Source organism: Pecten maximus, chromosome 5 (assembly GCF_902652985.1).
Source record: "Pecten maximus chromosome 5, xPecMax1.1, whole genome shotgun sequence".
In the NCBI taxonomy this organism is placed as follows: domain Eukaryota; kingdom Metazoa; phylum Mollusca; class Bivalvia; order Pectinida; family Pectinidae; genus Pecten; species Pecten maximus.
The window spans coordinates 25853980-25998158 of NC_047019.1; the positions used below are offsets into that span (position 1 = coordinate 25853980).

Genomic DNA, 144179 nt, shown 5'->3' on the forward strand with positions numbered 1-144179 from the left:
TTCACTTCTGCGTAAATAATTCAATCACTCAGCCTTTTAAAACTAGTGTAATTATTAAACCTTAATTCGCGCTTGTGTCTCAAAAATGGCGGCAACAATTAACGTCAATACTATGTTTTTTTTTTACTGCATATATTCAATTTATAACAATTACCAAACAAGTTATTTCAACTTACATTAATCACACTTGTTGGCCCCGATGGAAGCGCGCGAGGAGTGACCCCAGAGAACCTGACAGGTGACAATAATATCAACACCAATAATAGCTTATAGAACGTTCAATATTCAGAACATTATTCAGAGGCGTGAGGGATATTGGAATTTAAAGATAGTGGATTGTTCTTGGGGATAATTAAACTAAGTTAGTGATAATTTGTTGTTGGGATTGTCAGATATCCTGTATCATGATCGAGGTATCCGAATGACATATCTAGATCAGTTAACGTCTATATGGGAACTAAGCACAAATTCAGAACACACGGTCCATATACATATATATATGTATGTCACAGTATCGTTAGCTATTTATAACTAACACCGTGATATAACCCGCCCAAAACCTAAACGAAATTGTCAATCTGAAAAATATATTTTGATTGAAAACTTGTGAAAATCAATCAAATTAAATAGCCAATATAATCCTTTGGTTCAACAAAACGTTCTTATTGATTATATAAAAAAAAAAAAAAAAAAAAAAAAGATTTGTTTAAAGAATTCATTTCATACATACACAATACAGAATCATAAAATCATGATTTGAATGGGATTTAAAAAAAAATAAACTTATATTAATCCTTCTCCTTTTTATGACACATTAAAAACGGCAACAAGTAAGAGAATACAAAATTGAGTAAGCAATGTAATGCTTGTGTAGATGAGAAATGAGAAAATTGAGAAAAGAGGAGAGATGAAAAGATTAGAGGAAATAAGAGAGGAATTTTGTATCTGTCATGACATAAGATATACAACCTGCTGTAACAGCTGTGAACTGGGCAAGAAAAAAAAACAATCTTTCAAACTTTTTAGAAAGAATTATAATGTCTTGAACACTGGAAACAAAATCAAAAGATTTTCATCATTTGTGAGTTCGTTTTCAACGAAGAGTAGTATTTCAGTTGCCATGATAAGGGATAGTTTAGAGCATAAAAACAACAGAAGCGAAACTCTGCGAATAGCGGAGGACGTAATAAAAAATGTTCACCAGTCTCATCTTGGTTACACGTGCATAGACTACTATCTATAAGATTTTTATCAACTAGATAAAAAAAATTATAATACCGCTAATTAAGGAGATACGATGGCGTGGTTCATTTAAATTACTTCTCAATTTTGTTATAGACGGATCACTTTTTATTGAATCTGGCAAAGAATTCCCCAAAGTGATTACAGGTGGCAGAAAGGATTTCATGTAAAGACTTGTTCGACAAGGAGGAGGGCGAACGATATTGCCAACACGAGTTTTGTTATCATGGATGTTATTAAGCTGATGAAGACTTTCTTTTAGATACTGAGGAAGGAAATCGTGAACCACATTATGGAAATTAATAATTTTATGGTGTTCTTGTCTTTGCTCTTAAGGAAGCCAGCTTGTTTCAAGATAAAGTTTTACTCTACTTGTGAGTTTAGTTCCGCCAGTAACTATGCGAGCTGCTCCTAATTAGAAAAGAAAACATTGTCCTCTGCCGTGTCACATATATAGATAAATTTGTATAACCAGTGACAAATCAGAATATAGAAAACTAGAGTCGGGTGATTGACCAATTCAATGTTTTATTTAAGTTTTCGTTAAAGCAGACAAGTGTATTACATGTGTCCGTCGCCATAGAGTACATATACGATTTATCTAAGAGCGCCCGTCACTCTTGGACACCGCCGTGTATAATTCAATGACCTTGCATGTAATAGCAGAGGACACGAAATAATGATACGGAGTACCAACCAAGTGTAACGAGTCTGAAAAGTTGCTTGTTACCATAGTAACATAGAAGTTTATCCTCCAGGAATGAACTCGGGCATTAATTATATCTGCTCTGAAAGATTCATAATTATACATTTATATTCATTCCTTCTAATTTATAAACACACAAAAAGGATGTTTAATCAGAAGTAGTAATTCTTCCTATTTTTATCCTACTCCGTTTCTTTAAAATCTTAGTTTGTGATAATCAGCAACATTGTCAGACGATGAAGCATTAAAAAAGCAGTTATGCAGACTGCATAGTGCTATGCGATACTATACATTATAACTTAACAGGATTCATGCAATAAAATGTTGTTTTTCAAGACTGTAGAAATGATCCCATTGGAGAATTTGGTCCCTAATGATTGTAGTCTGATTTGTTACTTCTGGAGTTTCTTGTTCTGTCCCCTTGTACCAGTAGGTTTCTATATCAAGTCTGTATTACAGTGTTTCTTGTTGTCTCCCCTTGTACCAGTAGGTTTCTATCATGTCTGTATTCCAGAGTTTCTTGTTGTCTCCCCTTGTACCAGTAGGTTTCTATCATGTCTGTATTATAGTTCCTTGTTGTCTCTTCTTGTACCAGTAAATTTCTATCATGTCTGTATCCCAGAGTTTCTTGTTGTCTCCCCTTGTACCAGTAGGTTTCTATCATGTCTGTATTACCGGGTTTCAGTGTTGTCTCCCCTTGTACCAGGTTTCTATCATGTCTGTATTCCAGAGTTCCTTGTTGTCTCCCCTTGTACCAGCAGGTTTCTATCATGTCTGTATTCCAGAGTTCCTTGTTGTCTCCCCTTGTACCAGCAGGTTTCTATCATGTCTGTATCCCAGAGTTCCTTGTTGTCTCCCCTTGTACCAGTAGGTTTCTATCATGTCTGTATCCCAGAGTTCCTTGTTGTCTCCCCCTGTACCAGTAGGTTTCTATCATGTCTGTATCCCAGAGTTCCTTGTTGTCTCCCCTTGTACCAGTAGGTTTCTATCATGTCTGTATTAGAGTTTCTTGTTGTCTCCCCTTGTACCAGTAGGTTTCTATCATGTCTGTATTAGAGTTCCCTGTTGTCTCCCCTTGTACCAATAGGTTTCTATCATGTCTGTATTCCAGAGTTTCTTGTTGTCTCCCCTTGTACCAGTAGGTTTCTATCATGTCTGTATTCCAGAGTTCCTTGTTGTCTCCCCTTGTTCCAGTAGGTTTCTATCATGTCTGTATCCCAGAGTTCCTTGTTGTCTCCCCTTGTACCAGTAGGTTTCTATCATGTCTGTATCCCAGAGTTCCTTGTTGTCTCCCCTTTGTACCAGTAGGTTTCTATCATGTCTGTATTAGAGTTCCTTGTTGTCTCCCCTTGTACCAGTAGGTTTCTATCATGTCTGTATTAGAGTTTCTTGTTGTCTCCCCTTGTACCAGTAGGTTTCTATCATGTCTGTATTCCAGAGTTCCTTGTTGTCTCCCCTTGTACCAGTAGGTTTCTATCATGTCTGTATTAGAGTTTATTGTTGTCTCCCCTTGTATACCAGTAGGTTTCTATCATGTCTGTATTCCAGAGTTCCTTGTTGTCTCCCCTTGTACCAGTAGGTTTCTATCATGTCTGTATTAGAGTTTATTGTTGTCTCCCCTTGTATACCAGTAGGTTTCTATCATGTCTGTATTAGAGTTTATTGTTGTCTCCCCTTGTACCAGTAGGTTTCTATCATGTCTGTATTCCAGAGTTCCTTGTTGTCTCCCCTTGTACCAGTAGGTTTCTATCATGTCTGTATTCCAGAGTTCCTTGTTGTCTCCCCTTGTACCAGTAGGTTTCTATCATGTCTGTATTCCAGAGTTCCTTGTTGTCTCCCCTTGTACCAGTAGGTTTCTATCATGTCTGTATTCCAGAGTTCCTTGTTGTCTCCCCTTGTACCAGTAGGTTTCTATCATCTCTGTATTCCAGAGAGACCTAGAGTTTTTTCTCCTCTCTTTTTTAAAATCCCCATTATTTTGATGTCAAATGTGTAAAAAGGAAACTATTATTTTCTTGTGCTATCTTCATTATGAACAAACCAATTGTGAATTATCTAATCTTAAACAGGAACATTGCACAAATTCCAAATTAACCCCCAGTCTGTATATCTGTATTTTGGTACACTAAATAACTAGCAAAGTTACACCAACTGACTTATGAACAGGCGCAAGACATGTATTAAAATAGTTATATGAAGTTAAGTGCCATTTTCACTTGATTTAATATGGCGTCGATCTGCAAGACATATGTACACAGATGGCAGTGATTTCTGTGTGAGAGTTTAAAATGAAGACGTAACGGGTTAGTTTTAAATGTCATACATGACAATTGATTTCGACTTCCTGGTAGCAGATGGAACTTATTTCAAAACACTATATTTACATTCCTATTGTGGTTTGCTGATATGAACATACCAAGTGAAAACAACAAACATATGACCATGAATATACTATCAAAACCGTATGAAAACATTGTCTCTCGTGCTGATTTTCCACACATAACATCAGAAAAATATCAATACGCTTGAAAAATAGTCCTCGTTTCATTTCCGTAAATTATGTTTTCTTTGTAATCTATTTACATAAATTAAATCTAATTTAACACAAATTATTGTATTCGATGTTATTTCATGTCTCTTTGTTTTAAATAACAAGCAAAAAATAAATAAATAAACTACTGCAAACTGCGGAGCGGAAGGACACGGTAAACGATGGTGCATAGGCGGGATCTCCCGGCTGTTCTAATAATTTGGCGTTTCGTCGTATACATGACAAATTTTTCTTTTTAATAAAATTTCTCGTTTTCTCGATATAAATTTTTTAAATCAAGGTTATGTAAATATATGAATTGAATAGATTTTTTTAATTTTCATTGCGGCTATGAATACTAGTAGCTAGCTACATATCCTCCGAGGCGCGCTACTGGTATTCATAGCCGCAATGAAAATTTAAGAAATCTATTCAATCCATAGATTTGGGGTACGTAATTTCGCACACTTTCGGTATGCATTTAAATACATTTCCATCAAATCAATTTCAAATCAAGAAAGAATACCTCACATTGTTAGATGTACAAATGCTTCGTAACATACAAGTGTGCAACCTGATATGCGCACACGTATCACTGCGCATGGGAGCTGTTGTTAACTTGTGTTTATTGCTGGGTTTGAAGACGATCGGGAACGTAATTTCGCACACCCATCTAACTTCTTTAATTTTGTTGGTAAAAATAGTTTCCAGCCATTTTGTATACAAACAACATCCTAAACTAAGATTAAGCCCAATGCCATGATTAAAAAATCTTTTAAAACAAAATAATGTGAAATTGGAAAGTGTTAATTTACCGCCATTTTTGCTTTAAATAATGACCGCTCCCTACGGAGGTAATGTAAACAAGGCGGCGGAAATGACGGGGTGTCTGCAGGTCAGCGCTGTTATTAGTCATACTTTAGTGGATTTGTATTCAGTTTTGTTTATAATCTGATAAAATGATATTTTTCCTAAATATTTGCAAATTCACATGCCAATCAACAACTGTGATTATTTTAAATAAAATATTTAATCATCCGGTATCAATTTTATCGGAAAAGAGTCGTATCAGTTAAAATTTGTTTTCAAAACGAACTTAATCTGAAAAGATGTACTTAAAATAGCAAATGTTCCACTAAAGGTTGGCATTAGTCAACATATAAACGAAAAAGCACAGTCCTCGACCACTTGGAGGAAAAACGCAAAAAATCGTCAGGTGTGCGAATTTACGTACTGTGCGAAATTACGTACCCTTGCTCTATATGTTACCTGTGAATGTCACATTGTACAGGATATTTGGAGGTACACGGATTCCGTCTTCGATAACAGTGATCGTGACTGCTGGTACTGAGTAGCTGTTCTAGGCCTTTCTATATGTGTACTTCAAAATTTTGCATTGATATGTATCATTACATGAAAATATTTCGCAATAGATCTGTGAATAAGGGTAATTAGGTGTTCTGCAATATTCTTGGTCCTCTGATCTGTCGGTGGCTACTTATAGATTTATATCAAAGAGCAATGCATTACCCTATAGTGCAAACGATACTATGTATCAACTACCAAGATTCTCTACTCTTCGGCATATGTGTATTACAAATTGAAAGGTTCCGAACATTTTCACGACGTTCACTTCCGTCACCAGTCCATGCAAGCAACAAAACAGATACCCTGTTCTTAGCTAAAACTGTGAAGAGTTCCGTAAATCTCATTAGAAATGAAGGAAATAAAAGTAAAATTATCTTATATGAAAAGAAATATAACAGACTGACGTGAAAGTTGAAACAAAAATAAAATTGACATTGACTACAATTATAAGTGTGACATCACAATTCAATTAGAAGGCAATAATTCTCATTGAATTATGACGTCATCGTTGAAGCGGTGGGAATCTACATGTACTATTCATCTGTAACACAGTAAATGTATCGGGTGTTCGTGAAAACAGTATGGTTATGTTATCTTACTATCCCAGCGATGTATAATGTAATAAACTACAACATGCAAAATTCCAACGTTTGTCTGGTCGTGAAATTCAGTTCCACCACATGGACAGACAATCCGGGAATTCCCCCCCCCCCCCCCCCCCCCCCCCCCATGCCCACCCAACCTCCTACTCCAGCAACCATGTCCGCTTGAAGGGACTAAAGGCGTATGATACACAGCACATTTACACAGCTCCAATCCCACCACAGCAAACAAATACTTGACAGACATTAAATTGTTTGAATTGTATTAATAATGAGAAACAATTGAAACAGGCTATAGCATGAGCTGTCTGTTTACAGATCGACGCATTTTTTCTTTGTCCCCTAGAAACATGTTTGTCAGTAACTCCTCATTATTTTTATCTTTAGGGACGACATTAACTGATGAGGGTTCCTCTTGTACAATCCGGACTTTCTTTACCCTCTGTAGAACGGGCGGATTGTCTATCGCGTCATAGTCAACGCCATCAGATTTAAAAGCTACGAAAAAGTATGAACACGCACGAGTCCAGGGGTAGATACAGCATCTACACGTCATGTTACAACATATTTGAAATGCCTCTTTAAAAGTTATTTTTATGCATTTCATAAATGGTGAAATGTACCACACATGTTCGAAAGCAATGAATCCAAACTGGCACCCCCAAAATCCCGCTATCCACACGCCGAGAAATGTACTTAGGAGGCAGTAATGTAGGTCACGGCAGCACGAGTAGGCAATGGAGGCGAAGTCCCATATACATCCAATACTATGTGTTCCGTTGGGCTCAGCAAGAGTGTCGGTATACCGAATCTGTAACAAATGATACAAAACAGTATAAATTATTGCTGTGAATCAGATGACGGGGAACCGACTTAATAAAACGATATTATTGCGTTTATTCTACTGCTATCGCTAATACAGTTTAACTTGAGGGTAATGGTTCATTATGTAATCAGTCCGTTAAATAAATAAGAAAAGGACATTGTCTACACCGGAATTTTCCCTGTTTTGTAGCAACATCATTAAACGGCTGCAGTAAATCTTGACACAATAGAAACGAAATGATAGTAAGATGATCTTCCAAATGCAGTACTAATTACATTTCTCCTACGCAACAGTATTTCGTTCGCAGAAATTATTATACATATGATATCATGTCCGTACCCAGCCATCATTATTAACATAATTCAATCTCGGGAAGGTCCATATTCATGTACGTAGACTGTAACTAATTCTCAAGTCCCTGTGATCTCTCCCTGCCACCACCCATCCCCTTCGACCTCCTTACATTATAAAACCCGCTACAGTAAACTCAATCAATCAAACAATTTATTTGTGTTAAAGATTAATTCAGCCATTTATGACTGATTTAGACAAATCAATCACAGGTGTCTCCATTTGGTTAATATTTATGAAAATATGTATATTAGTCCTACTCTCCTACTCTCAACAAGTAGGGTCGCTCTAACATATATTTTTTTTTTTTATAAAATACAAACTAGATGTAGACGTCTGTGATTGTACCGTCTAAATCAGTCATAACTGGCGGGATATATCTTATGAATATCATTCTATGTTTGACAAAAATAAACAAATTGATTGAAAAAAAAAACGTGCCATTTTCTAGATCTGATTTTGCTTACCCTAATCTACCAGCCTACCCGTACCTTCCCGCCTAACCACACTCCTACATGTTGTATTGTATTGATCTGTTGTCATATATAAACTTTGATCTTGGCCGACTCACCTTCAATCATCACATGTTTATTAAACAAAACCCGTACCTTGAGATGGGCGTTGAGTTTATTAACATCCCTGTCCGGTGGAGGGGGTCTCTGTGCTCGCGGTGGTCTGGGAGCCGCTGGTTGAGGAGCTACTTGTTGTTTTGGCGGCATCTTGCCAATGGAATCACATAATTTCCTTACCCAACCTCATACAATCCACTTCATTGTTTTATCATCAATTATTGATTGATTTGGTAATGATCATGCCCAGTGATATTCTCCACGCGAGATCAACGCACCTTATTCCAAAAGTAGTGTATGACCTATCTGTATATTTTGAAGACGACGGTATGTGTATTTTGGATTAAAAAACTGGCATGTACGATCGACGATCTGCAAGGGGAAAATCATTTAAAACCTACAATATAACATACACACATGGATACAAACTCAACAAATTAATGGATAAAAGGCTGTTTGTTCCTTTTGTTATTAATTATCAACAAAAATAAATAGAAATACAGCAATAAAAAAATCTGTCGTTGCGATACCTGTCGGGTTACCTCAAATAGAATAACACGATCTTAATTGTATTTACTATGTAGTTAAGTCCGAGCATTAGTACAATGACCACCTCTTGTCGTCAAAACATGTCCCAGGTAAACTGGACGCCAAGTGTGATATAGGGCTTTAACAGCTGAATGACCACCGAGTGGTCAAGTATTTAAATATATTTACATACTTAAATATGTTATATGTGGAACTGGCTCAAACCTAACGTATAGCTGTCAATGGTATAATCGGCTTGTTTTTGTCCCGATAGCCTCCACGCTATTTCCATTACGTAACTATAGCTAATATCTGTTCCGTTAATTATTTTCTGCCTTTCATTTTTACTAGATGTCCGATTGTTTCCATCAGTAGAGCCAATAATCTCTGTTGACCAATGTCCGAAGCTTTCATCACATGACATTGTCACACTGTTAGCTAATGACAGGTTACAGACTTCAGGGAAACAAATTACAATGTATACGAATGAACTTGTAAGTACACAGTCCGAGGGATTAATGAACTTGGTGTACTCTGATCTGTGATCTTTTATGTAGTTAAAATGACTTCAAATACGGACTGGCCATGGCTGCCATAAAACAACAAAACAAACAAAAAGGTAACCTGGTAAATACATTAAATCTATATAGTCAGCTTATGAGAAAGTCTTGGAACTAAGGAATATGAAGAATGGGAAAGCTGCAGATCTGATTATATTCTAAATACGATATATCGTGTAGGATTCTATATATCGTTTGGACGACAGAATTCCCGTGAATAAGACTTCCTAAAACAGAACAAGTAAGGAAATCTTATCTCGACATTGCAGCAAAGAAATCAATTGCAGTCGGTAGTGCACCAGAACAAGCATGACCAATGTGGAGAAACCGGGCGGTTCTCACACAAGAGAAACCGCAGATGAAAACTATGGAGGGTCAAAAGGGACATAAGTCAAACATAATATTTTCATCCTGATTTCTTACTTTTTTACTTTTCTAATTGCAACTTCTCATTATTTGTCATTACTGTTTTATTTCTCACAATTTTAGTGCTTCATTTTACGTTATTACTATTTTGATTTCAAAACTCTATTTTAACATTTTATCTTCAATTTCGCATTTTATCTGGTTTTTTTTTTTAAACACGCATTTGAGCTCTGGCGATGATAATTATTTCTTTCAAGTATAAGTACATCCAAGTCAGGCGCGTATCTGCCTATACGTACATGTAGGTACGCAGGTGAATCCACTCAATTTTATTGTGTCAATATGAAGTCAAATGCATCTTGTATACATAGTAGACACTGACACTGACACTGACACATCGGGAACAGAAATGAAAATTAAAGTTTACTGGGGGAAAAGCCGGGTCATCGACTTTGTTCGAACTCAATTTTAATATTTCCAAGACTTCAAAACTTTCCAAAACTTTCGAACTCGCGCCTACGGCGCTCGTGAATCCACTTAATCAAAGGCCCCGCTACGCCCCTGCAAGTCACTCAAGAACTTGCAGTAAAATTCACGAAGAAATTAAACTCAAACAAGTCTTCAGGACCTGACATAATTCACCCAAAAGATCACAGACCAAAACGTTCTAACAACACATCTAGTAAACAATAATTGTGCAGTAATGTATCGATATGGACATCATAATTATGTCCGTGGTTTATGTACTACTATTCCGATTCAAACCTAATGAATAGGTCGTTGATATAATATATCTACCTCTGTTAAAATATAACTGTGTTTAACTAAAGAACTATATCCACGTAAAAATGTATAGAGTCAACAGCACAGTAGTTTCATGTATCTGTTGTATGAATCGAAATTATTTAGGCAGAGTCTTTGCTCCATCAATCAGAACACGAATCATAATCCAATTGCCAACCATAAGCACCATCAGGTTGTTTACGATTTTGATAAACTTTGAAATATGTTTATTGTTCAACCAGTTTTTGCTTGGTATACAAGATTATGTATTTGTACCTCTGTATTACACAGTACACATACCACTGGTATCAGTTTAATTTCATTTATTTTAATTACTATCAAGCGTTGTTTTAATGTAAACCGTTATATCAGTGTGTATATTTTGGATTTTTTTTACTTTTTCCTACATTAGCATATACATGTATGTCTATATAGTGTTTTAATTTCTACTTTAGTAACACCAGTATACGTCTCTGGTAACACAGTATATATGTTACACTGATGTTCATTCTTAGATCTTGCTTTCTTAATCCATAAATCTGTGATGTTATATTGGAATTTGTGATTGCAACTATCAATATCTACATCTATATGGTACTGACCAACTCTAACAGTTTAAAGGCTCTACTTGGCGATGGTAAAATGACGGTAGATAGCTGATTTAAATGAGTTTGTGGTGGGGCATGAGACCATATGTCATCTAGGCTGGTGGTAATTTGTTCCACTCAACTAGTGCTGTGATATATTTATGTTGTTGTTTAAATATCTGTTTTGATTTATGTCGAAATACAAGCTCTTTCGACTTATGTTACTCCGTTGTGTATATTCGACGTAAAATAAAGTCTCTTGAATTCATTATATTCTCTCGTGCTATCAAATAGTAGTGTGCCGCCTGGTCAATCGCTATATTACCTCCCTTGATTACTGCAATTACCCACAATTCCAACTTTAATGGCAGCACTTGCTGTCAATATTTTGCATTGTGTTGCTTTTAAATGTAAATCTGTAAGTATTGACATCAATTTGATTGAGTTTGTTTTGGGAGATGTTGATAATTTGACACAATATTTAATTTGATTTTGCGGTTCATCACTATCTGAAACTGTTTCAATTGTTACATCCGGGAAAAAGATGATGCTGTAGGGTTTTCTGAAGTTACGGTCGTGAGTTTATATGACATATAAGTTTAATTTGTGAATATGTTAAACATAAGATTATTTCCAACGTAGCCCCAGACACTAACAATCATTCTAAACAATTTAAAACAAAGCTATTCAAAAGAAACATTTAAAGTACACAACAGGGGTTTAGATTTCTAACAAAAATAATTACTCATATATAGATCTATATAACGTACTGCAATGTACTGTATGCATTTAACGTTATTTTTATATTGTATGACAAAAATATCATGTTAATTAAGTTTTAAACTAATTGGTTTGTAATTCAGTGATCAGCAATATCACTGTATGAATTAATTTCAGACATAATGGGACTCATTGAGTCATTAAATTCTTACCAAGAAAATATATGAAAGTAAATGTCTCTTTGTAAGGCTACATTATTGCTGTTATAGTCCATGTTATACAAAATGCCACACAACCTACATTATTCAAGCTCAGCATAATAGTTTTATTTTTATTAAATTCTTACCAAGAAAATATATGAAAGTAAATGTCTCTTTGTAAGGCTACATTATTGCTGTTATAGTCCATGTTATACAAAATGACACACAACCTACATTATTCAAGCTCAGCATAATAGTTTTATTTTTATAACCCCCCCCCCCCCCCCCCCCCCCAAAAAAAAAAACAACAAAAAAACATGTGTACAACAGACCAGATTTTTACATTGCTACTCTTACCAAACACTTCATTCCAGATCTACATGTACCTGTTGACTAGCCTAGCCTGATTTTTCTATGGCCCAGACACCATGTGCACTACTATATGAAAACATGGAATTCTCAAACATCCTTTGGTGTTGCTAAGATAGATTTTGGTGCAGATAAAGTAAAATCAGACATGACATAACACCAACCTTATATTTATGGATAAATGAGATATTTATTTAGCATAAAACACCCATTTAGTCCCATATTGATGTTCTATTTCGTTCGTGTAGGCCCTCACTTTATGCTTGTCTGAATTTTTTAAACCAATTTATGAGCATGCGCAATATCATGCAGTATAACTCTTTGATTTCTTTGTCCACAGATAACACACTGATCAGTTGCACAGATATGGAGCATACTTGGTAGTCATCCCCGTCATATAGTGGGATGGCTTACCGTCGACACCGACATCAAAACAGACACAATTACGACAGCAACACTGATAGTGATACTGATTATTACTCCGAGACGGACGACAGGAAGAAAACCTGTATTAAACGTACCAGGTAACTAAATTCTGGTTTTTAAGGTATTCCTCATTAATTGTACTCTGATATTTAACTTATTCATAAATTGATATTAAATGTAATGTTGTGAATATATAGGTAATTAAATACATTTAACTCATCTCAAAATTCAGTTATCATGAGATATATATAATCAGTAAAATAAGAAATTCTCAGGCTATCATGATAGGATTATACATACCTGGAAATATCAATAGACTTTTTGTTTATAAACTGGTTATAGATGTGCAAGATTTGTGTCTGAAACGGAACAAGAGGGCCCTTAGACTCTTGCACATCTATGACCCGGTAATAAACTAAAGCGTAGCTGAATCAACCTTTACACATAGTAGCTGAATTGACTTGTATACTGTTTGCCATCTCAGTGCAGATAGATTATATAGTGTAGACAGGAAAACCTGTTGATTTGATTTCAATTTCTAGCAAATAATATACCAAAGTTATAATGCAGTTTGAATTTATGGTTCATTTGTCTGATGAAGATGAGAGAGTAGTCACTAAAACATTAGCTCAAATCACACACTGGTTGTGTATATACCAAAGTCTATTCATATTATTGAAACTTTCCAAGCTGAAGAACATGCATGATATACCTGGAAATGTTTATCATGTAGTTAAGTATTTTGCGATTAATTATACTTATGATCTTTTGAAATACTTTTTCAGCTCTCTTGGGGCCCCAAAATCTAAACCATGCCTTGTTAACCGTGCCAGAACTCTAAGTTTGGAAAATACTAGTAGTAACGAAGACGGAGACGTTCACCACTTGAGTACAGGTGATGAGGAATTCGTCATGACAAGTCGGCCATCTCTCCCCTCTAACGCTGTCGGTGCAAGGCACCGGGTGTACCAAGGGGTTGCATGCCATACCCAGCCTGCCAGACAAGTCAACTACTTCCAATCATACAGAAATGACCCATCCAATTTTTCCTTCCCACCTGACATGAGTGAGGCCCAGGGAGCTGGTATGATGAACCCAGGAAACAACAGTCCACGTGTGTCAGGAGAACGACTGACACTGGTGGTGGACGAAACACGCTTTGTTGTAGATCCAGATTTACTGAGGAAACATCCCAACACTATGCTAGGAAGGTATTACATATAATCAAAGGTTGTCTGGATGTATATCGTAAACATTTTTGGGGGAAATTTATATCAGGACTGTTAAAAGTCAAAATGAAATAACATGGAAGATTAATGCTTCCCATCCTGCCAAATGTCGTCGCTGCACTGTTCACATGAGGTTCTTCAAATTATCAACATCAATATAGCTGCCATTAATGTTTCACATGCATCAGACTAGGCCTACTTACAATTTATTTTTGGAGCAGACTTGACTGCAAATTACCATGAAGATGGTTTAGACATTTATTTGTTCTTATAATATTTATAATGCAGCTTTACCTTGATTATTACAATGATTATGATATGATTTCTGAAAACAATGTAGTTTGGCCACTGCAGGTAGGTTGAGTGACAACGTTTAACACCTGGCCCCTAAGTAGCAGTCAGACTTTGTTACAGTTGAGTGGCTCTTTTAATTGATGTAGGGGTATTTTAATATTAATGTCACCAGACTTAGCCAATATAACTTGTTTATTTAGTCTGAACAAGGTATACATAGGCCTGATATATACTGATGGTCCAAATGTGAAGCATCAGCTTGATGCAACGTTGCAAAAGTTGTATGTCTAATTGAATTTTGCTGCATATTTGACTTGTGGTCTGTCTTTAATAGACGCTCTGTATTTATCTGAGCCTCACTCACTTTGCTGTTATTTATATCTGTTCTCTAATGTAAATTTTGTTATGTTTTTATGGGCATTTTTGAAGCCAGTTATGTGTTGAAAGTTGAAAATCTGAGCATTATATATATACTATGTAAACTCCATGACAGGAAACAATATAGTACATACTGTTGTGTATCAGACAATGACAAGTGAGGTTCTACTGCCTTTTAAACACACAAGTTATTTATGTTAATAACTTGACATGATGTGTTGCAGGGTTATATACGTTAAATCTGCTGCAATATGAAGTATATACATGGAAGAATAAAATTCATGGCAATGTTAATTTCATCAATATGTGCTGAGCAGTTGAATCATACATGGTTAATTTGGTTTCATTTTGTTTTCAGAATGTTCACTTCTTCTTTGGAGAACAATATTACTCGCCCAAATGAGAGAGGTGAATATGAGGTAGCAGAAGGAATATCTGCAACTGTTTTCCGGTCAATTCTGGTAAGATTGTCTTTTGGAATCCTAATTGTTTTGCATGAAAATTGATATTTTATATCATGTTATATGTGTTTGTGATATTTTCATATAGACCATGTATACATGTCTGTCCGTCCATCTGTTTGGACAACTGCTTATGAATCTGTGGACTGACTTCAGGATTACTACAAAACCGGCTGTGTTAGATGTCCCCCAAGTGTGACTGTTCAGGATCTGAGGGAAGCTTGTGACTATCTCCTGATTCCATTTGAGCCAGGAACTATCAAATGTCAAAACCTTAGTAAGTCATATTTTGGAATGTTTTAATATTCACCAGCCCAAATAATCAGGACTTTTGAAGTTTAACATTCATATAAAGTTATCTTTTGGAAGATTTCAACTGTACTTTTCTTCAGCACTTCAATGAAAGTGACAAGAGAAAAGTAATAGATAAAATTTATGCAAAGAATTCAAAATTTAATGTAGATCGAAGTATACATTGAAAATACATATACATGTACATAAATATATTGAATAAATTTTTTAAACACTCATATCAATATGACTGCAAAGATATGTTACTCCCATATTAGATACAGTTTAATTTTGTGGGGCTAATATTTCACATTGGACCCAGTTGGAAAGTAATTCATGTTTACTCCTGCAACACCGCATTGTAAACATTTCGCAGTAATTAGAGGACACATCTTTACATTTGTGTTTATACAAAACATTTACAGTTCATGTTATAAATAATTGCTAGGAATTTATTTTTGCACTACATTCAATGATAAACTTACAGTACATGCCAGTCGGGGAAGGTCTTGAGACAGGTTAAACTCCAATGGATGAAATAATAAGTCATTTGCTTTCATCGCAGGAGGATTTTTACATGAGCTGTCCAATGAAGGAGCTCGACAGCAGTTTGATATTTTCTTGGAGGAGATGATCATGCCACAAATGGTTCATTCTGCACAGGTAATAAAGTTACATAGCATGATGTCTTTAAATCCCATGGTCATGTGTAGTTACCTTGATATTACTATTAACTTGCTGTGTAAACTCAGCATTAGCTATAAATTATTGTTATTAACATAAGTTTGCTAAAAAATATATAAAGATAGACAAGTATATTTTATCAATTTATCAAATTTTGACAAGATGAGCACAAATAATTGAAATAATTGTCTTCCATCATATCATAAGATATACATTTCCTTAAAACCTCAAGAAAAAAAAGCAACTGACAATAAGCCCTTGCTTGGCAATAAGCCTCCTCCCCTAAAATCCATTTACGTTCTACTATGGGTAGAGGGGAGGTTGCTGCTTTAGAAGACACACATGTGGCAACAACCACCGGTAGGAAGCAAAGACTTTATTTAAGAATGTGGAAATTCAAGAGAGCAATGTGAGGTCTATTGTTTATCTTGGATTGAAATAACATAATAGTTGATAAAGGACAGCTTGTTATTATTAAAGATTTACTTGTATCTTAAGTTTATGAAATATGTATTGATATAAACAAGGCCAGTGGGGACATATATATGTAATGGAAATTTAGGGCTGTTTCAAAATTATCCATGTGAGACAGATGGGAGGCCCTTTTTCCAGAGATACAACATCCATCAAATATTTAAACATATTTAGTATAAAAACTGCAAGAAAAATGAGATTCTCTTTGGCAGTAATGAAAGATGGCTGTTAAAAATGCTGTTCCATCTTTGATGATAATAATTTGTTCATTCATGGTAGGAGCAAAAATCCTGGATATAGTCTTTGAAAATCGTGGTCAAATGTAAATATTAGCATATAACTGTGTTCAGTTAGAAGTTATGATATGGGCTGATGAATGCCAACTCGACAAAGACAAATCCAACATGAAGCGCTTGCACGCTTCATGTAATTTGCCTTGTCCAGTTGGCATTCATCAGCCCATAACTTCCAACTTAAATGCTTCAATAAATTTGAAGAATTGAACCAACAGTCTAACTCTAACAGATAACTAATATATAGAAGCCTTTTTTCAACAGAGAAAGAAATAGTTTATGAAAGATGTTTAAATGTTGTTTATCCTCTACAGACAGGTGATAGAGAATGCCACATAGTAGTTCTAGTGGAGGATGATGTTGTGGATTGGGATGAGGAATACCCTCCACAGATGGGAGAGGAATACACACAAAGTAAGTACTTCATATATTAAAGACTTGTAGAATCTTTCACCCCCTTGGGGATGAGATGAGGGATCTCAACCCGAGGGGGAAAATTCTTATGTTGCCAAGTGTTTAGAAGCTTAAGAATCTCACCCCCAGAGATGAGATCCCCCTGTCTCTCTCCCAAGTGGGTGAATGGTTATTTTTCTCTTACCCTATTGATGTTACATCAATGCAAAACAATGTTGCCATGGTATGATTGAAGTGTCAATGTGATGTCAATGTATTGTAGACGTGACATCATTGAATTGTTGTTCTGACAACATGATACTGTTGGCATGCAATATTTGAGAACATGCAAAAAGGACAAAATAGCTTTTTTCAAACCTTGGTTGAAGTAAAAACATCTCACACTGGTAAAATTGTGGATATCCCTGACCAGGATAAGACATGTTTTTCTATTAGTCTGAGTGTAATTTTAAATGACATCTAATAGGGAAATCTTGAAGGTAATGGCTTCGAGGAATAATTTGATACATGTCAAATTCATTGGTAAATTTTAGCTAATACAAATTGACTAATATTAATCCTGTCTCCCTTTTGACAAGTAATTGTACGTGATGCAGAGAAAAGTTCCAACAATTAATACTGTAACATTGGTTTTGTTTAATATATCTATTATACCACAGTGGATAACTTTGGAAATGGGCAATGAAGTGATTTGTTAATTGTTAACACACAAAAAAATGTCAGTATTTTATTGACTTTTCACTCAGTTTTTTAAGATGATTCATCTTGAAAAGTGTATTGTGTTATATTGTATTTCTTTAGTAAGATCTCGTGAAAAGTACTTGATTTAAAGTCAAGAAAAAGTTGTTGTCAGAAATCAGTTTTTAATGAAAATACAGACACTGTACATTTGAAATTTTAATTATTGCATTTGGTTGTATTCAGTAATCTTTCAGATAAATTACTAACAAAGAATGGTCAAGATTGATTACAAACTGATAAATGATAAAAATCATCTATAATTTCGTTTTAGATTTGATTTTCTCTGGATTTATTTTATTAAACATTATATTCATATTTTTTACAGTTATCTACAGTACTTCCATGTATAGGTTTTTCAAATATATAGAAAACAGAGATGTTGCAAAGCAGGTTCTGAAAGAGCGAGGCCTGAAAAAGATACGACTCGGCATTGAAGGTGTGTTACAGATTTAAACCTTTGTTCTTACTACAATGATGTACTTTAGTTACTTCAAAGAGATTTAAAATGCACATGTCTTGTAGTGGAATTGATGATATTAAATTTGGAATTGATATAACTCTTTATTATTTTTAAAATTAAGTATTAAGTAAATGTTTGTGAATGAATGAATGAAGTGAGTGAATTAATAATGTATTGAAAAATTAAAGTCAGTGTATTTAAAATGCATGTATTAAGTGATTGTTCTGGTAAAATCATTCTAAGGAACTCTCGTCATTGAATTTAGGGGAAATTAGAAGCTTTTGATTATTAAGGATATAAAAGCCTCTGAAATGTCATGTTCTGCTTGTTGTGTACAAAGTTGTCGTGTCTTCTTTAAAATGTTCGTTATCACTGATGATGTTGGTTTTCAGGGTACCCTACCTACAAGGAGAAAGTTAGGAAGCGACCAGGTGGAAGACCAGAGGGTAAGAATGAAAAAGTTTTTATTATGTCCTTGCCAAAGGTTTTCATTATGTCCTTGCCACAATAAGGTCTGAGGAATAACACCCATTCCACACATTTATCTTTTCAATCCATCATCAATTCGGTTAATAATTCCATGCATTCATTGATAGTGGTACGATTTTGATATTTTGCATGAAAGGTCTGTTGTCCATCCTCAATGCAGTGCAGTTAAATTTTGCTCCATTTCCATTGAAGTTGGAGCAAGATATACTTACAAAAATTCAAGTTTCTCAACATTTCTCTGTTAAATGTTGAGCTATGCATTAAACAGATCTGCTTCAAAATTTACACTTAAACAATGTACAATGTAACTTTGTAGTGTTTTGGTGTAAATCTGGCCAGTTCTACCTTAAATAGGAGAATATAAAGTATTGATCTGATGTAAAAGTCTACTTGATTCAGTATAACATGATACATTATAGTCATTCAAATATTTTCTTTAAAATACCTTATAGTGTATCCAGTACCTGTGTTGATACTTAATGTGGGCTTTTAATAAAAGATGGACATGTCTATGGTGTTTTGAAATTTCAAACCAGTATGTATTTTAACTGTTTTACAGAATCTCAATTGATATTTCAGTGATATACAACTATGTCCAGCGCCCATTCATTCGAATGTCCTGGGAGAAGGAAGAAGCTAGAAGTCGACATGTGGATTTTCAGTGTGTCAAAAGCAAGTCAATCACCAATCTGGCCGCAGCCGCTGCAGACACACTCCAAGACCAGGGCTTGGTGCAACAGCAGCACCTGCAAGATGGAAGCATCAATGTCATTCCTCCCCAACCCTCCCCCTCAGAGCCCTACCCCGGGGTCCAAATCCCACCTGAGGGGGATGCAGAGTAAGGATCCTGGGTTATTAGAGATAACACAACCCATGGTAGATGATGTAGGACAAGACTCGAATGTATTCCATGAGAGAGCCTGTACTGCAAGACTATCACCCCGCATCACTTGTTCAACAGGGCTTATGCACTGCTTTCACAAATACTTGCTCAAACTAATCAAAGGGAAGAGATGATCAATTTGATAAATACCTTATAAACTTGTAGCAAATTAGCAGATAATGTTTTGTTTTATACAGTATAAAGTATCATTTATCATGCTGATTGTTAAATAATCAAAATAAGTTATTCTACTAGTTTAGATATATTTCTATCAATTGGCTATTTATCATGTTGATGTAACTTGATTTTAGCATTCACATTTTAAAGTTTAACAAAAACCATAAGCCTTGTGATTTATTCCTACCAAAACTTTCATGTTTTTTGCCATGAAAGCATCATTAATAGCATGGTGTCTGGTGTCACACTGTGTTGTGATTTTTTCAGCTAAAGTAACTGCTTCCAGCATTAAGCAAATATTTATATCACCACAACTGCTGTTTATTACAGAGGTTAAGAGTCTTGAATCAACCACACATATTATAATATACATCGCTGCCAGAGTGTGTAAATAGAAGGTAGGAATACAATTTTTTTTCATCAGAGTCATTGGTAACAAAGGAAAATCAAATTGAGGGAATTGTGTCCTCTGTTCATCTGTATATATGTGCTCAATAAATCAGTGCTATCTGTGGTGCCAGATAAGGTCTACATATATCAACATGTCTTTAGAGAATGTATACAGGGTATATCACAATTTCTGAAACTAAAATTAAAACTGTTTTTGAAAGAAACGGGCACCAACACAAAAAAAACCTCTTTTTACTTTGATGTAACATCAAATGTTTATGCAATTGTAATTTGCTTTCCAAACTTGTATCATTTCTGTCACGAATAAGTGATAGCTGTGCTTCTAATATAAACCTTTTTTCAGAATATCGGGCACAAGTAGATGTTGGACATATTTCAAGTTTATTCTCCATGTTATAGAAAAATATTGATATTATAAATAACTCGCTGGCAAAAATGTAATCTAACTGTATATGTGTTCTTATAATGCTTTGATTATAAACATGCTCGACACTTATAAAATCTATATTGTGTACTGAATGACGTTTTTGTAGGTCTGTAATAGTTGTTTCCCTTTATGCTGAAACGTACAACAAATTAGTGATGAAATGGCCAGTGGTGAGATCAAAGTTTTATCTGACTAAGTACAATATTAATCGGGTTTGTTTGGTTTTATTTTATCTTCATAATTAATAGTATCTATCATTATTTGAGAATCCTTTGTTTTTTCATTGAACATGATGAAGCTCAAATTGGCTGTGAATTGTATAGACCAGCTGTTCACACTGCTTTCAATCCTCTTAGTAATCATATTTGAAGTCAAGCAAAGATAGGTCTTAAACAGAATGTCTGAAAATAACATACCTTTTTTACAGCCAGTTTTTTCATTCCGACATTTCAGATATTAGCAGTTTTTGAGCATGTTCAAACTATAGACATGCCTGCTAGGCATGAAGATAAGACACTGATTTTTGATAGTAAAGACGAAAAACTTGATTGACTGTTAATTGATCCTTATCAGCTGATTTCTGATTGACTGTTAATTGATCCTTATCAGCTGATTTCATTACTTCATTTAAACGTTTCCGTTAATAAAAGTAGAATAATTGAATAAACTATTATTTTTTTGGTTTTGGCAATATGTATACATGCACATGAAATCATTGAAGTTAGACATCTATATACGGTTATTTATATGCTTCGCTAATAAAATTAACAGTGAATGTTCTCTTTGTGTATTTGAAATTAAACATGGTATTCTTATTGTGCTTGAAATATATCTGTCATATTAAAAGTATGTTAATTTTAAGAAATCCATATATGATTTCATATACTTATGCCATCAGTATATTGTATTTATGTTATTGATATTATAAGACTATAACTTTCTGTACATTGCCATTATTTTAATGTTTTTGTTCTCAAAGTAGTAAAAAAATCATATGTAAAGTGAAATTTGTTTATTTGATGGTAAGATCAATGATTTTACGAAATGTTCTGTAAGTAAGTCAAACATATTCCAGTTGTCCCTACCCATTCCATGATATGTGTGGAATAGAGCACATGATGTACTCTTATGGTCAAGGTCATCGACTCGGGTTACAGTGTGAGAGTGATCTTTGATCCAGCTATGGAGTAGCAAACCCAAGCATCAGAATGTATAGTTTGTTTAAGTATAATGACTAGACTTGTACCTTTTTACATGTGTTACACATGTGTCACTATTATAAATGGGGTAGTTTAGCACTGGTGCTGTAAGTCTGTCAAAACCAGTATTCTGATTTATGCATTGAAACCTGAAACTATTGATTAACTTAAACTAGCAATTAGTGCTGGCATTACAAGCAGTGTATATATTGTAACTTTTAACATGTATGACTTTAACATGAATGTTTCCCCTTAATGGTACTTATATTAACATGATCTGATAAACATGTACCTGAGCAATATCAATAGGTTCTTTTTTTTGTACATTTAAACTGTGTTGAAGGAAAATTTCATTGAGTATATTTGAAAGTTTTATAAGATGGATATCTTCAAAGGATATGAAATTTCTACTAATGTAATATCAATATCCTATAATTCCATTGATGTGACATGAATATCTAGAATTAAAACAAAAATATGACAATGCTTGGCTACTGAACTTAAGGTGAGGATATTGTTGAAATAAATTTGTAAGCCAAGTGTAAAGTGCTTTACTGCGGAGTGGAACAACATTGTGTACAATAGTATACTTTGTATATTAGCTTGGTGAAAGCTATGTTTTGTGATGACCAGCAAGTCATGTGATTACTATGCAGCTGTGTGACACGCCCTCTTGCTGGTATATGACACATATCCATTGTAGAAGAGAAATTAAAACGTTTTTGTATTTTGAATATATTGCCTAATTGTGGTATGAGATAGATTTTATAAGAATCGGTGATGATATGGTATTGACATCTGTCTTTATAACCATGTGATATTGTCTGCATATTGAGAAATGGAATGTATATTTTGAATTGTTTTGTTGTCGTTCAATATAACTTGTATTGTGAGATACCTAGTATCATGTATGGTACAAACAGCACTCTCTGTGTGGCGTTCATTGGAGGAGAAAGCCACTTTCCCTAAATATCTGGAAGGGGTTGTAGGTTGTGTGATATACTGTACACTGAAGGAAGTACAGAATTTAACCTTATCTAGACTTGGAATATTGACATCAGAATATTATTAATTTGCTATACAAATTGTATAATTATGTTAGATATGTATCATTTTGGAAAGCTTTTGAGTGGTTTTCCTTGTAAATAGCTTTCAATAGCTACATGTATCCAAATACGCACATGATTATAATTTTTTCTGCATTTGCTATTGAAAAAGCTATATTAATAGCTAACCTCATAAAATCTACAATAGTCAAAAGAAAGGAATAAAATCTACAATAGTCAAAAGAAAAGAACAAATATAAAAAAAAATTACCATTTGGTTCCGTATATTTTGTTAACCCCATATTTCACCGACTTTGTAACTGATTCCATAGTTTGGAACTTGGTAAAGGTGTACCTGAAAATAAATCAAGATGTGTTTGTGATTGCAGCATGATGGTAGATGGAGTACCTTTGTATGATAAATGACTTATTTATTCGCTAAAACTTAAGTCAAAAAAATCTTTTTCTGTTATTATTAGTAGAATTTATTTGAAAATGGAAAAAGCAAGCACAGCTTAATTTGTAATATGATGCTATTTAGACATAGCATGACACTGCCCCGATGAGTATGCTTACCCATATTGCAGTATAACTGGAAAATGTTTCATTTAATAGTTCTTCTATCAATTTCTCAATATTTCCTATTGTAGTTTAGCAGTGTATGTCAATTCATGATTGTTTTCGGGTTTTGTGTCTACTTTCTAAAAACAATTTCTTCAAATTCAAACTTTTCTTCAGAAAGTGAAATAACACACCAGTCTTTCCCAAACATCTTGATAAGTTTAATATAATATGTTATTACTGTATAATTATGTGTTCTAAACTGAAAAAGAGAAAACAAGGTAGCACAAGTGATTTCCTGTATGATCTACAATCTTTGTAGCAATTTGGGTAACATGCTGAAAGCAAGGGGAAGCTATGGTGCATTGTTAACTGTCTTGTTTATCATCTGTTGGATGTTATTTTTTTTTTCATTTGCAGTAGAAAAGTACCACTAGTATAATGTATTTATATCAATGTGTGACTGAAACGGCCTGTTGTCTTGGTCAGAAGGATGAAGTCACTTAAACATATTAACATAGATTTTGGATAAATTGTGTTCAAGTTTGAAAGGAGGTTTTGACTGTAAGGTGTCTCCAAAGATAATTCCTTTGTTTTATGTTATTAGGAATTTAGGATACTGCTGTATTAAACTATTTATATCCAGGAGATATGAATAGGACTATTTATTGAAATTGTGTATGTGATTATTTTGTTCTCTTCAAAGCAATGTTAGGAAATATTGAAGTTTAATCCGGTAATTTTTGTGTATTAATACATTTTTGTCACACAATTTATCTAAGATTAAAACAAATCTTTTAATTATATCTTGGGTATTTTGAATGATTTGCCAGATCGAAGCATCAATAAATATCTTTTTGATAAAACCAATAGTTTTAGATTTTTTTTTTCCATTGGCCCATTTGATTTTCAAATCGCCTTTCGTCTGTAGTCAGTCCATCAGTCTGTCAGGGAAGCAATGAATACTGATATTTCTGAAGAAAAAAAAAGACAAGAAAAAAAAACCCCAAAAAAAACAAAAAACTGATACATGAAGCTAGAATCATGTTCAATACTATGCAAAAGATGTGCAAGTCATGAAACTAAAATATATTACCGAACTGTGAACGACATTGTAACTCAATTTCTCCATTGTGTTTCAGAACGCCATTTGCCTTTTAAATCTTGGAAAAGAAAGCTCTCATGATAAGTGAACAAATTTAATGTATACGTTCCGTTAGGGAGGAATTACGGCAGCAAAAGACAAGTGTTTATTAGAAGTGAAGTTTTTAGGAGCTTGTGTTAAAGATCGATAAAAAGTTCTTTGGAGTTCTTCGAAACCCACATACTGAAATTATTTTTTCGAGACTTTAAGGGACATGTTCAGGTATAGCAGAAAGATGGTTTTTCCCAACCTTTATGGATGCCTTCAGTGTATAATTGTATGTATGAAATGCATCAAACTACACACCAAACTTTATTTTCTTAGAAATTTCAAGACGATTGCGTTAAATGTGCATCTATAACGTTATTCAATACAACATCTATGAAACACGGGGATATGCATAAAATGCACGTTCGAATTATGGAAATGCAATTTAGTATACGATATCTTACAGACATTACACCAGATGCCAAATTACCGTATTTGACCTAATAAGGGCGCCTGCCCTAATAAGGGCGCCCCTACCTTTTTTCAAGGAAATAAATCTTTGACTGAGTGTCAAAATGGTGTTCAAAAGTAATAATTTATGAGAAATATTTTGCTACTTTATGTGTTCAATTTTCTTCAGCAAATTAAGTAACTGGAACACATGTTTTCGCCACATTTTGTGTATTCCTACAGGCTATAGATGACATGTCAGTGCAAAGAGCACCCAAAACTAAACACACATACAAATATTTACTTACCATCTTTATTTGATGATAAACTAAAGACTTCATTCTTGTTGATAAATAACTTTTGTTCAGAACAGAAAGCTAGTAAAAGACATTGTAAATCAATTATAGGTCAAAGAAAACGATGTCTGATATGATCTGGGAAATTACCTGTTTCTATAAATAGAACACAAAAGAGTTCCATTTAACATAAATGGTGGAACACACGTTCTTTGGTCTAAAGATCAGCTGGCATGGTTTACAAGTTTACAGGAATATTCAAGTGTTGTTTAAGCTTAATATATGATAATGAATAGATATCGTCATCTGGAATAATTTTATGACTGAATATTTTACCGTTTCCACAACCTTGGGTATTCTGCTATAAGGTATAGTCTGTTTCATAAAACTTCAGAATAACTAATCTTAATAAGGGCGCCCCCACTGTCAATTACTCGCGCCCTGCGCCCTTATTAGGTCAAATACGGTAGATATCGTGTATACTGTGTAAGATATCCAATTTTCTTCCCAAGATATCTTATATGTTACACAAGATATATCATTTTCTTTAAATGATACCTTATTTAATAACTTACAATTAAAGATATGGTATATCTCATTGACTACATACGATATTTCATATACTTATTATTGATAAATTTATCTTATTTAATTTCTATCTAACATATCTCATCTTATATATGAGATATCTTTTGTAGTGTATGTCACAAATACTGTTTATCTTAAATTGGATATCTTAAACAGTATACTATTATATGAAACATATTGTATACTATAAAACTTTATATATAGCATATAACATAGCTTCAAGAATTTGATGAAACCTTAAAGAGCAACGTTGCACGTTATACAATATGTATTCTTGATATTACATGGATTTTAATTTACATGGTGTTGTCGTTGAAACAGAAGATCCCCGTCTCGCCGGAATCCATACTACAAATAGTTAAGATCAGTGCGTCTTTGGTCCTGTCACAATAAACACGTTAACCACAAAGTATCCTTATATGTTAAACATGATTTATTTAATAGCGCGCTTCATTAAATTTGCCGTTGTCCAGTCGGCATTCATTAGTCCATGAATGAAATCTGAATGCATTTTAATGCTTATATTGATCACTTATGATTTTAAATCCCTTTTCTCTATTTATTAATAGAATTCAAATTTTCCCGCCTTTACCGTCCACAAGTACTGCCAACCGCATACCCATGTTCTTCCGTTTATATGCGTTTCATTCAAAAAGACTTATTGGTTTTCCTGAGTTATCTTATGAAGGAAGAACTTCATTTTATTAGCAAGACATACATTAAAAAATTGGGTCTCCAGTTTCGATAAGCTCGTTTCCCTTTGGTACAGTGCAACATAGTTATGCCACATTGCTTTTGAGTTAATGTGTATTTTTAAATAATTAATAACCTAATGAAAAAAAAAAAAAAAACGCTGTGCCAGAGAACTTTATTTTGAATTGTTTGAAGTGTAACTGTTTAACATTGCTTTCTACCTTTCATTTTATACCACACGTCGATTAAGTTCTAAATGCGTTTTGATTGGTTGACACGATGACCTTTGACCGGGACTATTGTTTAATTACACGGTTCAATGCGTTTCGATTGGTTAACACTTGAAGGCCCCTTCACAACGCCGACTTGTAACGATTTTTAATAAATTGTAATTTTTCCATATATCTCCAAAATTGTCAGTTTTGCATATTAATCAGCTGCATGTTAATTTTGGTAATATCCTTATACTGCACCTGATAATGTGAAAAGAACATGCGTTGACACAAAACAGGTTAATTCATCCTCAGAATAGCTTTTTTATTGAGGTAGAAACAAGTCACTCAAACACGTGGTTGTTTTGTATTTCTTTCACTTTCGTTAGTTATTTTTCCAAAGTTATAAAAACACATATCTGAAGTCGGTTAAGGGTTATAACCCGATAGGAATTCGGTTACAGATGAACACTCATTTGTGGAATATAATGGATGATATTAGTGTTAACACGACAACAAATGACCTCCCTCTCTGTGTACAGTGAACAGTTTGGCGATTCCTATTGTCTCTGGGCTTTATTATTATTCGCGTTCTTGTTACTGACGTTTGCTTATATTTTCTTTCTTTTCTTGTTACATTTTTCTCCGCAGTTCTTGTTGTTTTTAATTGCATTGTTTCATTTTCTTCCTAATTCCTGTTTCATCTCTCTTCTTTTTCTACATTTTGTTTGACTCACGTCTCCTATTGTTTTTTCCTTTCTTTAACACCTTAAATTATATCCTGCTGCCTTTATATGTTTAATTTACTATAATATTTATGTTTCTCATTAGTTCCTGTCGGTGTCTTTCAAGTTTTCTTTCTCTATCAGTTCCTGTAGATGTCTTTGGGCGTTTCAATTCTCCTTCAATGTCTATTCAGCTTCTGTCGTTTTGTTTTCCGTCGGTTCCTGCAATTCATTCAATATTCAGTATTTTGTCCATGTGATTTATTCATACATTTGTTTATATACGTAAAATTAATAAGTAACACTGTGGATAATAAATATATCGAGGAAGTATCACCGAGATGGTAAGGGTTATCTCCTAGAAGGTAATTATAAGTCAACGTTGGTGACAGGCTGATTATGACAGCACTCCCTACAGCCGACGAATAACAAAGACAGACGATTTACAATATGTCAGCAATACGATAATCGTTTAAGTCCGGGTCTTTTCAAAGACTTCTTATTAATTACCGTATGACTGATATCTTTCCGAAGCTGTATGACTGAGCAATGTCTCATTTGACGAGATGCAGGTGTCTCACCGACATTTCCAACCCCGTCATTACTGTGACCTGTCAATATCTGTTATCACAATATCAACTCGCATGTCCGCAGCATACATGCACTTTACAAAGTATGAATGAATTATCCTATAAATATTATGGTTTTTTTTTAACACAACGTGAACTAAAGCGACGGACTTGATATGAACTGAGACACAGAGATAGAATATACTGATATACTGTGTTATAGATTATATTACTGTTCCTATAATTCTGTTGTGTTGTGAAGCTGACAAGGAAGCTTGCAGAATTGCCGAGTGGAAACTCGAAACAGATTACAGAGAAGACATTAGAAGAAGGGGGTAAATTACCCCGTACACTGACAATCCGTCCAAGATTATGTAGTCATTAGTGCTCGGCGCTGTGTAAGTGGGTCATTTTGTTACTTCAATGAATAGATATGTGTACACTCCAGTCTGTTTAATTGACAAATATGAAATAGACTAACCCTGTATATGTGTACATTTCAGTCGGGTTAATTGGCATATGTGTACACTCCAGTCCTTTTAATTGGCAAATACGATATAGTAGAACCCTGGATATGTGTACTCTCCAGTCCGTTTAATTGGCAAATATGAATCTTCAGTCTGTTTAATTGGCAAATATGAAATAGAATAACACTAGATATGTGTACAATCCGGTCTGTTTAATTGGCAAATACGAAATATAATAACCCTGGGTATGTGTACATTTCAGTCTGTTTAATTAGCAAATATGAAATATAATAACCCTAGGTATGTGTACTCTCCAGTCTGTTTAATTGGCAAATATGAAATAGAATAACACTAGATATGTGTACACTCCAGTCTGTTTAATTGGCAATTAAATAGAATAACCCTAGGTATATGTACTCTCCAGTCTGTTTAATTGGCAAATATGAAATAGAATAACACTAGATATGTGTGCACTCCAGTCTGTTTAATTGGCAATTAAATAGAATAACCCTGTATATGTGTACATTTCAGTCTGTTTAATTGGCAAATATGAAATAGAATAACCCTGTATATGTGTACATTTCAGTCTGTTTAATTAGCAAATATGAAATATAATAACCCTAGGTATGTGTACTCTCCAGTCTGTTTAATTGGCAAATACGAATTAGAATAACCCTAGATATGTGTACTCTCCAGTCTGTTTAATTGGCAAATATGAAATAGAATAACACTAGATATGTGTACACTCCAGTCTGTTTAATTGGCAATTAAATAGAATAACCCTAGGTATATGTACTCTCCAGTCTGTTTAATTGGCAAATATGAAATAGAATAACACTAGATATGTGTGCACTCCAGCCTGTTTAATTGGCAATTAAATAGAATAACCCTGTATATGTGTACATTTCAGTCTGTTTAATTGGCAAATATGAAATAGAATAACCCTGTATATGTGTACATTTCAGTCTGTTTAATTAGCAAATACGAATTAGAATAACCCTGTATATGTGTACATTTCAGTCTGTTTAATTGGCAAATATGAATAAGAATAACCCTGTATATGTGTACACTCCAGTCTGTTTAATTGGCAATTAAATAGAATAACCCTAGGTATATGTACTCTCCAGTCTGTTTAATTGGCAAATATGAAATAGAATAACCCTAGATATGTGTACTCTCCAGTCTGTTTAATTGGCAAATATGAAATAGAATAACCCTGTATATGTGTACATTTCAGTCTGTTTAATTGGCAAATATGAAATAGAATAACCCTGTATATGTGTACATTTCAGTCTGTTTAATTGGCAAATATGAAATAGAATAACCCTGTATATGTGTGCACTCCAGCCTGTATAATTGGCAAATATGAAATAGAATAACACTAGATATGTGTACTCTCCAGTCTGTTTAATTGGCAATTAAATAGAATAACCCTGTATATGTGTACATTTCAGTCTGTTTAATTGGCAAATATGGATAAGAATAACCATGGACATACGTACAATCCAGTCTGTTTAATTCGCAAATATGAAATAGAATAACCCTGGATATGTGTACTCGCCAATTTTAAAATATTGCCAATTCTGTATCGGTGTGTTGCCTGGTAATTCGCCACATCTGAAACATCAGTATACTGTCTGAACTGCTGTAAGAAATAGTTATATCTGAAACAGATATTTTGAATAGATTTGTGTACGGTCTGTTCTGTAAAACCTAATATTACTTGATGTGTGTTAAATTATCACATCTTAAGCAGTATTTCACAAGATGTGTGCAACGTGTGATGTTAATTATTGTCACATTTTACACATAATTCTACTAGATGTGTGCAACGTGTTCTATTAAATTGTCACTTCTGAGACATGATTTTACTAGATGTTTATAAGTTAGCCACACGTTCTAAAGACGATCTATGGCGAAATGCAACGACTTTCATCTTCATTTCCTTGACCGGTTTCAACAATGATATATCCCATCTAAGGTATTGGATTCTTTGTTCTCTAAATTAATGTCTTACATATACAGATGTAAGACGAATTAGAACTATTACAGAATAGCCGGATCATCGGTTCGCAATGAAAGAATTTACAAGGTTTCTTAACCGACCGATTACAATATGATGAAAAAATACGGTTAATGATATTATTTTGTTTTAATTAAACAGCATATACTAATTCCTCAATTACTTGAAAGGGGTTATTCAACAATGAATAATTAAATCATTATACATTTTTATCTGAATGGTTGGCGTGTCAAGAGACACTCTTAAATACTATACTCACCAGATGCGGAGTATTTAAGAGGAATTTAAAGCTTTGAAAAATGAAAATACGACACATTAAAATATTTCTTCAAACTGTAGAAAGCGGCATATACGTAATCCAAGGGAGGACTGTGCTTGTAATTAAAACCTCGTGCCTCTAGAATCAACTCATGGGAAACAGATTAAAAACGAAAAAAACTAATATGTACAGCATAATCAACACACGAGAATATGTTCACCTCAAAGCAAATTGGAGTATGTGGTGCAGTTAATGTGTGGCATCCTAATAGAATTGTTAAGATGATGTGTATCGTCAGCTCACAAGGGCGATATCCATACGAATGCGGATACAACTTTAAATACAATTGGTATATCATTGCACAAAAATATTTCTCTTAGTCAAAACATTATTAAAAAAAGGCCAAATTAAACACAAATTCTCACATACACAATGTACTTATATACATTGTATATATATATATATATATATATATGGTGACATATCTATTTTCATCTGCAGCAAGACATGTATGATGAAATAGTCCGGCTATAAGCTGGTCGCCGACGGCGCTTTCAGCTTGGATATGATTATGTGGCTCGCATTGATTTTGGTATGATATAAGTATATATAATAAACTCCTGCGATCGGAATATATCCCGAATAAGCTTAAGAGGGAGTCACTTCACAGTCGTTGTTTAGCCTCTCATACCACAGGGGATGAGCATAGTAAGGTTAATACGGCTTGAAATGGCACATCTGTGTACGGATTAAATATGTCAATAGAGACACATTAATGTATTAACACCATTCGGAAATGAGGTGTTATTCAAAGGACATCTTCTGTTAGGTTTGTGTAGAAGACTTACATCCAATTAGGGACATAGGAAACTTTCAAAGGACGTCTTCAATTTGTGTAGAAGACTTACACTCAATTAGGGACATAGGAAACTTTCAAAGGACGTCTTCAATTTGTGTAGAAGACTTACATCCAATTAGGGACATAGGAAACTTTCAAAGGACGTCTTCAATTTGTGTAGAAGACTTACACCCAATTAGGGACAGAGGAAACTTTCAAAGGACGTCTTCAACTGAGTTTGTGTCGAAGACTCGTACACAAAGTCTATGCTATTAAGCGAGACATGTTTATTCCGGATTCGCATTGAAGTAAAATGGATAACACGAGTGCAAAAAATCAGATGTTGGATACGTCTGCAGAAACACAATGGTACAACTCTGTACTATACCGAGGTGTCAATGGGTATGAGATCACCCTCACTTATCTCTTAATGAACCTCATTGTGGCAGCGTTAGGGTTGGTGATTTTGTTCCTTAACTCGTATGCAGCTTACATACTCTCGTGTAAATCCCATAATTGGGATGTTACCTATGTGTTCATAAAGAATCTTGCTATTTCTGACGCATTTTGTGGTTTGTTTACAATTTACAATATTTTCTATAACTTGATCCATTACAAAATATTTATGAATGCCTTTTCCGATTTGGAATGTTGAACTGCATTCTTTTCAACTCTTCGTTCAATTTGTTTGCGTTGACATTTGACAGATACGTGAAGATTACTGCGCCTTATATTTACTGGAGAATATTCGAGGAAGAGAGAGCTAAAATGTTCACCATTGTGGTATGGTGCTTCACGATCATTTTGGCACTGGTGCCTCTAGCGGGATGGCACACCAAGCAGAAGAGTAATTACTGTGGGTATTTTGGTGTGTTTAGTAGAGCATATCTGATCGTACTTCTGTCCTTGGTTCTGATAGGATTCCTCTTACTTTGTGTTATGTACATACATATACTTATCATTGCCTCGGCCAAGAGTTCCCAGACGCAGATTTTCAGAGAGCGGATGATACAGATCCAAGGAGCAGGTGTATGCAGACCACGGAACCCCGTCAAGGCGTTATGGTGGAAACCGACAAAAATCATCCTCATTATCATCGGCATAAACGTCCTCTGTTATACACCAGTCGGTAAGTACACTATACAACTAGAGGTTCATGAGATTAGATAAATAATGAGATGTTTTGTAGGAATGAAATGAAAATCGAACTATTGGCTGAGTATTAGGGTGAACAATTCTACTCTCCTGTAGCAGTAAGGCCCCTCGAGCGATTCAATCCAGGCCAACAACAGTAATTAATATAAGTTTTATTTACTTGTTTCGCAATTGTTGTATTAAGCATTGATGTCATTTTTTTTTAGTTTCAGCGGGGTATGAAACAAATTTTGTTTGCAAACTTCTGTAAGAATCCGCTACCCCGATGAAACTAAAAAATAATTGACATCAACGCTCATAATTAATTTTTGAAAATGATTTTCTAATTTAAAACATCTTTTATGTACAATTTTACTGGTTTTAAATGGGATTCTTTTTCTCAAATCAATACGCAACGTCAATTGTCGTATTGTGACGTCACATTTTTCGCGCCATTCTCGGAATTTCTTTCATAGAAGAATGAAAAGAATTTTTCGACCAATCACATTTGAGTATTTACCATTAAAAACAAAGAAAAATGAATTATAAGTAAATGAAGTTTAATTTGTAATTGAAAGACATTATGACCTACTTAGCGACGGGTTTCAGTTTTTGATACCTGTGTCAACTAATTTAGAAATAATATAAGCTTTTCGAACAAGTAAAATATTGAGTTGATATTCATTTCCGTCCGTCTGCCAACGACTTCAATAGGTCGGCTTACAATATTCACAGCCACAATAATATCCCTGCGGCACATTTTGACAGTTGCGTTGCCAGTGATATTATTACGGGAACATTTTCAATATTTTTTAAGTGCTAAAAATTATAATCGATTGTTCTTCGAATATTTACATTAAGCTGCTCGAGCATTACACGTGTTGTATTTGTTTACATTATGTTATTTTTCCTCGAAACTTGCGCGCAATGTGCGGAACTATATTATTCAGTGGATTAATAAAAGTTCGCAAACAATTAGACGGAGCGGTATATTTAAGCTGGCATTGCCAAAGGTGAGAAAAATGTGATAAATAGAATGTTCCTTGTTTCGTGATAAAGTTTTTGAAAGTTTTCATCCCACTCGATGACATCGTTGCTATTCGTCCAGAAACAAGGAATATCCTCTATAAATTCAATCACGGTCAGGAAATAGCATGCGTTTGTTATGCTTTTTAAATGGGAACGGACATTTAACGTGACAAGACTAAAGACTGTCGTCAGGGACGTAACTGGACCATATTTGATTTGTAAATGTGTAAGCACTGGCAACCTGGTGTGGTGTCATCCGCAAACTTTTGATATTTGAACTTCAAATGGTGCCATTTGGTTGTATTTGTACTATTCAATTATCAAATACCACAAAAATTATTACTTCACGTAAAACTTGAGAGTATGTTGAATGACATAAAAGGTTTAAATATTTCAGTACAAACGACAAATGTTAGCATTCTTGCATGACTTAAATACACCTATTTTGGAAAATGATGTGCAAGTACAGGATTGAGTGCTTACAAGGCATCTACGAGCCTGATGGCTTGTTATTCATATGAGTTGAATGTCACTGCCCTATTACATATCGGATTACATTCTGAGGTTAGTATAGAAAGAAATATATGCTGTAGTCTATGTATAACTTGTAGCTGTGCACGATTCCAGAGCAACTGGAACGAAGATATGGTTGTGGAGACATCGCGATTCAAATTGACGTTAATTTTACCGCAGCCTATTTAGACAGCTAACACTCCTGTTTTTGACAATGACGTGATTAAACATTTACCAGAATTTGTCAGAAAGTTGAATATAGCAGACGACGGATATTTTCAATATTGTGCAAACGTAAAATTGCTGGATGAAGATACATGTTTTGTTTTGATAAATAGCTAACATATCTCATCTGTTTTAGCTAAATCCTAAGTTGATATTTCAGATTGTAAAACGTAAATTTATTTCAAAACAATTGCGAAACAAGTTATACAAACTTACATTCATCACTCTTGTTTCCTTGTAAGGCAGCGATAGATGGGTCTGACAGTACCTGGAGAAAACCCACGTGGTTGAGCAGGTGCCCCCATATCTTTTGACGTCCGAATAGGGAATCGAACCCCGGCCACCTAGGTGAAAGGCAATGATAGTGTTTTCTGTATGTGGTAGCAAAATACACCTGAGTCAAATAACCAGAGAGTATAATAAATATATTACATGCAGCGTAATACACAGCAACGTTTAAACGTAGAAGACCCCCAAAGAATAGTACTTCCTCCGCGGATATGTATGATAGGTGGACGGTATGCATAAACTTTAAAAGAGAAAACATTGTAATTGTGTATTGAAAGTGTTAGTAACGGTCACAACCCATTGATTAAATCATATTGTCTGAATAAACTAGTTCTTATCCACGGCCTGTTTAACTTATATATTACACAGCTTACTGTAGTTTGTTTATTTTTATTTTGTTTATGAATAAAGCATGTTTTTCGGAGACGGTTTAGAATATCTGTTCTAAATATAAGTATCTTATTATATACGTTTATATACCGTTGATATCATAATACATTGAACCTGTTACAGTTGAGTGAAGGGCTAACATTCACAATCTTTTGCATCAGTAGAGCACTGGATGTGCTCAGTGCTCGAAGTTTAGAATATAAAGACACTAAAATTAAATTCATTGAAACATTTTCTTTCCAGATTTTTTCATAGTATGGTGTAATTTGCTTCGATCAGACTAATTGCATTGTTATAACGCCAATTAGTAGAAGATGTAATTAGAATAACAATTATTTCAAGAACTTGGAAAGGGGGATGCCAATTTAGGCCTTTCTGCTACCAATAATTGATAAGGTTAATGTTTTGCAGGAAGATACTTTAAGGTCAGATGCATATAGTATAGTATTCAAAACATCAGATTTTTTATTGGCTCATAGAAGTTTCAGGGGTTAAAGGTCACAGGTTTGGGGCCCCGTTGTTAAACAACCATGACTATGAAGGGTCAGCAACTTGCCAAATATAGATACCGTTGAAAAGTTACTACTGTGTGATTTATGGAAGTGTCTTGGACATTTTTCTAAAGTATTTGCCACCAAAACCGACAAGACGTAAAATAAGATCACGGTGATCTGATTTTACAATTTTCTTTATTGGCCCGAACAATGAAACTAGCATTTTACACCCTGTGACCTTTGTCCCCTGAAATTTCTACGAGCCCAGAAAAGATCTGATGTTTTGAAAACCACATAAAATGCAGCTGACCTTAAAGCATCTTCTTGCAAAATATTAGCCCTATCACTGATTGGCCGAATAATGACCCAAATTGGCATCCTCCTTTGCCAGCTCTAGTAAAGTAAGATTCCTAAAAGCATGTATCACACAGGTTTAATGCTTCAATGGAGAGCAACAGCTTAAAACTTCCCAAAAGAAAGCTTTAAAGTGTCATACTCTGACTTCGCCATTAATACTTCCCTAAAGATAAAGAATATCCTCAAATAAAGATACTGGAAAAAGCGAAGCAAGATGAAACATACCGTTTATAAGGTTTCCTGTTTTTATTTCCAGGTATCTACGTGCCTTGTGTTTTGTTCGGTGTCCTGGACGACTTAGATGTGGGTACTCAAGGGACGCTACTCCTTTATATTTCTTGTCCTCTTTACCTCAACAGTTTTGCAAATCCCATCATCTATGCCTACAAGATTCCTATGGTTCGCAAGGCCTTCCGACGACTGATGGATTGTTCTAGAAACGATAACTATTGAAAATATATCCTTGTTGTGTAGATTGTGTAAACCCAACACAATGTGATCAGTGTTGATAAGATATCAAACACTTTCATTTCAAACGCCTTTTGACTTATTCTAGATAAGATTTGATTCTTAAACACCTGTATAATAATTCTACTTTACATATTATGTAATGACCACATTACGCACACTCAGACAGGAACTCATGTTGAACTGTTTGTTTCCATACATATTTGGCAGAAGTAAATTTGCATCAAAGAATGATGCATATGACAAGCTAAGTTGTCATCTATTCATGGAGCAATATTGATCCAGTGTATAGCTAAGTTATATAATATATCTTATTTATTACATAAAATATCTTATTAGATGTCTTCAAAACTATTTAAGATATTTCATACAGTATATGAGATATCTATATGATTATATGAAGATATCTTATATAACTTGGTTAATAACTGAATCAACATTGCTCCATGAATAAATGATAACTTGGCTCGCTATAGATGTCGGATCTTGGAAACATGGTGCACGCTCAGATAACGCCATCAAAGTTATACACTGCTTAAATGACATCCTGTAACATCCGGCCGTATTCAACACAACGGCTACAGACTTCACTGTCATAACCGACACTGACTTAACCGACACACTGCCATAACCGACAATGAATAAACCGACACACTGTCATTAACGATACGGAATCATCCGACACACTGTCTTTACTGACACTGAACTAACCGACACAATGTCATAACCGACACTGAATTAACCGACACATTGTCTTTAATGACACTGAATTAACCGACACAATGTCATAACCGACACTGAATTAACCGACACATTGTCTTTACTGACACTGAATTAACCGACACACTGTCATAACCGACACTGAATTAAACGACACACTGTCATTACCGACACTGAATTAAACGACACAATGTCATTACTGACACTGAATTAACCGACACACTGATATTATCGATACTGAATTAACCGACACACTGACTTTATACCGACACTGAATTAACCGAAACACTGAATAAACCGACACACTGACTTTACCGACACTGAATAAACCGACACATTATCTTTAATGACACTGAATTAACCGACACAATGTCATAACCGACACTAAATTAACCGACACATTGTCACAACCGACACTGAATTAACCGACCCAATGTCATTACCGACACTGAATTAACCGACACAATGTCATTACCGACACTGAATTAACCAACACACTGTTATTACCGACACTGAATTTACCGACACACTGACTTTACCGACACTGAATTAACAGACACACTGTCATTACCGACACTAAATTAACCGATACAATGTCATTACCGACACTGAATTAACCGACACACTGTCATTACCGACACTGAATTAACCGACACACTGTCATTACCGATCCTGAATTAACCGACACACTGTCATTACCGATCCTGAATTAACCGACACAATGTCATTACCGATCCTGAATTAACCGAAACACTGTCATTACCGACACTGAATTAACCGACACACTGACATTACCGACACTGAATTAACCGACACACTGTCATTACCGACACTGAATTAACCGACACACTGTCATTACCGACACTGAATTAACCGACACACTGACATTACCGACACTGAATTAACCGACACACTGACATTACCGACACTGAATTAACAGACACACTGTCATTACCGATCCTGAATTAACCGACACACTGTCATTACCGATCCTGAATTAACCGACACACTGTCATTACCGACACTGAATTAACCGACACACTGACATTACCGACACTGAATTAACCGACACACTGTCATTACCGATCCTGAATTAACCGACACACTGACATTACCGACACTGAATTAACCGATACACTGTTATTACCGACACATAATTAACCGACACACTGTCATTACCGATCCTGAATTAACCGACACACTGTCATTACCGATCCTGAATTAACAGACACACTGTTATTACCGACACATAATTAACCGACACACTGACATTAACGACACTGAATTAACCGACACACTGTCATTACCGATCCTGAATTAACCGACACACTGACATTACCGACACTGAATTAACCGGCACACTGTTATTACCGACACATAATTAACCGACACACTGACATTACCGACACTGAATTAACCGACACACTGTCATTACCGATCCTGAATTAACCGACACACTGACATTACCGATCCTGAATTAACCGACACACTGACATTACCGATACTGAATTAACCGACACACTGACATTACCGACACTGAATTAACCGGCACACTGATATTATCGATACTGAATTAACAGACACACTGTCATTACCGACACTGAATTAACCGACACACTGTCATTACCGACACTGAATTAACAGACACACTGTCATTATCGATACTGAATTAACCGACACACTGTCATTACCGACACTGAATTAACCGACACACTGACATTACCGACACTCAATAAACCGACACACTGATATTATCGATACTGAATTAACAGACACACTGACATTACCGACACTGAATTAACAGACACACTGTAATTACAACCACTGAATTAACCGACACATTGTCTTTACTGACACTGAATTAACCGACACAGTCATTACCGATACTGAATTAACCGACACACTGTCATGATCTACTCTGAATTAACCGACACACTGTTATTACCGACACTGAATTAACCGATACACTGTCATTACCGACACTGAATTAACCGACACACTGTCATAATCGACTCTGAATTAACCGACACAGTGTCATTACCGACACTGAATTAACCGACACACTGACTTTACCGACACTGAATAAACCGACACACTGATATTATCGATACTGAATTAACCGACACACTGACATTACCGACACTCAATAAACCGACACACTGTTATTACCGACACACTGACATTACCGACACTCAATAAACCGACACACTGTAATTGCCGACACTGAATTAACCGATACACTGTTATTACCGATACTGAATTAACAGACACACTGTCATTACCGACACTGAATTAACCGACACATTGTCATAACCGACACTGAATTAACCGACACACTGTCATAATCTACTCTGAATTAACCGACACACTGTTATTACCGACACTGAATTAACCGACACATTGTCATAACCGACACTGAATTAAGCGACACACTGACTTTACCGACACTGAATTAACCGACACACTGATATTATCGATACTGAATTAACCGACACACTGTCATAACTGACACTGAATTAACCGAAACACTGACTTAACCGACACTGAATAAACTGACACACTGTCATTGCTGTTACATTGACTCCGGCCCATGTAGTGTCTGTAAAGTCAGTTTTCACTCTAGATATAACTGGGCCCAGGTCTTACTCTCCTTAAAATATTAAAGGGTCTCTACGCATTTCATAGCTTGCCTTCCTCGTTTCCTCAACAGACGGGCATTATAAATTTGGAGAGGTAGCCTATCAACACGGTAACTCGAATTGAAAAGTGTTACAAAATAAGAACAAATGAGGCCTTGAACTGGTGTCGTTGAACTTTATCATTGTGATGTTTAACTTGTGAACTTAAACTTGAATTGGTGTCCTAGAACTTGATCTTTGTAATGTGAGGGCTGACCAAATATTGTCGGTAGCCCGACGTAAGAACATAGCCTGTACAAAAAATACGCCACAAATAAGATTATCAGCTAATAAAAGATTATTTTACTTTGGATTTGTTGTTGTTTTCTCTTAGATCAAATACATGTACTACAGTACTAAGCTAGTATTAAACTTTAAAGGGACGACGGATACATCAACCATGTCGTCCATTTGAAAGCAATTTAAGATAGAATCCCCATAAAAACCGAATCCCGATACACTATGGTTTACGTATGACCAACGTCAGCCACGGTAATGGTGATATCAGTAACATACCTCTATGAACAAAGTGTTGTGCTTAGCCAAACGTCAACTATGCCACTGACCTTAATAAATTGTAAGGCCCGTGTGCAGGAGTAGATCAGATAGCTATTGAAAGTTACCTTGAAACCTGTGACAGAAATAAACGCGGGGGCAATTGTGAATGTCAACTTGAGCTTGTTCTATGGCTATTATTCGCACATGAAAAGAAAACAAACGAAAAACGTACCATATTATTTTGTCTGAAAGTTGATTTACTGGCCTATCTATATATACATGTCACAAAACAAATGATAATAATCAGTTCATATATTCTAAAATTGTTGTAATGTTTTGTATATATTTTTGGAAATTATGTATATATGTATATCAATCAAAATATATCATTACCAAAGAGGAACAAATTAAGTTAAAGTCAAATCCGGAGCATTTACAATAAAAAAGAGCGGCGGGTATTTTATACCGGAGTGGTAGTGTACGTCGACTCCAGCAGTTGTTTCCCACTGTTACAAACATATCCTTACAGACAAGGCTTCCGTAGGCGTGTCCTATTTTTGGTATCTACAACACAAAAACGATGAATACAACAAAGATGTTTATAAGCCGAGCTGGAGGAATACTACGAGTTTGTCATCGACATTACGTGATAGGAGGTATGTGAGTTTAGTACGTATGCACGCAGTGACATATATGGAAACTTCAAATTAAGTCTCTGCATATCACTAAAGTAATAGTAACCAGCACTTTATGATTTATTCTGTGCTAATCAAGTTGTTGCCAGCATATATGCGATATATAAATTATTGTACGTCGTAATAAATGTATTTAAACGTTTAGCATAGCGAATGGTCCCTTTTTATCTACTTATACCAACAAGTTCATTCAATTAATACAATTAAATACAAAAATACAACTGGTCTCTATCAACACTTTATTTTAGTAAATATCCAGCTGGAGGGTATCTGTAAAGCGATCTTAAGTATTGCTTAATTCGTCATACATGAATCGCTGGGGTTTAAAAAGGGTGATGTTATATATGATTCCACAAGGATTCAATAGTGAAAATTGTGATAATGTTACGTGATGGGTCAAACACACTGTCATATCTAAATAAACACTACACTATTGTATAATCTGAGACATATACAGAGGGCGAAGTACGAGACAAATTGCACTGCATATGTTGTAACTGATAAAATCATAAACATGTGTGCCTACTTATATAACTCTTAGATTGCAGAACAGAAAAGATATCGCTGTGGCAGTTATCTGATTTCTCCTAACAGTTTTACGGGGTGTTTACAGAAAAATAGCGACATCAGTTACCTTTATTTCAATTTAACAAAAAATCTTAATTGTATATCTACAGTACTTCATTTACCATCAGCCTATATATATCACCTCTCTGTACCAGTCTATAACTACCACCAGTCTATAACTACCACCTGTCTATAACTACCACCTGTCTATAACTACCACCTGTCTATAACTACCACCTGTCTATAACTACCAACAGTCTATAACTACCACCAGTCTACAACTACCACCAGTCTATAGCTACCGCCTGTCTATAACTACCACCAGTCTACAACTACCACCAGTCTACGGCTACCGCCAGTCTATAGCTACCGCCTGTCTATAACTACCACCAGTCTATAACTACCACCAGACTATAACTACCACCTGTCTTTAACTACCACCAGTCTATAACTACCACCAGACTATAACTACCACCAGACTATAACTACCACCAGACTATAACTACCACCAGTCTTTAACTACCAACTGTCTATATAACTACCACTAGTCTATAACTACCACCTGTCTATAACTTACACCAGTCTATAACTACCACCAGTCTATAACTACCGCCTGTCTATAACTACCACCAGACTATAACTACCACCAGTCTATAACTACCACCAGACTATAACTACCACCAGTCTATAACTACAATTCGTCTATATAACTACCACCAGTCTATAACTACCACCTGTCTATAACTACCACCTGTATATATAACTACCACAAGTCTATATAACTACCACAAGTCTATATAACTACCACCAGTCTATAACTACCACCAGTCTATAACTACCACCAGTCTATAACTACCACCAGTCTATAACTACCACCAGACTATAAATATCAACTGTCTATAAATACCACCAGTCTATAAATACCACCTGTCTATAACTACCAACTGCCTATAAATATCATCCTTCTGTACCATAATTACCTACAGTCTATATATACCACCACCGGTCTATATATACCATCTGACTATATAACAACGACCTGTCTACATAGCTACCACCTGCCTCTAACTACTATCTGTCTGTATAACTACAAGCTATATGTAGTATGTATAAAACTAATCAATTACCTGTCTATAACTACTATCTGTCTGTATAACTACAAGCTATATGTAGTATGTATAAAACTAATCAATCACCTGTCTATAACTACTATCTGTCTGTATAACTACAAGCTATATGTAGTATGTATAAAACTAATCAATCACCTGTCTATAACTACTATCTGTCTGTATAACTACAAGCTATATGTAGTATGTATAAAACTAATCAATCACCTGTCTATAACTACTATCTGTCTGTATAACTACAAGCTATATGTAGTATGTATAAAACTAATCAATCACCTGTCTATAACTACTATCTGTCTGTATAACTACAAGCTATATGTAGTATGTATAAAACTAATCAATCACCTGTCTATAACTACTATCTGTCTGTATAACTACAAGCTATATGTAGTATGTATAAAACTAATCAATCACCTGTCTATAACTACTATCTGTCTGTATAACTACAAGCTATATGCAGTATGTATAAAACTAATCAATCACCTGTCTATAACTACTATCTGTCTGTATAACTAACTACAAGCTCTAACTATCAGTAGTATGTATAAAACTAATCAATCACCTGTCTATAACTACTATCTGTCTGTATAACTACAAGCTATATGCAGTATGTATAAAACTAATCAATCACCTGTCTATAACTACTATCTGTCTGTATAACTACAAGCTATATGCAGTATGTATAAAACTAATCAATTACCTGTCTATAACTACTATCTGTCTGTATAACTACAAGCTATATGCAGTATGTATAAAACTAATCAATTACCTGTCTATAACTACTATCTGTCTGTATAACTACAAGCTATATGCAGTATGTATAAAACTAATCAATTACCTGTCTATAACTACTATCTGTCTGTATAATTACAAGCTATATGCAGTATGTATAAAACTAATCAATTACCTGTCTATAACTACTATCTGTCTGTATAACTACAAGCTATATGCAGTATGTATAAAACTAATCAATTACCTGTCTATAACTACTATCTGTCTGTATAACTTCAAGCTATATGTAGTATGTATAAAACTAATCAATCACCTGTCTATAACTACTATCTGTCTGTATAACTACAAGCTATATGTAGTATTATAAAACTAATCAATCCCCTGTCTATAACTACTATCTGTCTGTATAACTACAAGCTATATGTAGTATGTATAAAACTAATCAATCCCCTGTCTATAACTACTATCTGTCTGTATAACTACAAGCTATATGTAGTATTATAAAACTAATCAATCCCCTGTCTATAACTACTATCTGTCTGTATAACTACAAGCTATATGTAGTATGTATAAAACTAATCAATCACCTGTCTATAACTACTATCTGTCTGTATAACTACAAGCTATATGCAGTATGTATAAAACTAATCAATCACCTGTCTATAACTACTATCTGTCTGTATAACTACAAGCTATATGCAGTATGTATAAAACTAATCAATCACCTGTCTATAACTACTATCTGTCTGTATAACTACAAGCTATATGTAGTATGTATAAAACTAATCAATCACCTGTCTATAACTACTATCTGTCTGTATAACTACAAGCTATATGCAGTATGTATAAAACTAATCAATCACCTGTCTATAACTACTATCTGTCTGTATAACTACAAGCTATATGCAGTATGTATAAAACTAATCAATCACCTGTCTATAACTGACTCCTGCCTATTATTGCCTTCTCCCTTAATCTATCAAATGGCTGCAACTATCTTCACTATCTTCTGAAATATTTATCAGCTATTAATAACCATTCCCTGTCTACATATGCCGCCTTTCTATAACAATCACTTGTCTTTAAACACCCGGTGTCGAAGAGCATTACCTGCAATAAAAACACCTACTCTATTCCAATAGGTTATTCAGATGTTATTTTTAACGTTAGTTCGTTCTCTAACGTTATATCAGCATATATATTCATTGAGAAACAAAACTTCTTTTTCTACTAACCTGGAACAAGTGTGATTGATATCGATTATTTTACTATATAGTAACCACTCTTATTTTATCAGCTGGAAGCAAGACGGCACTTTGTGGTCCAGTGAGGCCGACACATCATAATATCTTAACCAGAAACTGGCGATGCCTTTCTGTATGTATAAATAAACTCTCAAATATAAGCGCACAATTTAAGTTTCGCAATGAAACATCGGGTGATTGACATGCGATCTTCAACTGTTATGGAAATAGCATATACGACTACTTTTATCAGTGAAATGCTTATATTGTGCACGAAAATACGTATTTTTACAGTACATTGTATATTAATGAATGCTTATATTGTGAAAAGAACTAAATTAGATTCCCACTAAAATGTATATATTCACAGTACATTAATTTTCACTAATGTGTGATCTATTATTTCATGTTATGTACACAGGTATATGCAGAACATAACGTGTTAATTTATATCATAATTGCTTTTAGTATTCACTATATGACAAGAAACTATTTGCTATATTTGCTATCAATCAATCCCAAAAAACAACTTCAGTAGAATGTCCAAAATCAATACTAAATTTGCAATTGCTATGATAAAATTATTGTTTAAATAGTATCTTTAGGGAGACGTATAGGCATAGTATATTGCTAGTTCGCATAGAATCATATTGATTTCATAAAACATTTTGAAAGTGAAAAGACATGATACCATTGAATTAAATCTAAATTATATCTAGTCATAATAACAAAAAAATCAATATACAAAGCAATCATTTTCTCTGTATGCAAGTCATAAAATAATTTCGTTAGCATGACTCTATTGTATTATTAGAAGGTTGAGTCATTCACTACAGTTTAAATATTCCTAACTTTCGGAGAAAAGGCTCATTTAGCTCGTTCTTTATGATTATGTGTAATTTCTACAAAGTTCGTTTACATGTAAGACACGTGTCGCATATGGAATACAAGTAACGAATGACGGCAAAGAGGTGGACGTATTCTGGGATAACGAAAACAAGTCAAGGTAACATTACAATACAATCCCAATGTAAGAAATATGTTTACTGACTGTTTAAATAAAAGTTCAGCATTAAAAGTATCAATTATATAGAGATTAAACAACGAGTAGTTGTTGGATATGGAATTTATTTCACACTCGTAAGTTATCTTTTAAAAGTTACAAAAGACACGAGCTTTTGCGAGTGTCTTTTGTAACTTTTAAAATATAACTTAAGAGTGTGAAATAAATTCCATATCCAAAAATCACAAGTCGTGTGACCTGTTTCTACCACAATAATATCGGCTTGAATCAAAGGGAAACGTGGCCAAGTCTTATTTCGCGTATGCAAATAATGTGTACAGGCGACGGACCCGGTGATGTGACGTCATTCGATTATTGATGACGTATATAACAATTGCAGCTCGGGGCAAAGTTCGAATTCCTGACCAATCAAAAGACCGGAAGGTCATATTCCACTAGTGGCATATAACATGTATATACAATAATTTATAGAGGTTACACAACGAGTGGTTGTTGGATATGGAATTTATTTCACACGAGTAAGTTATTTTTTAAAAGTTACAAAAGACTCGAGCTTTAGCGAATGTTTTTTGCAACTTTTAAAAAATAGCTTACGAGTGTGAAATAAATTCCATATCCAACAATTTCGAGTCGTGTGACCTGTTTCTACCACAATAATATCGGCTTGAATCAAAGGAAGACGTGGCCAAGTATAATTTCGCGTATGCAAATAAAGTGTACCGGTGACGTCCGGGACCCGGTGATGTGACGTCATTAGATTATTGATGACGTCAATAACAATTGCAACTTGGGTCAAAGTTCACCGTGTTAGCCAATCAAAATATTTGCGTACAGAGTTTATACCACGTGTGGTATAAACAGATTGTTAATCAACAGCTGTAATGATTAACTGATGGTCTGAGAGTAGAATAACACAGGGTATTGTGGTAGAAATATATATATCCAACAGTCCGCATATTTATTCAATGGTTTGAGAGTGGAATACCACAGCGTATTTTGGTAGAAAAGACATTCCCAAATATATAAATACCAGATAAGCTAGTTTTAAAATCACATTACAGGAAATGTATTAGTGAAATTATGAAATATATTCTTTTAATTTAGATTTCACGCCTCGTGGCTGCGACACAATTGTAAGTGTGACCAATGTTACAATAAGGACAGCGGACAGTCCACGATATATGTACACGAGTTGCCAATGGAAATCCATTTAGAGGACGTTAAAATAACAGGTACGATGTGAGAGGATGAAACATGATGGTATTAACGAGGCGATTGGACAAATATTTATGTACACTGAATAATTATGCATGGTGCAAGGATACGCATGCGTACTCCAGAAAGGATAGGAATATGAAAGAGATTAAAGTGGAATAAGGAACTCATGTGTACTCCAGAGATGATATGCATATAAAAAAGATTGGGGTAGAATAAGGTACACATATATACTTCACATACCATAGGAACATAAAAGATATTAGGGTGGAATAAGGTACACATATATACTTCACATACCATAGGAACATAAAAGATATTAGGGTGGAATAAGGTACACAATGTAATATATATTCCAAGGACCATAGGGATACGTGATAGATCAAGGTGAGATTAGGTACACATGAGTACTCAAGAGATGATAGGAATTTAAAGGGTTCAAATGATGTACTGATGATTCACAAGTCATATGCATCATAAGCGTCTCCCCGTCCGAAACGTCACAAAATGTCTAATTTGATGTGCAAGATAATGTTGTAATGCTATCATCAATGTTAAGCTAATACATCGTATAAGCGTCGAATGCCCCATCTTTTCCACAGGTTTTGTGCTATAGGCGGACGCAAAGACAAAGTGGTCACTATATCTTCCCCTTTACTATAAGAAGGGTATAAAAGGGAGAAATGGAGATAAGTTGATAGTTTACTTACTCAATGATTCTTCGTGTGCCATCTGCTACTTCTGCTCCTTAATTCTGCGACGGCTATTTAAAGCAATGTATACATCTTTAAAAACTTGTTTAGTTGTATAGTGTCAAGGATTTAAACCCAATAACTACACCGTAACATGTTATGATATTTAAGCGTAACTAAGTATTTACTTACACTGATGTTGAGTTCTTGTGTTTTTTTTCAGACGACGGCCATTTGTCTGTAAGGTTCAAAGAGGAAGATCACACAGGAACATTTCCCCCAGGTTTTCTCCAAGAACATTCCTACTCGAATGGACATCTTGCTCTGAAAAAACAAGCAACAAAAATTAACCCCGAGCACGTGGTCAGTAGACTAAATAGAATGAACCCAACAGTATTGTGAGAAACCATTGGTGACACTAAGAATATCACATATGGTTTTCCATTGGGGAACACAGGGGCTTGGCACGATTTTCCAAATGATAGTCTATATATATATGTATATTATATACATATATATATAGACTATCATTTGGAAAATCGTGCCAAGCCCCTGTGTTGGGGAAGGTTTGATATTGTCTTTACAATATATCATTCTCCTTATGAAGTCGAAGGTAACTGCATGGTTATTGAAAATGTGTACGCTGTTGGCAAACAACCTTCCTGTCCATTTTTAGATTGATGTAAATTATATCACACCATTAGAAGATACATAGTGAAGAAATGCATTTTTTATATATATCATTGAATCTGATGTTTAACATTTTTATACTTGATTTTGGATTTTTATAATCCCTATATGGAAAATAGCCGGGACTTTATCATAAATCATATCATGATACTTAACTATAACCTGTTTATATGTAACAGGGTGTTGTTCCCGAGGTTCAATGGAGTGACGTTCGGGACAGCGAGGAGAGCTTATACCAGTAAGATCCTACTCATCAATACCGCCTACTACACCATTACTCTTAATAACACACGTATTTCATAAGCAACATCACCGGTTATTGGATTTTATATTTCATTGTCTCACTTAAGTTTCGAGAGAGGTTTATTATCGGTTCATGGTTTCACTTCACAACAGAATAGAAAATTCCATTGTGTAATTCCATTGTGTTAGGAATAGTTGTGATTGTGATATTCCTGCTTGTCACATAGCATGTTGACGCTTTATATTAATTATCTAAATTGATAGATAGAATAGTTTATAGTAAAACTGCTACATCAGTTCTTCATGAAACATGGCATTGATTTACATAGGGCCATCTATGTACACTTTAACGATAGTATGCAGGCATCATTCTCATTGATGGGACTTGTTATAACGATAGACAGTGCAGTTATATCGGAGTTTATGTGCCTATGTTGTGGTCAACTTTAATCAGTCGGAACGCAGAAGTCGGACCTCTAACTTATTCTTCTAGAGAGACCCAAATGAGGCAAAGCTGACAAAGGACTCGAGCGCAAGAGGAAAGAGGCCATTCTCCGTGAGCAATTAAGAATTGAATCAAGTGTAGTTACCAAGAGTATCAGAATAAAGTGTGAACAAATGTTAAAAACATTCGGTATTGCCCCCACCACCTTCCTTTTTCACGTATTTGCTTTTTTATTCATACTTATTTATGTTTAATCCATATACCATGTTGTTTTTGCTTCTTTCATATTCTAGGTGCTTGAAGAACATCAATGAACACGGCTTATGTATGGTTCGCAATGGGTCCATTGACGGCAAATTGGTAGAAAAGGTAATGTTTCTCTTCATTAAAACTGTTCTATATGTCGTATTTCATTAACAAACATCAAATTACACACCTATATAAAATTGTGGAGTTCTTTTACGCATTACTTTCACTTGAAAGAAATCATTTTACCATATTGTAATTTCCTTGCCTGTACAGTTTGCGTTGAAGATCGGACCTATTTGGGACAACACATACGGTGCGGTAAGAATAAGCATGGATTATATGTATATATAAAATGTATATATATAAATAAATATCTCGTACATGAGACAGGCAGATCTTACATACTACCCATTGCTAGATATTTGTGTATCATGTCTTTTCCGATCTGTCTGGTACATCTACCTGGAACTTAGCACAAAGAAACGTCATACTAAAATGGCGTTATATCCAATAGGATTTATGATGCGTAACCCACAAAGGATGAAGTCCAGTCAAATGAAAAAAATGCTCATATCGTTTTAATGCAATTCTGGTCGAATTATGTGATCGAGATCGATCTATCACCGCCTCGGGCTGACATTCTAATAAGAGCCAAATTCAGCTAGGATCAAAACGTTTTCAACATTCGTAATTATTTTCTACCGAACCAGATACCGTTTGTCAACGCAGTTTGAATTACTTATTGTTGTCTCCATCTAGTTTTGAAACTTTTAATTTTGCGGATATTTCTTTTAATTGAAATTAAATGTTTGGACTATTTTTCATTGACAAAGGTTTGGGATGTAAAAAGTCAGAAAACACCGACAAATTTCGGCTACACGAACAAAGAGATGCAGTATCACATGGACCTGCCGTTCTATCAGGCAATGCCGGGTATAGAATTCCTGCATTGTCTTCGGTAAGTACTACCGTCATCAATTAAGACAAATAATTGGTAATAGACATTAGGAACAGTTAAGATCACATTTTTGTCACAGATAATGTATTGATACAAAAACAGTATTTGAAAGCAAAAGTTATTGACTTCATAGTCATTATAATGCATTTATACATTATTATGAAATACAATGAATAACATAGGGGATGGTGATTTGCGTTATGTGATATTCTTAATGCCGTTAAGTGCCGGCTTGAAAAGTCTAACAAAAGTTTTCAAAATACTTTCCAGTGTAGTAAATCTAGTGGAAGGATATGTCCCAGACACAGAATGGTCCTTTTTCTGCAAGTCCCCATGTATGTACTTATTATGATATTCCACGTCGCTTATGTAGATATTACAGACAATGTTAAAAGAAAATATTGAAAAAAAAATCCAATAGTTTGTCACAGATTCTACATTTTATCTCATTCAATATCTTATATTCTCCCGAAGCTTTGACGCAACTGTTGAAGGAGGCCAAACACTTTTTCTTGACATTACCGATATTGCTGAGAATTTCCGAAAGGACCATCCCGAGGAATTCAATATTCTTGCAACGATTCCTTTTACCTTCGCACGAGTTCATAACGACAGGTAAATGTCCAAATACTATTGCCGTTGTACATGATAAAGGGTCAGACAAACTTATTTTAATCCCAGGTATTGTTATTTTACATAACAAAAGATGAGAATAATATTACCTTGCTCGGATGAGCAGATCTCTTGGGTAACTACTGATATTTTGTTTACTGTATGTATAACATATTAATCATTTCGAAAATATATTAACAGGGACTATCCTATCAATATGGTTATACGGCGACCGATAATTCAGCTGAACCGCGAACACGAGGTATGTACTTCCTTAATTATTGTCTGTTATCTCAGATTAAACAACAAAAGAATGCCGACATGGAACAAAAACCTTAATGCTCGATATAACAATATAGTAACCTATGAACAAGATATACGCACAGACCGACGAAAAGGTACAAGGAGAATAAGTGCAAGTTAACCTCCGTTACGTCGATGATAAGGCGCATAATCTCCAAATCCCAGTAAATCCCAGGTAATGCCATGTTCTCAAAATGAGCACCAAGGAAGTAAAAACGAAACCACGAGGCATAGAAATAAGACTTATACGATGTGTTCTTGTGGTAAAATGTCAGCAAATTTTTCTTTAACCTTACATTAAAAAGTAAGAATCATACTCTGAACAAACATAATTTGACTAAGTAGCAAAATGACATTGAGACCGACATATCCGGTTTGTGTGTCGTTTGTATATATACGTTTATGTTTATGACTTAACCTTTGATAGATGTATGACTAAAATATGCCATTTCCATGTATATTATTAAAGACTGAACATGTTACTATGTTCCCTTTCTTGTTATGTTATGAAATAGTTGTATACCAGGAAATTTTATTTGAAACATACATAAATAAATAATAGTAATATTGCTGATTTTATTTTATTGTCATTTAACATAATTCAGCAGTAAAATAATACTACCGTTTTAGGTTGAGTCTCCTCATGTGTATAACTAAAATTGGTTTCAGGTCGTGGCCGTCTTTTGGAATCCGACAGTTACTGGGGCTCTGCAAGCAGAAGAGGTTAGCTTAGATATTGTCCATGGCTAAACATTGTATATTAAATCAATAGTACTTAGTTGTTATTAATTAATAAATTACCAATAAAGCCGATCAATTGTTGTCTGTTTGATGAGTGATATGCTTCTGTATTGATTCTCTAAAGTCCACCAGGAGATATTATATACACTTTGTTGAAATACAAAAATGCCAACATAATAACGAAACCACAAGTCAAGCTCAAAATCGAGGGCAAAATATGGGCAAAAATAATATAGATTTGCATAGGGACTCTTGTAAAGCTTTTAGTTTATTGTTTATAAATATGGTTACACTAAGCTTTTCAAGAGTAATCCATATTATTTTTGCTCATATTTTGCCCTCATTCTAAATAACCAAGTAAATACATTTTGTCCATCATTTTATTACAGAATGAGGTTGAGTCGTTCTACAAGGCTTATCAGTTATTTGCTAAACAGCTGTATTCATGTCAGGACAAGGTATGTACACCTTAATCATCCTTTTATTACATAATTGTTCAAAGGTCAAATATTTTTACCTTAAGGTCAAATGTTTTGACCTTAGATATTTTGTGTATTTTATGACAGAATGGCGTGCCATAAATATTTCAGTGTTAATACTAGATTAAATATTATATTGTTGTGGTGATACTCTGCCACCTGGCAAAGTGTGATAATAAAAAGGCAGACTTGTAAACTTCTACGCTACGCTAGATGGGAATTGTTTCTGTGCAATTCCTATATTGGTCAAAATCCCACTTGCCGTTAGGGGCAGATTTATAGGTGTGTTGGTGTGATCGGAACACACATACATCCAACTTCACATGTTACTTTTACTATCCTGTATTGGGCCAGTGGTAATCAAATTTTCCAACACCGGTTAAACAGCAACACGACGGTGCAGCGTCCTGCTTACTAGTGAAAGTCTCTGGCAATATACTCATGGTAAATAGGAGATTTTGTTTTGTTTTTGTCACAGGATTGAACAACAATATCTCTCATACTCGAAAGGTTTTTTATCGTGTTCTGCCATCAACTGCTATGTATTACTAAATTGTCTTTTGTACATATACACTTGTACTTTGATTGTAATGTACTTACTTATCACAGGAGATGGTGGTACGCCTGCAACCGGGGGAAATTGTTATCTGGAACAATCGGCGTCTTGTTCACAGACGAAATGCTTTCCATGGAGATGGCGACAGACATTTTAGGGTACGACTCCATAGAAAGCTACTACTAGTACCTGAATTATAATACTTCAGTGGTACCCGAATTATCACCGGGAAACTACGCATCAGTATTTATACATTCTTTTCTCACATGATAGGCTTCTTTTCGCAATTACAAACACTGTTACAAACTGGAAAAGTAATCAACATTCACAAGTAGGTTTTAACAATAAGATCATAGCAAACTTTAAAATGCCCCTTTTCTCAATAAATTTGAAAAAGTTCAAACCAGTTCACAAATTTCATAGACCTGAAAACCAACCGCAGTAGCATGAGGAGTGTAAACAATAGGGTAGGTATAAAATGAGTTTCGGTGGAATGGAGAATGTTAGACGTATGAGTCGGTAAGTAATAGGTTATAGCCAACGTATTGACGGCCTTAAACAAGTAATTCTACAGCATAACATTTGCATTATACTTTACGTTCATTTCCATTATCTGGTCAATGCCACCCGAACACACTATTTCTATAATTTCAGTTCTAGTACTGGATATATTAGGCAGATACATATCTTAATATCACAAAAAAAATCAGACAATGAAGATAAGTTTCAAAACACAAAGGATATTTACTCGAAGATGGAAATATTCCGTTAATATCCTTTTTTGTTATTTTCAGGGAGTGTATATTGATATCTGCGAGTATAAAAGCAGACTCAGCATTCTGTCACAGAAGTATGGAGACGGGTCATCCATCAAGCGTGTAGGAAACGGTGACTGGTTCTGAGTAGCATACGGACTTGATGGTTAGTGTGGCCAGAAGGCTAAAGCTGTTTGAACCAGAGGTTGGTTCTAAGAAGTCCTACATACTTGGAATGTAGGAAACGGCGCTCCTTATTACCATGGGCAATCATTCGAACAAACATTCATCGAATCTGAACTCTCTTTGTTCTTGTTCCTGCTCATTTGATGCATTGTCATCGATAAAAGTACAATTCATGTAATAATAATTGTTACCCAGATCTGGACGATACAAATGTAATCAACACAGACGTCAACGTATCTCGTATCTCTAAAACACAGCTTAAAGCTGACAGTGCAAGTTTTTTAAAAGCTTCTGAGATTTATAACATATTGGTTTATTGTAAAAAAAAAAAGGACATATAGAAGCAGTAATCCAAATCACTGTAACATTGGGGTTAAAGCTGAAAGTGCAAGTTTAAAAGCTTTCAACGGAGATTTAAAAAAAACCCACACAAAATACAAAAATCAGTATTCAGAAATCGATTCTGAGATATTCCTATGATTACAGCACATTCAGATCATCGTATCTAAGGAAGTGCCGACATTTTAGTTTGTGCTCCGTTTGGAGATGTATACTCGAATCCGACTCCTATTGGTAAAACAGGTATCACTCTTTCAGTATATACGTAAAGCGATGCATCTCGCACTACGTCCGTTCTCGATTCATCAACCAACCCATTACCACGTTCTTTTTTTTACAATATACCAATAGAATTAAAATCTAAAAAAGCTTTTAAACTTGTACTGTCAGCTTTATGCTGAGGTTAAATTAAATGGGAAAGTTCTTGCCAAATAAAGCTGTGATGTCGCACGGCATTTGATTTAAGGTTTAAGACACACCACATTGACACTGCAAGTTCATCAAATCTTTTTTATTATTCTTCATTGTACAAATGTACAATTGATCAAATATAACATGCGCCAGGGTCAGAAATCGCGAAATAACAATAGCATACGTCACAGTGTAGACCTCAGGATGATTGCTAAATCAGTTATACATCTGCAATGTACACGCAATTGTCTCTCGCGACATTAACACATTCACATGGGATCTTTATAATCAGTGATATATACAATCGACTATCATGACATACTAACTTCACTGAAATTTACATTAAAACGGATTTATGAAGGAAGGCACTATAAGTTTACAATAATAATACCTGCACATTTCATTTACACCTGCAAAATCGATACTGCAGTAAGATGACTTAATAAGTATACAATAAGTGGCATGTATGTGAAAACTCATTGAAAGTGAGACACAATGCCATACACAATCAATACGTATCAAAAATAAATATATATGTATAAAAATTCATCAGTTGTCATACGAAAATACATTTACAAGATTGCCAGACAGATTTGTAACAATAAATTCAAATCATAACAATGTATGTCAAAATAAAGAATTAATTGAAAATTGATTTGTTGTTCTCTACAAATTTAACAATATTAAAGAACGTATAATAAAACAAAAATCAATAATATGATTATGATTAATCTTGGTTATAGAAATCCATAAGTTTATTAAGCAACATCGTCGTGTGCAAGCAGTAAGCTTCTGACAACAATATCCTGTAGAGTGGTAACCAGTTATTAGCTTCTGGCAACAATATCATGTAGAGTGGTAACCAGTTATTAGTTTAAGCCAACAACATCCTGTAGAGAGTAACCCGTAATTAGCTTCTAACAACAATATCCTGTAGAGGTAACCAGTAATTAGCTTCTGACAAGAATTCCTGTAGAGGTAATCAGTAATTAGCTTCTGACAAGAATTCCTGTAGAGGTAATCAGTAATTAGTTTCTGACAACAATAACCTGTAGAGAGTAACCAGTAATTAGCTTCTGAAAACAATATCCTGTAGAGGGTTATCAGTAATTAGATTCTGACAACAATATCCTGTAGAGGGTAATCAGTAATTAGCTTCTGACAACAATATCCTGTAGAGGGTAACCAGTAATTAGTTTCTGACAACAATATCCTGTAGAGGTAATCAGTAATTAGTTTCTGACAACAATATCCTGTAGAGGTAACCAGTAATTAGCTTCTGACAACAATATCCTGTAGAGGGTAACCAGTAATTAGCTTCTGACAACAATATCTGTAGAGGTAACCAGTAATTAGCTTATGACAACAATATCCTGTAGAGGGTAACCAGTAATTAGCTTCTGACAACAATATCCTGTAGAGAGTAATCAGTAATTAGTTTCTGACAACAATATCCTGTAGAGGTAACCAGTAATTAGCTTATGACAACAATGTCCTGTAGAGGTAATCAGTAATTATATTCTGACAACAATATCCTGTAGAGGTAATCAGTAATTAGTTTCTGACAACAATATCATGTAGAGGTAATCAGTAATTAGTTTCTGACAACAATATCCTGTAGAGGGTAACCAGTAATTAGCTTATGACAACAATATCCTGTAGAGGGTTATCAGTAATTATCTTCTGACAACAATATCCTGTTGAGGGTAACCAGTAATTAGCTTCTGACAACAGTATCCTGTAGAGAGTAACCCGTAATTAGCTTCCAACAACAATGCCTGTAGATGGTTACCAGTAATTAGCTTATGACAACAATATCCTGTAGAGGTAACCAGTTATTAGTTTCTGACAAGAATTCCTGAAGAGGGTAACCAGTAATTAGATTCTGACACCAATATCATGTAGAGGGTAACCAGTAATTAGTTTCTGACACCAATTCCTGTAGAGGGTAACCAGTTATTAGCTTCTGACAACAATATCCTGTAGAGAGTAACCCGTAATTAGCTTCTGACAACAACATCCTGTAGAGGTAACCAGTAATAAGCTTCTGACAACAATATCCTGGAGATGGTAATCAGTAATTAGTTTAAGCCAACAATATCCTGTAGAGAGTAACCAGTAATTAGTTTCTGACAACAATATCCTGTAGATGGTAATCAGTAATTAGCTTCTGACAACAATATCTGTAGAGGTAATCAGTAATTAGTTTCTGACAACAATATCTGTAGAGGTAACCAGTAATTAGCTTCTGACAACAATATCCTGTAGAGGTAATCAGTAATTAGTTTCTGACAACAATATCCTGTAGAGGGTAACCAGTAATTAGTTTCTGACAACAATATCCTGTAGAGGGTAACCAGTAATTAGCTTATGACAACAATATCCTGTAGATGGTAACCAGTAATTAGCTTCTGACAACAATATCCTGTAGATGGTAACCGGTAATTAGCTTATGACAACAATATCCTGTAGATGGTAATCAGTAATTAGCTTCTAACAAGAATTCCTGTAGAAGGTAACCAGTAATTAGCTTATTACAACAATATCCTGTAGAGGGTAACCAGTAATTAGCTTATGACAACAATATCCTGTAGATGGTAACCAGTAATTAGCTTATTACAACAATATCCTGTAGAGGTAACCAGTAATTAGTTTTTGACAACAATATCCTGTAGAGGTAACCAGTAATTAGCTTCTGACAACAATATCTGTAGAGGTAATCAGTAATTTAGCTTCTGAAACAATATCCTGTAGAGGTAACCAGTAATTAGCTTCTGACAACAATATCTGTAGAGGTAACCAGTAATTAGCTCCTGACAACAATATCCTGCAGATGGTAACCAGTAATTAGTTTAACCAATAATAACCTGTTGAGGGTAACCAGTAATTAGCTTCTGACAACAATATACTGTAGAGGGTAACCAGTAATTAGTTTTTGACAACAATATCCTGTAGAGGGTAACCAGTAATTAGTTTTTGACAACAACATCCTGTAGAGGTAACCAGTAATTAGCTTCTGACAACAATATCTGTAGAGGTAATCAGTAATTTAGCTTCTGAAACAATATCCTGTAGAGGTAACCAGTAATTAGCTTCTGAAACAATATCCTGTAGAGGTAACCAGTAATTAGCTTCTGACAACAATATGCTGTAGAGGTAGTCGGTAATTAGCTTTAGACAACAATATCCTGTAGAGGGTAGTCAGTAGTTAGTTTTTGACAACAATTTCCTGTAGAGGGTAACCAGTAATTAGATTATGACACCAATATCATGTAGAGGGTAACCAGTAATTAGCTCTTGACAACAATATCCTGTAGAGGATAATCAGCAATTAGCTTCTGACAACAATATCTTGTAGAGGTAATCAGTAATTAGCTCCTGACAACAATAACCTTTGGATAAAAATGTTATATTTCAGTAATAAATAGAAATAGACTTACAGATATAGATACTGGCTTTGTAAGTCAGGGCCCACCAGAAAGTAAAATATAACCAATTAGTCCTTTCTGATTACGAACACAAATACAAATCACCTTTACGGCCATAATACATAAAAACAGACCAGGGTGTTTTCTTTTTAAGTTTATATACAAGTAAGCAAATCAAGAATTCCTACTTTGAAAATAAATGTGTACATTGTAAGAAGGTTGAGAGATGAAAAAAAATTGTTTTTCTACATATCTAAATAACTGATATTGAATATATTTAACATTTATAAATATGAACCAAAAACTTAACTGAGATCACATATTTGAGAACAAATGTTTACAACTACAATCATATAGTTTTGTTATATGGTACAATACCAAATATTATGCCTACCAAAGTTTATACAAATTTCATTGTAGGTCATAATTAAGCTCACTCTAACATAAGTTAAAATCAATACATATCTGACTATATACATGAAAGCCCAGTAGATTTCTGAAAAAAATATATCATATTTCCATATCCTCTAGTTTCCCCCAACTTGGACCGACCTTGACCTTGACTGGCATGCGGACAGACAGTGTCATAGCATGTTCCATCTCATGTTTGATGATCTTGGCCGCCTCCATAACATCAGCATGGGCTATTTCATAGATGAGCTCGTCATGGAGTTGTAGCACTAGATAACCGCCAGACAGAACTCTGTAAGGACCATTTTCTCTGCTCCTTCCATAAGCACCTAAAATTATATCAATGAATGATACAGAAAAAACGTTTTTTTCATGGATTCAAATTTTCTTTGCTTGATATATATATTATACCAAACATTGATGAGAAAAGGAAGATTTTTTTTCAAAAAATGTGAAACTAAGATTAATTTTCTCTAAATTACAACTCTCAACTGCAGCAGGTGCCTTATTTGTCCTTCCACCATCCACTAGCATGACCAGTGCACCAGACATAAGTTTGCCTCTAGACATTCAGCACAGAGGCACACAAACACACCGAGATGAAGAGATCAAAAGACATAACAGTATATAGTTGGGAAATGAGGCTGGCCATGCCAAAAGGTACTGGTCCTCACATACAAAGTTTGGTTATTGTAGATAAAACAAAATCCTTTATATGAGAGATATCTGCACTAAAGTGATATTGGAGTTACTCTAGCACTAAAGTGATATTGGAGTTACTCTAGCACTAAAGTGATATTGGAGTTACTCTAGCACTAAAGTGATATTGGAGTTACTCTAGCACTAAAGTGATATTGGAGTTAAAGTAATATTGGAGTTAAAGTAATATTGGAGTTACTCTAGCACTAAAGTGATATTGGAGTTACTCTAGCACTAAAGTGATATTGGAGTTACTCTAAGAAGACTTAAATGATTCAGAGCCTTTTAACAGATTCATACTGTATAATCTATCACCTGTTACCAGAGTGTTAGCAATATTTCTATCACCTACAGTGTAGAAACACTTTACCTCTGTCTTTAGGTTTCTGTCTGTGAGCAAAGCTGCACTCTGGGAATACATCAGACAGTCTTACATCAATACGGTTCATCGCCTTCTTCACTAGGTCAGCTGCGGATCCCTGGACAGTTGTGTTCACCGCCTGTCTCTCTGCCTGTAGAAACAGATAATGCAGACATGTATAAAAATTAATGGTCATGCTCATTGTCTTTGCAAAACATACAACCTGTGACGACAATGTTCCCTTACAGTTATGACAATGTTACCTTATAACAATGTTACCTTATGGTGATAAAGTTTCCTACCTTTGATGTCAATGTTCCCTACCTGTGATGTAAATGTTAATTACCTGTGATGTCAATATTCCCTACCTGTAACGACAATGTTACATACCTGTGGTGCCATTATTCCCTACCTGTGATGTCAATGTTCCCTACTATTGATAACCATGTTCTCTACACTTGATGTCAATGTTCCCTACATGTGATGTCAATGTTCCCTACCTGTGACGTCCATGTTTCTTACCTGTAGTGTCAATGTTCCCTACATGTGATGTCAATGTTCCCTAATTGTAATGTCAATGTTCCTTACATGTGATGACAATGCTCCCTCCTGAAGATCTTGTTATGGAATGATAAACATATGACACTGTTTACGTTTATGAAAGTGGAAAGTTGACAAATGCATGACCATATTTTGGAAACCTAACAGACATATCATAAAGAACAAGATATTGTTTTCCAAGTAATTCTTAGTAAGTCTGGTATCAAGAATTAACAAAGTGACAACATTCCACTGTGCCTATAAATATCAAAATGAAGAAATTTAGCAGTAATTGTTGGGGGTGACAAAAACCTATTGACTGATAAATTGATTCACTGAGTACAAAATTTAGTGCCCCTACAACCAAAAACAATGCATTGAAAGTTGAACTTGAACAAGGAATACAAAAGTTATATTAGCTATATTTCTGAACTCGTTAATTAAACACAACCTGTGTGTCAATAAAAGAGATCATCTGTAGTAAGAAACTCTTCCAAAGAGTCAATAACAAAATCTGACCACGACTTTGAGCAGGAGCCATGTCCATCAGCAAAGTACAAAGTCCATATTGCATTTAACTTCCAAAATCTCATTTACAAAACAATATTTTATTCTTAATCTAGGAACAGTTTATGCCAATCAATATACTTTCTAAAAATTTTAATTGTGTTTTCTGTATATCATTTACTAATCATATATCAGATATGTTGCTGCTACCACTTACATGAGCTCGGGCATGTGGGTTGGTGTCTTTGATGGAAGGGAGGTAACGGCGTCGTCCCAGTATAGTCTCAACATAGCCTTTATCTCTACATGTCTCCACTGCCTTTCTCAGGAATGTTCTCATACCTACAAAATTACCACCATCTCCAAATGATTAGGTTTAAGATCAAACAGGTTTAAAGCATTTTCCACACGGGACTATGTGTGAGAGAAACCTATACACTGCATTGTGCAAGTTCAAATAAGGGGAAGCAAATGATAACTTATTTGGAAATGTGACCTTTGACCCTTGACTCTTCATTAATGACCAACAGAATGTGCTCAGGTGTAGAACTTAATGCTATGATAGTATGGTGGAAATAATCAAGATATGTCATTAATTTAGAGCAGGATGCATCATGATGAGACGGAACATTAAGGAATGATATCAGTAATACTGTTCCCTCCATAAAATGGTGAGGCAGTCTATACAGACAAGCATCCTACCTGGATATCGTGATTTGAATGTCTCAATAAAAACTGCAGCCTCATTCTCATCCACTTCCAGCTGCTCTCCCAAGGCCTTGGGTCCGATGCCATACACCATACCATAGCATACCTAAAAATCAGTAGCAATATACATGTACAACAGAATCTACTAAAATAACACAACCTTAAAGACCACCTTAAGATAGTTATCTCATCTCTAGCAAATCACCCTGTTAAGCATATGAGAAAAAGACCTACTATTAAAGCTATGATTTTAACTTTAAAATGATTGTTACAAAAAACTTAATACTTGCTTAACATAATGACATTCATTAATTTGCAGTCTGAATTTTTATTGAACTAACTGATTGATACATGTTGGACCATATTCATGGTAGTTCAGTAGTATCTTTAGTTAACAATAACATACAACATATCCATACTAGGGAGCCAGTCTATCTCCATACATATGTTACCTGTTTTGCTTGCTGTCTCTGTTGGGGTGTGACATGGTCAACAGACACATTTTTCCATTGGGCCGCTATCATTTTAAACACATCGCCATCCTGGTTGAGGATGCGTGCAAGTTTTGAATCACCAGACAAATGTGCAATCATCCGTAATTCTAACTGTGAGTAGTCTGCAGCCAACATAACTCCACCTGAAATGAGCAAAACATAAATACAATTACAGACACCTGCCTCTCTGGTTCTTAAATCCTCAAAGGGCAATGGGTGAAGACAATATTACATAGATAATTTCACTGATGAACAAGAAAAATAGTTATCATTGTTTAAGGAATATGGCACTCAATTGTGAATGATCGTTTGACTCTAACAGCAGTTAGATTATAATTTGACATCTATTACAGGTGAATGAGCATTTAACATTAAAGGTGAATGAGAATTCAACATTCAGAGTAAATTACAACTAGTTATAGACATACCTGTAAATGGTATAAAAGCATGCCTCATGCTGACAGCCCAGGATGATCCACTACTCCCCGCGGATACCGCCTGCCTAGGTCCCCCTGTGAAATGCTGCAGTCGAGAGCTACCTCCTCTGCCTCTTCCAGTTGTAATCTGTCTCAACCCTGCCTGATTTGCAGGTGGGCTCTCACCAATAATATCTGGATGTTCGAGAAAAAGTATATGAGTAACACTGATAATTGATTTTGAAGCATATTATTACACATTTCTGCTGTACTTCAGAAACTATTCTAGGGATGCAACTTTATTTTATCAAAATATTAGTCACCTTCAGCTGAAAATTGAAGGGTTGATAACTTGACAGTTATGACCAATACACCACAGATAACTGGTGACTATAAAATTGGACACTATACCTGGAAAAAGTTTAATATTCTGCTTCCTGTTTGTAACAGGATATCTTAACTATGTTATTAAAGATTTTGCTTTTGAGGTTAATTTGCACAGTCAGCTTTCATTGATTTTTTCCTGATCGGTTAAAAACTGACAGACCCAAGGCCTATGATTACAAGAGTTTCTCACCTGGAAGAGAGATCTCAAAGTCCTTGGGAATGTTCTGTAAGTTAGGTTCGGACATACTGACCCTACCAGTGGCAGTATGGACCTGACATTCACAGAAGATACGGTGCATGTTTAGGTGGGACACGTGTACTTTCTCCTTCTGTAGGGGGAATACTACTTTAGTTAGGGCACTGCTAATCCTTCTCCACTCCAGTACCAGGCCAGGCAGAGGGTGGAGCTTCTTTAACTTCTCTAACACCTCCTTAGATGTGCTGAACCGTGTCTTTTGACGACCTCTCCGAGCAGCAGGGGTCTTTCTCGGGCACTGGACTTGACCTACACTGCTCGGGTCACCATTTGGTGGCAGTTGTAATTCAATGAACAGGACCTGTAATATTTCAATATTATAACAATATATACAGGCCATCCCCAGAACAACCACAAAGGCTAGACATTACCTTAAGTCCAAAAGACTATGAATACGGTAGATAACCAACGAGAAGATGATTTTGGATCATGTTATTGATAACAGGAGCCAAGTCTATGTTAAACAGAAGTAACTCTTGGATCACAAGACAAAACTTAATTTTAAAGATAATCTCCTACCTGAGCGATATCTTCTGGACTGGTCAGTGAGAAGGGATGACCGGCCATTTGGTATGCCTGTTCCTCTAGTGCCGTCAGCTTAGCTGTCATAATGCTCTGTTGACTCTCACATTCAATCTCACTAAAACCTGATTTGATGTGAAAGTAACAAGACATAATAGTAAAGCTTTCAATCTTCAGTAATTGGTTAAAATCTAACACATTTGAACAAAGAGTTTACATTCTACATATTTTATCTAGTTATAGCAGAAATAAAACGCACACTAAATAAAAGATGTTAGAATTTCCACCTCTGTATACCATATCTATCAAATGAGTAAGCATTTTTCATCTCGCACAACTATCATTGGGCAAAGAAAAAAAATGAATTTGATCACCGTTATTAACTGCCCTCCACACCAGCATGTATATCAGCCATTATATCAACCCCTCAGTGAGAAGGAACTTTCAAGAAAGGTTCATCACACCATAATGGTGGTGTTTTAAAAATCTTACTATCTTAAAATTCTAACTATTATCATTACAGTTACATGTTGCTACTGATCAATATGATGTTTTTTTTTAATGTGTTTTGCAATCCATAGATCAGCTTCACCTACCGAAGCCATTGAGTTGCATCCTGGCTAGTGTGACAATAGAGGGCATCTCAACCGTCTGAAAGGCCTGGTGGAGGCCCTCCTTTAGCAGACATGCCCGTAAATAGTCCATTACGTGTAGTGTGAGAACAGCCTCAGTAGTGGCACGGTAACGTCCTGATCCTGGGTTCTGTGGGGTCATACCCAAACTGCTAAAACCTACACCTCCACCTATACCTGGTGACAGGGTGATTTGATAAAAAATTATACAAGGTAATGTTGGCTGTGGCTACGAGAAATTTGTCTGTTAACATCAAACACACAGAAGGTGAAATAAAAGAATTACTACAGAGGAGTTTTACAATCTAATGCTGATTTTCAAATTCCATAATGATCGACCCTTTGGAAGAATGTTAAAAGTTCTCATGAGGATTTTTGTCAAATGAAATTGACAGCCAGAAAAGGAACTTATTAACGACATGTAAAACAAAATAATTTGAACTAACATAATTGTCAAAATTATAAATACAAACAGCAGAGGAAGACTGGTTTAGGTGAAGACAATACAGACTTTTAAGGAGTACAGTATAAGACAGCACAACACATCTTGGTACCAGTGATGTCATGAAGTGTGATAAATTCTTTTGTATTTACTGACCATCTAGAAGGGGAACCTCAGTCGGTAGGTAATTGGTGACCATTCTGTGTAGGTTCTTTTCTTTGGCTCCTGGGTCCATCAACCAGCAAGCAACCTTTGGGTCCTGAAATCTGCCTCTAGGGGCAATACCACAGCTCCTTACTAGGACACAGTAGGAAGCTTTCACATCAAACATGGCAATGTTGATAAGCTCGTCTCCACAAGTTCCCTGCTCCAGAACTGATTGTAGGGCACAGAGTCTTGTCTCAATGGAGATACTGTTATCCATAGGTGGCGGGGTTAGGCTGTCGTCGAGGTCACCTAAAGGTAAACATCATAAAGCAAACGATTGATCAATATTAATTTACTTACAGCAGCAATTGAACATTACAATACATGTACAAGAATTCTACAGATTTATATGTCAGACTGGGTCTGAAAATTTATGGAGTCATTGCCAATTCTCAAACGTACCACAGTTTTATGTTTTACATACCTGGGTATATGTGTCAAGATTTGAATGTAAGCCAACAATCATGACCAGACCAAATTTAATTGCTGAAATATCTGAAGAACTGAGCTAAACACAACGCCTAAACATAAATGTGGAAGCCACACCAATACCAACAAAGTATGATTACACCTTTAAATAGATTTATGTATACTTCTTCATCACAATTAGACAAGAGAAATAAAAGTTGACTAAGATGGTACCCACAATCCGAGTTTTCCTTCGTAAGAGCGACATAGTAGGCGTCCCTGTTTTCCCAACTGATAGCCACGCCCACCACCACTAGCATCTCCCCCTCCACCTTCATTCCATCCACCACACCGCCCCTCTCCCGTGACCCAGCTGGATGGTAACAAAGCAACAGAAATAAATGAAATGAACTGAAGAATGAAATGAATAGGTAGCAATTTTCACCAGGTTGCCTGTACTTCTGGAAACTGCTTCAGAAAAAGCATACCTCTGTTTTACTATATTAATCAATTTAACATTTACCTGGGTAAGTACTTATCATATATGTATGACAAGCTATCTTCCCAAAACTGGAAACTTTTCCATTTCTTTATATCCTTAAATAAATTTCAATCACCCTTAAATACATCTTTAACTACATAACTTTGAAAAATTAAAAAATATCACATGAAGACCTTCAATCAAAATATAATCAGTGAGTAGTTATTTTGAATGACTTGTCTTTGTCATAAAACTTACGAGCCACAAAGTTGCCACCTATGCCACCTCCGACCACTGGCTGTGGAGGCCGATTCTCGCAGGCAACCGAAACAGTATAGAAGGACTTTGTGGACCATTCCTTGATAAAGGTGTCAAATAGGCGCTGGTCTGCACAAACATCCACAATGGTGAAGCTCGCCTGTGTACAGGGTATACCACTATCATTGGGGTCAATCACAGGCAGTCGCTCCTCGTATAGCACATCTGGTTCAGTTAAATTCTGGTCACTCTCTGTAATTTGGCATCAGTCAGAAAATCAACAGCTATGAAACTGTTATTTATGAAAAATGCAAATAAGTATACCAACCAGAAATCATAACTTTGACAAATGATCTTGTCTTTAACTTGACAATGAATATCTTGCCAAGTCCAAGTATTGCTGACTGTTGCAATGAGATGGTACACACAATCTCTACATTACCATGTGACAAGCTCCCTGTGCAAACTTGAGGAAAAACCTACTGAGACCTTGTGCAATGTAACTTTGATGCTGTAGCAGATTCATGATTTCTTAATATGTGATGATTATCCTCTTATCTTTTGCCATGATTGCACTGCATGGGACATAAATATATTTTTCCTTTTTAGCTGTTTCTTTCTCAGTGTCTGGGTTCAAACAACATTAATCATAGAGAGGAAGCAATACCTTCACTACAAATTGATATTTCAAATTGAGGAATTAAAACAAGAATTGTCAGAAGATAACATAGCTCGCTGAGTGGGTTGAAATTCAAAATTAGTTTTTTACACAGCCAAGTGAAGGTCAGCAGGTCCACAAATGGTGTACCAATGAAAAGGTCTAAATACAAGGCACACACATTTCAAATATTAAAGCTCTATCTCATACAGTTGATGTAAATTGGCAATGGTTATTTTTTTTTAAGTACTGGCAGGTTCAAAGGTCTGCAAATGTACATGTAGTACCAATGGAAAAAGATTTTATAACAATGACTATATATATAAGTATCATGTATTATATAATATTACATACCTATCCATATAGTATTACGTACCTTTTGAACTGCCAGACTGCCTGACACACAGGTCCAGTTTCTGGCTGGCCTTCCCTCGTCCCGGTGTGATGCCCCTGACTTTTACTGGAGTTGGTTTCCTGTGAGACATGTGAGGTGACATATAATTTGTTGCCGGGGGAGTCGGAGGTAAACAATCACTGCCTGTGCTAACGTTCTGTATGGAGTCTTCCTTTTCTCCTGACACAACAGTCTCTTGTTTCCTGGACTTGTCATCATCTATCTCTTTACTGGCATGCTTCCTCTGAGACCTTGTTATCCTCACACTGCCGTTAGGATCAAAATCTGGAGACTGGTATTTGCTTACATTTGAACTTGTTCCACTAGTTGATTTTTTCTGTGTTCCTGCAGGTCTCCTCTCATTTTTTTGTGCACTTCCTACAAGCTTACTAGATATGGTTTGTTTTCTGTTGTTGGTTGGCCGAGTTGTTTCCTTTATACTCTTTAAGCAATTTTGATCTTGTTTTGTGTCCTTTTTATCACACTGTACTAAAGTTGTCTGCTTTTTGTTATTTGTGTCTGTGTGTTTAGCTGATTTTCTGTTGTTTGTTGTATTAGACACCGAGCCGGATTCACACATACTGTTGAGGAAGTCGAGGGTCCCTGGACTCAAATGTTTGTGACTACTGTTCATGGGCTGTTGTTTTTTATGGTGCCTTGTCTGAGCACTTAACACTTTGTTTTTACCACTTTTTTCAACACCTGTAGCTTTGTCTGTGTTTGCACATGAACTGACACCAGCTGCTACACACTGAGTTTTCGAGAGAAGATATTGGTTTTGATGATTTATATAAACACATTTTTTTATTATCTACATCACAGTGTCTGTTTGTCTGTTTACCTACAGTATGTACGGATCCATCAAACATATCCTCTGTATTTTCCTCTGAGTTTATCTCTAAAGCTTTCTCTACCATAGAGATTGTAAGAGACTCATCCATGCTATCAATTTCAATATCTTGTTTACACATTTTTATCACATTAAAATTACTTTCTGGGTCTACAGACTTTAAGTCACAATTTTTTATCTCTGACCCTCCAGCTTTAGGGTTCAAATCACTTGTACCTGACCCTACAGATTTGGGGTCACACTTTCTGTCCCCTGACCCTCCAGAGTCAATATTCTTAACCTCTGAAGACACATAATTTTGGTCGTTTTGCTCCACTTCAACAGCCAAAGCAGCTGTACAGCTGAATGAATCACTCATTTCTAAAGCCAACACAAAGTCTTGTGTTGATTGACTAGTTGGAGGTTTCTCTTTTTTCTTTTCCTGAATAAGGGAGGTAACTCTAGCAACTTCTTGGGGAACAATGCGTAGATCACCATATGAGCCATCAGCTATATCATTTCCAGTCAATTCAAAGGTGCCCTCCTCAGAATAACCATATTGCCTGTCATCAAAGTTACTGGCAGCAATCAACTCCAGGGACACATCATGTACAGAACTGTCAGTCACAGTGCTATGAATGTTATCAATTTTGGGGATTTGCTCATGATTAAACACACGGCCCTGCATACATCCAATCCTAGGGACATGTTCAGAACCATCCTCCTTTTTTCTGTCCCTTGGATTACTGTCAGCTTTACCATCTTCATTCATTGGTCCTTTCTTCTCTCTATTACTGCTGTGTGCTTTCGCTGCATTCCTTGTACAGAGGTTTCCATCTTTTCTTTGATCATGTTCAACACTGTCTACCAACTCACTACCTGCCAGATCCTCAGAATAAAGTGAAGGGGATGTCAAATTACTTCCCTTCTGTACACCTCTGCTAACTGGTGATATTTTTTCACTTCTCGGTTTCTCAGGAATATCTCCCATTATAAAATCAGTCTGTGAATCCAATTCAAAACTATCAGCAAATTCATTGTCTGTGTTTTGTATATCACTTTTATCATCATGCGATTCTGAGTCTGTTACAGTGTTAATGTGGCTTTCAGAGGATCCCAAGTTAAATGCTACAGTCTTTTTAGCTGTTCTGTCTTTACTGGAACCAATCAGTTTCCCAACTGTTGAAAGGACTTCCATACCATGTACACCTTTATCACAATCACTTTCTTCTGGACCCACTTTACTGACAAAGTTCAGATCATTCAGCTTTGTTTCATCTTCCTTTTCATGACCTTTCCCCTCCTTTTCTGCCAGGCCTGATAATCCAAATGAATCATCAAATGTAAAACTTATATCTTCAATGATTTGGTCAAACTTTATGGGACTGGGAGATCGTTTCCTAGGACAAACCTCCTGCGATGTCACCCCACCACTGTCTGGTTTCTCAGGACCAACATCACAGAATGTCTTGCCACACTCACCAATGTGGACATCTGCTTCCACAACAATGGTGCTTGGTGACACCTTAGATGAGAGTTGTTCCTTTAGTAAAACTTTGTGTTCAGACATTTCCTCGCTGGAATGCTGAATGTTAGCACTTCTTCCTACAGTAGGTTTAACACTATCTTCCATAGCCTCTACATTCTCCTGACTAGAATCATCTTGCATTGATTTTGTTACAGAAGCAGATGCAGGTTTGTTTAAATGTATGTCTTTATCGGAATTATCAACAACCAACTTAACATCTGTGCTATTTAACCTTCCTGAACGTTCTTTCTGTGTAAATCCTCCCACAGACTTTACTTGATTAGCTTTGTTAGAAACATTGATGACTAGAGTATTTGTCAATGAACAAATGGAATTCCTTGGTTCCGACACTTTTTCTATGGCACTGTCCTTCAAATGCCCTTGAATGGAAATAGGTTTTGACTTTGACATTATCACAGCTTTTCCAGGCGGACTAACAATGGCCTGCACATCCCTTGACCCAGGTTGTGGACTGACTACTACTGAATGGTGCTGTATTTGAGACCTTGTCCCTGTAACGTTGAGACTAACATTTGTCCGGTTGCTCGACCGTCTTGATTTATTCCGAGATCTTGCTGACCTACTGCCTCGTCCTGGACCAATGACAAATGAACTATTCTTATGACTGGATATATTAATACTACTTTGTGTGCTCCTTGAATCAGTATGAACTTGACCACTAATAATTGAGGATTCATCCATTGTAACAGACTCCGCCCCTCTCTCGTCTTGTTCCGGTCCATTGTTGTTAGATCCTGGTCCTCTCTCACCTAGCCGCACCTCATTCTCAGCAGACCCCAACTCTCTATCACTAGGCTCTATGTCCTGGTTGTCCCTCCACTGTATGCCCAGCCCCCCTAGCTCATCCTGAATGACAGATTTGGCCTCTTCTATGATAGCAAGGGCTGCCTCCTGTTCAGTCACTCCCTTCCTCCCTGTCAGCCAGATACAGCGAGATTTGCGCCGCTGTTCTGCCTCCCATTCGGTCTCATTTTCCTGTTTTTTGTTGCTATGTGATTACAATGATTGAACTCATATTAAAAATTTCAAATAATCCAACTTACCAAAAGCAAAAATTGTGCATATAATAAAAAGAGAGATTTTTTTTTCTTTTGAAATATTTATCTACATCTGTACATATGTATCTGTGTAGGTTTTAACAACATGGAATCGTAAGCAATACAATTGTTGAATGAAGTGATTTTATGAAACAACAAGAATTCCATATTGTGGATTTGTCTTCAGTGTGGACAAAGTAGTGACACTTAATATACAGAAACTAACTATTCTGTTAACACAAAAATGGATACTTTACCTCTGAAATGGGGAGGAACTTTTGAGGACAGCTTCAACATCAGCTGGTAAAGCACTAGCTAGAGCAGCTACAGTGTGGAAGCCTGCATTGAACAGGACACGAGCCCGCTGTCCATTCAGTAGCGTCAGTCGGACAAGATCACACAGTTCTCGCTGGACACCAAAGGTCAGACGGTTTTGAAACTGTGAGAGTATTAGTTCCAAGTTGTGCCATCCGAGCCTAGCACAGAACACCGTCACCATACCTTTTTTTATAGTAAATAAAACAAAACATGAATTCTTCTAAGAGTCTAACCTGATAAATGAGGATAATATTACCCGGTAAATTAAAAGTACTATCCTATTTTTGTGATTTTCAAGTTTAAAATTTGCCAGTATCAGTTGTCAATACTTCCCTTACTTATGATTTGTAAATCTAACATCATCATGACTCAAGACACTGATTGTAAAATTTATTAAAAACAAATAAATCTTGATCATTTTGTGAAAATATTGGGAACAATGAATTTCAATCTTCAATCTTCTGATATATTGAAATCATAAAAATAAATAAAACCACAAAAAATCGAACACCTTGTAAAAACATATGCATACAGGGTCACAGAAATTGTATTCGACATCATAGACATTTTGATAGAATTGAAGGATGCACATTTTTTGTTCGTTTCTTTTCAACTGAATTGTCAGTTATTCAGGCTTCCATCAACAAAACATCAAGTTGTAAAATCAGTAGAATTAGCAACAGAGTCTAATAGTCAAATATTTCCTCTGTGAAAATGTCTAAAATCTGGTGTTATGATCAATGAGAAGAATGGCTTTATCTTTGAACATTTTGTCAAAATTTGAGCTTACCAGCAAATGTAGCAGCAGACTGTTGGAGTGACTGTAGTTGGCCCTTGTTACAGTTGTAGTGATGAGCGACCTCATTGAGCGGCACCTCATGTACAAGGTCATGAAGTATGAGAGCAGTGTAGAACCTCCGATGGACAGCCACCGCCCGTGCCTGAGCCACAGTCTTGGTAGGGAGACGTCCCTGGACAGCTCTGGCTAGAAACCCCTCCTGTACACCAACAAGCTCAGCAACTCGTTTCATGTCGGGGGTGAGTTTCTCCCACATACAGTAGAACTGGTACCAGTCAATCTTATCTCCCAGGTCCATCGTGTAAATTGGTGTCACCTGAAGACAAACGGCAAATTATCAGAACAGGTTTACCCAACAGACTGCTTTTATTAGTTGAAATAATTTGGATTTTTTTGGGGTTTTTTATCTTCAGAAATTGGTACAAATTGGATTAAGTGATTAAGAAACAACTAATTCACGAAGTTAATGAGCAATGATAACTATTTCTCCACTTTTTTTAATGATTATACTGTCAATTAATTAAACATTTTATCACCTTTCCTACTTTCACACCTTTGAGATACAATGCTATCTTAACATACCAGGTATATGATGTGAAGTTCATTCTCCAGGACAAAGCACTGCCTGGCCTTTCTTAGTTCAGCAAACACAGACAGTCCTTCATCAGGCGACATGGAGGAGGCTAGCACAGCTGATCCTAGCTGACTTGGACGGAATCTCTCTTCTTCTGTCACACATACAGATATAAGTAAAGCAAAACCAAGTAGTCTAAAGAAGGTAACTCTTCTACCACCATATAATAAAGACCAAATGAGCATCTTTATGTCATAGCCTGGACAAAATATTCAGTATTGGGCATTGAGGTAAAAAAATTCTGATCAGTCTCCATCAAAACATTTTAATCAATCCCAATCTCTGCTGGTAATAGGTCATGTCATATTACAGTGGTTCCTTAAGAGTTGATCCTTGTTAGAGACAAGCCTACCACACATAATACTGGTATATTACTGATACAGTACTGTTTTTATCTGACAAGCACACTTAAATGGTATGGACTCCAACCATAATATGCCTTTAACATAGAAATATGATATAAAATGCCTTCAAGCGAGGTCTCAGAATTTATATACTTACTCAACAATCTGTAAAAGGTATTCAAGATTCCCTACAGGAACTAAATTTTTTTCATATTATTGACTCTATTTAACTTCCGAAATTATCTGTCATCAACACGTCATTGACAAATACGAACCTGTTTCTGCAGACTTCTGCAATGTGACAAACTCATTTTCTTGAAGGAAAGTGATACAGTCTTGTATGATGGTGGCAGCCTGTTGATCATCGGAGGGTAGGGATGCAGCCAGCATGGTACAGGAGATGTAGGTCACTACATCATTAGGGCACGTCGCCACTCCACTGACTACAATCTGTTCAATTACATTAAAACGTACAAGGTTAAATGCATTGTTTTATCAGGTATGGTAATTTATCTTCAATTCATGCAGTGATATTAACTATTTACATGAAAAATACTGGTTTTCTGCAGTATTGAACTTGTTGGTTTCAGAGTTGTTGCAATGCAGTCGTTAATTTTTCACTGATTTTGTTGCAATATTGAATTTTTTTATGCACAATTTATAGTTTTATATGTATTGAATTTTGTAAGTCAGGCTTTCTTAAATGAAAAACTCTGATCACATTTAATAAACAATTCCTTAAGAAATGGAAACTCTTTAAAGATTGGCTATTTTAAACTTTGCACTGACTGTCTCATTTTAAACTCGTTCTATAATCACTGAATTTTTTTTTTTAGATTTTTGTGAGTTTAATGTATTAAACTATCTGACCTCTAAAATGGCCCTCTTTAGACTGGAGCTGAGCTGACCCTGGTTTTTTAAAAGACAACTCTGCACAGGTGGTAAGGCGGACCTGACCAGAGTCATAGCCTTGCTTCTCTCAGTACCCTTACATATTAGTATGCTTTCTCCTGGAAAATAAAAACAAAACAAGTATATAAACATATACACAACTTAAGTAGATTGGGGGTCTAATTCAATTCAAGTTTATTCCTTAGGCCTTTCAGCCCATAAGAGAAAATTACAACATGTGTATAGATATAAATGCATACAAGTACGTACAATTAGATGAATATAAGACAGACGGAGAGTGGTCATAATAATAATGGTATTTTCAGGATAATTCAGACATATTGTACATGGAAAATAAGTTACACCTTTTAGTTTTTCTGCCCTTTCCTGAAAGCTAACTGAATAAATTTTCCAATTTCATTCCTTTCTTTTACATTATTAACGCTTAACAATTTTATCAATTTAAAAACACTTGGTTTTGTATAATAATACTTCTTAATATATTTTGCACAAATTTCTGCATAAAATGGACACTGTAGTAAAAACTGAAATTCATCTTCAATTTCTTCTAAATGGCAACAAGAACATAATCTATTTAACCTTGGTATATTTCGTTTTCTGCCATATTCTATATTTAAATTATGTGAAGAAAGTCTTATTCTTGAAATACCTTTTTTATACAAAGAATCGATAGGCTTAGTAAGATAAAATTGCAGACAAAAGTTATCAACTAAATGTTGGTATAATGATCCCCTTGACATATCTTTAATTCTGTTAATGATTTCTTGTTTATAAACATCTTTAACACTATTCTCAATAATACTGTAAGTATAACAATCAACGAGAGATTCATGCCATAGATAAGCTAAACCTAGCTTATGTTGGAAGTTGTAGAATAAGAACTTTTCCTGACTAGTGACCTCATTTAATTTCTGTTCTGGAATAGGACTAGGTAATTATTGAAAAACTTGATGTACATGTATATCCAAGTTAAAATTCTATTTAAAATCTACCTAATATAGCAATAAAGTATAATCTCAATTGGTTGGTTTGTTTTTGTTTAACGTCCTATTAACAGCCAGGGTCATTTAAGGACGTGCCAGGTTTTGGAGATGGAGAAAAGCCGGAGTACCCGGAGAAAAACCACCGGCCTACGGTCAGTACCTGGCAACTGCCCCACGTAGGTTACAAACTCGCAACCCAGAGGTGGAGGGCTAGTGTTAAAGTGTCGGGACACCTTAACCACTCGGCCACCGCGGCCCCGTATAATCTCAAACACTAAAACAAATTGATAAAGCAAATAACATTTTGAAATATGTACACCTATGGAATATTTTTGATCTACTCAAATTTACACTTATCTAAAACAAAAATACACTCCCTTTGAGTGGTAAAGGTATGGCACTAACAAATATGTATATTAACGATAATCAGTCAAGGAAAATAATTGTTGGACTTTTTTGTTAGCAGTTAAATATCAGCAAGAAGTATATTCATATTCAATTTAGTTTATCAGAGATGAAATTAGAGTAAAATCATTATGTGATATTTGTGAAAATTACTTCAACACTTTGTTCAATTTCCTAATGCAACTTCTCTCTTAAATAAAGTTATGGAGAATAAACTTGTTAGTTTTAGCATTTCTGAATTTGAACTATGAACACTTTACATAACACACTTGATCTAATTCTTGATCCTGAACACTTAACATACAGCACTTGATCTTTTGTCTACAGTTGAGCACTGAACACTACATAGAACACCTGATTAAATTCTGTAGTTTTGATAATAAACAATTTACAAAGAACACTTGATACATTTCTAGTCAAGCACTTAATGCTCTACATGTACACAGAAGACTAAATCAGTTTTGATAGTTGAGACTGAAACACTTTACATAGATCTGAACACTGAAACTACATTATAGAACACTTGATCTATACCTGAAAACTTTACATAGATCTGAACACTGAACGCTTTACATTATAGAACACTTGATTTATTTCTCTACTTGAGCATTGAACACTCTACATAGAAAACTTGATCTTTTTCTATAGTTGAAATCTGAACACTTTACAAGCAACACTGATTTCTACCTTCTGTATCCACTCCCTTACGACCAGCCCTGCCAATCATCTGTTTATAGGTGAGGAAATCAATTGTTTTTCCAGCATGGACGACTGGCGACCTGATGATGACGCGTCTTGCTGGCAGATTGACACCAGAAGACAGAGTAGAGGTTGCCACAAGTACCTTCAGAATTCCCTGACGAAACCCTCCCTCCACAATGTCTCTCTCATCAAACGTTAATCCTACAAAATCCAGGAAGAGTCATAAAAAACACATTCAAAGTTTGATTCCCAGATACCAATTATACATGTATTAGTATTACAAGAGGCCCATAGGCCTTAACGGTCACCAGGGTTATTTCAAGTTATTTAATTGACCCTTTTTGGCCCCACGCATCAGCCCAGGGTGTCAGTCATGGCCAACATGTGCATACCATCAAGTTGTCATCCCATACTGATAATGTTAATAAAGTTAGAATGAATTCCAATAGAAATCAAACAAATGATAGTCAAAATAGTCACCTTTATATTACCCTTTTCTACAAAGTGATGGGTATGGTAAGTATACCTGCATGGTGATAAGCAACCCCATAATACACGGTACGTCCTAGAGTGCTATCTAGGCCCACTGGAGTACGGCGTAGCTGTTCTACCACATCACTTAGGGCTGCTCTGTTCAGGGGCAGGGCGTGGAATTCTGTACTGTTCCTCGCAGCTGGACAGAAGTCAGAAGTTACATTCACTAATAAACACTTCTAATATTACTTTAACTGATATTACTTGACACAAGTGGTGCAAGAATCTGATACCACTTACAAAGTGGCTAGTTTTAAAATATAGAATATGAACTGAATTGTTGAATTTACCTTAATAAGCAGGTTGATTTTGAGGACTTTTTTTTTTTAACAAGATAGCAAGATCTAAGTTTTGAACCCATGTTTTTCAGTGATAGAAAACAGGATTCATTTCAAAAACAAAGGAGAAATTTTCTACTTTAATATACTAATATCTAAAATAAATGATACTATTTCTGCACTTTTAATGAAGCTTGCTAACCCCTTTCTATTTCGTAGGGAGATCCCAAATTTTGTGTCCGAATGTATACCTGTAACTTATCAGCAGTTCTATTTCACATTTCCTATTAGACAGAGCTTCAGCAATAGGAGATCTTTATTATGAGGCTTAACATTTTGAATTCAGCAATCTCCTCTATGGAAATTTCAAAACTTGAACAACTTGTAAATTAATTATCATTATTATGATAGATAAAATACATGTATGTTAATTTGATATTACAGTATATCAAGAGCTTACTTTTTAACGTACTAAAATTTAATATTTAATTTATTTTATCATTCAGAGAGAAAGACTGATAAACTTTATTTGTTATCAATAAGAACAGACGGTATGTCCTGTGGAACACCTACCCATGTCATTCCTTAGTATGTTGTAAAATTCCCTGGCAATGCTTTCACACAACTTTTCACACCAGTTCTTGGAGGGACAAAATATAAGAACAGAGTGACCATTGTTTAAGGTCTCCAAACATAGGGGTATCACATGATCATCATCTCCCTTGAAGGTTAAAGTCAGGTCAATATCGCGAATCTTTGACATGCAGGAATCGTAGATAGCCGTGCCTAGCTTGATGGTCTCCGTGAGAGGCACCGGTCGGAAGTCGGTGAGAAACATTTTAGCGTTCAGCCAACCAGCCAGTAGCTCAAGGTTGGGCAGAGTCGCGCTCATCCCCACAATCTGTATTGGGTTGTGTGTTATTTCATCAACACTCCTAAGAATTACAAATGAACAGAATAAATGAAAATATCTTGTGCTTGTATTTTTCTCATAATCTATCAAGAAAATAATTTAGTTAGTTTGTTAAAATGCTGAACGGCCCATCAACACTACAAAGGTCATTAGGGCCAAAATAAGTGATCAAACACACAAGCAAAAAGGGCAAGAGACAAAATGACATAAATCAACGAAATATGTAAAATATATTGGTACACTCACGATAGGCTTAAGATCAAAAAGTGGCTATGGTTAGTCAAACAAGAAAATAATAGAATAATAAATTTCAAAATATCTCACAAAATGTGATCATAGAATAACAATTTGCAAGTAATTATATTTTAAAGTGTGATAATAACCTGCCACGATAGATTATACCCTCACTATCAGAAGTTGCTTGAATGCTCTATCATAATTATAACCATGATCTTGCTTTTAACCCTAACGGTTAAATCCAAACTGGTACAACAGTGACTATACACAAGTCCTGTTTGGAAAAGTAACAGTAACCTTGTTTTAATTACTGAACACTGAGATTGGATGTCTGTACAGTAGCGAAGCCAAACTCTATTAAAGGTAAGGTGGTTTTATCTTAAATCTTCGTAGGTCAAATGACTTAAATGAGAGATAGTGTTTGTGGACACAGCTGCAGTGAAATGTTTCTTACTTCTGATTGTTCCTAACTTGAGCATTCTCCTTTCTGATAACATAGCAAATTTTAGTAAGCAGAAGTTCCAACAGGTAGCCTCGATGTGGATCTCCCACCAGATGGAGCTCATCAACAACAATGATTCCTGGCAACCAATAAAAAATCTTAGTGTTGTACGTGCATGAAAAACAAGCGTACTGTGGCATGCAACAATATTGGCTCGTCAAATGTAGATATTGTTATTATACCTTAAACTGTATGAGTGTTTAGGTGGTATGCTACAAAGTCAATGTTTCATTTTCTTACAATCTGTGGAAAACAAGTAACCAGGAGTTAGTCTCCAACTCATTAAACACAGCTAGATGCCTTGTTTATAAAGTCTATGGAGTTTCAAAGAAATACATGTAGGTAGAAAACTTTAGGGTATTTTCAGATAAGATTCAAGCACTAGAAATAAATGAAGGGCAAAACTTTTGCAAAAATAGTTGAAATATATCATAATGTTTAAGCCAGCTCAAAGAAATTGGTTAAAATATATAGACCTCTGAACAAAAATCAGACACTGAAATTAACAAAGGGCAATGACTTTTGCAGTTTGAAAAAGTAGTTGAATCAAAATTTTTCAGGTTTCAGGTAAACACATTGAAGTGGTTTTCTTAAATCATGATTATAATGCATACCAAGTTTAAAAGAGATAGGTGAAATGCAGGAGAAGAATTTTACACTGGCCAGTCTGATTATTGAACAACGCCATACTGTCATACTCTTGTCAAATTTGACGGACCAATAAGAAGTTTTACATTTTCAATAAATTACATAACTATTTTGATAGTATGACTTTCCACGTTCTATTAACAGAAAATCTGATGACATGATTGCAACAGAGAGCAAAAGTAAATTCTAGTTATATAGTCAGAAGCCTTCTGACACTGTGACAGCTAGAATGATCTCATTATTACTACCTAGTTGGCCCAGTGTGTTGTCTTCCAACATCCTGTTAATAAGGCCATTGCCCTTCTCTATTGTACACACAGCCACGTCTACACTGCTGAGGCCTCCAGGAGGAGAATGGCTGCCCATGAACCCATTCACACGGATACCAGCATCCTGGTACAGCTCCTAAAATGTAGACAGACAATGAAATGTCCAGGGATATATAACTAATTTCAATTACGATATGACTACAGGTAGGCTATGATGTTTGTTTTTATAAATTAAGATTGTCAGTTGGCTGAAATACATGAACATGTACCAATGTTTGCTTGCTGGGTTTATCACACTGTTAAAACACATGTCTTTTAGTCAGAATCACTGTAGTAGTTGTTGGCAACTCAATGAAAGCATATATATATGTACATGTACATCTGTTCTGCAAGCTATCCCATGTAATTGAGGTAAAGTGTCCAGCCCCTGACAGCCATGATAGCACAGGATGGTCTGTGACCTCAGACTCCCGGGAAACAGACCCATTAGGGCAGTGATCAAACCACACACCTGGGATCTTCAACTGAATTTACACTGCCAACAACTCTAAATGTAACCGGCCACACCGACAAAATTCTTTACACAATAGGATGTCAATCTACCACTTTCTGATCACTTCACCCTTCTTAGCTCATGATTACCTGTAGGTAAAACATCTTCTCCCTGGTAACAGACACAAATGGTAGAATGATGATAGCCTTTTTCTTGGTCTCTACAATACGCTTCAGTACCAACAGCTCTGCCACCATGGTCTTACCAGCACTGGTTGGGGCAGAGTACACAAGGTTACCTCCAGCTGGGAGACAGAAACATAAACAGAGTAAGAATTTTGATTTTAAAGTTGATTATGGTGAGCCATATACCCAGGTATCTTACAGGAAAAGGGGTAAAGGTGCATGTTTATCTTTACCTGAGAAATACTATTCAACATTTCATCATTAATTTCATTCAAGTATCTGAACTAAGTAGCCCTCATTAATAACACCTTACATCTACAGTGTCTATTCTATATTATCATCTATAGTTGCTTCAGTATTACTTATTAATCCACATAAAATTGTTATTGGTGTTATTCTTATTGGATGCTATATTCATTTTGTCATAAAAATTATTTTTACAAATTAATTATGAGAAAAGTCAAAGAAATTGATCTTTAGGTTTTACCATTAAAAGTGACAGACTTAACATTATCCAATGATGTCCAAAATTTGAAGTTAGACAAAAAGGAAACCCATGGAAATGTATTGAAAATATCAATAAAGTGACATAAAATCCAATGAGGAAAAAAAATCAAACATGAAAACCTAGCAGGTTACTCTTGAAATTCAAAATGCAGACAGTACTCCAAAGTTTCCATTGTTGATCAGCCTTCTACAGCAATGATAAGTATTTCCTGTTGATAATAGCAGTTACTATGACTTTAGGTAAGCATTCTAAACCATTAAACAGGTCTCTAGATATCCAAATATTATATCTCACGTCAGATGAACCAATTATTCCCCTTTGAAGCTTCATAACAAAGAGTACACTTGCTATTCATTACAATGATGTTGTACTAATTAGCTCTAATTCATAATTAAGTAAAACCAAAGGTCATTACCGAGGACATTTTCTGTACACAAACATTCAGCCTGCCAATCAAACATGGTGATGATACCCCGTCTGTGGTATTGTTTCAGCACGGTGTCTGGCAGCCCCCAGTTAGCAAGTACCAGTCTGTCTGTGTGTCCATCAGATATCTCTCTGTCTAATTCTGGAAAAGTTCAAATTACGTCTCTTGTTGAGTTGAACATATCTGGCTTTTTATTCTCAAGTTGTCCAGTTGAAATAAAATATATGTATATACAATAATACATGTACATTAAAACCAAAAGCTATTTATAAATAATTCTTAAAAAACAAAGTGTTTCCAATAATCCAATTGACCCTATATTTTATGCCTACCCTGAAGTATTTTTCGGTCATTTTCAAGGAAAGACTATTTAAGTTAAGATTCCTTGTCTATATAACCTAAGTAAAAACCATCTTCAAAATAAAAATATTTCCCTACCTACCTACTTTATTATTTTTTGGCATGTAAGTGGAAACACACATTATTCTTTTAGGCCTAAGGTCAAAATTATTGGGTTTTTTTTTTAATACGCTGAAATATTTATACAACAAAGATGCAAATGAAACTGTGAAAATTTATATTATGCAATATAACTATCTTCAGATGTTTGAAAAATGAGAAAATTTGAATAAAATATATATTCACAGATATCTACCTTTTTGAGTTTTACTGTCTATACATCTCATTTCAGTAGCATTACTTGTTTTCTCGTTACCGTTGACAGCAGGTGACGCTAGCCTAAAATCATTGGTTTTCTCGTTACCATTGACAGCAGACGACACTGGCCCAACATTACTTGTTTTCTCGTTATCGTTGACAGCAGGTGACACTAGCCTAAAATCATTGGTTTTCTCGTTACCATTGACAGCTGACAACACTGGCCCAACACTACTTGTTTTCTTGTTGCCGTTGACAGCTGACAACACTGGCCCAACACTACTTGTTTTCTTGTTGCCGTTGACAGCTGACAACACTGGCCCAACACTACTTGTTTTCTTGTTGCCGTTGACAGCTGACAACACTGGTCCAACACTACTTGTTTTCTTGTTGCCGTTGACAGCTGACAACACTGGCCCAACACTACTTGTTTTCTTGTTGCCGTTGACAGCTGATGACACTGGCTCAACATTACTGGTTTTCTCATAACCGTTGACAGCAGATGACATTAGCCTTACATTATTGGTTTTCTCATTACCATTAACAGCAGACAACACAGGCCCAACATTATTGGTAATCTTGTTACAGTTGACAGCTGATGACACTGGTATGGTATTACTAGTTCTCTTGTTACTGTTGATACCAGCCTCTTTTGAATCAGCTTTTGGTTTATCAACAGCATGACTTTCTTTGGCTTCAGGTGACTGACTATCCTCAACTAATACCAACCTATCTAATGATTTTCGTTTTTTCCCACTTGACCGTTGACAACTGTTTTTAGTTACTGGTAATGACTGGACATTATCACTCAATTTTCTTAAATTATCACTGTCACATATTTTTTCCTCAGTATCATTCCGCTTCTTCCGAGAAAATCCTTTCTTTTCTCTGGATGTTTCTTTCCCAGTACACAAAGATTCAATTCTTTGGCTTCGCAGAGACTTCTGGGGAGTCTCACAAAATCTTGATTTTTCATTCCTGATTCTACCACTAGAATTTTCTTTTTGAGAATCAACCTCAAGTCTCTGAGACGTTTCCAACCCACACATGGGGCTAGGAATAGTAAAGAGAGATTTGAAAAGTTGAGTTTGTACCTGAGGAGTAGTACCATCAGAAACTCTGGGGCGTTTAGACACACCTTGAGGATGAATAAGATTGGGTGTGGAGGCTTCCTGTGGGCTGTCCCAGGATAGGTTGGGGTCTTCACCAACAGACAATCTTTTAAGACATTTCCCTGGCCATGCATCTCTTTTGTTTGATGTGTTAGGTTTTGGACTTAGCTTCTCTTGTTCACTAGTTGTCTTCCATTTCCCTGTATGTGATTGTCGAAATGCCAGGCCTTCCTTACCATTTTTTAGCTTCTGTAACTTTGATGAAGTACGGCCAGGAGTAGTCTTTCCTTTATGCGTTATCTTCAGTCCAGGTTCACTACTATCTTTTTCCTCTTTCTCCATCTGTTCCATGATGTCCACCATCTCAGTATCAAACTCTGAACACAGGGATAAGGAGAAAGAAGATTTTGAGGCAGGAGCTGCCCCTTCCTGCTTAAACTGATGCTTGCCAACCTGAAATACCCAAAAGTATGTTTTATTATTAAGTCAACAGGAAATGTTGACACAAACAGATACTAGAACTTGTCCTAAATGTTTTCTTAAAAATAATTTTGATATGTGGTTCTAAGGAAATAGTGGTAATAAACTTCAAGTGGCAAAATTCAAAATGACACAAGGTGGCCATCTTGAATAAGAATATCTAACAAAGCTGATAATAACACAGACATATACAGTTTCTGTAGATTTTCTTATGGAATAAAGATCTAGAACCAACTAATATCCATAAATGTCCTTTGAGAAAAATCATTAACAAGAATGGAATACAGATGAAAGGTAATTTGCTGTCATACACTGATGATTGACTGAAAATGTATTATATGAAACTTGTGACAATGGGTTATCTCAGGCAGAGAATGGTCAAAATGGAGCCTAGTTGAAGATTATCAAACAAGAATTCCAGCAAGTTAGGATTTGAATTTTAAAAATCAAACAGATTTGATTTGCAAATCAAAACAAGTTTCATGCAAAATTTAAGTGTTTTTCATACAGAAACCAGAAAGCACTGTATGAAGTTTTAGGTTGATTGACCCAAAGGGAACTGGACAGATTTTCTATATATTTACAGTGACCGTAACGTTCGAACCTGAAAAGCAATCCCAAGCAAGCACTTTTGATAATGAAGTACTATACAAAGTTTGAGTTTAATTGGTCCAAGAGAACTCGAGTTATCAAATGGAAACCAAGTTTCTATTAATAGCAACAGTGACCTTGACCTTTGAACATCGAAACTTAAAGCAATCCCAAGCAAACACTTCCTATAAGTAAGCAATGCATCAAGTTTTAGTGTGATTGGCCCAAGGGATCTCAAGTTATCGCAAGCAAACCTGTTTTCTATTTATAGTAGCAAGGACCTTTGACCTTTGAACCTGAAAAGCAATCATAAGCAAGCACTTGGTAAGGAAGCACTGTGTGAAGTTTGAGTTTAATTGGCTGAAGGGAACTTGAGTTGTTGCATGGAAACCAATTTTCTATTAAAACTAACAGTGACCTTGACCTTTGAACCTGAAAAGCAATCCCAAGCATGCCCTTTTGGTAAGGAAGCACTGTTTCAAGTGTGAGTTTGATTGGCCGAAGGTAACTCGAGTTATTGCATGGAAACCAATTTTCTATTAATAGAAAGTGACCTTGACCTTTGAACCTGAAAAGCAATTCCAAGCAAGCACTTTTGGTAAGGAAGCACTGTATGAAGTTTGAGATTGATTGGCCAAAGGGAACTCGAGTTATTGCATGGAAACCATTGTGCGGACTCCGCCGCTGTCGACGCAGACGTAGAAATACCTAATATGTCACCTTATCAATTACAAGGCGACACAAAATTGAAAAAACAGTCAAAAGCCCAGCAGCGACTAACTATGGACAAATACAAGCTACAGATTTTGTTTATCATATACATGCAATTATGCATACCTGTTTAGTCGTTCCATAGCTACTTCTTGAAGCAGCAACGGTTGAGCTGTGAAGGACAATAATTTGTCTTTAGATAATGCCACATGTTTTCATTTTCAATTCTAAATTTATTAATTGTGAATATATATACAGTACCCATGTGTTATATTATTGAGAAGTAGGTTCATATATTTCCAAAAAGAAGGATTTCCTAATGATTTTTAAATTTATACAGCAAATGGTGAAAAATACATATCTTTCAAAGTCTTTGTTGTTGCATTTCACCCTGCCATTCCATGATAGAAATATTTTTGAAAAAATAAAACAAACTTTGTATTTTTATCCACAAAATCACATCTTACACATACTTTGGTTCTCGGCCTGTTGAATGTGTGTTAACTGGAAGTCTTCCAAGGCGTTTACGGCCAACAGCAAGTCCATCTTCTCTAGTTGCCATTTCAAAAACATGGCTCTACTAGATTCATTACTTGATTGAAGCACCAAATAGTCTCGGAGCTCCCTCTAGACATACATGTCAAACTGATAAGGCAACCGTCATAACCAATGGATTTCTCTCTCATCTTCTGTGTCTACAAATTAAACATACATAAATTTATATATAACTAGAACCACAGGTGCCTGACTCGTTTTTATAAAATAATAACATATAGAGTACATATCATTTATATGTACTCTATATGTTATTATTTTATAAAAACGAGTCAGGCACCTGTGCTAGAACATGTTTAAGGAGCATGATACGAAGCATTCATGATAAATGTTTATTTTACTCTTTGCTAATTATTGTTCCTGACATTATTTATTGGTCTTTCATGACTGTCACACAAACGATCAATGAATACATCTCTGTGGCCAAACAACAATAATAGTCAGTTTAAGCCAAACATGCAAAATTCGATTGATATATCATAATCAGTTTTTGACCGACTTAGCACATAATGTTCAAAACACCAGCCATGTAAGTTTTCGTGACGTTTTTGTTGAGGTATCTATAACCTACTCACAGACTACTGAGTAGCCCGAGTTTTCTCTGGCCCTGTCACCATGTCAAACATGGTGACAGGGCCAGAGAAAACTTGGGCTAATAACTGAGTAGGGCAGAGTTACTGAGAGTACATGCTAGCATTTGTGTTTTAACAAAGTCTAATATAGCTGCCGAAAAATCTAACATCAAACATGTGTATAACTGATACAAACTGTCGTTTTGTATGCCTAGTTGTTTTTTAAGGATGATTTCCATGGTCTTCTGATATACGTCAACTGTTGCTTTTAATAACTTCTATGGCCATCTTCCTGTTTTGAACTTTCCGCCATTTTTAGTCATGGTCAGGAAGACGCTCGCAATCAATTCTAGACTTGCACTTGTCCGACATGTACCGAGTCCAAAACTTACCTGTACTAGAGACTTTAGTATTATTTAGTTTGAACATATTTTTATTGAAAAATTCAATAGGAATTGGACACAAGTTATTCAACTTATATATCGTCCTTTTCCATATACAAGTATGAGATGATATATACAATGGCAGCAATTATAATGAATGATGATGACATATATACGTATATATAAAAGAAACACAACATTAATTATTATAGGTGACAAGAAATAATACACTTGACATACCAGTACCCATAATTTATGTAGAAAGTTAGCTTTCGATTACATGGCGTTTTGTATACATATTATAAGATATATACTATAATTATGTAGCTGAAGATATAAATACACTGTACTATAAGTCATGAAAATTAAACCACTACAGAAAACGTTCAGTATTTTTTTATGTATTCTTGGACTATTAAACGTATATTTTCATTTTCTTTTTCGCTTAGGTCATCAGATCCATTAAGTATCAACTTCAAATCAATGTTAACATTGTGTACTGATAATTTTCTCAAAAGAATTGCACGTTGGTTATTAAATTGATTACACTCGAAAAAGTAATGAGATGCGTTTTCAACAGGAAAGGAACAATTGCAAAATGGATACAGAATTATATTAACTTTATAGAGGTCACCATTTAATGCACTACAACCATGTCGGAGTCTTGTATGTATAACATCAAGTTTTCTGTTTCCTATGGTCAGTCTAGTTACATTTTTTTTCGGTTTAATTTTTTGTTTAAATTTTGACACAGTTTCTGAAGACCGTATTGAAATGTCTAAAGGATTCCAAAATTTCACAGTACTAGGAAGGAATGATTTTTCAAATAATGTAAGGCGACATCTAGGTGGTATATAATTTTGATTATTTCTTAAGTTATAATTAATATTTTCGTTAACTCTGTTTGGCAAAATGTCATTTAAGTAAGACGGAGCCAAATTATGGTGCATTTTATAAAATAATAACAATTTCTTTTGTTTCCGTCTTTCAGATAGTGTATATAGTGTAGATAGTATTATACATGTGTATAGGCCTAGGTCGCTGCCTGTACACATCATTAAGCAGAACAAGTGATTTCGCTTGCTTTTGTGAGAAATTCTAGGATTTGTTATTATTGGGAAAATAAATTTTAATGTTCTGATAATTTTTCTACATGTAGACTTATTTTTTGACTATTACAATATGATTTATAATTGTCATCACCATTTTCTAAATTTCTCCATGGATCTTTAATTATCAAATAGGGGTCGCGATAGCACGGTCGGTTAGCGCGTTCCCCACGTAATCTTACGTGACGATCCGAGGTGTGTGGTTCGAAGCTTCCTAGCTTCTTATACCCGTGTCAGTTTGTGTTTCTCGGGGATCTGAGAAACGGGTCAGTCTGTGCTGTCGTGGTTGTGTCCTTGGGCAAGACACTTTACCCTTATTGCTGTTGATGGCATGAGAAGGGCTTTCTGTATGTTGTTCAAGGAGGTAGTCACCAACTACTACAAGGAGACTCCGCCTCAAAATTACCCTGGCTGTTCACCGGGCGATAAACCCAGCAAACAAATAAACAAATTTATCAAATTCCATATGTAGGTTCCCCGTGGTCCCTAGCCTGTCTGTGTCTCCAGTGTTGGTAATTTAGTTCATGAGTTCGAAGCCCGGTCAGGATATGGAATTGCCTTCATTCGTCTTTGTGTTACTATGTTATATCTTATTATTAGCACAATTTATCATATGCACATGTTGTGTTGATGATCCGAAGGTTAAAGTATCGTAATTATATTATGTTGAAAATTACATATTTTATTTCAAGTCCATGTGATCAAGTAGCCTGTTTCTAGTTTGAAGAGATTATTTCTTAAAGAGATAAATAAATATTTAATTGTGTGACTGACATACTTTTTCAAACGGTAAAACATTTAAAATGTATGTATCGCCGAAACGAGCATATTTGGCAGCTTAATGAATTAAAATAAAAGTTAATTATTAATAGCAGTGAAAATTACAAAATGGAAAAAAGTATAAATACATCAATTTTGACAATCACGTGTTCCAGACTGGTTTCCGATTCCTCCCGGATATCTTATGTTTTCTCGAGGAGAACAAAGTTTATAAGCCTTTTTTAGATGTTTATTTATCTATTTTCATTTTCAATTTTGTTGTTTTAATTGAAAAGCATGAATTGGAGACAAAAACAACAAAGACAAATATGTATATATTAGCGACATACATTTATTTTGTTATAAACAATAAATGAGTAGAAATACATCGCAGACTTACGATGCTACATCTCCAACAAAGAGTTATAAAGATTGATATTCATTGAGACTGTTGTTTTATTTTTTATTCATTTTTTTAAACAATACCAAAAGTTACAGAGAGTACACCACTATCACCCCCCAAAATTGATCTTCTAATTTTTCTCTTGAATTTAAAGTGGATAAACAATTAGTTATAAACCGAAGAAATTCTACCGTGTACCTCTATATATTGTATGTATAACTTTCGATCTGATACCATGAATGGACGCTGCTATTTTGCTTTTATTATAATATATATATAATTCGGGGTACTATTTATACATTTCTAGTGGAAGCAGTGATTACGATGTTGATGATGTAGAATCTATATCAACATCTGACCAATCTTAAATACACAAAATTAAACAATACATTTAAGCTACAGTTGCCTTCTTATAAGAAATCAGTCTAAACGAATAAAATATTTCAATTTCAAGCGTATATTTGGGGAATACAAATTACTATTTTGATTTAACCAACGACAAATTATATAAATATGTAAATATTGAAAACTTAAAAAACGTGTTTCCAACTGAGTGCTGTAGAAGAATGACGAAAATATTACAGAACTTTGAAGTATTTTTTTGTGTCTTGACAAAGGTAGACTATGAAAATAAATGTAAAATTACGGGGAAAAGGCGATTCCATGTGTAGTTGTGGCTCAACAAATGAGTGATCATTGTGTAGTTGTGTATTGACAAATGAGAGATAACTTGTGTAGTTGTGACTCGAAAAATGAGCGGTTGCCTGTGTAGTTGTGTTACTTTGTCTTGACATCGTAATTTGATTTTCGTTTTGTTGTGCATTGACAAAGGGGTAGACTTCGTTGAGTAATTTTGTCTTGTCAAATTAGTGGTTGTCATATATGTTATTTTGTGAATTTCCCAGACGACAAAATCCTTTAAACTTTCATTATTGCGTCTCTGACCTAAAAGTGAATGTTTAAAGAAATATACATGAGATCTTTTCACTTCAAACATATGTACATACGATTTTTAAAGTCACATCTTTTTCTTTATGCCGCAAACTTTCTATAACAACATTCATCATTTAGTAATGGACATACGGCTAGTATATGTGATACATTTGAAGTAAATGCAGTCGTTAAAAGATGGGAAAAACATACATATATGGAGTATTAATTTTGTCTGGAATGGCAGTTAAATTGCGACATAACATTTGATATTTTATCACATGACTAGCATCTTCATCGTAACTATATACATGTATACTTTGTGACGTTATAAAAAATGACCTAAATGGCAATTGTCTTGGCAATGTAAACCGCTTGTTATATGACTTAAATTATTTTCAAAGTTTTAGCTTATCTTACGACCAATATGAATGATGTGATCAATAGAATCTTAAACTCGTGTCTGTGCAGCAATGACTTCACTGAACTTATGTAAGAAACTAAAATAACATACAGTCAGTCACGGAAGATCCTCAAAATATGACTTACTGTATTTTGCAGATGTCACCAATTATGTGACAAATACATTTTCAGGTCATAATTATTTAAGCATTGATGTCATTTTTTTTAGTTTCATTGGGGTATGAAAAAAAAAAACTGTTTGCCATGAAACTAAAAAATAATTGACATCAACGCTTATAATCATTTTTTGAAATTGATTTTCAAAATTAAAACATGTTTCATGTACAATTTAACTGATCTTGTAAGGAATTCTTTTTCACAAATCAATACACAACGTCAATAAAAAAATCTCAACCAATCAGAAAGCCGTATTCTGCGTACAATCCATTGGAAATTAATTATAATTTCATTTAATTGTTTAATAACTAAATAATAGAAGCATCACATAAAATATAATTATAATTATAATATTAAGGTCACATGGAACGCCTGTATACAATTTGATAAGTTACTGACTTTGTTTAGGTTATTAACACATTTCGAAGGTTATCGATTCTTCGTATTAACCTTAACGGAGTCAATAACTGTTTTGTTATATGAAACGATATCTTATGATATCATTGTTGCAATATAAAATCTTAATATAACACAAGCAATCAAGAATAAAAATATTATCTATTAATAACATAAATCAAGTAAAAAATATTAAACACAAATTACTGGCATTAAATTGAAGATTTTGATAAAGTACGATATCTACCTGTTAGATTTTCAAAGGCAACGTCATGACCTTTTTTTCGCCAAAAGATTACGGAATATTTTAAGAATTTAGTGCTTTTCTGTTTGTTTTCTACAAAATTTTGTAGATCGGTATCCGAAACGTGTCTTATCAAGTCTGGCAGTATTTTTGTCAGACAGCTACAATTTTGACTGCCCGATGATCGACATTACTCTTGTGTAATTGATCAGGAATACTAATGATTCGAGAAATTCCTATTACTATTTTCAGTCTAGGTTATCAATTTGCTATGTTAATCTCTCAGGCATGAATTTCCCAGTTTAAGGTTAACATTATATTTTGTCAATATCTTTCAGAGAGATACCGACAAATTAGAATCAGCAAAAATCACAATCATATAACACATTCTTCAACATGTTAAACAAGTATAATGTTTTAATATCCAATACAACGAAAAATGTTTTGACATAAATAAATTTTACTTTTTTGGCACAATTCATCATACATAACACGTCTTCATGAATCAATCTATTACTAAACAAGTTAAGAAACAGAATAAAAACAAATAACTAAAACAATCAATATACAAATGTACTTCAATTTGGATAGAATTTAGGAAGTGTTCAATAAACACAGCGAAAAAGAGAACATAAATCAAATATCAAAGTGAAAAAACCCAGCACAACTTCAGGAATAAGAGAGCCAGATATTTTTTGCATTATTTTGTTATGCCTCTGAAGTAATAAACACATAAGTATAAATCACGTACTAGTACATTTTATATGAATTGTCGCTACGGGCAGTCAGCATCATATACATAACTCACAGACCCATTAACCCGGAATTACAATGATGTTTACAGTACTTCACAGTTTAGTTTAAACATATCCTATTGCTTCTTTAAAACAAGCAAGAGGACTGGGCACATGTTCTGGCAACTTATAGAAGCACTATCCTCCACAATTTATTTCAGGAACATAACGACAACAATAGACATACAACCAGGTTTTTAAACATTAAATTTTATCCAAGTACATTTATACATGTTTACAATTCAAGCTGTAATTAATAACGATGATCCAGTATTTAATCAAAATGTGTAAAATAATTTAAATCTATATGATATCAGATCAAATTTGGTTAATTACTAGATCAACATAGCTCCGTAGGTGCACGATGCATCTCATAAAAAATAAATGATCTCAGCTGCCATAAATATGATTATGAAGCGTCGCCCTACGACATTGTTACCGTGCATGTATTTATGATCAAGTTAGATGATTTTTAACGGTTTATCAACACTATAAGGCGTTAATTGTATGGCCAATCCGAAGACGGCAAGGACTAATAAAATCTTTTACCCCTTTTGGAGTGAGATAGGGGGATCTCAACCCGAGGGGGAGATTGTTGTAACTTAACAAAATACTCCACAGGGAACCATTATACAATACTCCACAGGAAAGCTTTACAAAATTCTTCACATGAAATCATTACAAAATACTTCAAGGAAAGTATTACAAAATACTCTACAGGGAACCATTATAAAATACTCCACAGGAAAGCTTTACAAAATTCTTCACATGAAATCATTACAAAATACTTCAAGGGAAGTATTACAAAATACTCCACAGGGAACCATTATAAAATACTACACAGGGAAGCTTTATAAAATTCTTCTCAGGAAAGCATTACAAAGTACTTCAAGGAAGGCATCACAGAATGCTTCATCACATGAAGCATTACAAAATTTATGGAAGGTTCCTTTACATAGATTTTCCTTAAGTACTGTAGCTAAGGAACTTTCCTTAAATTTAGTTTTGATAGTATTGTATAATACACTAAAAATTTGGTTAACATAGTATTTACATTACAACTCATCATACTTAATAATAAGCTATATCCAATTAATCATATTTTACAAAATCATATCCTTTTGGTAATGTCGATACATGGTTTAACAAACATGAGAAAAAATATCGTTTTCTTTTTTGCTCGATCGGTAGAGAATCGGACTTCGTTGGGTTCACGAGTTCTATTTCTGATAAATGAAACACACTTTTCACTTTCATATGCATGTACATGTATTAGATTTGGTGCCTGGCCTCTTTGAAATTTAGTTGATGTGTGTTCGAGCTCTGACACATGGGACGGAGAAATAGTATACAGACAATTCCCTTTAGCTCGATCGACTGAGTGTTTGACTTTGAATGTGGGGTTCGATTCCAAGAGAAATAACTCCACCGACCTCCCTGTTAATCTTTCTTTGAGGGAACCTAAGAAGATAATTTACAAATTGTAGGCATTGTAAGATATTAACTACCGCCCTCTAAATCTCATAACACATTTGGTTTTTTTAAGGGGAAAGATGTGTTAAAACTTTGCACAAGATTTGGAAATTCTCTTCCTCGTCCAATGTTTGAATAGAATACAGTTACTCTAAATTCCACATTCTTTCTTATCTTGCTTCAAATTCTTTTATTTCTAAAAAGTCGCTCATTGTATCAAAATCTGCGTCATCTTCACAAACATCAAACAACTCTCTGTGAAGAAACTTGGCTGAATATTGCATTAACTGTAGTATTCCTGGTGTCAGTTTCTTCACCGGATATTCGATATGATCATAATCATCACGAGTGTCAAGTGAGGCGAATGCGCCTTTGACGATATCCGCATACACTTGCGGAAGGCCGAATATATCGATTTCTAGAATTTCTTTTTCTTGTTTAAGGTTATCACAAAGTTCCACCGCAGTCTTGTCATCATTGTCTTTGCAGAATGGCTCCACTCCATAAAGCCTCAGAGCAGTCAGACGACACGCGCGTTCTAAACCTGTCGCCTTTCGATGTCCTCGTAAGTATGTAAGACAGTTACTGATTGGCGACCTACCCCATCGATCAACATGGCACACATCTGCTCCGAGTTCTAACAGTCTGAGCATAGTGAAAAGTCTACTACGACTTGAATGACTTGACGCCAATGTTAAAGCACTTGCTGATTTGTTGTCACATCTGTCAATATATGCCCCACCATCTACAAGGATATCTAGCATCCCACATGCTTTGTCGTCACACCAATCCCCTTCCACACAATGATGTACGGTGGTTTTTCCCACCCTGTCTGTTTTATTTGGATCAGCATCTTTTTGCATAAGAAACTGAGCAGAGTTCATTTTTTGCTTGATGACACTTTCTGCCAAAGCTGAACGTTTGAAATTGTTAAGTTGATTTACGTTTATTTTGGCTATTTGCATAAGTAAAGTCATAGCGTCACGAGTTTCTAGATCATTTCTGTTTGATTTGGCCAGTAAGTGTAGACACGTTTCATTGTTGTGAACATGTTTTGCGATGTCGCTTTCATTCGCTAGTGCGACAAGGACAGCTTGTGTACACTGTGACCTACAAGCGAACGTAAGGGGACTTTCTCCTCGTGAATTCATTTGATTGATGTCAAAGCCTAGGCGAACAAGTGGATAGACTATTGTTTCATCAACCGCTGTTTGCGCATCATCAATAATATCATGATATGGGAATCTTGCATCTCGGCACTCCTCATCTAACTCTACTTTGTGCTCTTGTAAAAGCTGCAACAACTTGTATGATAATTTGTTTGTTTTTTTCAACAGGTCATATATCTCGCATGTTATCTTCATTCCAGAGGAACTCAGCATGGAACATATAGTTTGAAGTCGTGTTGATTGAGACGACACAGCCAACTCCAATGCACTTTCATTTTCTTTTGATTTCTTAAGAACTGATTCTCCGCACTTTACTGCATGTTGACATAATTTGCTCACATCCTCATCTGCTATACCTGTAGCTTCAACGCAGAGATGAAGTAAATTATAACCACGCAAGTCTGTTTGGGGTTTGTAGTGGTCTTTTGTCTTCCTAAGAATCGATGTGATGGATTTCAAACGGCCGTTTGGGGAATATACACCGCACATGAGACAGCTTAAGTTATTGCTATTTTGTACAAATGGATCAGCTGCCTTATTCATGAGACTCTCCACCATGTCTTCTACAATATCGTCTTTAAAGTGAGACTTCATCGAAAGATGAAGCACTGTGTTTTTCCCGGAGTCCACAGCATTCACGTCAGTCACTTTCTCTATCAAGTAGAATACAAGATCAGCTGACAAATGATTCTCATTCGTGATCGCATGCATCAAAGGTGTTTTCTGCTTTTCGTCAGGCTCTTCTAAACAGGCATCATCAAGCTCTATTATCAATTTTGCTATTTTCAAAGCTACCTTTGATGGCATTTGTTTCGCACTACAGCAATGATGTAACGGAGACAACCCTTCGTAATCGGTAGTTCTAACATCAGCTTTGCTGTCTAGAAGCTGTCTGACTAGGTCAGTATTTTCTTTGGTTTTTTGTATGGCTAACATGATCGGTGTTAGTCCTTTGTCGTCCCGTTGGTTTACGCTAGCCCCTTCACGGATCAAAACTTGAAAAACTTCTTTCTTTTCAGTGTCATCCAAGTCCAACTGTACACAGTAATGCAACATATATTGCGTAGCCTGAGGGTGGGAATGGTTTGCTTTCACAAGCGATCCAAGTGTTTTTAATCTCGATATTCCTTTTGATATTGCAAGGTTAACTGGCGTTTGCCCTGATGAGGATTGTTTGTAGATGTCTGCGTTATAGTTTTTCAATATTGAAACCATCTTTGATACAGTATCATCATCGAGTGATGACATGATACACAGGTGCAATGCTGCATATCCTCCTTGAAGTGAAGAAAAGTTTGGATCTGCATTTTGACTCAAAAGTATATTAATACTACTGATATCAATACCTTCCTGCTGTACTGCCATCATTAATGGCGTGTCACCATTCTGGTTCACTTGCTGCTGTAATTCTAGATCAGTCAATGCCAGAATCGTGTTTCTTAACTGCTTACATGGCAACTTGCTACAAATTGCTACGTGCAAAGCATTGTACTTTTCCTCTTCATTATTCGTAGCAAGTATGTCAAATTTATGTTGACGCATTGCACTCATGAGAGACTGATTCAACCCAATAGTCTCTATGCAACTAAAAAAGAAATGTTGCTTGTTTAAAGCACTATCGTCTTTCAAAGATTTCACTTTTTCAGCAAACTCAGCTACATGTATATCTTCTTTTCTGGCGTTGTTTTCGTGATCTTGTGTCGGAAGGCATACCAACCTGACAAAGTCACAATTGCATAGAAGTGTATCGCCTTCGGCTGCAGCGGAAGTGAGAAATTTCCAGAAACCCCAGTCCGGCTCTTGATCAATGGTTCCTTCACTCAGAAGATAGCGTAAGCCTTCATCGTCACGGCATGACACTATCGGTTGACAAAAGTTGCAGCATGTTTTTTTCTTGACAAAAATCCGTAAAAGGTCAATTTTGGTTACTTCTCTGTCAGCAATGAAAAGCGGATCTTGGGAAACTTCGCATGAATCCAGCATGAGCTTTTTCAACAGGTTTGGGATAAATTCTGGGATTTTGTCAAATGAGAATGTCCTGCCAATATATTTTACCAGACCTTTGCAAAGAGGTATACATCTATGGAGAACAGCCCATTGGAATAGTGTTTCTATACATGCACAAGCTTCCGTTTCTTGTTTTTCTTCGGCAATATTTCTAACATGTGCCACTAAGACATCGATAAATATATCTGTGAATGTACTGTCTAACCACGCATCACTCTTGACTAGACTGATTGATTTTTCCTCCAAAATTTCTCTAAAAAACCTCTCTGCCAATACCTTCTTATCAGTATCATCAGACAGAATCTGAACACAATTCCCTGTATTTTCTTCCCTGCAACTGAGAATGCTTGTGTCAACAATATATTCAAGACCAAGGCATTTGATTGAATGTTGCAAGTGGTCTTTCATGAGATACATACATGCAGCCCTTTGAACGCATGCGTTTCGTAGCTGAAAGTCGCTGGAGGCGCTGGATGGCACAATCAAAAACCCATTGATTCGCTTACAAGCACTTCTGACAGATTTCTCGTCTACTTTTGACTGTGAATCCCTTATCCATGCACTAACGTCATCCTTATTGCTATGATCTGTTTCTTGAAGTACTAATCGAAGTAAAAGAGCATGCGTTGCTTTTCCCTTGCAAAATTTCTTTACTTCTGAAAGATAATAATCGACTGGCGATCGAAAAAAAGCTAGACCAAGTCGGCGATAGTTATCGTTCTGTGCATACAAGGATGCAGCCATCGGAAAACCTAATGGGCAAGAAGATTCTTTCACTATTTCTGTTAATTCCTCTGGGGTTGGCTGATGGGATAACGCTCCTGTTTTCTTTACTTCCTGACGCAACTGTTGTGTGAGAATAGACCTTCGTTCATCTTCACCTAAGGTTAAGGATAAGTCAACATGATTTATGATATCTAAAATCTCATCACAATCACCTACGTTTGATGTCATAATGATGTAGAGACTAAGGGTTTTGTCGGGCGATATCAATCCTTCCTTGATACGTTTTACTTGCTCCCTATGTTTAGGTTTAATTTCATCCAATTCAATAAGCGCAATAAAAAAACCTTCAGAGAATATCTTCTCAACGTCTGACAAGCTATGAGAAACGTGGACTTTGCACCTTCCCAACGACATCAACTGGTATAGAAGATGATATGCTAGGGCCGTTTTACCTGATCCCTTGTATCCTGTTATTACAACACAGTGCTCCAATTTTAGTTTATCCATTGCATCTCTTGAAGTACTTGTTTCTGCGTAATATTGGTTGCTGCGTTCATGGCTTTCGATGTATTTCTTGGTTTTAGCTGAAACATTAAGGACATATGGTTAGTCGTTTACACTTTTGAAAACAAACTCACTTTCAGGGTGTGTATATGTCCCTCCTAAATCCCTTTATCCATTTAAACGAGGTGTGATATTATTCATATGATTATATGATCACAAAATTTGTTTAATAAAGAAAACAATAAAGAATACCCACACTTTAACGAAACCGTAATTACAACTCAGAATCCATAAAACGAAAAAAAAAAGTACAAAAATATAGATTGTAAGGAGACCAATGACAAAAGTATAAGGAGAACATGACGAGTGTTCTGGAAAGTTGAGCGTCTTTTACTTCATCGACAACGCCTGCAATACAAATCTTACTTATAATAAGAACCAGGGTAATATCATGAAACCAATAGGCACATCAACAAGTAAAATAGAATACAGTATATTTTCAAATCAGATAATGATGTCGACCATGAAATATCCTGTGATTTTCATTAAACTGCATGTTTCGAAACCTTGCGCTGAAACCCGTCGGTAGTCACCATCTGATAAAGAAATAGTGGTAATGGGAACAAGGTCCTTGAATATGAAACCAACTAGGTTAAACACCGCGTAGGTAGGGAAAGCATGGATGTTACTGTCTAGAAAGGGAATATAAATAATTAGGAAACTGCACTCACGCTTATCATAACACTTATATGTAGACTGTCTCTGCTGGTTCCGTTGCAAGTTGAAGATTAAGTATATTTATATGTAAAATTGAAGAGTTTTGTAATGTCTCTGTTACTTAGGCCTGTATGAAAATAAAAAGGACAACGTCATTTATATATCTCGCCAAGGGATGCCAGTCACGGGTACGATATATATTGCTTAATATTATTTGATAGTATGTTTGGAGGTAACATTAGATATGAAGGATGGAACGAAGGTGATAATTGATGTTTGAAATAAAAACATATGACCTATAGTATTTATTTAATGAAGTTATTTAAAACGCCTTTGAAGATATGTTCTGGATCCAATGGAATAAGTGAATTTGACTATCTGTTTTCGTGATAACCCAACAAATGATCAAACTAAAATGATGTTTCACGAAATTTAAAAGTGTTTGGATATATGCTCTAAAACTACTTAACTCTTGTGCCTTAAACTGAAATATCAAAACCGGTTACTTCTTCGTATCTGCAGGCAGTACAAGATCACTTAATCAGTGTAAGTAGAAAGATTTGTGAAGTTGTTGTGGATGGGTTAGAAGATGAGCTCCAGAAACGTTGAAATATCATTGAAACGGGAAACGGGTTCATAGCAAAAATCAAAACTAGACATCTGAATGATGTGATTGATAGAGAACGCTTGTGACCTCAAAGAGGGATGGTCTCTATTTGTTTATCCTCAGTCAACCGTCGTTGGCCGGGGAATAACAAGTCAAGTAAAAGAAGAGATGGAGCTACTGTCGGTCAGAATCTCAGTATACTTTACAACGATGTACATATATTGTCGTTCGTCTTTCAGAGGACGAGTGAGTTTTTTAAGCTTGAAACGGGGAATAAAATCAAGGGGATCTTAAATCCAACAGGTAATATCATTGTATGGAATTATAATGTGAGTTGGGCGTCTGTGCTCCTCCGGGATTGAATGCAATATCGAAGTTTATCAGATTAGTGCAATAATTAATTAACTCATCAAGGATGTTAACCATAGACAACCATAGCGATACAGGAGTTAGTGCAATCACGATTCAGTGTAAATATTTCATTGTGAAAAGTACCAAATAAGATTATAGCTGTGATAGTTTTCGTGCTTTATATAAGAATATGGAACACATATTACCGTCTTGGCCATTCACGTTTGTATCAAACATCTCTAGATCGGAGAAGCATTCTGAAATAAAATAACATAGCGACATTGTAACATACCAAGTCCAGAATGCAGAAGAAAATACATTGACAATTTATTTTTGTTTAAATTTGTGTGTAGTTAATTAGACTGTTATTATTTAAGAGAAGGAATTAACGTATTAGTCAAAATTGTTTTAGGCTGAAATTTAGCATCAATGGAAGAAAATAAAAAGTTTTAGAGTGCAAGCATACTTTAATTATCTTTGCCATATACCAGACATTTTTCTTGGTGTATTGATAATAGCATTACATATATATGCTTGTTCGTTATTTTACTACCTTGATATCAATTTTATTTTTGGGCTTTTGTGTCTGTTAAATTGAAATATAAATAGAAAAAAAATAAAAAATACCGTGTTGGGTAATGCATGAAGCTATCCAAAAATTACTATGTACCAATGAAGGACAGACATCTCGTTTTACACGACCGACGATCAAAACAGTGTTTATATACGTAATTTGTGTTTAACAAATCTTAATGTAAAGCAGAATAGAGTAAACCCCGGACAGTTATTAGAATATGTATCTTGTTTACAGACGTGTACGCACTTTTAAGGCTTTCCTTCAAATCATCAAGGTGCGTTTTCAGATCGGTCAGTGCACCTTCCCTCGTTTCATCCCGTTCAGTCTCTGTGGATAAAAAAATATCTACTGACTTGTCCAGTCGGTTGACAGTTACATTAGCAAATATGTTTAAGGTTACAGAACTGGAGTGATTATATTCGAATTAATGCGAAGTCATGTCACATTTAGCAAATTGTATTACGAGAATGTCAAACCAAGTTATATCACATGACATATCAAATTGTATCACGAGAATGTCAAATCAAGTTATATCACATGACATATCAAACTGTATCACGAGAATGTCAAATCAAATTATATCACATGACATATCAAACTGTATCACGAGAATGTCAAATCAAATTATATCACATGACATATCAAACTGTATCACGAGAATGTCAAATCAAATTATATCACATGACATATCAAACTGTATCACGAGGATGTCAAATCAAGATATATCACATGACATATCAAACTGTATCACGAGAATGTCAAATCAAATTATATCACATGACATATCAAACTGTATCACGAGAATGTCAAATCAAATTACATTATGTATATCACATGACATATCAAACTGTATCACGAGAATGTCAAATCAAGATATATCACATGACATATCAAACTGTATCACGAGAATGTAAAATCAAGTTATATCACATGACATATCAAATTGTATCACGAGAATGCCAAATCAAGTTCTATCACTTGACGTACCAAGTTCTATAAGTTTGACATGTCAGCGATGTCCTGGGGCATTGTATGTCATATAACAAGCAACGTTCATTCATTTTGAACCGAGGTTTTAAAAGGTCGATATGCCCGTTAGATACGGCAATGCCATAAGTATGTTATATGTGATATGACTTACCAAGTTTTCTTATCTTTTCCTGTTGTTCAGCGACGTAGGGGGACAATTCTCCATTTTGTATATAGTCAACTTTGAGACTGTACTGTGGACGAATCTTGACATGTTTCTCGGTCTCTACTATGACTTCTTTGATATACGTGAATAAATAATCAGCTTCCTTGTCTGATATAGTAGCATGATCTAAGTGTGAACACCAGTTCCGAAATATTCGAAGTTTATCAACACATGCCTGCAGACGCATATCATACCCGGGTGGGTTATCGTTCCATGGAGCATTTCCTGGCCCCACTGCTAAGATATTGTCTTTCAATTTATTTCTAGCAATTTTATATAACAAAGACATATCTAGCTTGTCATAAGTAACGGTACCACTGAACAGTTTCTCCTTTTCTTCTGCTGACAATATGGGTCTGTCTGTTGTCTGCTTTTTATATCTCTTAGATGAAAGCGTTCTTTCCCAGTCTGTAAGAATAGTAACCAAATGGTGGTCTTCTCTGCCATGAGGATTGCTGAATTTCAGGATTTCTCTCATGACCTCCTGACATGTTGTAATTGAAAGGTGAATAAGTTTAGCGCAATTGACAGCCTGCTGTCCTAGGTACATGGGTGAAACCTTCTCGACAGGCACGGATACTTGTGATGCATGTGAGCTAAAGCTTTCGGTGTTTGTCTTTGAAACAGTCATACTTTCTTCCTTATCGTCACATTCATTTTCTCCCTGTTCTGGCATTTCCACCTCTTTTATCTCCGTTTCTTCAACTTCCTTTCCCTCATCATTGTCCCATTCGCCATCTGTATCTTCTAACGTGAGATCTGCAGGAAGGCTGTAGCACATCCTCGCTGAATATTCTTCATTGTCATTACTGTCATTAGACAACATTAAAAGGTTTTGGTTAAACATGTTACTAATGAAGCACTGTCTTATTTACCCATTTTATAAATAAATATATCGGTTGTATGTTTTTACCATCAAAAATAAATATGTATTCATGTCGACACTTTCATATATGAAAAATCTGGTTTTTCACCGTCATGATTAACGTTATTATTCATTTTAGGTGAATTCGGCCTAATGCCAAAATACAATATGTTATGATTGTTATAACAGTGTATATGGAACTTTTCTTTTGTTACACTGTATATGCAGTGCTTTCCAACTCTATTAAGAGCAATCAATACGACAATTATTTGTAAAGAATATCAAGAGCAATAAGTGCAGTAAGAGTTAAAACCTAACATTGTACGTAACATGCATACATACATTTTAGTTGAAAATAAATGACTCATGAATAAACATATTAGTTAAAAAACAAACTATATGAGAGCTTATACTATTCCGTAGGGTAGTAAAAACAAAATTAAGTAAACTGCACAAGAAGTACACACTAGTCAAAAAGATAACACATGACACAGATTTAAAACTATTTTCCATCTTTTTTGAGAAGACAATCACATCATGATTATGCACACGGTGTTAAGCACCATTCTACGCCCTGATAATGGGAAGTAAATTCGTACCTGATTGTAACGACACTGGTTATCTATAGTGTAGTCGCAGACTTGAAAATGTAGTATAGTTTATATTATGACGGATGATAAATAATCTAAATAGCCAAATGAGTTTAAATATACCGCACATGTTCTGATTGTTTCCAAAGCTCATTACACTGAATTTGACGAGATAAAAGTTGTACCCTTTTGTTATACTTTGTTTGACATTGACCTATACCCAGATACTTATGGGAAATTGTTAATGCTATGTACACGTACACTGTAAGATATTAAGATACGTAATGTAAGGTATTTGTGGAATTAATATACTTAGTAATGATAAAATATGCATTTTTCAATGTGCTTTATTATCAACTATCAAAGAGGTTAAAAATTCTACCTTTCACGCGTAGGTGTACATTTAACTACACGTGCATGTAGCATTCGACCTGGCAATGTTGACATTTAAGATAAACTAACGAGTACGTGTAAAGAAACATGTATCCTTCATTTCATATACTCCTAGATTAGTTACAATGTTATCAGGGTTTTTTGTTGTTGTTTATATATATATATATATATATATTTGTCACCTGATCTCGCCTCAAAATTGTGGATACATAAATGATGATCTGCTATTGATGGCAGTTTTTTTCGTGAAACAGAAGATGAATGGCATGCATTGTTTAATCTTGAAGACCTGACCAATGATCAATCTTTTAAATCATTTAGGTTCAAGGAAAGTTTTTTTTTTTTGTATTCTTCTTACTGTTACTTACTCAAATGCTTGCATGGCATCATCATCCAAATCATTACAGTCATGGAATTCTTCATCAGAATCATCTTCCGTATCGTCGTCGTTGTCGAAGCGCAAATTACGTTCGATTGCTCCCTCATCCACATCCTCTGAATCGTCATCGTCCTCGTTGTTTTCAATTTGTCCAGTTCCATGACCTTCATTCATGGAAACATCTGACAAACCCGATGCAAGCGATTCATTTATATCAATTCCGATGATGCATCCAATTTTCCCGCTCATGTCCGTACTGGGATCGTCCGCCATGTCGGACGAGGAAGAGCTGTCCTCTTCTTCCGCCATTTTATTGGATCAATCATCTAGACCATGAAGTTCCATTGGTAGTCATACCGTTTCTGTAATGTAACAAATCCATATGAGTATACTGATGATAATCATACCATTTCTGCCTCATGATATGTCAGTATTATCCTGATTGTATAGTCAAACAATTTCTGAATTGTAATAATTTCAGAGAGTATTATTCTGATGGTTAATATTAATCTGCCGGTAGTGATACTATTTCTGTAATATAACTGGTCAGTGTTATCCTGGTGGTAGTCATACCATTTTTGTTATATAACCGGTTAGTATTATCCTGATGATAGTCATACCATTTATTTTATATAACCGGTTAATGTTATCCTGACGGTAATCATACCATTTCTGCAATATAACATATGATTATCATTCCGATAGTAGTCATACTATTTCTGTTACATGACATGTAAGTATTACCCTTATGGCAGTGATATCATATCTGTAGTATAATACGTCTGTGTTATCCTGGTGGTAGTCATACCATTTTTGTTACATAACCGGTTAGTATTACCCTGATTGTAGTCAAGTCACTTCAGCAATATAAGAGGTTAGTATTATCATGATAGTAGTCATACCTTTCTAATAACAATGCAAAAGAAAACAGTTAGTATATATTGGCCTACTTAAGGTGTGCTATAGTGACTATGGTCTACTTAATGTAGAAGCGAACTCACCTTGGTTACATGTAATGCGCGTGTGTAGAGAAACAAGAAGTTATAATGCGCATGTCTAGTCGACTTTGCTCAACCAAGTCCGACTTCAGCAACAAGATTTCGTTTGCACATGCCATTTGGAAGCACGGCAGTGATTGGTTTACACGCTTAATCACAATAGACAGAACAGTATGCCTATAGGTAAATAGTTGACGCTCAATGTAGGCCATATATATATAAATATGTTCAAATTAGGGGATAGTAAGTTGTTTTTCGTGGCTATACTGGCGATTAGAACATGAAATTTGGTTTGAACTCGAGACCGATAGGTCGAGAGTTTAAACCAAATTTCATGTTCTAATCGCCAGTATAGCCACGAAAAACAACGTACTATCCCCATTCTAACACGTTTACTATCGCATATATATTTAGAAACATTGTTTTACGGTGCTACAAGTACGCTGTTCAGTACTCTGTGACCTCCGTTCGTGACGTGTCATACTGTGGCGGATTGACCAATCAGAGAGAAGCTATCAAAGTCGGTCAATTGGCCACGCCCATACTGGCGAGAGCTCGGTCTGTATGTTAACGAAGCGGGGTATTTGGATTGTTGTGAAAGTCCTGTTTCCGAAGATTTAAAGACATATTTGGATTTACGCAGTATGCTTAACGACATGTGCATTTTAACAAAGTCAGGGTTGATGTGTTTCTACAGGCTCAACCGTTATGTGAAGTTGTGTGCACTTGTTCCATTTCATTTCGGATTTTACTTGACCTTAGATGCTTACACACGGACGAAATGAACGTTTCAATCAATAAATGACGGTAAGAATGATGTTAACGATTTTTGTTAAATTTATTAAGTTAATTCATTCTATTCGATTTCTTCACTTTCGATTCCAATATCACGGGTCATCAATCATAAATGGTACAGAGTGTTGAATTTCGCTACGAGTCGAACTTGACGCCATATTGTTTTGATTAGAAACGGGGCGTGGCTTAACACGATATGTCATGGTTCTATCGCAGATTAGAAGTCGGTCCGCAACCAATCAAAACACGCGTTGCAAACGAATCGTGTTAGAATGTAAGTTATAATACGTATAGAAAACCTAAAAGTAGTTCCTTTTTTAAGTGCTTGTAAACTTTGAAAAAAAATCAACTGAACGACAAATTGGTCTATTAACATAACATATTGTACAATCAAAGATAAAATCCAAGATGTAAACATCCTAAGTTTTTTAATTATATTTATACTATAAGATGTTAAATTAGGCCTGGCAAACATCTATTTTATGACCCCTAGTAACATATTTCAACTCCGATAGAAAATTGCGGTTGCGTTGTCCGATGAGACATATCTAGTCTAGATTCTTTTCAAATAAACAAATGATAACATTATTTAATAAAATCCTCATGAAAAACGGCAATGTAGTTTGTTACAACTTGCCTTCAACGGTTACTCAGAATAACATGCTGACACTGTCGTCGACAAACACGTGTAATGTCAAAACAAACAACACTGCCAACAAATCGGCATCCAAAGTCGCTTTTCACGGCAGTCTGAACACAATGTTCAGTGGGAATATTCACGGTGGAACATTTCACATCTCCAAAAACTCCCGCGAGGACGAGGATAAACACAAAGCAGTGAAAAGGCGCCGTACAATGGTTCTGTACGACAGCGACAGCGAATAGACATTTGTACAACGAAGCCTCCATTATCGCGCCAAGTGACGTCACGGCTTCGTCATATCAAAAACAGTCGCTCATGAACTTTCAAACTAAAATATTTTCCTCATTGTTTCAAACACCAAGGACAATTTATCTATTATAGATTAAATGAAAAAATGCTGAAATTTTGTTTTGAGACGTGTATTTAATAAAATGAATCCTTTTCAAGAGTCAGTTGTGTTAGAACTATTTCTTCTCTCGTCGGTATAATTGACCTACTTCGAAGGTTCGGGTGATTTGGTTAAGATGTGACGATTCAAGGCAAAAGAAAAAATCAGTTTTTGATGGGGAACGATGAAAGAAAACGTCATATGATAAAAAGAATCTGTCATTCGTTTCCCTTTATATTAGATTTATGATACTCGTTTAGAATTTTTTATTTTTGCTCGCCAGAGGCTCGCAAAAATAAAAAATTCAAAACTCGTATCATAAATCTAATATGAAGGGAAACTCATGCCAGATCCTCTATATATATATAGCATAAACGTAAATATTGAATATCGTACATAATGATATTTGATATAATAGATTAAAGGAGATATTTCATTAGTGATATTATATTTATTATTAAGAGAATTTATTCAAAAAGCTTCATGTTGAATTTGCCTCTGTCCAGTTGGAATTCATATTGACTATGAATGCCAACTGAAAGCCGTTCAATTCTTATATTTACCATCTGCGATTTTTTATTTGTCATGCGATTTTTGTTTTGAAATTTTCAAATTAAAATTTCCCGCGCTTACCAGTAGCAGATATCACTTCCTGTTGGCTGTTCATAGGCTGGTGAACTCGCAACTGAATTGGTAGGGTTATATCGTGGCAGTGCCATACAATGGTAAATATACATATATGTTTAATAAATCATCAACCATAGCTTATCTCAAGGAGATTTTTGATTGATATATAAAATATCTTATCGACGTAGCTAGAAAATACGATATCCAATGTTTGATATACATATTACATAAATATATTTTCGCATGCTTTATATATATATATAACATATGAGTTGTCCTTTATCATTTTTGATAAATATAAGATTGTGTTGGAAGCCTATATAATGTCAACTTGGGATGACATATGTAACTTTGCAAAGAGGTGTAGTTTTATTGCACAGAGACGGTAATCATAGTGTGTCATTTTGTATAATTGAGTACCATTCTGGTAATCTTAGGATATTTCGTCTTTGTCAACATGGCCTCTGTTACGTTTATTTGGGCCACTGACCAACCTATATTTCTAAACCTTCTTTAACACTTCTCTTTGGCCATACTTTTTTGTCTAAATGACTAGTTTGGTGACTTATTATAACTTATAGATATCAAATTAACGATTTTAATATGTCACGTTTGTGCACAGCTACACTGAAGAAGTAATATCATTTTCACTCCAAAGCAACATAATTACTATCTATCAACACGAGTGAATGCATACTTAATCTTATTTTGGGGAAAATAGTGCTGCCACTAGAGCATCAAATTTCACAAGGTCATTTGTGATTACCCCATAGAAGTTGAGGTGACTATTCTTTGTGACATTAGTTAATGCATACTAAAGAATGTACCTGTAACACGCGCATCCAAGCACGAGTGGACAAAGAAATATTTCGTTTTTTTTATATATATAAATAGTTGTACTGTCTTTCAGTACACATATTACTGGCATAACGGGAAGTTCACACAACTTAACTATTACGAGGTCATCACAATCAATATTCTTTTATTCCTCTTTTAAAGAGAGTACAAATACAATGTAGTAAATACTATTTACAAAGACGTTTGTAGATCAATGTTCATTATTCATTTCCGTTTATAACAGACATTTTCTTTCATTATTGGAAATATATTTTCGAAGCCATGTACAAGAATGACGCGCAATCATTCTGAAATGAGTTACAATGCTCATCATTATCAAATACACAGTCTTTGATTTTGCCTTTGAACATAGTCTGTACAAGAATTTCATTTTCCATGTTACTAACAGCTAGATATGGAGGTATACCATATTCATTTAAAATTTTGTCTTTGAACACATCTCTCAGGGCGTAGGTAACCTTACAGGAAGTCAGGTAATGTCTGATTATATCCGATCGGAGTTCACCACATTTATCACAATGTTCTGAAACTGTTGTGTGTAAGGGAACACATGTTAACATTTTACATATATACATTTTCACATTCGGTTTAATTTTAGAATTGTCTAGAAGTGGATACGGTCTGTACGACGTGTTGTGTACATACTGAAATCGGTTAAAATCACTGTCGGAGTTCATTCTCTGTCGTAGTAATTTTTCTTCTTTCACGTCTGTAGCGTTTTTAACTATACGTTTCCATGTCCATTTATTAGGAAAATGGTGTTTGTCTATATACTCGGTCAAGTACTGTGTTAATCCATATGTATCAAGTATGTTAAGGATATCGGGTATGAACCCGCCTTGTATTCTTTCTTGATCAAAATTACGGAATAGTCTCCGGATGAATATTTCTTTTGATATTGTATTCGGATTAGAGCTGGCCAGGAATTGCAGGAAATACAGTTTACGTTTATCAATTTCTGATGTGATTCTTCGTAGGCCTAACATAGATTCACACATGTCCGATCTTGTTGACGGTCGAAGATTTAGAATCAGTTTCACAGCGTAGTGCTGGAACACTAATAGCTTCTGTATATCACCTTTTGACATGTTTGTCCATGTCTCACATCCATAGAGTACAGCCGGTAGTACCACTGTTCGGTATAATTTCACTATGTTTAATGGGTTGCTATGTAGGCAATCCGTGCCCATTCTTGTAATCGCGTTAATCATGTTACGTCCTTTTGTACATGCTTTGGTGATGGCGTCAGTGTTTCTCAGGTTCGCCGATAATACCACGCCTAAATGCACTTCAGTGATTTCCTTTTTGACGACTGTGTTTCCGATATTCCAGTTCCGGTCCGTAATACTCCGGCCAAAGCACAAAATCGCACATTTATTACTGTTGAAGTTAAAGTTCCATCGCTTTGCGTAGTTGTCCGATATGGTAATCAACGTCTGTAGTGCACTGGGCGATGTGGCTATCAGTGCAATATCATCCGCAAGGCACGGATTACCACATTTCACGGAGAGAATACGAGCTCCAGCTCTGGAATTTTCTAATTTGTTCAGCAAGTCATCAATGTGGACTAAGTACATAAACGTGGAGATAACTCCTCCCTGCCTCACTGAACGTGTGACGGGGAATGCTTTTGACGTCACATTATTTGTCATGATAGCACTTGTGATGTCACGATATGAATTCCTAATTATGTTAAATATATTTCCGGTCACACCCAGACTGTAGAGTTTTCGAAATAATCCCTCGTGCTGAACCGTGTCAAATGCTTTATATGTATCAAGGAAACACACATACACTTTGCTGTTACTTTCCAGGTTATCGTGTATACATTCAGTTAAGTTAAACGATGCCGTCATACAACTATGGCCCTTGCGAAAGCCTTGTTGCTGACGATTTGGGAATGATATATTTTCTAATTCGCTCCACTTGGTTATTCGCCGATGTATAATATTCTCTAGTAATTTATTCAACGTTGGTAGCAATGATATAGGCCGATAGTTGTTAGGGTCTTTTTTGGATTTGCGACTTCCTTTATGAATCGGTATTATTAGACCCTTTTTCCATGTCTTTGGAATAACACTCGTAATTCTGATACGATTAAACAGATACACCAGGGAGTCTATCAGTTGCTTTCCGCCATATCGAATGTGTTCATTCCGTATGCCATCCACACCCGCTGCCTTATTAAGGCTGAGGGAGCGAATTGCTCGGTTAACTTCCTCAAATGTGAATGGGTTATCTAGTTCATCCACAGTGATGGGAGGAAAATCTGTGTCATTATTTTCTGCCGTAGATGACGTGTCCGAGTATAATTCGGCGTAGAACTCGGCGAAAAGGTCAGCAATTCCTTTCGGGTCGCGTTTCGTAGTACCTCGGAATGCTAATTCATTGCATGCTGTTGCTGGTTTATTAGTCCTTTTCCTAACTATCCGCCAAAACAACTTTTGGTCGATTTCGGCTGCTTCGTCTAGCTCCCTATGGATCACGTCCAAGTATTCGTTTTGTGCTGTATCATGAAAATTTCTGAATGCCCTCTTCGCGGCTTTATATTCTTTATAGGAATCGTGTTCCATTCCGCGCGGCCGGCCTTTATTCATCCATTCCATTCGCTTGATCATTGCGATTTTGTGTAGTTTTGACAAGTCTTTACTCCAAAACGGTTTTAAATAATGCTTGAAGCGACGTTTCGGTACGGTTTCCTCTGCTGCTAACGTCATACACAATGCAATCTGTTCATATAACGAGTCAGTTTCCAACTGTGCCCCGGTGTCTGGCGTAATGATTTTACACAATCTGTCACTTAACTGAAGCTGATATTGTACAAGATCTTCAATTGTAGTTTTATCCCATGCTGTATATTTGACGTTCGATCTAGGTTTGGCCTGATCAATGATTGCAACATCTATCTGGTAATCCATGTGACAGATTACGGGAAGGTGATCGGAGGCGATTTCTGTTTCGTTATTTTCGAGCACGACACAGCTCACGATCTTTTCAGAAGATGATCTTTCAATCAAAACGTAGTCTAATACTGTTTCGAAAGGACGAAATGTGTACGATACGTCACCTTCACGCCTGTGGTTGCATACGTGCAAGTTTATATTCCCAATCAAATTTCTCATCAGGTCCGCCTTTTGTTTCGCAGCATGATACGTATGATTTTCGTAAATTCGTGCATTAAAGTCACCGGCTATTATAATTTTACCGTACTCACTGTAATATGTACATAAATCTTCTAGTCTTTGTAGCGTGTCTCTGTAAGCTGCGACATCTCCGTCGCTTTGCATATATACTCCAAATATATACAGTGTGTCAGTCTGTGTAATTACTTTCAGGCCAACAATCCGTTCGTCTCGGACCCCGCTTACTTGTCCCACATTGTATCGAAGGGTTTTCTTCACCAGAATTCCCACACCACCTTCCTTTCCAGTTCGCGGAAATTCTATGAATTCGCGCAAGTTGAAAATCGGAAAATATTCACTATTTACCGATTTAAATACATCTAAAGCATCATTAGCAAGTTTATGTTCTGTTACGACACATACATCACAGTTCGTCTGATTCAACAGATTCCCCAGTATTCGGGACGACGAAAATAACCCTCTTACGTTCCATGTCATCAGAGACAGCACCATAATACTCAGGAATATTGTGTAAATACTGTTTGTGTGGGTCATTAAAATTGGTTGTTATGTTGCTCGTCTCTGTCACCGTAGTTCCACCAGTGGTCGTCCTCACGTCTTCCGCTGTGATATGCCTCATCCGCATGGGTCTTACTATTTTTGTACCAGGGTAGGTTGTTCCTTGATTCACTGTAGTACCTATTAATGTCATCACGATCGCTATACCAGCCACTATCTTCATGTTCATTTGCGAAGTCCGATTCGCGCGAAGTTTGAACATTTCGCCTTTGTCTATCAGATCGGTTATATGTTTGTTTTCGCTGTTCGTCTCTTTGAGCGTCCCATTCCGCTGGACTGAGCCACGTTCGACAATGAACACCTTTTGGCCAGAAGTTATTGTTCGTTACATCGTTAGAGAACGTCTGAGGTACATTTAGTTTCGCGGTTACTCTTCCACTTTTACTTCTGAATAACAGTAGCTGAGTCACTGTCACACCTCGCGAGGTTATGTATTTTGTAATTCCACTTTCGGTTGACTCCTCACCAATTCCCCTAAGATGAAACCTTGCCACTCGTTTACGCGTAACTCCAACAAAAACATCCTTTTGTTGTTGCGAGGTTACCGTAGATTTTTCCGAAAAATCTGTTGGTCGCGGGTTACGGGGCACACCTGTATTTCCGGTACGTATGCTTCCTTTGGAGGTGCTACTATCTTGGAGAACGCGTTTCGACGGGGCTGACGAGTTATCACAAGATTGACCGGCACTGTCACTCGTCGAGGTAAGTATAGTGTCTACGTTACCGTTAGGCGTATTCGGTATAGGCGATGACGTCTGATCACACTCGCTCCGTACCTGTCCAGGTGAGGTACCCGTTACCGATTCATTCATAATAGAACCGTTAGGATTTACTTGGACTGTCGGCGTACGCGAGGGGCTCACAGTGGGGTTTGACTGCTCTCGGTAATTATCGGACATTATTGGCGTTATGGAATTATGTTCCAACAACATTTTGCTGATCGCGTGTTGCAGCTCATATACCATGTTGGACAGTTTCTTATTTTCCTCCGTCATGTGTTTCATCTCTTGTAATAGACGTGCGTCTTTATTTTCTTTTCCTCTCATGTGTTGTTCAAGATTACTCATACGTTCATGTATAGAATGTACAGCACTACTAAGTTCGGGGTTGACTGTGGGTGTTCTATTACCATTATTTGGAGAGGTGACAGTACTTGCTCGTGGGCTTGATGGTTGTGGTGAGTTCAGGGGGGTACCATCAAAGAGTCTAGTAAGTCTAGCATTCCCCTGTGGAGCCTTAGCGCTAACGCCCTTACTGAATACACTATCTATCTCACTGTCATCACCATTAATGAACGATTGTAATATGAAACAGTCTTTTGCGTATTTTACACAACTAGTGGCACTCTGACTAGATTTCCTTGTGATAAGTCTGCCTTGTGGACACTTGTCAATGGAGCCCGCCCTGCTCAACAGTATGGTTCTGTACCAGGTAATAGTGCCCTCGGAGTGGCCGAGTTCGAGTAGTTTCTGAACGTAATCATCGTGGTTTAAACCAAATAATGCATTGTCAAGTATCTCTATAAACTGCTGATTAGGTATTGGACTCAAACTTTGTGACGATTTCTGGGTAGGAGTGGGACTACCTTGAGTAGACATGTTATTGCTGTCTGTTAACGTACCTTGAGTAGAGTTCAGCTCATCTCCGTTTCGTTGCCTTTGGTTCAAATGATCACTTGCAGAGTCATTATTCTGCTTTGTACTTTCACAATCCGAATTAGCATAGTATCTGGCACAGTTCTGTGATAGATCAGTCAATGAATAGTCACTATTTTCACCAGAATCGGTCGAACTTTGGGATCGACATTCCTGTACGTGTACACCTTCCGCCATCTTGTGGAAAGCTCATTAGTTAATGCATACTAAAGAATGTACCTGTAACACGCGCATCCAAGCACGAGTGGACAAAGAAATATTTCGTTTTTTTTATATATATAAATAGTTGTACTGTCTTTCAGTACACATATTACTGGCATAACGGGAAGTTCACACAACTTAACTATTACGAGGTCATCACAGATGAAGTTGTCCAGTTTGGTGCAAACTCTTGAGGCAACATTTGTTTCTTCTTCCAAAAGTAAGACTATTTTGGAGAGAAGATTGTATTGTTGCCTCTCCGTAGCTGGGTAAAAATATGCTTTACGAAAATCGTAAATTAGATTTTATTTCTGTAATAAAATGACACACATTTCAAAGTGTTCCTTTTTAAAAAAGAAATAAAAGCTTTGGCCAAAGAGAAGTGCAAAATGATAAATATATAGTTTAGTCATTGGCCAAAATGTACCTAACAGGGGCCATAGTGGCAACGCAGAAATGCCTAAAATGCTAACATTTAGTTAATGTTGTCAAGGAAACGATATTTGTTTCATTTTCAATCATTCTCCCAGAATTATGATAATATACAAATGTTCAAAAAACGTATATCTGTCCATGCAATAAATGCAATTTTTGATTTGGTGAAACTACGAAATATACCTTGTTATTCCTGATATAATATTGGAGTGCATATAAAGGGATTGGATTTCACTTTTATGTTAACCATGCTTTTATAGAGCAATTCCTCTAAGAAGATATTCTAAATGGGGCGCTAGTGCGCCGCATAGAATATCTTCTTAGAGGAATTGCTTCATAAAAGCATGGTTAACATAAAAGTGAAATCCAATCCCTATATTTACACTTTACGGATGTCGTTTCTTTAAGTCTTTGTGATTACAATATTTTTTCTTTGTAAATAAAAAAAATCATAAAAGTCGGACACAGTGGGAGGAGTCAATTATTAGAACAGCCAATGGTGACGCTTCACAACAAACTGAGATTTTTTTTCCGCGGTAAAAAAATAGTTCTGTTTTTTATTATGATATTAACATAAATAACAAAAACATTTTGATATATTATCATATTCAATATTGTCAAACATGTTATTTTTATACATTTTCAAATTAAAAAAATAACCATTTGTAACTTAAATTGTAAAGCCATGTGCTTGGCGAAAGTAGTTCCAGTACCCTGTCATATTTTCATACGCAAGTTCAAAGGTCAATGTTTGGTATTGTAAACAAATCGGTCTGGTATTGTTATATAGTGACAAAACTTTGCAAGTGTAAATATAAGTGTATGTATGCACTGTTCCTCTCCATAGGCCCTAATGTCAAACCCCTATTTTGTGACACCGCTTTCATTACAGATATAAACGGAAATAAAACGTACTTATCAGAACTTGCAGTTTACAAACATTTATGGTTACCCCAACCTAAAACGAAAGTAAATACATTCATAAACATCAGAAATGATCAATTGCAACTCATAGTGTGACAATTGTGTTCTTTAAACATCACTTACCTTACTGCAACGGAATGGTATTGCCATAAATGATTATATCTACGGACTTTGATCTATATATTATTTAGTTCCTGGTATATCTCCGGGTGTTCTGGAAATACTTCATGTTGCGTCTGGTTCATCTGGCCTAAGTGTCATGCATATAATACTAGTTTTCAAAACAAATGTCATTACATAATTTATGTGTTTCGTTTACCTATCTTCCTCTTCCTACCTGTAGAGTTGTCTGTTGTGGTTTACAGGGCATGTAAATCCCTCCGTCCGACATCATTTATATACAATCAGCATATACCGGATCTTGGAGGATGACCTCAATTTTATGCAAATTAGGTAGGTGAACAGCCCACTCTACAGTCTAGAGGTTTGACATAAACGTGTATTGGCGTGTGCAGCCATGAGGAAAAGTTTGACGACAGGAAATCAATATCTGTTATGTTAAAATGTAGTCTGCTGTCTGTTATAATTTCAATCATAAGATATTAATCGAATCGCAATCTTTGTATAGTAGTTATACTGTGTTCATCTCACTACTTTAATGTGTGAATTTATTCGAAATTATAAGAAATGTATTCTGATTAAACTGGTCGAAATATCCCACATGGTTATGTGATCATGGTTAATTTAAGTAAAAATAATTACTGAAACAATTACTGATTAGCTACCAAGATGTTTGCTCTTCATATGACTCCCACAACTAAGTATATTGATATACTATTAGTAGTAACTCTATCTCCTTATTCATGCATATCTATTTTAAATGATTTGAACATTATATGAAGTAAAAGTTTTACCTACTGGTGTTATTTATATTTATGTCATTTCTGCAATGCATTTTGTTTGTCCCAATTATAAGTTCGTTTTGAAGTTCCTGTCTTGTTTCCTCGATTTCATGGGTTTTGTCTCAGGCATCATTGGCGATTTCAGTAAAGAAGGAAATATATTTTCTATGTAGCTGTAATTTGATATAAATCAGTTTGTATGTTATTTTCACATTGATGCTGTTCGTTTAAGTACATAATCAAAGCATATGCCATAATAATGTGACTTAATGGTTACTTTTAGATATTATATGTAGAGTGTTAGAATAGAAAAGTGCTCCATATGAGATAGGTATATGCATATTACTGTTAACACGAACAATACAAAGATACGGAAGCTTTCCCTACGGGAACCAATCTACTTCTTTTAATTGAGCGAATGTTCCCCGTTATGCAGTAGTATATATCTCCTTATAACTAACAAAACATTTGATAAGCAAATTATAAGAATTGATCGTGTACCTTATGAGCTTAAAATGATTCATCACACAACGTCCGCTTAAACTAATATGGCAGACATAAGTAGAATAATTCTGTGTATCTAAAAATGTCAATGAGTTATCGGATATGGATGAATGGTGTGCGCTTGTGTAAGTAACCTCTCTTTATTGAGAGATGGGTGGCTGGGGATCTTTACAAAGTCTCTATTATCCTTCTTAACAAATTGGTTTTATAAAACATTTTTGCGATTGTGATTTTCCCTCTTTCAACGGGTTTCCCAGGAGTAGCATGATAAGCCGGGAAATGGCGAGGGAGGGAGGGGGGGGGGGGGGGGGGGGGGGGTAAACTGTTGTCTTTTGAAGAGGAAAGTGTTGCTTGCGAACGCCTTATCAGCATACTTATAGTAATACTCATCTCTTTTTCCTCAAAAGGTGCCACAGGAGAACTACGACGGAGGAGAGGCAGGTTCTCTGGATGATCTAATTAAAACTATGATACTATGCAATACATTGCAAAACAATTCCTCGGAAGAGGCCAGTTCAGCATGCCTTTTGAGCTCAGCCAATCAGCGAGCCGCCTAAGAAATTATCGGTGTTATTTCATTCTTGGGAAGTATAAACACTTACATAACTTTCCTGAGGTATTACGAAGCAACGCATCGCCTCAGCGAATTTTAGTTAAAATCGTATGCTGCCTGTGTTATGTTTCCTTTACCGCACAATATATTGACATTGAAGGCAACAGCGTTATGAAAAAACTATTAAGATTGAAAGGAAAAAACATTTACGACGGCACCACTGCTTTAACGTCAGTCCTGTCGAGGAGACATTGTAGAATCGGAATCTGGTCTTCTTTAGATGCATCGCCCAGCCGATTAAGCAACTTGTTTTTTTATTATTGTGCCCATTAAGGCAGTACGCTAAAAATGTTTCCGAAAATTTGCGTATTTCATATCAATCACTGAATTAAGTCGTAAATACTAAAGAGACGCAACCAAAAGTTCGAATAATACTCGTCATTTGTTTATTATTGACGTCATTGACTAGTTTGCATTGGCTTATATTTGAAGCCCAAAGGTCATGCTGAGGTGACCTCCTGCAGGGTATTGTTAGATCTCGTATTGCAGTGAGTAGAGTATCGAAGAGGAGCGGTAATTAGATTGCTGGATGATAGATCCACCTTCGGTGGACAGATTGACATATATACCTATAAGGACAAACCATCCCTCTGTTCAACACCTGGTCCTCTTGGAATGCTTAAGGTAGCGTAAAATATACTCTGATCGACAAAATGACAAATTTATATATGGGGGCCGTCATTCGGTTATTTTTTCACATATCAACTTCTTTAGATTTGAACTTGTAATTCGGGGAATGCTTCTTGCTCCCAATTCATTATATTATGTTTTTTGTATTTATTTTGTAAGATGTAAGCTTGGGATCGCTCAAGCCTGGGGGTCGCCCCATATGAATAGTTTTAGCAGGGGCGCCTGCTATTTAGCTAACAGCTGCTTACTCTGTGGCTTGAGATCGCTCTAGTGAAGGAGATCTCTCCTTTCATTATATAGTCATAGCTAAGCTTGTGATCGCTCAAGCTCGGGGGTTTCATGCAGTATTAGTATTTTAACTTCATTGGTGTATCTTTTCTAGTAGTGAGGTAAATTTAATTATGTAATATTGTAAGTAGTTTTGATGTAATTCAGTGTAATAATGAGCAGCCCCTAAGAATGCCAAAAGTTAAGTAATTAAGCCTGAACAAGTTATATGTTTGAATTCATTCAATATTTTTCTTAACTTCACTACTGTTTGTTGTGTTGTGTATAAACTAATGTTTAGTGGTGGTAGGCCCAAGTTTTGTCTGATTTTCCGGTTGTACTCAGTTATCACGATAGTACATGTTTAATTATTATCATTATTATAGTATATTACAAGCTAACCGATAATAAGTATTTATATATTAAAGTATTTAAAATGTTGCCGTTATCCATCCATGTAAAGAATATATAAAAGGAGTATTATATGACCAGTAGCATTGGGTTCTAATACTTTTTCATGTAGGGAAAGCACGGTCTTTCATTGATCTGTACAGTATTTTTCTATCTTTAGTTACATTATCTTTTACATTTGTCTTTCAAATCTGAAGCTACATGTCGTATTCCAAGCAACTGGTTTTCATTTGACAGTGACATTGACCTTTGATATCCGAGTATGAAAGAGTACTTAAGGTATTGTGCAGCAACCAAATAAGAGGCCATATCACCTTCTTCTCTGGACCTCTTTTCGATATTGAGAAAAAAGGGTTTAAACATTTAAACATATTTGACGGCTGTGACCTTGAATTTTGTAACATTTCACCAGCATACTACAGGCCCAATACCAGGTATCTTGGCCTCAAGGTTATTCAGTTGAAGATTTCAAGGTTTTTTGTACGTCTGGCTCCAGTGGTCTTTAATGAAGGTAAATGCCATTCATTAAAACAAACCTATAGCAGCATTCAAAATTTGGTACAATCACTACAGAATGCATGTGCATTTGAATTGTTGAATTGTCCTTTTGTGTCCCATCCCTCCTCTTTGGGAGTCAGCATAGTGCCTCCAGATTCTTAAACAACAATCAGACCAGCCAAATAATGCCCAAGACCAAGTTTGAAAAGATCATCAAGTAATCCATACAGAAGAAAAACAATTGAACCAGAATGTTATCTTGGACTACTGTGCTGAATATGTGCTGATCTGACAGATCCGTCAATTCAAGATGTCTTAACCAAACAAAAGATTTTATTAAAATTATTGTTAAAAAGGAAGAAGCAGAGCATTTCTATATATGTTACAGAGACATGCAAAATATTGATGTAGATGTATTGAAAAACAAAAAGTAAATTTTGAAAATCAAAAGCCACTAAATATGTCAATTGTTTAACCAAAAAGAAACTGGAAACAAATAAATGAGATGAAACTTTTGAAGATATTTAATAGAAGGAAGTGTAAAGACTCATGTGAGAGACTATAACCACAGAGATATTATCAAAAGAAAGGAAACTAATTTTAAGTATACAAATAAGCAAGTGTAAACCTTGTTATATAGGATATATATATCTGATGAATATGTCCTCTCTCCCCAACAATTGAATGTAAAACAACCATAATAATAAAATGTTAAAATCTTACCTACATGGAAACTAAAATGGATTTGTAAAGTTTCACCTTTTTGTACCTTCTAGATCTCTTGATCTGGATGAATTGGAGAAATGAAGTCAATGTGACTCAATACAATATTCTATTCCATTTTTCACCCACTTTCAAATATCATCAGATGTATATGAGGTGTAGAACAATTGGAAACAAATATGAATGGCAATCTGCTAGAATAAGATGTATAGGAAAGAAAACAAAGGGGCGCAACTCTTCAAATTAGTGAAAATCCAACCCTTAATTTAGAATATGATCATCTGTCATTTGAGAATGTGTTCCTAAACCAAAGTCAACAACTGTATGACAGCTTGTCAGTGTCTAACTTCCGGTGGTAGGGCAAGAGGAAACTCTGAATACTCATTTATTAGTCTCATCAAAGCCAAAGGTCTTGGACCTGTTAGAAGGTGAGGTTGCCAGATCTATTGATTAATAAAATCTGACATCCTGTGTATTTAAATCAGACCAAAAGTAATGCAGTATCATGTCAACAAGTATTTTTGTATTGATACACACCAAATAGGTTAATATGAATGTTTAAAAAATATTTCTTATTACTGCAAACACATTCATGTATATTCTACAATTATTTCAATTACAGATTGAGGAAATGAAGGAAATATTTCTATGTTCGAGTGGATTCAAGAAATAATATATAACACAGTATTCAAAAAGTAATGTAATAATTGTGAAAATGTCACAGAAACATGTCAACAAACAATATAATGTGGAGCGCAATGGATTTTGAAAGCTAAATTCTTACTGTAGTCAATGCAAGTTGTCAAGAATCATATTCTTTTATATACTTGACTTAAAAAATCTCTGCAAGGATTTATAAAACAATAACATAATACGTCCCGTCTTTCACCGGGCGTAAAAAAACAAAACAAAACCCTGCAAAATATATAACAAAAACAAAAAAAACTATACACAGAGGAACATAATTTAAAAAGATAGACAATCGAAGCTGGTAATTGTGTAAAATGAACTTAATTCTATATCTTCATAATGTGTTTACACAGGCCATCAGAACTGAATGAGAAAAACCAAATTCCATTCTTTTTAAATTTGTTGTTGACAGTTCTCTGATCAATAACCAAAGTTGATTTTTTTTTAATTTCACATTTTCATGACTTCAGCTAATATACCAAATACAGTAAAAACTTGCAGGCTTTTTTCCCCATAAATTCAGTGTTTTTGGTAATGCAAATATTTTATAAGAATGTGTAGTCCATTCCTGTTTAAACATCAATCCTGGTCAGTAATACAAGGTATGTGTAAAGCGATTACACTTAATATTTGGGGAAATATTCAATATATTATATGATCAAATGAAAGAGATTAAATTGATAAATATCTTCATCTAAATGACAACCAAGGGAAAGACATAGGTTGCCAGTGATGGAACAATCTCAATTTTTTAAAAAGTTTTCCACATTACTGGTAATATATACCACAAGGAGACAAACACAAACATACCGCAGACTCCTGAAACATGTATTAAGTGCTCCAGTGACCAGGTAGCTCAGTGGTAAAGTGTAAGTCTAGAGTTTGCAGGGTCTCGTGTTCGAACCCTGCTCTAATTGCTACTTACATTTCTTTTTCTCCTGTTATAACATAACATGTGACGCACTTGATACATGTACATGTATGTCTGTTTACCCTGTAACTCATATCCAGTAAAACTATGACAGGTTATGAGTCATAGAGTACAAAGACATGTTACTATTGTATGAGCTCGAGTCAAAGGGTTTGTCGCCTTTAAGCTTCGAATTCTCGTATATATGACCACCGGGGATGTCATTTTTGCCAAATTTTAATCAAGACCCCCCCCCCCAAAAAAAAAACGTCTCAAAATGCATGTAGACGGTAACTAATTTTCATGTCCCTGTGGGTAAACATAAGTATGAAGTCAATACAGTGAGGTGGAGTCACAACGTCCCAGAAGCAGAGACGTCACGTGTATATCATATACACGTCTCTGCCAGAAGATAGGAAATTGTAGTAATACAGAGGAATCTGCCGTTTCTACAAATGAATCGTAGTAACGTGACCCTGTGGACAGGGTCAGCAGAGGGTAGTCAGATCAGACCTGCAGACCAGTCATAAGATCAATTGTAAACAAAGATGCGCTGTACATGAGAAGTACAAATAAGTAATTAGATTAATATGGTTGAGAAGATGAATTATTTATATGAGCATATCTGTTAACTGTAAAACGAAAGTAGGCCTACCGTCTAGCCAAACTGCTATTTTCGCAATATGTAAGTTCACTGTTCATTTTACTTGATACGATAGCAATAAACAAAATCAGTGTTACCTTCCGTTGTATTTTAGCACATTGGTGCCTCAAAAAATGAGAAAATAAGCCGGTATAACGTTCAATGATCTTCTGTTTTTATTATCGTCATGCATGTTTTCCGGGTCACGTTCTAATAGCATGTCGGCTTCCGGTTACGTCATCAAATTCATTTCCCGCGAATTTATTGGGAAATCTAAATTAACACTCAAAATGAAATGATATGAAAGAAATAAAAAATATCAAATAAAAATATTTTGATCAGTATTTAGTGCAACATTAAATTTTCACTGTAAATAAATGCTACGATTTGCTAACCTAAAGCATAAGTAATTGAAATCAAATTATTTTAAAATCCATATTTCGTTTCTATTATAATCTGAAAATTTGCATCACAAGATCGTTTAGAAGCTTTGCAGTACTGACTCTTTCAAACGCACAGGTGCTTTGATTTGAGCAAAGATGGCGACCTGAAACTGTGAGGCGGTTTGGATTGGAATTAAAATGCGTATATTTCGGCAAGTAAACATCGTACAATGTCCCCGTATGGTCAGATCATCTATTTTTTTCATTATGTATTCAGAACAGTTGTTGTTTAGTCGCTACGGTTATTAACATAAAAATTCGGATTATTATATAAATACTTATTTAATTAATAACAAAATAAAATGAAAACTGTACATACTTTGGACATTCTCTTCAAATTGCGTACGTTTAAGCAGGCTATTGCATCAGTGGTAGGGAACTCAAGCACATTGTACATTCCACATCATACAAAACAAACAATAAAGCAATTAATTGTATTGATTTATTGTGACATTCCAAGCATCACAAGTGCTACAATAAGATCACTATATAGCATTCATCTTTAATGTACTTCTTTTAGTTTTAACTCTTTGAAAAATTGTCTTGACTGTGGTAGTATATTGAAAGTGTTGTTAATGTTGGTTTGCGATAAATTTAAAGTCGTCATTTCTAGACTTGTTAGATTCATCAATTTCAACAGGGTCATGGGACCAAGGAACAAACATACGTTCAAACTAAATTCTGGAAGGGTAGATTGCACTTCTGTATTGTATATAGAAACAACATGACATTGAAATACAGTAAATACTTATAGATCATAGTTAAAGGTTCTACTCAACTAAGTTTGTTTCGAGCATTTTAACAAATATGGCTGGGAAATTATGCAGGATGACATAATAAAGACCATGCCAACTCCATTACATCAGACATATCGGTAAAGTGCAATATATGTAATTGAAACAAAAACAAGCAAAATGCAATTAATGCTGTCTTGTTAAATGATGTATAATAGGAAGTTTCCTATGTCACCAACTAATAGATTAACAAGAACTTGTAAAATTATTTGTTTAATTTTCCATCGTACATAATATATTTATAAAGATATTATTCTTTCATGTGTGAAGTATTTGTTGCACGATTCAGTGCTCAGTTAAAGCAGATGCAACATTCCTGCTCTATGCATTCACGAATCTAATAAAGTTATGGTTACATGTATATACATTGTAAATACATTTCCCCATAAATCAATATCCTAGTAGTAGTTCGTGACTACATGAGTGAATAAAATACGGGAGGCCCGTCGTATGCCATCCACATCAATAAGGGTAAAGTGTCTTGGATAAGCACACAACCATACAGCACAGACTAGCGAGTTTATCAGCTTCCTGAGAAACACAAACCCACACAGGTAGAAGGCGTCGAACCACTCACCTTCATCTGAGGTTACGTGGTCGCCGCTCTAACACACTGAGCTATTGCGTCCCCTACTCAACTGATGTATCTATCATGTCTACCATTACAGTGCATTTTAAATCTCAATTAAAAGGATAAAGGATAATGATGCCAATGGAAAGAAAACGGTTAGAACCATATGCATGTTGAACTGTTCTTGTATACTTAAGTTAAAAATAAATATAAATGATTAGGTATTAACACAGTACCGCTCTTCGAAAAATATACCATACCATATTATGATAAAGATCAAAGCAGTAGATTTTCCTGTAAAATAATGTATATCGTGGAGAGTCTTACTAGCTAGATAAATGAACACAATAACATTACATCAAAAACGGCAACTTCAATATTTGTAGTTTTGGTATACACTGTATAACTGTAATACAGTTTTAGAAAGTCTTTGTTAAATCACCCTTTCGTAGTGATCACTTATGTGTTCATACTGAATGAAAATTATTTATCTTCAGTAGCGATAGTATAAACAATGATATTGATAACATTGATTGGCCCGATATATCCGAAAATAAAGATGTTACTGAATTTAATGAAATTCTTACTGAAACTACATCTTATTTAATCTTAAAAACTGTAACGCCCAAAACTATAATCATAAGATTACTTATAAGCCATGGTAAAGAACATTCCACATTATACTTTACAAAGAACTAGGATGGGAAACTCTTGAAAACTGTCGTTCAAAACAAACTTACATTAATGTACCAAATATTACATAATACTACACCTCAATATCTCAGTGATAATGTCAATCAATTTATTTATGATACAGAAAACCCTATATATCGACAACGATTTTTCAATCCCCCTTTATGTCATCTTCGCTAGCCAAGGCTTCTGATTACGTTACACTACACGAACCCTTGGCGGATATAGTCGTGTTCAAACCGTCTCGCCCTGGAATCCCAGGGCATCCAATCAAATCGCGTTTTACACTCGGGCTTGGTTTCGCAGTAAACAAAAATTGCGGCATCCAGTACAGAGCTACAATGTCGACTATGTCATGGCATTTTACCTATATACAGAGACATGCAATCTTTAGGGGAACATTCGCAGTGTTTGATAAATCTATTTAAGTCATTGATCACATATCTCATCGAAATGACACAAGCCTCCATGTGTGTTTGTTAACATCACAGATGAAGTAAATCGGTAACGCTCGTTTTGATTGGTCGAAAATTTCATGCGTGAAGGGTTGTAATTTCGAATCTCCGCTAGAGGGCCAGAACTGACGCCTATATCCGCCAAGGGTTCGTGTAGTGTAACGTAATCAGAAGCCTTGGCTAGCGAAGATGCCTTTATGTAGGCTAGAAACATATCTTACCGTTTTTTCCCTACAATGCTGTGTGAATTTGATTCTTTTGACTCTGAAATCCTACACGCACCATATAGTATATTAAAAATAAAGGTATTTCTCCTTTCAACCTCGATTAGAAGTATACTTCGAATTCTGAACTACAGATATATTTAAAAACAATGGAAGAAGGAAAGATAATATCATACTATATCAATTTCGCGACAATACAAGCAATTCAAATTTTGACAGACATCAAGACCATCTGATGGATTCACCATTATGTACATGTAAAAGAGGAGAGGAACCTCATATCACTATTATTTTAATGTTATTTATATGATAACATCCGCAGCACTTTACTCTAAATTTTCATTGTTAATGTTCACTATGATATTTATGAAATCTTTGGTTGATTGGTGGGCATCCGGACTGAATCTAGCACAACTGGGTGGAAGGCTAGCGGAGATACTAGAAGTCCTTGTGTTGATGGATTGAAGACTTGATACCATTCCAACAGCTACATGTAATGTACATGTATCTTTGCAATGTTATCATTTATATGTAATGATATTTATTTTAGGATATGCATACTGTAAACTTAAATTAAGTTATTATCTCCCTTTAACTAGTAACATATTATCAGTACAAATATGACATCTCTATATTGACCAGTCTATATCATATGTTCTTATTTATCTGCTTCAATTTGTTCTATTTGTTTCATTTTTAAATCATCTATTTATACACGGAGAAGTTTGATATAAGCTTAGCCTGATATCTTGTCATATGGTATATATTTGTAAAATAAAAATCACAATTGATAAGGTTGTTGGTAAGTTACTCATAGCTATTAATGGATTATTCCTCATATCGTTATTTAACGAGTTACTTGAATTCATTTTTGTTACACAAAAAAAAAACTACAAACATAAATAAACAAACAAAACGGAGTGTACACTAAATTAACCACGACTTTGGTTATGATAAGGGTACACTCCATGACACAAAAAATAGATAGTACTCTACATTAACCACAAAGTTGGTTATGATACGGGTACACTCTATAACACAAAAAACAGATAGTACTCTACATTAACAATAAAGTTGGTTATGATAAGGGTACAATCCATGAGACAAAAACAGATAGTACTCTACATTAACAATAAAGTTGGTTATGATACGGGTACACTCTATAACACAAAAAACAGATAGTACTCTACATTAACATAAAGTTGGTTATGATAAGGGTACAATCCATGAGACAAAAACAGATAGTACTCTACATTAACAATAAAGTTGGTTATTATAAAGGTACACTCTATAACACAAGACATGTATTTCCGTTAATTCTTATAATCTAATGCAATGTTTATAATCACGGTGGAAATACACTTTTAGTGAAGGACTAATATAATCTTTTACCCCTTTTGGGGTGAGATCGAGTGTTTGGGAACTTGACAATCGAGAACAAGAGCACGTCCAAAGAGCACGTATAGCTTGTCTTTTCCCTAGGGTGAGATAAGAAAATCCCTATCCAGGGTAAGAGAATCTTTTCTCTCACACTTCCTTACGCCGCTATACCAGCCAGTAAAATGTGACGTTACAAAAGTCGATGTAAAGTTTACGTTATGTGCTGATAATATATTTCTAAACAATAGAAAAAAGGGGACATTCTAGAAAGAAAAAACAACAATGTACATAACGTAGCAAAAATCATTATATTACGTAACAAATACCATGTACATTACATAGCAAAGATCATGTACCTTACGTAAGAAAGATCATGTACATTACGTAACAAAGATCATGTACCTTACGTAACAAAAAAGAAATTCTATTACGTAACAAATACCATGTACATTACATAGCAAAGATCATGTACATTACGTAACATAGATCATGTACCTTACGTAACAAAAAAACATTCTATTACGTAACAAATACCATGTACATTACATAACAAAGATCCTGTATATTACGTAACATAGACAACATACATGACGTAACATAGATCATGTTCATTACGTAAGAAAGATCGTGTACATTACGTAACAAAGATCATGTACCTTACTTAACAAAGATCATGTACCTTACGTAACATAGATCATGTACATTATTTAACATAGATCGTGTACATTACGTAACATAGATCATGTACATTACGTAACATAGGTCATGTACATTATTTAACAAAGACCATGTACATTACGTAACATAGATCATGTACATTACATAACAAAGATCATGTACCTTACGTAACGAATACCATGTACATTACGTAACAAATACCATGTACATTACGTAACAAAGATCCTGTATATTACGTTGCATAGACAACATACATGACGTTACAAAGATCATGTACATTACGTAACATATATCATGTTCATTACGTAAGAAAGATCGTGTACATTACGTAACATAGATCATGTACCTTACGTAACAAATAACATGTACCTTACGTAACAAAGATCATGTACATTACGTAACATAGATCATGTTCATTCCGTAATATAGATCATGTACATTACGTAACATAGATCATGTACATTACGTAATTTAGATCATGTACATTACGTAACAAAGATCATGTACATTACGTAACAAAGATCATGTACATTACGTTACATAGATCATGTACATTACGTAATATAGATCATGTACATTACGTAACAAAGATCATGTACATTATATACATTACGTAACATAGATCATGTACATTACGTAACATAGATCATGTACATAACGTAACATAGATCATGTACATTACGTAATATAGATCATGTACATAACGTAACAAAGAGCATGTACATTACGTAGCAAAGATCATGTTCATTACGTAACAAAGATCATGTACCTTACGTAACAAAGATCATGTACATTACGTAACATAGATCATGTACCTTACGTAACAAAGATCATGTACATTACGTAACAAAGATCCTGTATATTACGTAATATAGATCATGTACATTACGTAACAAAGATCATGTTCATTACGTAACAAAGATCATGTACCTTACGTAACAAAGATCATGTACATTACGTAACATAGATCATGTACCTTACGTAACAAAGATCATGTACATTACGTAACAAAGATCATGTATATTGCGTAACATAGATCATGTACCTTACGTAACAAAGATCCTGTATATTACGTAATATAGATCATGTACATTACGTTACATAGATCATGTACATTACGTTACATAGATCATGTACATTACGTAACAAAGATCATGTACCTTACGTAACAAAGATCATGTACATTACGTAACATAGATCATGTACATTACGTTACATAGATCATGTATATTACGTAAAATAGATAATGTACATTACGTAACAAAGATCATGTACATTACGTAACAAAGATCATGTACATTGCGTAACAAAGATCATGTACATTACGTAACAAAGCTCATGTACATTACGTAAAATAGATAATGTACATTACGTAACAAAGATCATGTACATTACGTAACACAGATCATGTACATTACGTAACATAGATCATGTACATTACGTTACATAGAACATGTACATTACGTAACATAGATCATGTACCTTACGTAACAAAGATCATGTACATTACGTAACATAGATCATGTACATTACGTAACAAAGATCATGTACATTACGTAACATAGATCACGTACATTACGTTACAAAGATCATGTACATTACGTAATATAGATCATGTACATTACGTAACATAGATCATGTACATTACGTTACATAGATCACGTACATTACGTAATATAGATCATGTACCTTACGTAAAAAAGATCATATACATTACGTAACAAAGATCATGTACATTACGTATAAAACATCATATACCTTATGTTTAAAAGATCATGTATCTTATGTTAACAAAGGCCATGTACATTACGTAACAAATATCATGTACATTACGCAACATAGATAATATACATTACGTAATAAAGACTATGTACATAATTTAATAAAGACCATGTACCTTACGTATAAAAGACCATGCACCTTACGTAACATATATCATGTACCGTACTTAACAAAGATCATGTACCTTACGTAACAAAGATCATGTACCTTACGTAATAAAGACCATGTACCTTACGTAATAAAGACCATGTACCTTACGTATAAAAGACCATGTACCTTACGTATAAAAATCATGTACCTTACTTATAAATGATCATGTACCTTACGTATAAAAGACCATGTACATCACGTATAAAAAAATCTTGTACGTTGTACTTTACGTATAAAAGATCATGCACCTTACGTAACAAAGATAATGTACCTTACGTAACAAGGATCATGTACATCACGTATAAGACCATGTACCTTACAAACGTATTATTTAAAATAAACATTAAGTAATAACTAAAATATTCAACTCGATTACAATTCGAGTATTTCCATGTGTGTTAAGTGAATCATAAAATATACATTATACACTGTACAGTACTCAATATATCTTAATATATAAGGTAAATTAAAAATGATATCAAACAAAAACAACATTTTACAATTGGTATCTATATTTACAGTATATTCAAACACACACAGGTAAATAATAGTATCGTTAATTATGTACAACCAACAGTTTAAGTAAAAATACAAAGAAAAAACGCAGCTACAAACAATTCCATTAAACCTCCATCACACTTGTTGCAAATACATTCAATAACGTCCAGGGAAAATTTGGAGAACGCAGAAAGAATCAGTAATAATTTGTACAGCGTATTAAGAACGCAGTAGAAACCGATAAAGGCGTGAAGGACATGTGCATTCCTGTATAATTGTCCGTTTTGATCATCTTTGCGTTTCTCGAAATTTTCAGGACGCAGTGCAGTCTTTATTAGCTTTGTTTGTCTGTGATGGGGGTTTTAACACAGTACTCCTCTGCAATTGGCTATGAAGAATTAAAATATGTACACATAATATTGCTTAAGGTAAATTACAGTGGCAAGAGTTTCAATAATTCTATTCTTTCTTGAAAATATTAGCAGATAAACCACGCAATACTCACTGTAATTACAGTGCTAGAATTAAATTCCTTTACAAAAAGCTTTTTAAAAATATATGCAATGTACCAATCTTCAAAAGGAATCTTTTAGCTTTCCTAAGCAATTAATAATTGAGGATTTAACTGGGCGATTTCATCCAGTCAGTAATGTATCAATTAAGGATTAGCTTGAATATGTTGTTATGTAGTCGAGTGACGTTGCAAACAGTGACGTTATTTTTCACATTATTGGCTGATAACATACATATTTAAGCATATGAAAATATTTGTTAAATTATTCCTGCGTAACATTCATATTCACTCGACCCTTACCTTCCGAAATACTCGTGAATGGCATCACGGTGAATATACCTGTAAGTTTACCTATCTATAGCTATACGTGTACAGATATTCATGACAAGTCAACGATCATTACGAACAGTTGCAGTCACACCCAGCACGCATGTCCGAATATACAGCATGGAAATCGAGCAGAAGCCCGAATTTCATCACGTCACATCATACCATAGCCAATTATGGACAATAAGCTATACTAGTACTTGTTTCATTATAAACAGATTTTTACACAAAGCTTACATATTGTTTATTAGCTCATCAGATACCTTATTTTTGGTTATCTTCCAATCACAACTATTCAACATAGATGTGACTAAAAAAGAATTTAACACCATTTATCTCTTCTTAAGGTTCATGACCAGACTTCCAGTAAATATTATTTGCCATTGAAATAGTTTGTACAAACACCAGGGTGTTTGCGAGTTTAGCTATGGTTTTACCTGTGTTTCTTTCGTAAGAAGCCCTGGGTTTACAGGTAAAATAAACCTGAACGGAGATTTTATGTTAGAACTGTGGACATGTACCTTAAGAGACTTTTGCCTTTTTCTGAAAATGTTTTGATGTTCTGAGTATATTTAGAATGCAGCTTGATTAAAGTGTCAGCCTTAAAGATCATATTGTATAAATATAGATATCAAAGGGCCGATTTTTTAAAAGTGTAATCAAGATATGCAAAAATAATTTTGACGACAGGTCGAGGAAGTTTAGGAGTTTGAGATTTTATCTAAAGTATTGAAATATTTATTTCGTGTAAATTGTAGGCTACCTCTTTCAGAATTCTATGCATGTCCTCGTTTACAACGGTTTTATCGATATCTTCGGTAAATGTGAGACATCCAGGGTCTGAATTACCCTCACCTAACTGTAGCATAGACATGATCTCTTCGCAGAGTCCTATTGCCTTATGTTTCCTGTTCAAAAGCTTGATTTCGTCTAACATATTTTCTTTACTACATGCGTCAATTGCTGTTTCTCCATCATCATCTTTGCAAATAGGACTCATGCTGAAACTGAGAAATATTTCAATGCGACACAGTCTTTCTAACTTGCAGCAAGCTAAATTTCCTGTCAAACACCGCAAAGTATTATGCAACGGTGAACGACCGAGGCGGTCAACCGTCTTATTGCTACTGCCAGCAGACAGCAGTTTGAGAATACTAAAGATTCTACTGAATGAAACATGGCATGCGGCTATATTCAAAGCAGAACGATCATCCCCATCGTGTCTATCAATCTGGCATACTGGTAGAAATAATTGCAGGAATGCACAAGTTTTCTGGTCTGACCAGTTACCTGCTACACTGTGGTGTAGTACCGTCCTGTTTTCTCTGTCGGGGATGTTAGGATCCGCTCCGTTTTCTAATAATGTCTTGGCAGTGAGCAGCTTTCCCTGGGAAATAGCTTCTGCCAGAGCCGTTGTGTGGTAGGAATCAGGAGTATTGATTTCAACAGTTTTACTTCTAAGAATGGCTGAAACAATATCCATTGTTTCGGAATCATTTCGCTTTGATCTGATACAAATATGTAACGCTGATTCTTTCCTTGTTGATATGTGTCCCCTGGCGCCGTTCGACAAAAGAGAGGAAACGATTGATTCTGGATAATTTTCTCTGCATGCATGAAATAATGGGGAAAGCCCCTCTGAGTCAATATGGTTGATGTCATGTCCAAAAGGCAAGAAAGAAGCCACAAGCTCAGGAAATGCATGGAAATGGCTGGCATTCTGAATGAGAAAATGGAATATTGAATAGCCAAGTTGGTCTACCGTTTTGAAAATAGGAATGTTTGCCTTGTGCATTGCTTGGACGACATCTACGTCTAATCTACTGTGCTTAATCAGCTCCGAAAGCACACCAGTGCACAGTTCTCCTGAAGAGCATTTCAGTATCAATGCGATTGTCCTGCATCGCGACGATGAGTGCTGGATAGATGCGAGCAATGGCGACAAACCAGTGACGTCGGGCTTGTTTGTGGAAACTCCCCAATGCTGGATCAGCGTTTGAGATATTTCATGTACTTCATGATCTGCCATACAACTTGTAATGCAGTGATGGAGTACTCCCATTTCCGATGATAGTATAGGAGTTTGATGTTCTGGCAATGACAAAATAAACTTTACGGTCTTGTATCGTGATTTCTTGGCAGAAAGAGCCGCCATCAGCGGACTTAAAGAACGTGCGTTGCAGATCGAAATCGATACGCGAAAATCATTGACCATAACCTGAGTGAAGTTTAAAACTTCTTCATCTGGTAAAGTAGATTGCATTAAATAATGCAATGCTGTGTTTTTCTCAGCATCTTGAATTGTGAGATCTGGTTCCATATTAAGCAAACGCCAGATTATGTTACTACTGTAAGTAAGAGAAGGGTCTGCTAAGTAGGCCATTATAGCATTTCTCCCGACTTTGTTCTGTCTGTTGATCGTTGTAACATTCTTTGAATGATACTTGCTATATATATCGAGAATCTTTTCTCCGTTTCGTGCATCTGCAAAGCAACAATAGTGTAATAGCGTGTTTTCGTGACTGTCTATATCATCTACCTCTGCATTCCATTGGAGCAAAGCGTTTACAATGTTGAAGTGCGAATGCTTCGCAGCTCTTGCTATAGGCTTACACTTACAACCGTCCCCTGTATTGGGGTTGACACCAATATCTTTAAGAACTGACAAAATTTCCAACATGTCTTCTTCTGGTAATGACATATTGATACAATCGTGTACCAGAGATGTTGGTAGGGCACTCTCTTTTCTTTGTATTTCGAGCAATCGTCTAAGAGTGGTAATTCGATGCCGACCCTTTCCCATGCATAACTGGACAGGGGTGACATCCATAATATCTTTGCAACAGATATTTGGTCCTGCAAGTGTATTTACAAACTTTCGGACCCATAGGTCTGGATGCGATGATATGATGGCCAAATGCAATGCGGTTCTTCCATTAGAATCTGTTTCATCTGTATTTGCATTTAGAAGCAACATCTGTGACAAGATTTTGTGGCTCTTCCCAAGTAAAACAGCTTTTGCCAATGGGGTATTTCCAGATTTATTCTTCTCATTAAGCATGTCGAATTCCACATTTGCTAATGTGGCCAACGTACGAAATTCCAAATCAGGGTCAAGAAAGGATTCAAGAACCTTGTGGCAAGAGTTTTCACATTGACCGTCTGCTGGCAATTTCTCGGTCTGAAGTACTGTTGTTTTAAAAGCATGGTACAAATTATCGTTTATTCCTATTAATAAAAGACAATCAAAGAAGAATTGTTTTCTGTCATAATCAATACTGGGGTTCAGTTTTAACCCCCTCTCTACAAATTCCTCCATTGTTGTATTTACATAGGTTCCTTTGCTTCTACAACACCTAGACAGTTGTTTAATGAACGGGACGTTACACACAAAAGTGTCTTGCGATTCAGCGGCTACTTTTAAGAAATCCCAAAATTTCCATTTGCTGTGTGGAACGTTTGCACCGCATTGCAGTAGAAAATGTACTGTTTCGTGGTCGCCTGCTTCTGCCGCACATTCGAGTGGACACTTGTGCTTTTTTTCAGATGCACTGACACATGCCGTGCAAAAGCTTAAATCAGCTTCATGATTAACGAGTTCCATCAGAACTGCAATATTTCCATGTACTTGACAAGCATCAAGCAAAGTTTGTGATAGAAGTTTTCCCATAATCTCGAGAGAAAATGTGACACGTTCTAGGACTCTTCACCAATGCCTTACACAAACAAAGCAAACGATTCACTGCGCATTTCTTCAGTATTGTGGAGACCACATTACGACGACTTTCTTCATTCTGGGGCATGTTTAGCAGAATTTGAACAAAAAGGACAACAAAATCTTCGCTGTGCCAAATTTTTATATTGTTGTCCCAGATATCATGACTGACCTTTCCAGAAAAAACATCACTCAGAACCTTTTTAGCGAAACGAGTTTGATCGTTTCAGAACGCATCTTAAAATGACAACTTTCTTCTATTTCAGGATTGGTTATGACACAGCGGAGTAAGGCATCAGAGCTCAGAATGTCTAATGCCTGGGTGAAATTTGTTTCTAGTAACAAAATTTGTGCCGCCTGCTCGACTGTATCATTACTGAATTCGAATCCTTTTTGCGTATGAGATATTCTATGAACAAGAATACCTTGTTGGGACAGCTCTTCGCCTAAGTCGGCAAGGTCATTGAGTTCTAAATCTGCCTCGCGAAGTCTGTCCCCTGTGTCCCATTGGCTTGATAGAATTTATGGTTGTCATTGACAAAAGACAAAGGCGACCTTCCATCTTGCCTGAGTAGTAATTCAAAGAAAAGTTTGTAGTCTGCACTCTTTGTAAGAAATCTTAATTCTGCAAGAAAATAATCTATTGGGTAGCGAAAAAAATTTACTCCCTTCGAATAATACTTTTCTTCTGACGTGAAGAGTGCGCATGCTAGAGGAAATTCTAGTGTACATTCTATAGCTAGAATTTCATTTATTTCTCTTTCTAACAAACAAGATTTAGAGACATGTGTTGCTTTTGAACGTCGGTCAAGATGTGACCTCAACATGCTTCCTTTTTTCCGATGGTGACAGTTGAAATTCTCTGATTGATAGATTTACCAGATTCGATAGACCTGCAAGATGTGTTGTGTAAAGAGATGTGATAATGAGGTATCTATTTGAACTCTTTTTGAATATTTCTTCTTCTAGTTTCATAATTGTTCGTTTTGTGGCTTTGTCGATGAGTACATCATGCAATAACACAATTTCGGTTTCACGTGCTTTTTGTTTGAAGCACTTTCTGATATCATTAACACTGTCTAAGATATGAGTTTGGCATTCTGATTTTGACATCAACGAAAATAGTAAGTGTTGGGCAAGTCGTTCTTTCCCATTACCTTTTCGCCCCACTATAACGACCATCTTGTTTTCAATCAAATGTTTCATAGCGGCCCGCGTGCCTTTGGTTTCACAAAAGAATTCTTCTTCTGCTAGACTTGCAGCAAGCTGATCCTTCATCGCGTCTGAAACAAATTTAAACTAAAGTTGATTTCACTGCAATATTTTTTTAAATGATGTCGTTATAAACTATATTATGATTAGTTTGTATATAATGAAGCTTGCTCTAAAAGATGAAGCTCAAATATAATTTTCTGTGTAATACAAACATGTTCAGATGGTATTCTCATATATGAGTTACTTTTAAATAATAATTCGAATCTTTTAAAAGTAATTAAGTTATTATTTACCACCGATTGATTCCACATTCAGATTTCTTTGCAGTAATGGAAGCCGCTCCTCGGTATCAGGGCTAGATCCTACATCAGAAGTAATGTAAATACTGTTTAATAAATACATTAATAGCATGTCGTATATTGGTATTCAAAACAAAAGTAATAGTTGTCTCCATTTAAGTACAGTTTTTTGTGTGTAATTCTTAATCTTGCATAAAATAGCATTTCTCCCAATGTTTGACTACATGTAACTTATCAGCCATTTTCTGTCATTATTACAAACATAACGGCATTTTTAATCACTATCAATGTTAACCAGAAAAATGAAAAAAAAAACGTCTTTACAACCGTCTACTGCTAACGCATTTAAAGCAGGAAAGCTACCTTTATACAGCTCTTCAAGCTTTCTGTGAACATCTAATAGTTCTTGCTGGTGTGTTTTCCATTCGTTGAATAAACCTGTCATTAAAGGGGAATCATTCAAACTAAAAATGTATGTTATTTAGTATTACTGTTAATTGTATTGGCTAATTTCCATTAAAATATAGAACATTTCTTTGATATATACTATAGAAACACTGATTAAGAGGAAAGTTTTTGTTAAATCTAAGAGTGCAAATTGAAAAGTTTTCATATTGACAGTAAAAAACAATATTTACAGTTCTCTGAATGTTTCCGAGATACTTCCATGGGCATTACGCCTTCCGGTCTTCTTTAAGAAAGTGCAGACATTTCAGCTTACAACTTACCTGAAACCATTGTCTTCTTTGGTATAAGTGTTTCTGATAATTATCTCTGCAATATCCATACTATCTCAAAGGGAAAAGGATAAATTTAATTATCATATAAATGCGATCATATAGGTCGCCTTCCTTTGAAATTGATACAAAAATAACTGTCCGTTATATACCCACTAATGCATATAATGGTTAACAAGCAGGACAAAAAAGGAGATGTCTGCATTTCCTTAGATACAAAGATACCAGAAGATGTCGTTAGAGGGGAACATCAAAGAAGCATTCTGAGAAATACTTCAGTGACATGATACTATAATCCGTCCTATCCAAGTACTACCATCTTAATACTATCATGGTGTAACCGAAATAAATCAGACATACCTGTAATTTCTGTCTGCTTAGCAAGGGAGTCTTTCAGATCATCAATTTGTTTCTCAAGATCCACAGATTTTGCTTCCAGCTCGCTTACCCTTGGAGACAACGATGCCTTTGTTAGACGCCGCACTCGCTGAGAATATTTATTAGGTGTATGAATCAGGGTTTCGATCTGCAATATCACTGCTGTAACTTCGTTAACCTTGGATTCGAAATTACTCTTAACGATAGATCCTCTTGGTGAATGTGAGCAATCATTCCGAAATTTACGAAGTTTTTCTATGCATGACATCAAACAGTTTGACTCAGAATTTGGTGAGGAGGACCAAGACTTGTTTGGTGCGATTTGTTTTGGAATCGCAAATCTAGCAACTTTATACATTGCAGAGAAATCTAATTGTTCGTACCGCACTGTTTCTTCACCTTTCGGAAATAAAAGCATATCCTCACTAGTATAACGCTGCACCCTTTGTCTTAATGTATCACTGGTACAAATAATGTTATGCAAATCAGCATCTGTGGGCCCCTTGGGATTCTTCTTCCGAATAATCTCGCGCATAACATCCTGGCAAATATTTGTTGACAAAAGAAACAGTTTTGCAAAATTTGAGCTTTCTACGTTCAGTGAACTATTGCTACTGTTACCATCACTACCCTCCGACCAAGAACGATAATACACTTTGGCAACTTGTGCTTTGATGTTTTGATCTTCTTTTGCATCACTAGTGTCCACCACAATAGAGTTTGCCTCAATTGGTGTCCTTAAAGTATGGGACTCTCCATATTGAGGTTGATTCTTTGATTCTTTGCCGTCTTCGACATAATCCTCTTGGGGGTACTTTGCCGCCATACCTGATATATGTCGATGCCTGTAAAGGAAACTATTAAAGTGAACTATAGAAGCGCACGACGTAAAGCGAGATTTAGCTTTATGTCTCGTTTTACCAGTTGTAATATTAAAGTTACTTCTCTTAAACGGCCATTCTTTTAACATCCATTGCCTTTAGGAGCTTTTCAGAAGTTATCATCAAAAGTCTATTGAACGTGTCATGAAAAATGAAATTATCTGCACACACTCTATCACAGGTGGGTATGATGACAGCTGATATATCGGCCATCGTGGTACGAATGTCAAATGATAAACCTGCAGGGAAGGCTAGGCCAGCCTATTGTAACTGTATAATATTGGTGGTACGATACATGTTTCTACTGAATATACTGTTTATATATATATATTTAGTTAATTCCAGCATTTTAAACCCGACACCGACGATGACGGCTGATAAATGTTTACACACGCTGACGACGTTGTAAGAGTCGACAGAAGATTACTGAAAGCTTTGTACAAACTCTATCAAACATACCGATATATGAGAGAAACCGTTATTCTGTCATACTCGTAAAATATATGCTACCACTCCGTATCCTTATATGATGCACATAGTATTGCACATAGAGCATATAGTAATAGTATTGCACACAGAACACAAAGTATTGCTCACAAGACACATATTATTGCTCAAAAAACACATAGTATTACTCACGGAACACATAGCATTGCACACCGTACACATAGCACTGCTCACAGAATACATAGTATTGCTCACATAAGACATACATGTAGTATTGCACATAATACACATAACATTGCTTAAAGAACACACAGTATTGCATACAGAACGCATAGCATTGCACACAGAGCATATAGCATTACTATAAGAACACATAACATTACTGTCAGAACACAGTATTGCTCATAGAACATGTAGTATTGCTCATATAACATGTAGTACTATTTACAGAACACATAGCATTACTCGCAGAACGTATAGTATTGCTCACAAAACACAAAGTATTGCTCATAGAACACATAACATTACTCTCAGAACACAAAGTATTGCTCATGGAACATGTAATACTATTCACAGAACACTTAGTACTGTTCGCAGAACACATAGTATTGCTCGCAGAACACATAGTATTAGTAACAGAACGTATAGTATTGCTCTTAGAACACATAGTATTACTCACAGAACGTATAGTATTGCTCGCAGAACGTATAGTATTGCTCGCAGAACATATAGTATTGCTCATAGAACACATACAATTACTTGGGAGCCTGAAGTTGGTTCCGAGTTCCGTGTTCCGAGTTCCGTTTAAGTAAACGGAACTAGGAACCAGTTCCGTGTTCCGTTTAAGTAAAACGGAACTGGGAACCAGTTCCGAGTTCCGTTTAAGAAAAAACTGAAATACTATGAATTAGCTTTATTGATTAAGGTCCCAGTTCCGAGTTCCGTTTAAGATAAACGGAACTCGGAACCAGTTCCGAGTTCCGTTTAAGAAAAACTGGAATACTATGTATTAGCTTTATTGGTTTTGGTCCCAGTTCCGAGTTCCGTTTAAGAAAAACTGAAATACTATGTATTAGCTTTATTGGTTTTGGTCCCAGTTCCTAGTTCCGTTTAAGATAAACGGAACTAAGAACCAGTTCCGAGTTCCGTTTAAGTAAAACGGAACTTGGAACCAGTTCCGAGTTCCGTTTTAGCTAAACGGAACTAGGAACCAGTTCCGAGTTCCGTTTAGAAAATATTCTATATACTTTATCTCAATATGAGACCAGAATCTGAAGAAGAAAAACTACATGTGTCAAATGGGTGCAAAGTTATTTATCATTCACGTATGAATTTTAAGGGACTTGGTCCTAGTTTTCAGTTCCGTTGAAGAAAAACGAAACTAGAAACCAGTTCCGAGTTCCGTTTAAGGATAACAACACGACTGGTGTTGTAAAATTACGAGAAATTGTTGTGTTGTAACCTCCAAGAGAGAATGTTACAACGCAGTTTTCGTTCATGGTACATTCCTTTTTACCCTTTCGTAAATTACAAGTAGTTTGTTAAAGCAGCTTTCTAGATAATGCGAAATGTGGGTCCATGGAGGGAGATATGAGTTTTTATTTGTAGTTAATGTATCTATATGTGTGAAGTTAAAGTACACAAACAAAGCAATAACTGCAAAGTATATTTCATACACCATTTTGTTTTTCAATATGGCTTCTACTGTTGAGGTGAAATGTCTATATGACGACTGGGAAAAAATCTGTAATTGGTATTACTGAAGTTTTATTCAACACAAATAAGAAAATACAATTTCATTGAATAATATTGAACAGTTCTTTCATTGGCACCTGGAAACATAGAAATACGCGGGGTAGCAGGAAACTTCTAAGGAGCTGTTGCCAAAGGCCTTCCTTGTTATTCGCTGTCAATGATTAGACTAATTGATTAGATTAAATCTACAATTTGTGATATCACTAATTCGAATATATGGTATCATTAAATGATTTAACGATATCATGAATTCTAATATATGATATCATTTAATGAATAAATTACATCAACAATTCGTATTGATATCACTTTATTCCTTGAATTAATGATATCAATAATGGAATTATTCATATAAATAAATCGAATAAATGATAACCATTAATTATGTCGCCCCCGTAAGTTTCGGAGAGACATATTGCTTTGTTCCCGCGAGGAGGGGATGCTTGGGATTGCATTTGAGTTTTGTAAGTCAGAGCTCACATGATCTGCTACTGAAAATATTAAATTTATTCATACGTTTGTTTCCGTGCGATAACTTGTATTCTTGTTAACAAATTGTCTCCATTTAAAAAAATAAATTGTATTTATTTTGTTTTTCAAGATTTTCAGCATAGTCAAACACAAAAATATAACCCATATACGCTTATCTTAAACGGAACTCGGAACTGGGACCAAAACCCGTAAACCTTATACATAATTGTTCCGTTTATCTTAAACGGAACTCGGGACTGGACCAAAACCAATAAAGCTTATACATAGTATTTCAGTTTTTCTTAAACGGAACTCGGAACTGGGACCAAAACCAATCAAGTTAATACATAGTATTTCAGTTTTTCTTAAACGGAACTCGGAACTGGGACCAAAACCTAATAAAGCTAATACATAGTATTCTAGTTTTTCTTAAACGGAACTCGGAACTGGTCGAGTTATCTTAAACGGAACTCGGAACTGGACCAAAACCAATCAAGCTAATACATAGTATTTCAGTTTTTCTTAAACGGAACTCGGAACTGGACCAAAACCAATAAAGCTAATACATAGTATTTCAGTTTTTCTTCAATGGAACTCGGAACTGGACCAAAACCAATAAAGCTAATACATAGTATTTCAGTTTTTCTTAAACGGAACTCGGAACTGGTTCCTAGTTCCGTTTTTCTTAAACGGAACTCGGAACTGGTTCCTAGTTCCGTTTTACTTAAACGAAACTCGGAACTCGGAACTCGGAGCCAACTTCAGGCTGCCCAATTACTTACAGTACACATACCCTGTATCATTGAACATTATATACATAGTGTTGAATAAAGTACAGGTAGTATTGCTCACTAAACACGATATTGCTCAAACAATGTACAGCTATGCTTCTTAAAATCTTTACATGAAAGAATTCGCCAGGGTAGGGCTAACCTAGCGTGTAATTTATTTATTACAGATAAAATCTTATCCTGAAACTATTGTTAACCTCTTATGCAGCAGTATGCGTGCGTTATGTTTGGCTGCACAATTTTGTACACATCAAATTGACGGTCTATTTATAAACACGCCAAAACATGTATAGTCAATTTTGGGAAGACATTTTGTTTACAGAGGTGGAAATAAGAATTAAAATGTCAGACAGGTAAACAGAATAAAGAAAGCTTTCTAATGTTTAAGACCGGTACCATGAATATACTTCTTTATTCAGACACAGATGACTATTGTATCTCTTAAATTGAATGAAATTTCAGGTTTTCTCATTTATTTGGTGTTTCTGAACTTCGACTAGACGAACTAATCATATACAGAACTAATAATAGCTACAAAATGATTGCCTAGTCAAAGTGGAGCAAGTCATTGTAATATTATGGTTTCCTCCTTTGTTGATTAGAATTGATAATCCTTTTGTCTATACATTGGATTGGCTATGTTTGGAAATATTTCTGGGGACCTAAAGATGGATATTCTTAGGTCCCAAATGCAAAAACGACATAATCTTATCAGAGAAGAAATAAAATTATTTTGACTTAATACCTTTTGTTATAAATGCATTGCTTGAAATTGTCTGAATGGAGCAAGATAAGCTTTCATATTCGAAAAATAATCCAACATGAAATAAACAATTGCTATCATTCATTCCATTCCCAAGGATGAAGCAAGCACACACGGCTATCGCATGTAATGAAACCAACGTATCCGGTAAGTGTTTAAGCCGAGGTCAAGTTGACTCTTTTTTTTTTATAAATCTGCGTGTGCGTCTGGCACTCATTAGTGAGGTGATGTATAAAACATCGGTGAAGTGATTAGACATACATGTAAAGTGAGTTATAAGGATTGACAGACAAACAATGTTAGATATACATGTATAGTGAGTTTCAATGATTGACAGACACACAATGTTAGATATACATGTAAAGTGAGTTTGTAGGATTGACAGACACACAATGTTAGATATACATGTAAAGTGACTTTCAATTATACATGTAAAGTGAGTTTGTAGGATTGACAGACACACAATGTTAGATATACATGTAAAGTGAGTTACAAGGATTGACAGACACACAATGTTAGATATACATGTAAAGTGAGTTTGTAGGATTGACAGACACACAATGTTAGATATACATGTAAAGTGACTTTCAATGATACATGTAAAGTGAGTTTGTAGGATTGACAGACACACAATGTTAGATATACATGTAAAGTGAGTTACAAGGATTGACAGACACACAATGTTAGATATACATGTAAAGTGAGTTTGTAGGATTGACAGACAAACAATGTTAGATATACATGTATAGTGAGTTTCAATGATTGACAGACACACAATGTTAGATATACATATAAAGTGAGTTTGTAGGATTGACAGACACACAATGTTAGATATACATGTATAGTGAGATTCAAGGATTCACATATACACAATGTTAGATATACATGTAAAGTGAGTGACAAGTATTGACAGACACACAATGTTAGATATACATGTATAGTGAGTTTCAATTATTGACAGACACACAATGTTAGATATACATGTAAAGTGAGTTTCAATGATTGACAGACACACAATGTTAGATATACATGTAAAGTGAGTTTCAATTATTGACAGACACACAATGTTAGATGCATTGCATTGCAGTCCTATATACATACCTTTTACAGCATCCGGGTTGCTACCTTATTTCTCCATTTTAGATCATTTAAGCCAATAGATGAGCTGTACCTAAAATTGTGGCAGATACATAGCAGGAATTCGCTTGACCAAACCTGGGAGCAGGTTGACGGGTGTTTGTAATTTTAGGAGGCGTATCCGGAATATGGCTTCCAAGAATAACTAAGTGAACTTTCAACTTTGTCCTATTTGTCGACCAGGCATTGCAGGTGTATTAACAAAGATAGGTAGTATATGTGATAACTTGGAGCTCATGGTACAGTAGACTATTCTTTTTTGTTAACTGACAGTTACAACTGGCACAAATGATAAAATTCTGTATCTTAGTTATTTACACACTTTCTATTCAAATTGGTTAAGTGCCATCTATATATGAGAATAACGTTAAATTTAAACACGAAGAAATTACTACAAATTTGCATACAACTAGTAATATGATATACAAAAATGTTTGTTTTGACAAGTAGTCTTAATATCACCAATATTTTGCTAACAGTTGTTTCTATAGAGATAGTGAGTGGTAAGTCAGTCGTAGCATGGAAACATTCTAGGTCACACAAATAATCATACCTTTAAAACAGCCAAGCTGTTATGCTCTGTTGTTTTGACGGTCGGTGAATAACCTTACACAAATACTGCATAAAGTGGGGATTTAAAACAATAAAAAAGATACTTCTATATCATACCTTTCAGACATCTTACAAAATGTTAAAATGTGGAGCGTCGGGGTTTTTTCAGCAGCATCTTTACATCAAACTCAGTGGTTGAATAATTTTTCCTAAAGTAGTTTCCTTGTGATGTTCTGTTCAGAGTTCTTTATAGTGTTTAATAAGAGTTCATTGCATTTTTGATGTTTGAAATGCCTTCTCATATGCCATATTTGAGTGATATTCATTCACATCGTTACTTGCATTTCATTGTTAAAACAGAAACAGTGTAAAAGTAAAGTCTGGTCAAACAATGCTCTTATTGTGTGCATTAGACACTTCTGGCCAAAGGGACATTGTTATTTGTGCAATACATGTGATACAAATAAGCTTACTATGTCCCACTGAAACATGCATATTTCGCAAGTTTTGCTGAAATTAACAAACAGCTTAGTAGATTAAATGTCAGCAACAAGGCCCATGGTTAGCCATGATACATATTAAAATTACCCGTAGTAGAGATTCGTAGGATTGTGAAATATAACTTGATTTGCTATTTAAATGATCCTTAGGTAACGTAACCCTATGAGAATGCCTATGATTTACATAACTCGTGATATAAACAATTAATAATATCTTACGATGATGATTCATCATTAAAACCTCCTCGTCACACCTGCTTCCCTTCTACCACATTTGTGGATTTAAAGAGTCGGCCTTTTTCTTTGAAGATCGAGCCTATAAAAGTGCACATTCTTCCAAACAAATCTATGAGCCAATGAAAAGACATTGGGAATTTTTAGGGGTTCAATGGCCCAAACAACAGTTTCAGTTATATGAGGGACCATCTTTGCTAGCCAAGGTCTCTGATAACGTTACATTCCACGAACATTTGGCTGATATAGTCGTGTTTAAACCGCCGCGCCCTAGATCCCAGGGCAGCCAATCAAATTACGCTTAACATTCAGGCTTGGTTTCGCAGTGAACAAAAATTGCGGCGCCCAGTACAGAGCTACCTTGTTGACTATGTCATGGTATTTTACCTAAATACAGAGAAGTACATTAGTTTGGAAAGATCCACAGTGTTTGATCAATTGGTACGAGTTATTGATCACATAGCTCATCAAAGTGACACAAGCCCCCATGTGAGTTTGTAAACATCACCGATAAAGTACAACGGTAACGCTCGTTTTGATTGATCGAAAACTTCATGCGTAAAGGATGATAATTTCGAATCTCTGCTAGAGCCATAACTGACGACTGTATCTGCCAAGGGTTCGTGGAGATAGGAGAGGACGAGGAAATGCACATCGTGAGTACCTAGACCTGTGAGTGACTGAGTGTCCAAGACTTTTAAATGATCTCGGAGTTACATGTGTTTTACCCATGTAATGAAGATTTATATACCCGATTTCCATATAAGCATACCGTGTCCTTAGTAAATAACTAGCCTCATACATTGTACATTGTGGTGGGTACAAAGAAGTCCTTAGTTTCAAAGTTCTAATGCTTTGTACTAGGCTTTGGCAGGTGCTGAACTTGAACATCTCCCGGGAATACAGATATTTGTTGTCTATATAGAACGACAATAATCCATCATATTTCTCTATCACGTACGTTTCTGAAACCATATATCAAATGTTATGACAAAAATATGTCACTTGACAGCCGTGTTTTAAATTTGTTATACATCAAAAGGATTCAGTAAAAACAGAACTACAGTTTTGTTCAGCTGATATGAATTTTATTTTTAATTTTTTTTATATATCATTCAAAAGCTTTCTTTCTCTTTCTTTGCAACCAATAGCATCTCCTCCTCTAAGTGGGGTTAGTATTTATCAAACTCCTGCCTATATTTAGGGAGAATCTCGACCAATCAAACATGGACCAATTCTACCATGTTCCTTTGTCTAAAGAATTTATTATTACACGATAACA

The 144179-nt window shown here is 35.3% G+C and overlaps 8 protein-coding genes and 1 long non-coding RNA gene across 13 annotated transcripts in view; 3 read left to right on the top strand and 6 right to left on the bottom strand.

Moving 5' to 3' along the window:
- Positions 1-6690: 6690 nt before the first annotated feature.
- LOC117327665 (caveolin-3-like) lies at positions 6691-8825 on the bottom strand. Its single transcript, XM_033884743.1, has 3 exons — positions 8737-8825; positions 8234-8566; positions 6691-7259 (listed from the first exon to the last, which is right to left on the bottom strand). The coding sequence occupies exons 2-3, from the start codon at positions 8342-8344 to the stop codon at positions 6741-6743; spliced, it is 630 nt and encodes a 209-aa protein (XP_033740634.1). The 5' UTR covers positions 8345-8566; positions 8737-8825; the 3' UTR covers positions 6691-6740.
- Positions 8826-11357: 2532 nt separating this feature from the next.
- On the top strand, positions 11358-24515 carry LOC117327666 (BTB/POZ domain-containing protein 10-like). The gene is made up of 10 exons (XM_033884745.1): positions 11358-11436; positions 12648-12831; positions 13519-13944; positions 14993-15095; positions 15252-15372; positions 15952-16049; positions 17152-17251; positions 18318-18428; positions 18845-18898; positions 19521-24515. Exons 2-10 carry the CDS (start codon positions 12713-12715, stop codon positions 19781-19783), a joined length of 1395 nt encoding a protein of 464 aa, XP_033740636.1. The 5' UTR covers positions 11358-11436; positions 12648-12712; the 3' UTR covers positions 19784-24515.
- A 7619-nt stretch (positions 24516-32134) lies between these two features.
- On the top strand, positions 32135-40503 carry LOC117327667 (cannabinoid receptor 1-like). Its single transcript, XM_033884746.1, has 2 exons — positions 32135-33026; positions 36584-40503. The coding sequence occupies exons 1-2, from the start codon at positions 32546-32548 to the stop codon at positions 36778-36780; spliced, it is 678 nt and encodes a 225-aa protein (XP_033740637.1). The 5' UTR covers positions 32135-32545; the 3' UTR covers positions 36781-40503.
- A 519-nt stretch (positions 40504-41022) lies between these two features.
- LOC117327670 lies at positions 41023-48288 on the bottom strand. Its single transcript, XR_004532706.1, has 3 exons — positions 48180-48288; positions 48006-48058; positions 41023-41255 (listed from the first exon to the last, which is right to left on the bottom strand). It is a non-coding gene; the product is annotated as an uncharacterized LOC117327670 (long non-coding RNA).
- Positions 41215-54628, top strand: LOC117327668 (gamma-butyrobetaine dioxygenase-like). 2 transcript variants are annotated; one of them, XM_033884747.1, is made up of 15 exons: positions 41215-41347; positions 45110-45189; positions 45983-46062; positions 47185-47312; positions 48211-48350; positions 48857-48915; positions 49659-49734; positions 49888-49932; positions 50448-50572; positions 51047-51187; positions 51386-51446; positions 52157-52210; positions 52618-52686; positions 53317-53421; positions 54058-54628. In XM_033884747.1, the coding sequence occupies exons 1-15, from the start codon at positions 41272-41274 to the stop codon at positions 54163-54165; spliced, it is 1347 nt and encodes a 448-aa protein (XP_033740638.1). In that variant the 5' UTR covers positions 41215-41271; the 3' UTR covers positions 54166-54628. The 2 variants fall into 2 exon arrangements, with proteins under 2 accessions (XP_033740638.1, XP_033740639.1); XM_033884748.1 differs by lacking the exon at positions 45110-45189 and having other exon boundaries at positions 41228-41347.
- A 411-nt stretch (positions 54629-55039) lies between these two features.
- Positions 55040-85654, bottom strand: LOC117327669 (DNA polymerase theta-like). The gene is given in 30 exon segments (XM_033884749.1): positions 55040-59122; positions 59863-60004; positions 61118-61242; positions 61603-61714; positions 62061-62245; positions 62531-62713; positions 63096-63462; positions 63681-63808; positions 64280-64492; positions 64914-65213; positions 65611-65745; positions 66112-66363; positions 67146-67866; positions 67868-70529; positions 70836-71079; positions 71687-72011; positions 72278-72423; positions 72949-73123; positions 73544-73683; positions 75661-75876; positions 76202-76348; positions 77061-77422; positions 78092-78218; positions 79036-79192; positions 79699-79853; positions 80658-80810; positions 81325-82891; positions 84347-84392; positions 84694-84915; positions 85544-85654. Coding segments are annotated over 29 exon segments (9804 nt in total). The 5' UTR covers positions 84783-84915; positions 85544-85654; the 3' UTR covers positions 55040-58892.
- A 2276-nt stretch (positions 85655-87930) lies between these two features.
- Positions 87931-114144, bottom strand: LOC117327671. 2 transcript variants are annotated; one of them, XM_033884751.1, is made up of 6 exons: positions 114060-114144; positions 102487-102859; positions 100217-101079; positions 99322-99402; positions 98705-98755; positions 87931-96903 (listed from the first exon to the last, which is right to left on the bottom strand). In XM_033884751.1, the coding sequence occupies exons 2-6, from the start codon at positions 102804-102806 to the stop codon at positions 92588-92590; spliced, it is 5631 nt and encodes a 1876-aa protein (XP_033740642.1). In that variant the 5' UTR covers positions 102807-102859; positions 114060-114144; the 3' UTR covers positions 87931-92587. The 2 variants fall into 2 exon arrangements, with proteins under 2 accessions (XP_033740642.1, XP_033740641.1); XM_033884750.1 differs by having other exon boundaries at positions 114042-114124.
- A 9518-nt stretch (positions 114145-123662) lies between these two features.
- LOC117327673 (serine/threonine-protein phosphatase 6 regulatory ankyrin repeat subunit B-like) lies at positions 123663-136200 on the bottom strand. 2 transcript variants are annotated; one of them, XM_033884752.1, is made up of 4 exons: positions 135349-136200; positions 134615-134689; positions 134246-134314; positions 123663-134020 (listed from the first exon to the last, which is right to left on the bottom strand). In XM_033884752.1, exon 4 carries the CDS (start codon positions 132690-132692, stop codon positions 129744-129746), a length of 2949 nt encoding a protein of 982 aa, XP_033740643.1. In that variant the 5' UTR covers positions 132693-134020; positions 134246-134314; positions 134615-134689; positions 135349-136200; the 3' UTR covers positions 123663-129743. The 2 variants fall into 2 exon arrangements, with proteins under 2 accessions (XP_033740643.1, XP_033740644.1); XM_033884753.1 differs by having other exon boundaries at positions 132695-134020.
- A 7763-nt stretch (positions 136201-143963) lies between these two features.
- The window catches only part of LOC117327674 (baculoviral IAP repeat-containing protein 8-like), a 4477-nt gene continuing 4261 nt past the window's right edge, over positions 143964-144179 (bottom strand). For both annotated transcript variants that reach the window (XM_033884755.1, XM_033884754.1), the window contains exon 5: positions 143964-144179. This exon is cut by the window's right edge and continues 1266 nt beyond it. The gene's annotated coding sequence lies outside the window, so the exon portion shown is untranslated.

Coding starts and splice junctions, on each gene's coding strand:
- LOC117327665 (XM_033884743.1), bottom strand. CDS start 8,344: ATGCCGCCAAAACAACAAGTAGCTCCTCAACCAGCGGCTCCCAGACCA. Junction 7,260..8,233: donor AACTCAACGCCCATCTCAAG/GTACGGGTTTTG, acceptor CATTTGTTACAG/ATTCGGTATACCGACACTCT.
- LOC117327666 (XM_033884745.1), top strand. CDS start 12,713: ATGGCTTACCGTCGACACCGACATCAAAACAGACACAATTACGACAGC. Junction 13,945..14,992: donor CCCAACACTATGCTAGGAAG/GTATTACATATA, acceptor TTTTGTTTTCAG/AATGTTCACTTCTTCTTTGG. Junction 15,096..15,251: donor CTGTTTTCCGGTCAATTCTG/GTAAGATTGTCT, acceptor GACTGACTTCAG/GATTACTACAAAACCGGCTG.
- LOC117327667 (XM_033884746.1), top strand. CDS start 32,546: ATGTTGAACTGCATTCTTTTCAACTCTTCGTTCAATTTGTTTGCGTTG. Junction 33,027..36,583: donor CCTCTGTTATACACCAGTCG/GTAAGTACACTA, acceptor TTTTATTTCCAG/GTATCTACGTGCCTTGTGTT.
- LOC117327668 (XM_033884747.1), top strand. CDS start 41,272: ATGAATACAACAAAGATGTTTATAAGCCGAGCTGGAGGAATACTACGA. Junction 49,735..49,887: donor ACGGCAAATTGGTAGAAAAG/GTAATGTTTCTC, acceptor TTGCCTGTACAG/TTTGCGTTGAAGATCGGACC. Junction 50,573..51,046: donor GAATTCCTGCATTGTCTTCG/GTAAGTACTACC, acceptor ATTCTCCCGAAG/CTTTGACGCAACTGTTGAAG.
- LOC117327671 (XM_033884751.1), bottom strand. CDS start 102,806: ATGGCGGAAGAAGAGGACAGCTCTTCCTCGTCCGACATGGCGGACGAT. Junction 98,756..99,321: donor TTTGAAGGAAAGCCTTAAAA/GTGCGTACACGT, acceptor ATTTTATTTCAG/AATGCTTCTCCGATCTAGAG. Junction 96,904..98,704: donor AAACGTGAATGGCCAAGACG/GTAATATGTGTT, acceptor TTAATGTTTCAG/CTAAAACCAAGAAATACATC.
- LOC117327673 (XM_033884752.1), bottom strand. CDS start 132,692: ATGGGAAAACTTCTATCACAAACTTTGCTTGATGCTTGTCAAGTACAT.